This window comes from Lampetra planeri, chromosome 12, assembly GCF_965212315.1.
Source record: "Lampetra planeri chromosome 12, kcLamPlan1.2.h2, whole genome shotgun sequence".
Lineage (NCBI taxonomy): Eukaryota > Metazoa > Chordata > Hyperoartia > Petromyzontiformes > Petromyzontidae > Lampetra > Lampetra planeri.
Genome location: NC_136118.1, coordinates 9,638,837 through 9,783,015, shown reverse-complemented (window position 1 = coordinate 9,783,015; position 144,179 = coordinate 9,638,837). Strand labels below are relative to the sequence as shown.

The 144,179-nt window shown below is 45.1% G+C and overlaps 2 protein-coding genes across 5 annotated transcripts; one reads left to right on the top strand and one right to left on the bottom strand.

Moving 5' to 3' along the window:
• Window positions 1-35,751: 35,751 nt before the first annotated feature.
• On the top strand, window positions 35,752-106,995 carry LZTS2 (leucine zipper tumor suppressor 2). 4 transcript variants are annotated; one of them, XM_078599456.1, is made up of 6 exons: window positions 35,752-36,319; window positions 90,138-90,908; window positions 95,020-95,634; window positions 97,261-97,541; window positions 100,597-100,837; window positions 102,745-106,995. In XM_078599456.1, the coding sequence occupies exons 2-6, from the start codon at window positions 90,177-90,179 to the stop codon at window positions 103,636-103,638; spliced, it is 2,763 nt and encodes a 920-aa protein (XP_078455582.1). In that variant the 5' UTR covers window positions 35,752-36,319; window positions 90,138-90,176; the 3' UTR covers window positions 103,639-106,995. The 4 variants fall into 4 exon arrangements, with proteins under 4 accessions (XP_078455582.1, XP_078455579.1, XP_078455581.1 ...); XM_078599453.1 differs by having other exon boundaries at window positions 100,594-100,837; XM_078599455.1 differs by lacking the exon at window positions 35,752-36,319 and adding an exon at window positions 61,791-61,988 and having other exon boundaries at window positions 100,594-100,837.
• A 5,620-nt stretch (window positions 106,996-112,615) lies between these two features.
• Window positions 112,616-140,662, bottom strand: PDZD7 (PDZ domain containing 7). The gene is made up of 15 exons (XM_078599452.1): window positions 140,203-140,662; window positions 138,419-138,574; window positions 136,724-136,901; window positions 134,728-134,871; window positions 133,576-133,723; window positions 131,352-131,412; window positions 129,929-130,177; window positions 128,093-128,278; window positions 125,181-125,462; window positions 124,654-124,695; window positions 124,339-124,473; window positions 123,266-123,334; window positions 122,054-122,290; window positions 119,413-119,513; window positions 112,616-113,955 (listed from the first exon to the last, which is right to left on the bottom strand). Exons 1-15 carry the CDS (start codon window positions 140,426-140,428, stop codon window positions 113,806-113,808), a joined length of 2,364 nt encoding a protein of 787 aa, XP_078455578.1. The 5' UTR covers window positions 140,429-140,662; the 3' UTR covers window positions 112,616-113,805.
• Between the last annotated feature and the right edge of the window lie 3,517 nt (window positions 140,663-144,179).

Genomic DNA, 144,179 nt, shown 5'->3' with positions numbered 1-144,179 from the left:
CAGCCGATTTTTTGGCGGGTTGTGTCTCGTCACGGCTTCCACAGTAAAACAAAAAAGCGTGTAATGACGTCGCTGCTTTTCCCATGTTTTTCTATTCGCGTTGAGTATTAATGCAGCCGCCTCTGAGAATTCTTTTTTTTTCCGGTGACCGTCTTGCATTGCCCCAGGCACTGGCCTCGTGTAATGTTGCCAAGCAGTTGGAATAACAAAATCTTGATGTTTTAGCCCAGGCTGATTTTGACGATGTTTATGTTTAAGGGGAATTGAATATATTTATATATAAATAATCAATGACAAATGTGTCAATATAAAAATGCGATTTTTTTCCAAATGATTTGCGTATTTTGTTTTATCATAAACTAAAGCTATTTGTTCAGAATACATAAGTTATGGTTATATATTACGTTTATTTACAATGCATGACAATGAGGGAATTGGATATTCACCGCAACCACATTTCACTTTAGCCTTAATATATTCCGTTGTGGTTTTCATCAACATGTGTGCACGTTGTGAGTAAATGTATATCTGCACATAGTCATACATCCGTACAGTCCTGGCTCAAGACGAATGTTATTAAAATAAATGTTAGCATTGTCGATAATCACGTGCAAAATAAAAAAAAGCTATTTTTTTAAAATCAATTATCCTTATTTGCCACAATTTGCCAAACAACTGGCGAGATCTGTTGGAGGGACACAACTGAATACGCTGCGGCGCAGGTGGAGTTTGACTTCGAAATATATCATTTATTTTTTATCTTAATTGTAAACTACTGAAAATAAATTAATAAAGGTGTCTAGTTTGGAGGCGGGCTTAGCCCCCATGTGCCCCCCACCCCCGCCAAACTCTGCCCATGCACTGCGGAGGACGTGTACCTGAGACAGTTATGGAAGGTGGAACGGGACCAGAGTGATGGAATAGCGGCAGGTGACAGCGATATTTTGGGAAACTGAACTTGACAATGAAAAGCAACAAAAACCCATGTGCTTCCAAAAGCATGATCGTAATCAGTGCCAATTGCTGGCAATAACGCATGGATTAAATGGAAAATGGAACAAAAACCGAAACCGACACAAACGTGCTTTGAATGACACTGAGACAAAAAGCGGAACTCGTGGATTAGAGAAGATATGCAGGTTACTGACACGATTCAAGCTATTGAACAAAGGCGAGTGGGCTTGGTCCGGACACATTGCTCGAAGGGACGATGGCATGTGGTGGAGGAAAAAAAAACCCCGACAGAATGGCAGCCCAAAGGAGGGAAGGTAACCAAGAGGATGCCCACAGCAGAGATGGAGCGATGACATCAGTTCACGTGCAAGAGTCAGATGGATTGTACAATCACGGGACCACCACGAGAGATGGCGATGGCCTGGGGAGGCCTTCGTCCAGCAGTGGATTGATCACAATCGATGATATTGATAATGACGACGATTATTTTACTGGATATAACATTACACAGTTCAGCCGTCACTTTGCGCGCAGCATGTGCCATTCTACCGCGTACACAGAGCCGTGTCACTGGGGCTAAGCGGCGCCACGTCAGTGTCTCAGTGGAGACCAGGGGCCTCAGAGCCGCACCAGAGCACTTGCAGACAGGGCAGTGGGTAGGGAAAGCGACACACTGTTGCAGCCATCACACGGACGTGGCCATCATTTGAAGCCACGAGTCACACTCGCTTGCTCGACATCTCCCAGCGTGTTCACGCTTCCCTCGGAGCAGGGCAAAGTGTCAGAAGATCATGGAGCGGGGGTTTCGTGGTTGGAAACGTGACGGGGTTGAGTAGAGTGGCTGTGGAGGAAGTGGGCAGGTTGTCGGGTGAGTGAGAGGTGTAGGGGGCTGGGGGAAGGCACAGGATAGCCAGTCGAGTGAATTGAAATGAAACAGCTTTCAGGCTTTGCACAGATACCGAGGACCTTATCCCCAATGGCAATCGCTCTCTCTCCACAGTTGATTGATGATTTGCTTTATGTACTTTCAAGGTACACGCTGCATTAATTATGCATGCGCCTCTTTGGTGTTAACGGGTTTTTTTAAATCATATTTTTACAGCTCTGTGTCAGTCCACAGGCTCTCTACGCCATGTTGATTATGGGGATTGTTTGACCATACTTCACCACGCTTTGGCGGGGGCAGGATGAGTTGAGGCATCGCTCGACGCTGATTGTCATCCTTAGGTAGTGCCAAACCGTCCCCATGGTAAGCAGGGAGGGATTGTCCAAATAAAGACCCGAGGCATAGGGCGGCAAAGATGGCTATAACTCACCGATGATTCCTAACAAGAATGAAACTGGTATCTTAGGCGTCTTATTATCCTGCTACTGTCTAAACTAATACGGCCACAATATAAAACTAAGGCTCTGTGCATTAAACTCCAAGTCCGGTGATGTTACATGATATGCAAGGCATGATGGGAGTACGTGCCCTGTTCCTCTTTGCTGTCTGAAAATTATCTTTTGCGTGTATTATTATTACGACTCTTCTCTGTTTCCAACATGCACTCACTTGTGTCTGATGAGTTTCTCATCATTTACACGAAGTGGTAGAGTTGGTTTTCACCAGTGATGTTGATCGTCGCCAGGAATGGAGCTCTGGTCGCTGGGTTTATAAGGCAGTACGCTAAATTCTATGCAATGCCTGACCACCCTTTATCATATTATTGTCAATATATTAACTCATAATTTTTCGCAATTATGTTGTTTGTCACAAGCATCCTAAATGACTTGAAGTCAATTACAATAATGCTAAATATGCATAGATAACAAGTAAAACACTCAAAACATTAATCAATAATACTGCCTGTAAAATAAAAATGTATACAATAGGTGACGTTTTGAACAATGGCCCCTTTTCAAAGTACACAGCGAGAGGCCAAAAAGGAAGAGGCACCATTTTAAACACAGTATCACCAAATAATTAGTTTGAAATGCCTAGCATTGAGTTTACGATCTCACTCTAATAAAGTGTAGTATTCCATACAGTATAGTAGTTTATGTTGTTATGATACTTTTCTTTTATTAATTGCTGTTGTTTACCATTTATAAATCAAAAGATAGAGAGGAGGTTATAAGAAATTGACATCATCATGAATTCATCTTCTTGGTTCTTTCGGTAAAGTCACGTAGAAGGAAAATAATAAAATAATACAAATTAAACATAATAAAATAATTCTCACGACGTTTCGGCCACAACGCAAGCAGCCGTTTTGCGTTGTGGCCGAAACGTCGTGAGAATTATTTTATTATGTTTTATTATTATTTTATTATTTCCCTTCTACGTGACTTTACCGAAAAAACCAAGAAAATGAATCCCTGCAGTCACGAAAGCTTTAAATCGAAATTTAAAAATCATCATGAATTGTTTTATACCCTACCTCCGATGCAGTACATGTAGAGGCGCCACGTCTTCAGTCAACTTTTTCTGGTTCAATGTCATTCACCTCTCAGCCCAATGCAGGCAGAGCCAATTGATGCACTTAACAACTGAGCTTCAAAAGCCGATATACCTTGAAACCCGGCTCTACTGATGCCCTCGTGTGTCCGATGGCTGAAGGACATCTGTCTGTATCGATGAGCGGCATGGATCAGCGTGAGTCGCAGACAATGATGACGTTCTGTGCGTTTGGAATAACACTGGGTCCACAAAGAGCAAGGTCAGTCCCGAGTCCCGAAATCTCTCACTGATTTCATCTCACTGTCATGTTGCGCTTCATTTAGAGTGGCGGAAATGCACTTCTTAGTACTTAGTCCAGGGATTAATTACTTGTGGATATTTTATGGGGTGCCCAAAAACCCACAATTCCCTGCACCCCCCCCCCCCAAACTCCCACCTCGATAACCAGCTGGACGAAATATTTTCAGGAGCACAGCCCTAGACAGCTCGAGCCGAATTCAAGTCCTGCCTTAGTCTGCCTATGCAGTATGATCGCCATCGTTATCGTAACTGAGGGTTGATGCCCATGATGGAAGCCTTACACCTTTTGCGCTCTTCAGCGACTCTCATGCGGAGTCCCGTCCAACTGCATTGTCCTTGGCGTGAGATGTGAGGGAAGGAAATGAGAGGTGGCGGTGGGAGAGGGGGGGGGCATGGGTTGCTGGCAAGCGAATAGCTACTTTAGATGGCACTGGTCTCTGGGAGATAATAAAGTCAGGCTTTTCTGGCACGTTTACACTGATATGTGGCTCCAGGGACTCTGATAATGTCCAATAGTTCCATATCCTTGGGGCCTTGTATTATATTCATTATAATCCAACATTGCTATGTACACACGTGATAAATTGCGCTCAACAACACGCTTGTTTGTTACGTATGTCCACTATTCATATGCATACGCACTATAATGTGTAAACATTCCATATATCTATCACCTCTTGAAGATCGTATTCGTGCTAAGCAGGCTGACAAACTACTACGTGAGGTGCCGTGTGGATCAATTACTTGGTCACGCCACTGCTGACGGAAAGGCCTTCACTTTAGGGGGTTCTAGGGGGCCTCTTTGGACGGTATTTGTGCTGTGCTTCGGCGCGGGTCAGGCGTCTCTCAAGAGGTGAGAGTCGCCACGCTCTACCCAGCCACCATGTGACCTGCTAATAGACTAAACTAAACTTTTCATTTTACCAGGTAAGAGGCCCACTGAGCTGTTTCGCTCTTTTTTCAGAAGCGACCTGGCCACAAATGACAGCTCAACAAAGTGGCTTATCACGTGGAAATGTATAGCAACCAAAATACTTCAAATTCATGTTTCTAAATGTGGAGGGAAAAACCTTAGGACCCGGAGAAAAAGTCCACACAACCACGGTGAGAACATGCAAACTCCAAATATACAGGCGTTAGTGTCGGGATCGAACCGTCGACCTGCTGTATACCAGGCAAGTAGGCCTCGGCAAGGTAAGGTACAAGTGTAAAAACAACGAGCCTACCTTTACCCTACTTTTTACCTTACCACAATACAATCACTCTACCCTACCTTTTACCCTTTAGCAGGTAAGGTAAAAGGTAAAAAGCAACGAGCCTACCTTTTACCCTACCCTTTACCCTTACCCCTTGGCATGTCGACACCTTTACCCTTTACCTTTACCCTTTTACCCGGTAAAAAGGGTACAATTACCTTAACTTGCCGAGGCCTACAGGCAAGGTAGTTAACATCTCGCCATCATGGCGCTCCTGGTGAACTCATTTAGACTGTTGGATGGATAGTGGCAGGGGGATTAGAGAAACGTGTACACTTGTTTTAGATGCCACACCAGGAGACCGAGAGCTTGAATCAGTGACCCCCCGTATTGCAAGTCCAGTGTGCGAAGCATTGCAACATTGCAACATCAAACAGGATTATTTAAAAACCTGGTCGGTGATCCAGATCGGTAGTTTAACATTGCAGGAGCTGCTCATTACAATGAACTTGTTCATTTAAATGTCACTCTAATCCTCTAAGTCAATTGGTATATGTGGTAATGTTCTTTGATGATTAAACATTATTTATTGTGTAAATGAAATATGCTTCAATGTCTCGTAGGCGCGGCAATGAAAATAATATTTTGAACTTAGTTGATTTCTGCAAGTAACTCATGAGCCATTTTTTAAATGGTGTCGAGTTTTTAATGATAATATAATAAACAGGAAGGTGTGTCGGTAGTTAAGTTGGTGGGTGTGTATGTGGTTTATTATACAGATATAGAGAAATGGAGAAACGTACATTGGAAAGTGTAAAACATGTGTTAAAACGTTATTAATGTCTTACAACAGCAAGTAAAGGTTTTCAAACATTACAAGCCTCCTAACGCCAGCCGTCAAAAGGAATATATCATAATTTAAATCCAAACGTTATTTATGGGACCCTTTGAGGAAACATGTACCCACTGCTATTCGAGGTGCCATCAAGGCCCATAGCACACCACCACCACGATTGGTTAACCACTGACCTGGAAAGTGAACTGACATTTTTGTATTAATAGCCTTCTCGGAGAGGGAAACAAGTGGTCTTATGTAACCTTCTATTTTTCACTGCTGGATAAGTTTTATTCATGAAGGCAGAGCAGCATTTATGAGCAACGTATGCAATAATAACATCATCTTATCAATATATTTGAGTCATGCGGTTGTGGATGTGTGCCTTGGGGTTTTTTTTTGCCTCCTCAGGTAAATGAAGATGATGAATGCTCTGCTACCGATGTTGGAATCTCTCATAAAGAACCCCTTTCATCTGATCTGGAATGATACAAATATCAACTACCTTAAAGATAATCAAGTTAAGTTTTTGGTGAATGTACTTAAATCCCTCATGGATAAAAAGATCAAAGATTCTTGATATTTAAGAAATATTTTTTCCCTGACAGATGAAAGTAAAAACTTTTAATCGGAAGGGAAAACATATGATAAACTATCCATCAAAGCAATCATTTTGATGGATAAAATTGACTATCAAATTGCAACTTGCCAAAAAATGCTTTTCTTTAAAATGTAATTCCCAACGTGAAAATGTACGTTTTGCCTCGTGGCACTCGGCTATAAATCGGGGCCTCTGTTATGAACGTGGCTGCTGACCACCGTCCGGTTGCGTCTTGCGGCGCGTTGACAGACGGACTCATCGTAGTCGCCATTGCTTGACGCAGAATCTTCATCTCCTCAACGCCAGATGGGTTGTGACAGCTTCGAGCCGGCTGATTGCCAACGAATGAAATGCCCCGGCAAGCTGCTCTTTGACCTCTTGCATACCAACCACCGGGAGCCTAAATATATGCGGAATTAGGGGAGGGGGGTATGGAGAAGAAACACGTAGGAGGTCACCTTCACGTCACCGGACGAGGCTTTGTGAACACGGCCTACGCGCGACAGGGAGAAGCAGTGAGACGACACAAAGAGATTGAGCGTTAAATCTTGATTTAAAGCTTTCGTGACTGCAGGGATTCATATTCTTGGTTCTTTCGGTAAAGTCACGTAGAAGGGAAATAATAAAATAATAAAAATGAAACATAATAAAATTTCGATTTAAAGCTTTCGTGACTGCAGGGATTCATATTCTTGGTTCTTTCGGTAAAGTCACGTAGAAGGGAAATAATAAAATAATAAAAATGAAACATAATAAAATTTCGATTTAAAGCTTTCGTGACTGCAGGGATTCATATTCTTGGTTCTTTCGGTAAAGTCACGTAGAAGGGAAATAATAAAATAATAAAAATGAAACATAATAAAATTTCGATTTAAAGCTTTCGTGACTGCAGGGATTCATATTCTTGGTTCTTTCGGTAAAGTCACGTAGAAGGGAAATAATAAAATAATAAAAATGAAACATAATAAAATTTCGATTTAAAGCTTTCGTGACTGCAGGGATTCATATTCTTGGTTCTTTCGGTAAAGTCACGTAGAAGGGAAATAATAAAATAATATTAATATAAAACAATAAAAATATCTCACGACGTTTCGACCGCAACACAAGCAATCATCATCAGGTGTGAAATCCACAGAAAGAAATTTTTCTACGTGACTTTACCGAAAGAATCAAGATTTCACACCTGATGTGGATTTCACACCTGATCATGATTGCTTGTGTTGCGGTTGAAACGTCATGATAATTTTTTTTGTTTTATATTAATATTATTTTATTATGTCCCTTCTACGTGACTTTACCGAAAGAACCAAGAAGATTGAGCGTTGCTTAATAAAGCACACGCGTGTGCACGTGTGACGTCCAGAGGCTCTCTTGTGTGTCTAAAACGAATGCCACGAAATGAAATGCTGCTTTAGAAAGCCAGCTTGTGGAGCACAGGAAAACAATTTTTATCACTGTACAGCGTTTATCTGTTTTTGTTGTTTTGTTTTCTTTGGGAAACGCGGTTGCTTTGATCGCTCCTCCGAGGTGGGTTTGCTCACGTTAATAATAGATCGTGTCGTGTCGTGCGGAAAAAAAACACAGTTCAAAGGTGCTGCTGGAAAAATTTGCAATATCCAGCAAAACGCCATTTTATAAACCTTTTATTGTCACTAAATAATGATGCTAAGATTACTGCAGTATTTTAATAGATTTTTTTTGCGTTCAATATATTGAAATGGAGTGGAGCGCATGTGATTAATGAACTACACTATGAACCCAGCGATCTGCCTTCGGTTCATGGTCACGGCTAATCTTAGTGGCGAGTTATCTGCACCAGTCATCAACCCACACTAACCAGAGTGGCGAAATATGGTCAAACCACCCCTGAGATTGACATGGTGTGGGGAGGATTTCGTCCATCAGTGAACAGACAAATGGCTGAGAATTAAAAAAACGAATATATTGACACATGCAAAAGGGCCAATAAGTGATAACATCGTCATGGGCCATGGTCTGACCACTGCCGGATGAAGCCCTCTCCAACACCTCGTGCCCCTGGGATGCCACAATCCGTCTCAGTGATGATCAACATCTCGGGTAACTTCTCTCAGAATCAGAATCTTTGTTTATCCTGGACAAATTGGATGAGCCGTGAAGCATTTTGCACAGATGTCCACTCGGGGCACGTCAAAAAGTTGGCAATCATCTCTTCTGTGTCCTTCCCAAACCCCACAGTTTTTGTTGAAAAATGACCCCCCAATTGTATTCATATTGTTACACTCGGTGTTATTTTATTAGGCAACTAGAGCGACGTCTGCGATATTGGTGTGTGCCACGCATTAAAACAAAACTCATTCTCAAATGCACTACAGAGCTGTGGTTGTGTTCACTGATACATTTTTGTTTTTCATTTGGTACATTCTCTCAACGTTATTGATGCATTGTTAACCAGCTCTGTCGTGGATATTTCTCAATGGATTGAGTAGTTTGCATGCACAAAACTGGCCAACACGTCACGCAAACAATCAAATGCATGGTCCCGGGGAACCATACTGTCCCACTATCGCTCCGCACTGTCTTTACACAAGTACAGGTAGTCCCCGACTTACGATATTTTCGACTTACGATATTTTTGACTTACGATGAAGTCGTCATAACGCATCTCCATCGTAAGTCGAGGACTACCTGCATTCATCGTTTGGGTGCCATTCAACTAAGCCAGCACGTTGTGATCTAACACTGTGCCATGATAAGCTGTTGAGAACACAGTTGTTCTCAGATGCAAAATGTCTGATGGGCAACTTTAGAATTCTTATTTGGCCATGGCATAATCTTGAAGTTAATTAAGCAGCTAAGTTCGCAAGCCATATATGACCGATTGTTATATTTGTGCCGTTATCAAGCCTTGTTGATAAAGGGGGTAGAAATGTATTTATTTTGTCGTCTATGTATACTGTAGTACAAATAATTGATGATAATAATAAAATATAAATTAATTGATATCCCTTACTCAGTCCACTGCTGGATGAAGACCTCCCCATGCTGTCTCGGTCTTGGGGGTTGTTTGACCATACTTCACCACGCTGGTCGGTGCGGGTTAGTGAAGGGAGTGGAGGCCCAGGACTGGTTCAGATATCACTCGCTACTCATGTTTGGTTGCGGCCAGGAATTGAACCCAGGTCACCGAGGAACATAGTGGCCGTTCCACTAACCACTGTGCCACCGCTCCACCCCTCCCTGAAAGATTACTTTACAATCCCGTCAAACAAAAAGAGTGAGTGGCCCAAGACCGGCTCAGATGTCACTCACCACTGATGTTGGGCATGGGGAATTGCACAAAGGTTGTTTGCCGGGTTCACTATGTAGCGTGCCCATCACTGCGCCGCCACTCCATCCCAGTACAGCAACAAAAAGGATTATAAAACATATATCAAACGGATTGTTACACACGTTGTAATATCCTGTCTTCTTACGCTTCATTGAACGAAATATATAAATAAGGGGGGGGGGGATAGAAGGGCTGATGTTACGACTGCGTTTGATGGGAGCAGTTTTAAAAAGCATTGCACGTACGTGTTAATGTCGCCCGTCTTAAAGACTGATTAAGATTCGTGTTGGCGGATCTGTGCTCTGCTCATTTTCTCCATCAGCTCCTCTCAAGGATGGTAATTCGGAAACTCGAAAGTGGAAATATTTGAGCTCATTCTAAAAAGAGTCTGCGTGTGTAGTCTCTATCGCCGGCAGAGGGGAATTCGTTTCCCCGCATAAACCTTAAATTCAGTCGTAAAACGGAAAACATCTGCACAGTTGCAGATGGACATGAAATAAAAAAGTTAATAGATGTACAACCCTTTATTAATTCACTAACGAAGACCTCCCCATGCATTTGAAGCCCCCCCCCCCCCAAACACCTTTCATTGAGAGTTGTTTGATCATACTTCACCACGCTGGTCAGTGCAGATTCGTGAAGTGTGTAGGGGGGAGGGGGGGGGCGGCAGGCTGGAAATTGAACTCAAATGTTCGGTTTTTGAAGGGCAATGTGCCGACAGTGACACCACCATTCCACCCTCCAGGTGGTCACATGCTGCTGCACCAGAAGCATGCAGTGTTTAAAGTTGGTGTGCTTTAACTTAAAGTTGGGATCGTACAAGCGTTTTCTGGTCACAGGATTATTTTGAGTTGTGAACTTAATCTTTGCTTGACTTCAGAGGAATGTTAGTGGAGATTCAATCAATCAACCTTCATTTTACGTGCCAATATTGCCTGCAATAAAGTAGGCATCGGTGTACATGGCAGTGGGAAGGGAACAGTACTTGGGGCATGCAGCAACAGAAAAAAGATGTATTTTACATTCACAGTAAAACGTCTAGGACATGCAATACTGAATATATATTATTGCTCAATGGATCATTTAGGCTGAATTATCATGATGAGTGAGGCATTCAAGCGGTAATGAAAAACAATGAGTATGATAATCCACATTACCTCAGTATTGTGGGTAGAAATGTATTCCTGCGACTGTGATGAAGAAAAAACTCCATAAAAAAACAAAATACATAATGTGTGGCCCTTTGGGGAAAATTCAATCAGTGAGCTGCTGTTATTGATCATGTAAATGGTCCTACAAACTCTTAAGCATTGCTATATTGCAATTTCAATTTAGCAATTAAAGCAGTAACCACATTTTAAAATTAATTAGAAATCTAATTAATGTCACATTAACAACGTATCGCTTGATATAAAACATAAAATGATTGGTCATGCAAAATTGGATTTGCATTGTAGTTACATGGTTTTCAATCTGAGCACCAGTGCGGCACCCCGCTCAGATGTGCACATTTAGAATTCATCATGATGGTAGTGCAGAAATTTCTGCCTTTTGCTTGACCACCACAATCAATGTTGCCCCATGAGTTGTATTTGAAGTTGATTTTCGTCACGTGGAAAAGACGGCAATGAGATATATTTTAACCGTAACTCTAAATTCAGACGATATGATTTCAAACCAATATCTGTTTAATGTGTGTAGAGGTGACAGTGACGTGCAATTACTTCTGCACTTAAAAATGTGATATTTTCACAGCTGTAGGTATGAAATGAATAAATAAAACACTTACAATATTATACGAATTATTTTAAAGCTCTGGAAAAAAAAATCCCTGAGCATCTGTAGAGCAAAAGGTTAATGTATACGGGACAGCAATATTCAAAATCCATACAAGCTTTAATTGGATCTGCGACTGTCGCCTTTGGCTCTGCGATTAAAGGATGTGCGTGAGGTGGACGGGATAACATGTTCACGACCGTCTCGCGGAAGGTCGACGGCCTTTGAACACTCTGCTCTCTTCGTAATGAGTGCAAGTGACAGCCGAGATTCTGGCTCAGCAAGACCGCGGCCTCATCAGATCACACGGCTGGGAAGCTCATCCTCCTTGAAGGACGCATAGTACCACCCAGCTTACTCAGCGAGGAGAATCCTGTCCATCACTTTCTTCTGATTGCCTCCCACGTTTATCCCACCGGCCTCGAAAACACGAAAGCACGACAGCGGTGTCCACGTCCCAGGGAAATGTAATGTGCCAATAGAATGGCGATGACTGCCGCTAAATCCGCGCCGCTGTGGCGGGGGCAGGGGCGGCTCTTAACGTAATTGATGGCACTGTAATCGAAACACTCGTGAAAAGCCTGGCCGAGGAATAAGAATGGGAAATGGAGGGGTGCGAAAAGGATTCCATTGGATAGCCACGTGGTGTCTCGTTAAAGATTGCGTTTACAACGGCACAGGTGTTAATTCAGTGGCATACACGTGGAATATTTTACTTGTCCAAACATCGCAGCCTCTATCGTGATTTATGTTTATTCATTGCCTTAAATGCTGCAATAAACCTCAAACACAACACGCGGTTCGTTTCATCATTTCACGGTGGCGTCTTTACTTATTTGCAAAAGAAGCAGAATGGCTCTCTTTGTTACGCAGATAATTGATTATGGCACATTGGCCCTTACCCAGTGAGATAAGTGCCTCCTCCAGGGTAGGTTATTACGTTTTATTTATGAGATTCTGGCGAGTGCATTGTCTAATGCGTGTTGTTGTTGTTGCCGCAGACTCTGCGCTTTTTCTACATTGTAATGCTTAGATGCATTTTTAATGCCTCTAAAGGTTAGATAGCAGAGGCTTATGCATGGGAGATTCAAGTCTATGCAAATACAGATGTAAAACATCCTGTATATGCCCTGCCTTGTTATAAACGAAATACAAAGTGAATATTATATCTTTATAACTATATATTGCTATCAATTGTGTTCGTTCTTGTGTTTTCTCCATATATATAAAAGGCAAAGTTGTGAATGTGTGTCTGTTCAAAATGTTTAGCGTACTTCCCGACATGCAACAAACTGCAAATTTGCCATGTGGGTACTTTCCAGACTGTACACCATGCAAACATTATAAAAAATAAACTTTTTTGGGGGGGGGGGGGAGCTCAATAATGCATTTATTTTTTTCACGGCAAGTGAGCTGTGACGTCAAATCTGTCACGTGACCCGCGTATGTGGAAGCGTAACGCATTCCCGCTCACGGCCACCACCAGTGACGATTATTTTAACCGGTCCTGGGCCTCCCCTAGGTCGACTCAGCCTCAAACGAGTAACTGTTGTGGTGTGAACATCGCCACTGGGGAAACAAAGGCGGCCGGGTGTGGTGAATCCAAGTCCCGGGCGAAGTCGGGTAGTACAGCTAGTATATAATAATTTTAACTTGTAACATGCCACACAGTATTCGCTCTTTGCAGAAGAGAGAGAAAACGACTCAGAGGCGGCAAGGAACCAAAGACAAACTGGAAGGCAGCCAGGCAGTGAGCTGGTAACAACATCGCCCAAGGTCTCTAGCCCTCTATATGTTAATTTGTCTTCAGCCAATTAGGGCAGGAGCTTCCGTCTTCAGGTGGAACCGTCACAGCCACGACAGCTGTATCAAGTGGCTGTGACGGTTCCACCTGAAGACGGAAGCTTGTGTTGCCTCCGAAACGTCGTGATTTTTATTTTATTTTACTTTTATTAATTTTAATGTTTTACCTACGTGACTTTACCGAAAAAACCTAAGAATATGAATCCTTGCAGTCACGAAAGCTTCAAATCTAGAATTAGGGCAGGAGAGATGAAAACCATGTGTTTTCAGCAGTGGTGCAAGTGGTTGGCGCTCTGCGCTGTGGATTAAGAGTTTCAAGTTTCATTTATTAGGCATAGCCCTGTGAGCCATGCGGCCCTTGACTCGGGTGCAACCGCAACAAACAAAAACATGAACAAACTACAACTTAAAGTGACGACGCGCCACAGAAACATCCAGGAAAAAACAGCAAAAATTGAATCCATCAACCTGAGTATTATTCCACGTTACGGCAGGCAGCAGTAGCTTATGATATCTGAACTGTTTCTGGGCCTTTCCTTTCACAAGCCCACACTGACCAGTATGGTGCAATGACAGATTCCTGCGGAGGGAGCTGGTAGGAACGTTGGGTTGCTCGGTCACTGGCCAGGGTCAACGGCGGCGTGGTGTATTCCGCAAATATGCCCGACTGTGAGGGCGGGCACAAGCCGGCGTGAGTAGGTTAAACGTTGAGTTTTATAAGGGCACCACGGGGTGACCAGCCCCTCCCCACCCAGCCCCACCCCTCCCACCCCCCACCCAGCCCCACCCTCCCCACCCTCCCCTCCCCACCCAGCCCCTCCCCACCCTCCCCACCCAGCCCCTCCCCACCCTCCCCTCTCCACCCAGCCCCACCCCTCCCATTTTTGGATACACAACGACGGACGGACGGACACAATATCCCCTGTAGGCTGGTGGAACCAGGTGGTTCCTACCAGTATAATAAATCACCTTCATGATCAACACAGCATGGAGAAGCCTTCGTCCTTCAGTGAATTGAGAACGGGCTGTACATTATTATTAATACTACTACATATATATGTGCAGTGAAAAAATCTAATACAAAATCTGCCCGAAAAACACGTGTGTAAGGATTCCATTAAAGTGTTGCATCCTGGTGTAACACAGGCTGCCCTTACAAACTTTGCTGATACTGGTTTTTATTAGTTTACCGGCCACTTTAAAAAATTGTACGCCGTATTTGGGTGCTAGACAAATTTAAAATGAGATTACTTATCGTCCTAGTAAGTTAGATTCTCAATGTTGAGTCTTTTTAAGTGAAAAATGTTGAATATATGAAGGAGATTGAATGTTGAGGTATGCGAAGTGCCTTGCGATAGAATAAATGTCGAAGCCCCTTGACGTTAGAGTGATTGAGATTTCCAAGACTCAGAAGGTAATTGGTAGTCCAACTCTCCCGGGATCCCTACCATGCTTCAGACAAAGGTTGGGTGGTCTTTTGTGAGCCCATCGGTATTTGCGCCGCTGTCTTTGTGCATTGGAATGTGTTCTGTGTGTGTCGAAAAGTTTTTTGTATTTAGAGAACTATGTTTAATCAAACAGACTCTGTTGTTTATTTATCCTGCGAAGTATCAACGAGTCTTAAGAATGATTTTATTTTCGTATGGCAAGTACTACATTGGGATGTATGGCCAATTCATTAGTGTAGAGATAACATGTGGGAGAACACCGAAGTACAGTACCCAGAAGAAGAATAAAAAATATATTCATACAAGTATGTAACACTCAAAGATCCACACAAATGTTGTCAGGAATGTATTGATGTACTGCCATGTCAAGCCGACAATATCTAGTATGCCTGTGGAGTGGGGATATGCATATCAGAAATAATTTATTTTCCATGCATGCTCTGGGAACATTCCATGGTAGCGCTACACCCGCAGCTATGAGGATAGCAGAAGGGAATGAACGATCTCTGACCTCCTACTGAGTGAAGGTTGACTGGGGCCTTCAATAGAAAGCATTGGTTGCCGGTGTAGAGAGTGTGGGGGAGGGGGAGTAGAGTGAGAGGTAGCTTAGTAGAATCTTGAAAATAGCCAGTGAGATCCTGAAATTGACCCATAATTAAGAGCCTGTGAACAGATTGGAGTCGAGGTGCGATGTGGTCTCATTTACAGGTGTGTGTGAAGTCTGGTGTCGGTGAGATATCGAAGACTCGCATTTTGCAGGACACGTTCACATCAATAATGGAGAGGTAAACATGGCTAGGTGTGTAATCAGGCAAACGACACGATCCTTATCTCTCTAGGTGTATATCTGTGAGCTTATTTCTTCCTGACCTAGATGAATGGATAGCAATGCCGCTCTTCATTAAGCCTCCAGTAGCCACAATACTAAAGCAATCATTTTCCCTATGAACACGGAGGCGTGGTGTATGCAGTAAGTGTGGATGCGATGTTCATGCTGGGGCAGTCCATCTCATGTATGTAACTGCCCCGCAACGGCAATTGCTGCGTGATAAATATATACATGTGCGTGCGTTCGTATGCATGGATGTATGTGTACGTGTGTTGGGAATTGTGGTTACGGGAGAGAGCTTGAGTGAATTATCTGTGTCATCCCTGCACACAATTCCACTTCCACAGTGATATAGGCTATCTCATATGTGTGCAGTTACCCACAGGCTAAGGTTGCCCTGAAGGCGTGAGCAGTGCTGTTTATACACTGGAGAGCGTTCCATCGCATTCAACTGTTCCCTTTAGCCGCACAGTCTGTGCCACTTTGTTGTTCTGGTGCGCATAGATAGTATTCAGGATTTCTGCTTGGGAATGGACACAAAAGTGGAATTGAGAAAGGAGTGGGGGAAGACGGAAACCCTGGTGGGTATGTGCAGTGGTAACGGAGCTAGGATGAAAGGGGATTGTATTTGAATGAAGTAGCAATGTGTGTGTGCATGTTGAACTTCTTGCGCACCGTATGCAGCCAACCGTGTTCATCAGAGGTGCGCGCTAATAGCACTTGCCCCTACAACCTGTTTAGGTTATACGGGGGCTTTGTTTTGTCTTTGATGCAGTTTTTAGTGGACTGCTGCAAACCCAGCAACATAATTTAGTTTCCTGGCCACGACTAATGTCGGTGGCGAGTCATACCTCAACCAGTCCTCGGCCTCCCCTAGGTTGACTCAGCCATGATGAGTGCCTGGCGTGGTGTGTCGGCATCATCACTGTGGAGACAAAGGTGACTGCACATAGCGCTGGCTACACCACCTCCGAGTGTGCTGTACGTGCATTAATAGGCGCTCGCTAACAGGACTTGCCCCAACAATCGATTTCGGCTGCACGGGGGATTCTTCTTCTTTATGTGCTTGTGTGCACTATGAACATGGCAATCAGAATTGTATTCCTAGCCATGGATAATGGCAGTGGCAAGTGGTGTCTGAACATGTCCTGCTCCTCGCCTAGGTCGACTTAGCCGTAACATGGGCACGTGGACCGTTTGTGGACACCACTCCGGCTTGTGCCTTGCCCCCTCAGTTAATAGGTGCTCGCCAACTTGCTGAAAGCGGTTTCCGTGGGGGGTCTTTGTCTTTGTGTGGGCATGCAAATTCAATGGAGTGGCCGTGTGTGGGGCTGTTTCAAGGGTCGCAACCAGCAAGGCATTTACATTTTACCACCCTGCTAATATAGGAGGCAGCATAACGAGCATTGTTCACAACTAGAATGAATAACCAGAGACCCAACGAGTTTGTAAAAGTAGAAATGGTATTGTTTCGATAATCTTGTAGAAAAAAAGAGATTGTTTCGCATCATGAAGAGATACAATAAATGTAAAAACAGCAAATTAATACACACACAAACTGCATTGAATAATCTCGTTATGTTAAATTGAGGCTGGTTTTTTAAGATTCTAAAACCAATCTTCATCTGCAATACTTTAATCCCTGTCTAACAATAATTAAAGTAAAAATCTTGTTTGGAGTTAGTGGTGGCGCTAGCCGTAAGCAGTCTAAGAAATTGTTTAGTGCCCAAAGCAACCGAAGGGGTTGCCGATTCTGAATATTTGTAATCAAAACGATCTGTATGTATTATTATTGACTCCCCTTATTTACTGCGGATGTTTTTCTTTGTAACAAGGCGTAGTCGTATGTCGAGTTCACATATATTTTTTATGTTGTGTGAAAATAATACAACGTTAATGTTTTCGGGGATGTGGTGGAGTAAGCGCCGAGGGAGAAGCAGGAAGGGGGGGGGCACGCTCAGGGCTCGGGCAAACCATCGGAGCAGTGTGCGTCAATCTTTAAGCGACTGCTCCGTGACCGTCTTTTATTAAAGACAACGTAGTCCATCGCGGTTTTTTTCAAAATATTGAAGGGTTTTTTTTTTCTGTACCGAATCCGAACCAAAAAAATGTCTCTCGTTGTTATTTTGGTCGCCGACCCGTGGCCATGCTCAATAGGCTTGCAACCACCGCTGCTTGGTCAAAGTGTAATGGAGCATTGGACAAGTGGCTGAATGGCACAGGGTGTCTGTTTCTCACGCTGTTGCCATGTTAGAGCCACGCTGCTAAGAACCTGGGTTTAAATCTGGCCCCCACCTGAGTGCAGGCGAATTGTTCTCATTCAGAGCCCAGTAGACCATGAATATGCGAATACAACTTTAAGCGAATTTGTTTACTTTGCGTAGGCGCTGGAATGTGAGGGCCACTCACTGCAGTTTATCGCGTGAATAATGTGAAAAAAGAACACCTCAAAATACACACTACGTGCCTGTAATGAGCAGCACGGGGGGTACATGTGCATTTCCATCTCGATAGGTTGAGTGCGAACAATGGAAACCAGCGATCACGTTTACATTTTCGAGGCGAACTGCAGCGGGCACATGATGCGTGCGTACAGAAAAGAAAGAAAAAAAGTCCGTGATTAATGGAAACAATCGCAGGGTGCAGTAGTCGCAGTCGCGGGAGAGGGGGGGGTGTGCTTGAATTATTAATAAGCGCTTGGCTGTAATGACCAGCGTGCCACTGAGTTAATGCGCCAGTTGCACCTGCTTCTCCTGCCGATACGTGCTATCTGAAATATTAAGTGGTCCCCACCTTACAAATAGAGGCTGCTGTGCACGGCTACTGTGAAGAGCTTTCACGTGGTTATCTCTCATCGCCAAGCTCTCTGATGCCTTTGGCGTGAATCGTAATTGAACCTCATGGCGGGACCCCGGGGTCCTGAATAAAGGGAAGTCAAAATCGTCATTAATTAATCTATTTTTGGCGACTCCGTTCCACTGCACAACATGAACGCCGTGACCCACGTGGCGCGGATCGTTCTGTTGTCATGTCGTGTCCAAGCGCAAAAGAGCTGAACAAGCGAATGCACTCCACGCTCGGGTATGGGCAGGATCATGAGTCTTATCAAAAGCTGCTCAAACTGCCTACACGACTTAAGTGCTTTATTTGTCATAACGATATGCATAATAATACAGTGAAACTGCTCTCTTATCTTCATTATTATTTGTGACCGACCAATGTCTGCAGCCAGGATCAATCGATGACAATCCTATTACCTGCAGATATTTAACAGATGAGATGCGTTGCACCGTCAATTCCTCCTGTTTGATAATACTTCTCTTGTCCGTAATGCATCTGTGCAGATAGGTTTTTTTGCGGTTAAGCCATAGTCCCCACATACCGCTCGTATCAATGCGGATAAGAGGAGTGGCGACCCACTACTCTGTAGAGTAACATTGGTATAAACGCTTGTTATAATATGAACAGTGCATTGAAAACACGTACTATTTTATGTACTGTTTACAAAGTGTCTTCACAAATCCACACTGAGAAACACGATGATTGACAGAGGGGTCTAAATTATTTTTTCGATAGTGTATTTAAATAGGGCGACTGCAGGCAAGTCGTTTTCAGTTTTAAAGGCATAGTTTTACAAGACAACACTTGCCACCATCCTTCAAACCTATTGGTGAAAAAGAGCAACGTTTTTGTTTACATTATAATATAATGTTTCAACGAGAGCCAGGGGCTTATGGGACCCCGGGGTCGCGCCATAAGGTTCAATTGGCGAAGTGATTCTATTCTGTTTAACCGCATTCACTAGGAGCCACTGACCACAAGCATTGAATGAGTTACTTCGATTTTGATCTTGAGTCAAAGAATATATTCGTCTCTTGATATATGCTTGCTCGAAAAGTTACGAGACTTTTCTCGATTGACGTGAACGATTCAGACCACAGAGTTCGAGGGCAACCGCGTCGTTTTTTCTGACAGCGAACTAGACGGTAATTACAGCGTTACAGCTTGGCCAGAAGCAAAGCCTGCAGTTTGTGTGGCAGAATTATGCTGTTGCTTCAAGCTGTGTCTTGAACAACTCTAGCTGGGGCACGTTGGGGCACGTTCCCCTGTTGTGTCGTTGACTCTCCACCAGGAGAAAGGAAAAGTTAAATTCGTTGGGCATGCATTATATGTCGGAGGGTTGCCAAATAAATGGGAGCGAGTGATGTGGAAGGGATGCCGAAGATGAATGCCACGTGAAGCAATAAACCCAGGAAATGGACTCTTTCCAAGTTGTAACTCTCCCGAGATAATCCATATCTACTAGGGGTGTAACAATTCACTCCCTGCTCTACTAATTCACGATCATTCGACTCAAAAATCTATTTAAAAAAAAATTGCTATGCATGGTAGTGCCTCTAATGGTTGCTGATGTGACGTGACGACATTATACACAATATATCTGCATCGAAATCCATCAACCGCAATAACTGCATCGTGAGTTTAATAATAGATTTTAATGAATACGTGCATTGTTCCATCCCTAATCCGTACAATTGATTTGATCAAATTATGCGTTCCGAATTTAGTTTGCAAGGAGAATGTTTGACCATACTTCACCATTTTGAACAGTGTGGGTTGGTGAGGAGGAGTGGGAGGCGACCATTATCCATGGCCGGGAATCACGCTCAGGTAGTCAAGTTCATAGTGGAGTGTGTGTACCATGCTCCACATACTTTAATTACGCAAATAAGTATGCACTCTGCATTTAAATACAGAATACAATTCCCTCTAAGGTTACACAGTACATACTGTAATAAGGGTCTTTGACACCGGTAATAAAATCTAATAAAAAAAATGGATGTGGAGATATGACAAAGAAATCAGCTCGTTGTGCAGGTGTTAGGTGCATTTTTACATTCCACAATCATGAAAGATGGTGATGGCTTGGGGAGGCTTTCATTCAGCAGTGGAGTGATCATGGTTGATGATTATGATGGAAAGGATAGGTGATCAAATTAATGTATTCCTCAGAATGCTTCGCTGAGAGTGCTTAGTGAGGTTGTATACGAGATCATTTGCTGTGTCCCACGCTGTCGAGAGATAGCTCTGGAAAGGCGAAACTGTTCCAAAGTCTGGGCTAACACAAATGCTCCATGTGTTATGTGAAAATGTGGGACGTAAGATGATCCCTGTAATTTATTGTCGTCTTTCCCACCTGGTGACGGACGCTTGTGTTGCGCCCGAAACGTCGTGATTTATTTTACTTTATACCCACGTGACTTTACCGAAAGAACCAAAGAGTTTGGATTCCTGCAGTCACGAAAGCTTCAAATCAAGATTATTGTCGTCTATTAGATTATAAATTGAATTATATTTCGTTGACGAGTCTTATTCAGTGATAACATGGAGCGGTGTGACACAGTGGTTTGTCCACTGGGCTATGGACCTTGAGATCCGGGTTCAATTTCCGGCCATGCCCAACGTGAGTGGTGAGTGGTATCTAAACCGGGCCTGGGTTCCCACACACTCGCGTTGCCATAGCCAGTGTGGTGAAGTATGGTCAGACAACCATCGTGACTAACAAGGCCTTCATCCAACAGAAGCGACAATGGACCTGCCCCCTATTTACCCATTGATCAATGTCAGTGTCTCATTGAGGGCAAATGCTGCAATTGTGACGCGGGTCACACCTTCCAAAATAATCTCCAGTAAAGGTGAGATCCATCGTGTGAAATCATGCTACCCTGGCCTGGAGATAAATAAGAATTGAGCAGTTAAATTAGTCATAGCTTAATTCCAGCGCACACGTTTGGCACAGAACACCGAGTTTAATCCCTGTACTTTAAAGTTGCTGTAGGATGAGTTAAGACAAAACACACAACCCCCGAGCTCCGCGGGATTACGACTCCACGGGCAGCTGCTAAATCTAGAATTGTGGTGGCGGGGATTTTTTAAAAATTTAATAATGATTCACACACGGTGATTACTCACGGTCGATCCGGACGTAATGGCCACGGTGGTGTCTCACACGTGGGAGGAACACACGCAGGGGGTTGTTCGTGCGGGCAAAGGGGTGGGGGGGGAGAAAGGAGTTGGTCGGGGGGAGGCCCAAGAAGCAGGAGGCTTGGCTCGATGGCCTGCTGCTACCCATTGGGTTTCGTTTGGATATCCCATCCACGCCAAACCCCCACCACTCTCTCTAACCTCCCGGAGTGCCACCCTCCCGCACGTCATCCTGTCTTTGCTGGATCAAGTCGGCACAAATCGCCAGGGGTTGCTCCACCCCGGCGACATGGGTCTCAGCAGGAGCCTTTCCTCTGCAAGAAAGGAGTCGGGTTATGCAAATAACACGTGGCTTATTCTTCTACGTCTCGACAGTTATCGTGGCCAGCTGCGTAGATAGCCAAGTGGTTAATTCCACTCGCCGCTGAGCCAGTTGGCATTGAGCTGAGGGTTCGATTCTTGCTGTTTTGCCCGATTAACCTCTGCGAATTACCGAAACGCATTGGGTTACTCGAATGTGAACATTAAAGACTCCGGTAAGAAGTTGTAAATAATGCATCTCAGTGGGATTAGTACCTTGATTTTTCGTTCAGTGATAGTGTACTTAGCACATTACGAACCAGGCAACTTGAGTTAAATTCCAGGCCAAGCCCGAACACGAGTGGCGAATGACCAGTGCGGTGAAGTATGGTCAAACAATCGCCATGGTCCGAACGATGTGAGGCCTTCATCGATCAGTGGTTTGATAACAAGCTCTAGATTAGTTTTTTTTATCTCAGAAATTGCCAGTTTTAGTTTTTCATTTTAAAATAAAATCCTTGACGGTCATCTGTGGACGCAGGGGCGGTTTCTTCTCTGTTTTTGAGTGTACTGTAAGTGCTTTTTGTCAAAGTGACGGCAACTCTAAGTCACGTGTTACCGATTTGTGCATGGCACCTTTTAAACAAATTGAAAACAATTACTAACACATCGGGATGCTTAAGCCATATGACCCAACCGTAAATGTAGGCGTATTTACAGAAGTAAAACGAAGCGAACTTTCCCAACAGTACATATTGCACTTTGACAATTGCAGCGCCAATTTCGATTTAAAGCTTTCGTGACTGCAGGGATTCATCTTCTTGGTTCTTTCGGTAAAGTCACGTATAATGGAAATAATAAAATAATAAAAATTAAACATATTAAAATAATTCTCACGACGTTTCGGCCACAACGCAAGCAGCCGTCCTCAGACTCTGTCTTCTCGACAGACCTGTTCTTCACCTGAGGACGGCTGCTTGCGTTGTGGCCGAAACGTCGTGAGAATTATTGTATTATGTTGTATTTTTATTATTTTATTATTTCCATTCTACGTGACTTTACCGAAAGAACCAAGAAGAAGAAAAATTGCAGCGCAGTTGCGTGTTCTCTGGGCCATACTTCTTTGTCGTTCAGAGTGAACGCGCTATTCGATAGGAAAACAATACGTGGCGTACAGTTTACTCTGTGGCACTACATTCTCTGCACTGGCCGTTGTTTCCCCCCTCCTCCCCCCCCCCAAAAAAAATTGTAATGTGAAGAGAAACCCCGGGTGGTGGGTGAGGAGCTCCGAATTGAATACCGTTTGAAGGGGGGCCAGTTGAGGTAGGGGCGGGGTGAGTTGGTTGGGGATCGTGAGCGAACAAAAGAGCGCTTGGCACGCTGCCAACAGCCGCCGTTTTGTTGTTGGTATGAGCAGGAACTCGAAAGGGAAAATGGGAATCCACGCAACCCTCCCTTCCCCACAGTCCCTGCCAAATCCCTCGCCCCCTTCCCTCGTTACCCCCCTCCTCCTTACCCCCCCCCCCATTCTCCCAATTAATAGCCCACTGTATACCAATATGGTAATTGAATAATTGGTACGGCGGGCAATTAAACGGCGATGTTTTAAAGTGGAAGTTGGTTCTGTTGCGGAGTCGACAGACGCCTGCGATGCCGCGGATGGCACGGGCCTCTTGCGCCGGCTCTGCCAAAGTTTATTCTTTCATGGTGCATTAGTGACGGCAGATTAGATGCGTCGCGGAGTCTTCTGTCCTGGCTCGCCAGACAGACTAATTGTAGCGTTTGGTTGGGCAGGGAGGGAGCCTTGTTTGTAATGGAGCAGTGGCACATTAAGGTCTTTGGCACGATTAGACGCCAGAAGCAGCACTCGTTCATTATCTACAAAAATGTGCTGTCAAAAATTGTGATAAAATTGGACTGATTAAGGGGAGCTATGCATGCAATTTAGGCATCCAAAATATCTGATAATAAAGCATGCATTGCATTAGCTACGGTGTACTTCCTGTAGTATTTTTTTCCACCCTTTGCTTCTGGAAAAATCTGAGCCTTCTTCAATTTAAGGCCAACATTGCAACCAAATCTGAAATTAAATATTCTCAAGCTGCAACATCCCTTGAATTTGTTTTTATATTTCTGATTCACGAATCGGAAAGGTTAGATTTTAAATTGCATGTGGTAATGGTAGGGATGACATTTAGCCATCCGATAACATTAGTGTTGCAAGATGTGCAGCTCAACTTGGCCACTTTTTAGGTGTATACAATAATTTCCCATGGGCACAATATTGCATTTTCAGACTTAAGCATCAAGTTTAGGATTGCAGCTGCCATTCACTGCACCTTGTCACTAATACGACGCTTGGCTCCTCGGGGGAGAAGGGCATTTACGTTTGGTTTTGACAAATATGGGACCTCAATGAATGACAAACCGTGTGAGCCAATTAAGAAGGTGAGTATATGTATAAACACACACCTTTTTCAACCTAGGTTATCACGAGTGTGCAAACAAATGATCCATGGCCTACTTTAACAACTCTCTTATATCTCCGACGCCTCATTTTCCATGAACAATGTGAACCAGGCTCTATTATCCCAGAATGGCCTTGTAATAGACTAGGAATAGCACCGAGTGTCATGGGGAAAGCAATTGCTGTGTTTCAATGACCATTGACAAGTGGGCCCAGTGGCCCAGGAAATACGTTTCAGCATCAACACTGTGGCTCCGATTTGTGCCTCCATGCTCCATGAGCCATGAGACTCTCTAAGCTCCGCTCCTCTGTAAGCTCAGCCGCTTCCACTCCAAAAATTCAAACAATGTTTGGGTTTGGTTGGGCTATCCAAAGTTGAGATCTATTATATTTCAATTTTTTTCCATTATTTGAAACAAAAAACGCAGCCCTGAAGTCGAACTAGGCAAGGAAGACCACTGATGGTGTTCCTTGTTGAGCCCGTGATATCATGACTGGTTCCAAGGGTGGTCTTGGAAATCGCCCGCAGCTCCTTTGTGTAAGTCAGAAAGTGGGTTTGATTGCCGAGCCCACTTGGTGCCAAGTTGTCTCAGTCGGGCTGCTGTGAGTAGCCCAGCCGAGCCCCTGATAGCTCAATTCGCGTACAGAGCCACTCCGAGGGTAACCACCTGTCCCGGTTTTCCCGAAATCATCCTCTTTTTGAGGTAGCTGTCCTGGGAAATATATGTCCTCCTTCAAGCATTAAAGTCTGTTTTTTGTCAGTTGCATAACAATGCAACACTCAAGAAAAGCATTTACATGCGCAGTTGTTCCCTCTTCCTTTTTTATCATACGTTTTCTTCCCATGAGATAATTGCCACATTTTGTAACTTGGAAATGGCAAAGTCAAATCAAGTCAATTTTATTTTGCTTAAACACGTGGTGCCTTTCTGGCACAGAAAGACACGGGGGAAAGACAACAATCTAAACACAAAAAGCAGTTCTCATTGATTTTGAACTGCGTTTTGTGTCATTGCCCCGCACCTCCGATTAGCATGGTTGGTTATGCATGGTGCAAAAAAAATTCAGCATACTGTATATACAAATCTGCCATTCAAAGCAACCCTCACCAGTACCTTTTCCCGGTGGTCATGGCATCAGACAGCCTTCCAATTAAATTCGCTATTCCACGCACCAATGTGGCTTGAGGGTGAGGTCTAAGTTTATACAAAGAGAGGGCAGTGGTGCAGTGGTGGTGCTGAGCGCCAGAGAAGCCCCCACCTCTGTGCTGAGTCCAGGGTGCAGCATCGGCTGCCTGTGAGCCTGCCTTGCAATAATGGTAAACACGAACATGAGTGCCAATGGACACAATACATTCGATGCTTCTCATCGCAGCTGCCGGAAGAGCCCAACACAAGAGAAGGTAATTAAGATTTGTCACCCATATAATCTGATGTAAATAAGGTTATTGGCTCCCTGCACATCTGCATCCTGTACGTCTACACTGAATTTTAAATCGTGGATCCGGATGTTGACAAATGTAGAATGATTAAGACAGCTTCAGCATACAAAAAACAACGCGACCCAGTCTAGAAATATTAAGAAAATCCTTAAACATAACATTCAATACATTTACACTGACAATGCTCAGTCCGAATAAGGAAATACAAGTTCATATTAAGAAAACACCAAAGTATTTCAATTATTGCGACTATAATGAGCCAAGAATGTGTGTTTGTGTGTAACGCGCGTGACGCCACCCCACATGTCCCCCCCCCCATCATTTATCTTCATGAGCGTGAAGGTCGAGCGGAAAGAAAAACATTTTGTTGGCAAATTCGCTTTAAGTTTCACGTATCTTTATTGAAAGTGAATCTAATAAATAATTCTACATAGCAACAAAGTGGATTTGGTGTCTTTATTTATTTTTTCAGCACTTGAGACAAAAGGTAAGTCTAATTTATGCTTCTACATTATGGTGAAATATACATTTCTTGGTGATTTTCCAGATATTCTATCGATTTCCAATTAATTTCAACCTCAGCGACCGAAAGCAGAACAGAATAAAGTATCATAGCAGTGAATTTGAACAAACTGAAGGTCAGTTATATACAGCGCTACAGTGAACTGCAGTGAAGTGTTTGATGACATACTTTTGTGCAAGATTCACTGCCATTAAATTTACACAAGATACAATTATACTCTGCAAACAATTTTCGTAAATATTACAGCTTCCGTCCTAGGACGGGCAAAAGGCTAGTGTATTATAATGAGTAATTTCAAGCCGGCTCTTTGTTTGTTCAATGCCTCCACTGTATTATTGTATTTTTGTTGTTTTCATATCAGCGGGGAGTGAGCGTCATAACACAGCATAGTCCAGTGGCTCACACTGCGGACTTCTACAAAAGTAATGGTCGTTGTGGCTGCCTGTGGTCTCTCCCCGCAGGGCTGTAATCACATAAACCACATCGTCATAGGAGGGATAGATGGAAACAGATAATACGGTGAAAATGTATTTACATTGGACAGTTCCATAAATTAAAGTTTGTAAAAGGGAGTTTAAATTATTATAGTTATTCTTCACATGCTTTTCGTGATAATAATACACAAACCTTTTATAAAATGTTGTTACCTTGACTCGAATGTGAGACAGGTTAATTTTTAAATAATAGTTCTAATCAAATATTAATGTTATACTGAATATGCATTCATTTTCTATGTAACCTTTTGCAGGATGTTACGATCAATCATATGCTATTTCAGCCAAGATAATGATAAGAAAATAGTAGGTTATATGACATCAAACACATTGGAATGTATGTTGCTCTATCAAAAGCAGCGGTGAGATTTTTGTTCAGATAAATTATTTTACGATGAAAAGGTGGCCACAATATTGAAGTCGCCAAATTAGGAACAATTCCACACACCCGTTCAATACTGTAGAAAAAATCATCAGTAGCTCGTAGAGGTTACTAATATATATATAGCACCATCTTCGATAATGATCTTTTCAGGTATCATATACCAAGTATCATGTAGCTTGGTTTCTCATTAGCCACATAACAAAGCTTGCTATATATATATTTAAGCTGAAAGTGGTGTTGATGTATTAGCCAGAGACATACTCTGATCGAAAGCTGAGCCACAGTCCCGGTACAGACACGGTTACGTTTGAGGTGTCATTGTGTGGGACAAAAAACCCCAATAACCCAAATTGCTGCCTGTTACGTGGCCATTCTGGAATGCCTGGCATTGGTCCACAAAATTCCATTACTGTATCTACAAAATTCTGGATAAAATTCCAGTAGCTATTGAACACAATGTCTGGAAATTCCTGATTTGTCTTGTTTGGCTGATGTGAAAAGAAATATACAGTATATAATGCTTTACCATATACAATCGAATAAAACATTAGCTACAATTAAACAAAAACTACGATGCTGTATGTGCTTTATGTGTATTCATGTTGAAAACGTAAATCAAATGGTTATGTTTTTTGGCATCACGAAGCGCATGGCATTCAAACCCCGAGACGAGCTGTGTGTGTGTCGTGCTCCTGGCCCGTCCGCCGCACAAGTCTCCCGTCCATCTGTGCCGGACAGCAGGTCCATTACGGGCATTTAGTGAGCCCCTTCTCGCCCGCACGGCATTAGGCCGCGCGTCATTCCCCTGTTCGCGGAGCTTGGCAAGCAGGGCAGCGGCGGCTCCGCCTGGCGTTACATTCACCGCACGGAGGGCCCAGCAGCAAGGTCCTCAGAGAATGCTGTTGGCTGGGCGTAGGGAACGACGCAGAGGTGGGGTCACTCAGACCCCTCGCCACCTGACCCCAGGTAGGCTGAAGCCTAATAGGCACCGTGACAGAGCTTGACGACTGTCGTGAACTCACAATATCGACCCAATTCTTTGTGAACGTTAGGTCACGTCATGTGCAGCCTGCATAAGTTATTTGGTCAAGTGCTGTTAGCTGGCACCGTTTCAGGCTGGCATGGAGAAACAAAGTGATGGTTTTGCCAGCACCACACCCGACCAGCTTTATCTCCCCTGTGCTGATGTTTACACACTGCATCAGGTACTTTATTCGAGGCTGAGTTAACTTACACGAGGCCTAGATCCGGTTCTGATATAAATGATTGTGAATGTTAGCCGTGGCCGAGATTCAAACTCGTACTTGTTGTGCTTGCCACTGCACCACTGTTAGCCACACACAGAAGTACACATCCATGCATACATACGTACATACACATGTACAAAATGTAGTCGAGTAACTCTTATAGGAATGAAGATAAAAAAAATATAGTGATAGCTTTAAAAACAGGTGCTATACAATCAGTCAGCAGGTCTCCAATGAAAACCTATTAATATATTTTGTTGGACAAGTGATTTGACGTGGCTAAAGTGATGTCCTACTTTAAACAACAAGCCAACGCCACTATAACCCTTAATTCAGTAGTACAGTGGTCAGTGCACCGCGCTATGAACGCAGCTGCCTGAGTTCGACTCCTGTGGCGAGTGATTTCTGAGCGGGTCATTGATATTTCTGGCCCTTTATTAACCCACGCTGACGAGCAATGCTGAGGTCTGTTCAAACCACCTTCACGGCGTCTCAAGATGCACCGTATTGAAGCTGTGGTATGAATAATAAATGATGATTATGATGGTGACTGTCATCGCGTAGAAAGGCCTTAACATAGCACCTTCGATTAGCATGGTTGGCAACGTACGATGCGAAAGAAGTTCAACGTACATATAGGGCGGTGGATTGACTAAGAGCTGAAATAAAACATGTTACAGATACATCATGTCAAAAGTTCCCTGCTAATGATTTCCTCTTTGTAGTTTCTTATAGTCGTGGGCAATGGCGTTGTGCAATTTACTTTAGGGCAGTTCTCAGAGGGGTCTGCAGTGGTCATGGCGTGGTCGCCACAAACTGTGCCATGTGCTTGCAATCTGACACCCGCATGCCGAGATCAAGGCATTGCAGGTGCTGGCGGTACCTCTGATGGAGGCCCAATAAGTGTCTCGCTGTTGTTTTTAATTGGCGGTTATTTGCATCCGCTCAATTACAGCTTTCACGTTCTCTTCCTAGTTAGCTCACACATAGGCACAGATAGTATCACCAATGTAGCCTTCTGTGGCTTGCCGATGACCATTCAAGTGTGAAACTGAAGCAAATGCGCATTGTGTAATTTCAGCAGTACTTTATTGATCGTAAAACGTTTGTCGCCAAAGATTACATGCAAAAAAATGTCATACGTATGCAGTATTTTTTTTCCTGCTGCTTTGAGGTCTCGAAAAAAAAGTAAAACATCTGGCATGAAAATCAATATAATACCATTAATTAGAAGTGATAATGTAATTTATAATACGCACAATACTCACAGACATACATGACCGTGACTCAGAGGTGTGGAGTCAAGCTGAGCGCCGCTCGAAAACCACCTGAAAGAAGTTGGGTCTTTGAATGTCTCTTAAAAGTCGGTGTAGATGGTGTTCCAGATGACAGACGCTTCCACGGAGAAACGAGGCATGGCATTGACGGCCCTGAACGTTGGCGTGGAGAGAAGGAGGCTGTGAGTCACGCTGCAGTGAGTTCTTCCGTGAGCTGCTGTGCAGGGTGACGGCAGCGATGAGAGATGCAGTGGACGACCGAAAGTACAAGTGTGGTGGAACGGGCAGACAGGCGATCTTGTAGCTAACCCTGGTGGTGATGAGAAGGCAGTGGAGGGAATCTTGCCGAGGGTGGCAGGCTTCACATTAGGATTGCAATTAAATAAAGCCTGAATTGTAATGAAAACGAACTTTAAAGCACCAATTATCTGGTGCTCTACACATGTGCATTGAATAAAAGGTGAACTTTTCAGAACAAAAAAAACAAAAGACAATCAGCCTCAGTGTAGATAGCTTTTGACAAACTGTTGGGGCAAGTGCTGTTAGTGAGCACCTATGAAGGCTGGCACAGCGTGGTGTTGGGTAGCCAACACCACGCCCGGCTTCCTTTGTCTTCCCAGAGCTGATGTTTACATGGCACACCAGGTAATAATTTAAGGCTGAGTCTACCACACGCTAACAGTGTCACATGCACATGTACATTTAGCTGGCAGCAATGCACTGATACATATACACACAAAGAAGCAAAGCAATTCCTCTGAGCCTGCAGCTATAGGCTGAGCTCACACCACCTCAAAGACAAATACATTTCTTGGAAAAAAGAACCCCCCTCCTCCAGAAAGTCACCAGATATTTGGAATAGTTTGTACCAGGATCATGTTTTGCTGAAATATTTATAATTCGGCCCGACAGTTGGCTCGGTGATTAAAATCTCAGCCCAGAGAGAGAGAGAGAGAAGAATCGGCCTGCTGTTTGTGCGAGAGGAGACAAGTGGCTTCTCTTGAACAAATTGCCGGCGCCTGCTAATGGCGTTCGCGGGTCAGGAAGGGCAGGAGAAGAACCACACCGCCCCATGTGCCCCACTGGTCGTTCGGTGACAGCCACGGGACTTTTGAATCATGCGAAATGTCTGGCACTGCCTGTGTGACGTGACTTGAATGAAAGAGACGGCATCTGTGGCACAGCCAAAACAGCCATTCCTTTTGCTATGTCCAGAGGCCGGTCTGCGAAGAGATAACTTATCACGCCCGATTGAATGAGGAGACATGACTTAATTGCCATGACATCGTAATTTATAAGACCCAGGGCAGGTCTTAGGCTTTCTTTGGACTTCATCTGCTAGCGATTAACACTCTTTAATGAGATCTTTGCAGAACAGTATTCAAATCTCATCGCACTTATTTCACTTCCCAAATTGAATCGATGGTTGGAAAATACTACTGGAAATATTCAGAAGCTAGCAAATATAGCCCAGCAGTGACTCAACAGTTCACTTATTTAAAATAGTATATAGTTGTGTGTTTTGTAGCCTTTACGTACATTATGTTGGTGATTATCACAATTATTTGTTTACAGTTCAGTTATCTTGTCAACAAACTGCTGGATAAAGGCCTCCCCACACCCTTCAGTCACGGCACTTGTTTGACCATACTTCACCACGCTGGTTAGTGCTGGTTAGTGAAGGGAGTGGAGGCCCAGGACTGGTTGAGATATCACTCGCTACTCGTGTTTGTCATGGTCATAAATCGAGTTCAGGTCTCCCCGGCTCCAGAGCGCAGTGAGCTACTAACTACTCCAGTCGAGTGTTGTTATTAGTACTCTATGTATGCATATCTTTGAACTCAATACAATTACAATTTTAATATTTAATTGTGTAATATGATAATTGTGTGCTAATTTGGCACACTTACTGTTTTGTGTATACCAATTGTGAACACTATTTCCTTGGTCACGTATTATTCCTGTGTCTCAATTGGATCTGTTTACAATATAAATGCATTGGTTTAAATATGTAGCTTTTACTGTGCAGTGTGTATGCCCAAAACATACTGCACACAAATACTGAATTCACAGAGATCAGATGTTGCGCATATATAAACAAATAATAATTACATTAGAAAATAAGTCAGTGGGTGTTTTTACTTTTAAAGGGATAATAGTATAATTAAAGATTCAAATCAAACGTTAAATTACCTTTTCAAATGCACCCCGCATGATCCTTGACTATTGCACATTACTCTGCCTTGAACTAGTTTGTGTAACCCCCATTTAATGAGGTCCTAAATCATTTTTATCATTGACAGAACATCTTATAAACAAAGACTGTTTTTCCCTGCCTCTTTATTTGTTTTATCTCGGAGAGTGGCATTTTTATGACTTTAGTGACTTTTGACGTTGGGTCGATGGGTTTGTTCCTTGCCCACCATTAGCACGGCTTCTCTGCAGGCATATGGTCTCGGTTGTTTAGTTTTAATTACGCTAGCGGATAGGTGCCAGACGTGAGTGGTGCTGAAGCCACTAAAGCTAAAGAGAAGTGGAGACAACCAACCACCTTCACGCAGAGTTAGCTTGTGAAGCACCGTGGTTTTTTTTATTTGTTGTCACAAAAGGCCTGCATTGGGACCTGACGTTGTCGCACAGCGCACAACCTCGGCCACCGCCTGAGTCGGCGTTACTGCATTTGCCAACTTCTGGTTTGTTTCCAGCTTTGCTTTGCTCTGCTCTCCAGCCAAAAACGGTGGGATATGAATGGATCAAAGTGAGGGGTCATGGTCTTGGCTTGTAAATAGCTTGGCTCCAGAAAGTGGGCACGGGGTGGCCTGCAGACCCGGCTAACCGTTAAATTTGTTAAATTCGCCGTAAAAAAAAAACTCGAGATGACGGAGACAATACTTTCTCCGGTTCCTGTCCATTACCATCTAATTGCTAAAGTAAAAACAAATCTTATTAACTTGTTCTGAAACAGTAGTTGCTCGGTTAATATTGCATCATTTGTCCTGCATTATTATAATAGAAGGTACTCAAATGTTGATATACAACTCTAAATTATCCAATCTAAAAAATATATGAATAGTTACGTGGAAATTATGTATGCTGCCAGCCAGTTCATTTTGCAAAACACACTCAAACTAACAATGCAATGATTATATTTAATTTAAAGGTTAATTCTGTTGTAACGGGGAGGTGGGCTATTCTGTCTTACTCCATTAATGTTGCTTTAATAAGTACTTTATACCATACCAAGTACATTATTTTAGGATATAATGATCTTATGATTGAGCAAAATGTTTGTTACATCATGATAACATTAATATTTGTCCATGTATGTAAAAACTGTACATTCCTTGCATACTTTATTTTCACTTTTAAAGGGTATGTATATTAAAGTGCTAATTTGTGTTCGATCAGATACCACTTTAGAAAGAGTACGGATGTGCTCAGGGGCTGTTTGCTATTGATGCCGTCAGCTCAGTCACTCATTCAGCCTCTCTGCTGCCCCGAACTTCAAGCACTTGAGTTTATGCATCGAGTTGAACACAGTAAACAAAAATCATGCACATGAAGAAAAGATCATGCCTTTAGGAGACGTTTACTGCAGTAGGCTTAAGCACGTTTCAGCATCCTATTACGGAGATATTGTGGGATCTGAGCCAGTAATACGTTAAGCCTTTGTGTGGGCCGCATTCTTTATAAATATTTCACAAGCTGCAATCCCCTGTGGCTCTCTGATTCCCTGTGATCCATGCGCTCAACTGAGATGGCAAATATACCCTCTAACTCTGATGTGATTCATAAACACCAGCGAGTGTATATTTATCCCAAAATGAACAAGGGTGTCACGTTTAGTAGCTTTTTATTGTGTTCAGAGATATAAAAATATGCAGTCTCCTTTAGGACCAGGCGAGACTCCCGGTAAGCTGTAGTGATTAATTATTTGTCTTTTCATGAGTAACAATGCAAGAGAGCAATATTGTGAGCGTACACCGAAATTGATTTCTCTAAGACGAAGGTACTTTGCAAACCCACTGGCTATCAACAAAGACTCGTTCATGAAGCCATTCCTATATACAGACACAGAAAACGATTTCAACTGAGAGGATGGGTACAAACGTATCAATCATTGGAAGGACGTTATCAATCAGTTTAAGTCATAACTGGCTGTTATGTTCCCATCCTGCCACCTTCCGATGTTAGTTGTTATTTTCGGCTCTCCGATTTTACATTAACAGGTTAAATTTCTCACACCAACACAGCCACCTCCGCGTGCAGACCTAGACGTGGCGTGGCTCTGTGATCTTCTATTAACCTGCTAATCTCTCACATTAACATGCTAATCTCTCACATTAACATAGCCACCTCAGCTCGCTCGCCGTGGAGGCCGCTCACCGATCTTACATTAACATGCTAATTTTTACCTGGCAGCCCTTTAATTGGTGGAAACCCACCACCAGCGTCGTCGTTGACCATCACTTACATTAGCTGCCCTGCCCATGTTGCTGATGTTTGGGCTTCGTCCATTTTAAACCTTTATAAACAGTTTGCCTTTGGAGGCTTTAACCCCCCTTTTCCTGATGACGACCGCTTGTGTTGCGATCGAAACGTCATGGTTTTTTTCTTCTTCTATCTACGTGACTTTACCGAAAGAACCAAAGAATAGCATTGTACTTCTTCGCCAAAGGCCCATGTCTCAAGGCTATTTCAGCAGGGTCGTGTTTGAGAAGTTTGGCTAATTCCATTTTGAGGTGCAGTATTTGTGTGTGTGCCCAAGCCCACCTACTCTTCTTAAGTGAATGTGATGTCTCGAATTAGTGTTTGATTCCCTGATCCATGTGTTCCTCCTCCTGCAATTTCCATAAGTGCACAAGAGACACTTATCAGCTTTTATTTGATGTGTTTTTGTCAGTGGGAATGTGCCCAATCGATTTGGCATAGCAGGTATGCCAGATCCATACAAGCTATACAATATGTCCCTATTTACAAACATAACCCATGATATTCACGCAGACATTCATGAATAAACATGGTTAATCTAATTCATTTTGTGCAATTTCTAGATTATACAAAAATACGTGGATAATATGATGAATGTAGCGCTTCCAGGAGACCACTTTCGGGTGATATCTACAGATAAACTAATTTCGGATGGATTTCCTGCCACTTGAAGATCAAACCATTTATCTGTGAAAACACAATAGAGTGGAAAATAGCATACTATACTGTATTAGAAATAAGTTTTGTTGGCTGGATTCCTGACTGGTTGATTTCCTGGCGGGCGAAACGTGTCCACATTTGCGAGATGACATCACCTGCATTCCACAGCATAAAGCCGGCCGTGTATCCTACACATGTGATAGACGTAGATGGAGGTGAGGGAGGGAGATAGAGGAAGGAGGAAAATACGGAGAGGCGTGGGGAAAGAGTGAAAGGGCATGAAACGGAGAGGAGAGGGAGAGTAAAACGGAAAGAGGAGAGTGAGGCAAATCAACAAGCAGTGGGAGAATTATGGGAGAGGCAATAGATGGGACAGGGAGAGTGAGGGTGAGAGAGACAGGGCTGTATGTAAGATTGAAAGTTTTGCTGGCTGACTGGGACGGAAGGGCGGTCACTTATAAAGTACGTGCGGGTTGCTAGTTTATATTGTCAAGGCTCGGATTCAGGCCGTGTATCTCAATGTGAATGCTTCCACTCTATTATTTTATTTTCAACTCAACAATCGAGTACTGTACAGGGAAGCACAAGAAGGCAGGGTACAACAACGACTCAACGGCCAAGATAAACATATAACAATAGAGGACTTTAAATAAATACGAAGGAAAAACTACCACTGTATATTATTTTAATAAGAAAATTACTAAACCGGTATGGGAGAGACGCACATCTGTGGCGTTGTGACTACAGTTTATATATATTGTCTATACACAGCAACTGCACATCCTCCAACCTGCTCATGGCAAGTCCAGTCCGGATATTGCCCCTCCTTTACATTTGTCCACCAAAATCAATCCCTCTCACCCGGCCAGCTTCCCTCCCTCCTCCCCTATCCCTCCCTATCCGTCTGCCTCCCTCCCTCCCTGGCCCCCCTGCTCCGTGCTGCCCTACCTCCATCGCTCCGTCCCTCCCCCGCACTCTTCATTAGTATCACAATGAGCAGCAGCAGCCGCCACCGCCGCCTCCCGTCTCATTGCGCAGCGCCAGTGCGGCCACAGTCCCAGCTCACCGGATCCTCCTCCATTCACTTCCACGCCGCGACTCAACTCGCCATCCCATAGCCGTCGTCACATCATCACTCGCTCAGCCAACCCACCCACCCATTCACCAAAACCTCACCGGCTCTATCAAAACAGAACGCAAAATCATCTCCGGCTAAAAGGAGGAGGACCTCGGGGAGGGTGGGTAAGCAAGAGAATGTATATGTGAGCAAGAGGAACGACACAAGCGAGCGGGCAGGGAGAGCTTTGGAAGTGGGACAAAGAGGAACAACGCGAGAGTGGGAAGGGGCTTGAACGAGAGAGGCTTCGGCGTGGCTCACAATTTGGGGGGGTGGTGCTGTGAATATATATCGTGGCTGGCTATGCGCTGCTGCTGCTATTGCAGTCGGGAGCAGCAGCAGAAGCGGCAAGAGGAGGAGGAGCAGTCATCGGAGGAGGCGCGTGGCAGCCGCTCTGGATGAATCTGCGTCAGCGCTCGCAATGGAATCGTGTGCAGGTGAGTGACTAGCGAAACACCATCATCACCGACCGCGCTGGACGTGGCTCGCGTTACACATTCAGAATTCGTACTCCTCGTTCACTCTCCGTCGTTACTGCCACCGCTGCTGCTGTAACACTGATCACTTCGAGCCTGGCTGGGACTGTGCCATCACTCGAAACACTTTTAGCACCACTTCGCAGCATTCCTGATTTCATAGCTTTTCATTATGAATTGAATTCATTTTATTAATGGAGCGATTTTATTTTCGATATCATAGCTCGAAAGATTATTTTACGCTTGTACCGTGGACTGTAAAAGCAATTGTCCGCATTTTGACATTTATTTTTCGAAAATAGGCGAAAATCAAGTGTGCGTTTTAATTAAATCGCACAACTACCGCGTGCATATGCATGCTGTGATGTGCGCAGCCAACAGGTCACACGCGTCGTGTTTATCTTGCCGACTGCGTGACGCAATGGGCAATTGATCAGAGAGCGGACGCCTTGTCTAGCGATATTGCGAGACGTTCGCGATTGTTTGCTTCATTCATCCCCCGGTGTCGTCGTCGTTATTCGTTGAGCGTTTTAAAAACACAGAGGAACGCATCCCTGCAAGAAGAGCAAGCACGACATCCCCAGTGTGACCACGCTGTTATATAACGCGGCGGTGCTGGTGGTGGTGGTGTTGTGACGAGCGAGCAGCTGCACGACGCGTTGCTTGCCAGTTGGTGGATCTTCTTTCATTCATAAGACACGGGAATGTGTTGTTTTCTTTTTTAAACGAGATTGTATGTGTAGAAGACGGCAAACGTTGATTTGGGTCGGTTCGTACGTGCCACGCAGATGATGTTGTGGTGTACGTGACATACACATTCTAGATATGATGTCACCGTGAGATGTGTTTTACAATTTCCCATCCTTGTTATTTTTTGCATGGACAGTCAAGTCATTCAGACGGGTTGATAAAAACCGTGTGCGGGCATTCGTTGACGTTTGCTGCTAAAAGCCATTGTCTGACGAGGTCTTTGATGGCCCTCTTACGTTTACGAATGTGAAATATTATTGTCTCGGGCTTCCTGTAAGGTGCAAGCTGTGTTGGTGTGTTGTGTATGCAGTACAGTATCGTGTATATGCAACCGTCATTCACTCCTCCAACTAGAGAAACAAAAATGAGATGTGGACTTGAACTGGCGTTAGTGTTGGGGCATTATGGGTGGTGAAAGGGCTTCGGTGGGATTGTGGCTGGCTTGGCTAGCTTTTAATTTTACGCTTTTGATAGATTTAAGGAGATGGGTATTACTGTAGTCGGGTTAGGTTATGGATATTATGAGATGTTTGGGTAGATGATTGGTTAGAAGTTTGTTTTTAGGCCATTGTTTAATGTTAGGTTTAGGGTTATGTTTAGTGTTAGATTAGGGGCTCTGGTTAGTGTTAGGTTTAGGATTATGGATGGATATGAGTGTTAGGATTATCATTATGGTTACAGCTAGTGATAGGGATAGGAATGGGATTACGCAAACACAAAATGTAGAGTTGATGTTTTGAAGAATATTGTAGAAAATGTATCAGAATAGGAAATTGATTAATATTATTTTCTAATAGATACGTAACGTACATGCACATACATAGACATGCAGAGTATATATCGTTGTACTGTTTACAAAACATTGCGATATTGATAAATATGCAGTACTGTGCTCGATGCAATATGTTTGGGTTTCTTTAATACTACCGAGTCTACAACTGTGCCACATGAAACTGTGGTCCAGATTTTGCACCCGTGGAGTCTGCTTCATTTCAAATGTAAGTGAAAGGACTGACATGAATATATGTTCAATAGTAAAATACTGCAAAATTAATGTAACTCCCTATGCCATTATGCCATCCCAAAGTGTGAAAACACAACTTGAGATGTTATAATTTTGCTTCCTAAAAATGTCACGTGCAAAGATGAATTACCCAGCGTTTCATAGCTGTGCGGTCGACATACGGAGAGAAAAAAGCGCTCTGCTGAGGAATCGGAGCCGGCATCAGCGGTGAATCGCAGCCTAAGCTGTCTGCTGACGAATACTTGCATCACCACTCTTCCCACGTGCGGTGCAGCCCACTGCTCTATGAGTTTGATTCCCACCCATTAAAAAAATAACATCGGTGGCAGGGCCCAGCGGTGGCGAGATGTTACCTTGCTAGCTTGGTATGCAGGAGGTCGTGGGTTCGATTTTGACCCTGACGCCCGCTGTATATTTGGAATTTGCATGTGCCCTCTCTTGGTGGTCGCGTGGCTTTTACTCTGGGTCCTCCGGGTTTTCCCTCCACATTTAAAAACATGCGTTTAGAGTATTTTGCCGCTATAGATTTCTGCATGATAAGCCACTTCGTTGAGTTATCATTTTCGGTCAGGTCGCTTCTGAAAAAGAGCTGATAATATATTAATAGTTGAAAGTGACATGTGAACTACTGGTCGTGAGGCCTCTCCTCTTTTGACCAAAGAGGGCTTCATTCAGCAGCGGGACTGAAAAAGGGCTGTACATGAGTTTGTTATTTACAATAAAGCCAGAGTGAGCTGGTTTTGGATTCTCTAATAATAGGGTGTGTTGTTCCTACAAAAAACACGTCTACCCAGCACACATTAAAAAGTATTTAGTGATTCACAGAGGTGGGACCTAATGGTATGCGCATCATGCTATGATCCTGTGAACTTGGTTAAATTACTGGCCATGCACATAAACTGATGTAATTGGCAATTGGTATCTTAACATAGTGTGGTGAGTGCAGTGGTTAGCACACTACGCTATGATTCGCAGCAACCCGAGGTTGATTTCAGTCCACAACTTACATCGGTGACGAGCGGTTATCTGAATAAATCCTGGGTACCCTCCCCAACCCCCTTTACCAGCCAAAACTGACTATCATGGTGAAGTATGGTCAAACAACCTTCACCGACATGGTAAGGACAGGGCTTCATCTATCAGTGACACGAAGGGTTGTAAACAATGCTCTGAATATGGTCTGGGCCTCCTGTGAAGTAAGTTCAGCTTAAAATGGGTCACTCGTACGGTGTGTGTGTATATCTCAGCAATTGGGATACATGTCTTGGTCCCCTATATCCTGATGTCTCCGGCCTTACTAGTTTACAGCGTTCTACCCGCACGTGTCCCAGTAGCCTACATGGCAAAATAGGATATCTTTCGTGTTTGTCTATAAATTACTGTGCAATACAGGCACATCCTGCAGTGCTGTAGATGTTTACATGTTTTATTAATTAACTTGTAAGTTATAGTACTTAGACATAACAATCAGTAAGTATCACTGGTTTTAAACTTGGTTTTATATATATAAAAAAAATCAGCATGTGATTACAAAGGGTGTAATTATTCGTTTGTCAGGATTCAGGATCGTGATTCTATGAAATAATGAATTTTTCATTTTGGTGAATGAAACAGCCTCCATTGCCTGGCGGGTTTATGTGACCCAGGACAGAATAAAACAATGAATCAAGATTTTTACTGCACACGTAATCCGATGCATCTGTCATGTATTTTAAGCATCAATATTAATTGATTAATTAATTCTAAATATATCACAACAGTATAACATAGTTTGGGTTTTTTTGGTCATATTTATGCAGATAACTCGGTTTTGTAGAAGACGACAACTTTAATAACTATGAACAACTGAAATTGAACGTGATTTATTTGATCTATTGACCTGAGGTATCTGGGAACATAACTACCCTCCCCCCCACATACACATGCCCTTGCTAGCAAACCACCACAGAGCTTCTGGAAACAAACAGTGCCCCTAACTCTGGACAATGTGTTTTAACCAGAGAAGTGAGATGGTTAATCTCACAGGCAAGTGCCAACTGTTTGCCGAATTGCACAAACCAGTCTACACGTTGCCCTTTTTACACAGTACTGTACTACCAAATCACCCCGAATGTGCCTGATCTCGTAATACTTAGATTTTTGAAGGGTTTGTCTTACCGAAAACAAGCTTTAAAATGCATTGGGTTCCATGGTGTTGTCTCCAACTCTGTCTGTCTGCCCTCTCTGTTTATGTGCTGTAAAGTACGACCATTGCCCGAAACATCACCAACTTAATTTTATATATTTTCTCATTGAGTAATGTGTTTTTGACTAATGTGTTTTGTTGTTGTTTGTGCTTGTGCAACACTCCAACTCAACATCGCCAAATAATTCGTCAGATTTTGGAAGCCAAGCAGGTTTGAGCCTGGTTCGTCCTGCACTGGAAGGGTGTGCAGTATATAGCAGCACAATATGTTTTTCTTGAATACATCTGGAATGCTTCGACTGTTACCCTCTCATTAATAATAATGGCATTTATAAAGCGCCAGAATTTGCAGAAAAGTCAACAACTCAGAGGTGCGGAGCCAAACTCGGGGGCTGCTTGAAAGCCTGACTCAGACAGATAGGCCTTCAGATGTTTCTTTAAAAAGGTCAGAGTGCATTTGATCTTGCGGATGTGCAACGGGACAGAGTTCCACGCCTAGACAGCAACGGCAAAGAACCGACGTGTGAGGCTCTTAACAGCTTGAGACCTTGGTGTCTTGGTGTCTGAAGCAGATTTGGGGTTTTCTAGAGGCAATTCGGTTTCCTCCCACATGCGCGAATGGCACTGGCCAAACAAGAGGGGGACCCTCGTCTTGGTTCTTTCGGTAAAGTCACGTAGAAGGGAAATAATAAAATTCTAAAAATAAAACGTAATAAAATAATTCTCACGACGTTTCGGCCACAACGCAAGCAGCCGTCCTCAGGTCTTTCCGACAGACCTGTTCTTCACCTGAGGACGGCTGCTTGCGTTGTGGCCGAAACGTCGTGAGAAATATTTTATTATGTTTTATTTTTATTATTTTATTATTTCCCTTCTACGTGACTTTACCGAAAGAACCAAGAAGATGAATCCCTGCAGTCACGAAAGCTTTAAATCCAAATTTAAGAGGGACCCCTCCTTTGAAAGTCTTGATATTCAGTAGTGCTCTCCTGGTTAAAGGGCATTGCTGTGTTATGGGAGATACAGGTACTGTATTTAAATTTTCAATTTCTTATGTAGAGAATACAATTATCGCAAGATTCCAAGTCAAGTACTACAGAGAACTGTATTTTAACGTGATGTGTCTTTCAGTGTGGGCTTGGCCTGAGTAATGCAGCTGTTGGCAATCGTTGGTTTTACTTATGGTTATTGTGTTATTACAGTTCTAGACTTTTAGAAGGATGACACATAGAGGGCGCAAGATGGTAAAGTTGATTGTTTTGGCATTTTTTGCAGGAATTGAGTGAACAATGGGATAACGGCATAACAATGCGGTCAAAATGTATGTATATTGAACTTTTACATCGTATGTAGCCAACCATGCTAATCGGAGGTGCGGTGGAAGGACGACAAACACAAAGCAGTAATAAAGAAATTCGTTTCAGCTAAGATTTACAAGTGCATAGCTGTTTAAAAAAAAAGAACAGATACATGTTAAACAAAAAAATCACAATTTCAGACGTTTTAAATGGCAGCTTACCCCCGTCATGCCCTCGTAGTTTGTCTTAAGTCTTCGCGACCACCCATCCCTCCCGCGCTCCCCCACGAGCCCGCATTTTCTCGATGAACCCAGTATTTTATATTCACATGCAAATCAAGCCTGCACGGCTCCCCGCGTGCATCCGATGGTTGGTGATCGGGGAAAGCTGCAACGTGGGAAGTCAAGAGAGTCCCGCAGTTGAGAAACACTGCTTTAGTATACGAACTGTGCTGTCGTAGATTAGTAAAAAAAAAAGCTGGCACAGTAGAATGTATGTTGAACTTCTTTCACACCGTACGTATCCAACCGTGCTAATCACAAAGAATAAAAATACCCACAGACGGATTGGCCTTTGAGTTATGTTAATGCGGTACCTGGAAATGTTTGACTGATGCCAAATATGCTTCAAATAACAACTGGGGAAGCAATGTCTACCAAGTAACAATGTGCATGATGTGCATAGCACATGTCGTCAAGACGCCTCCAAACAGTCCCTGGACAACAATGCAAGTTGGAGTGCTCTCTCTATCAGATCCGCATTGTGGGCAACATTGACTGATTGCAGCCAGGTCCTGATGCACATTGCTGCATAGCCTCACCAAAGAAGAAGTCAAATGAGTTTGATGTTTATCAGTCATATGTTTATTTGTTTATAGTCAAACGCTGATTGGCTGATTGGCGTTGCCCGACACTCGTTGGTGGCATGTACTTATGATTCCGTAAAGATTGCAGTCACCGCAGGGGCCATATCAGTGAAACGTATAAAAAACATGAACTGAAGTGCTTTTTGGAAGAGATGAAGTCATGGCAAACATTCTTTATAGATTATCACATAGCTCAAAGTTTAATGAGGCCTACAAAGAGTTGCTTTTTTTCTTCCAATGGAGTCCAAGGAATGTTTCCAGCAGTGGGTGATGTCTTCTGTGTAACTATTGAAACAAATGCAAGGAGGTGGCCCGCATGTTCGAGAATGAGATTCCATTCTTAAAAAAAACAAAAAATCCCACCGACTAAAGTTAGGATTACATTGACGTCCCAGATTTATTTCGCGGTCACACATTACCGTACTTGATGCAAGCAGTGCTGTACCGTACATGATGATAATATGAATAGGCTGTTGCATATCAGAATGAAGTGCTGCACCATCAAAGTGAGAGGGCACCATTTTGAGCACTCTTATTGCCAAATGACTTGTCAAAGATGACAATATTAATAAAAAATGAACACTAATGACCAATTATGCCTGGCATTTGTAGACACGGAAAAGTCATCCAACTCGGTGGAAATGTATGCAGTCACCTAAACTTTCACAAACCATGAAAAAAAATCCGCAAAATACTCTTTCTACCAGTATTGCAAAGGGAATTGGAACAAGGGGACATGCAAATTTTACTTATTTAAAGTGAGATTCGAAGATAACTTCTCAAAATTGTACTGAAAAATATAGACGGAGGAAATATGAACCATCTGAGATGTGCCGATGACTTGCTCGTCATAACAAGCAATCGAAATAAACGACCGTACAGGAAATGAGACAATAATTTAATAAAGAAAGCTGCAAAGTGGGTCTCTAGATGAATGAGCACAATTTAAATCACGTGCAAGTTGTCAACATCTGAATACATCTGTTCGAGGGACACAGCTGGAAAACACACGAGGGTGCATATACCTCGGGCAGTGACTGTACAACACCCAGCTATGACATGGTCATCATCGATCACTGACAAACAAAATGGAACAAAAAGCTCAAGTGCACAAAGCAGCATGGAGAGGTGCATGCTAAGAATTACTGTATGTTGAGAGCATGGAAGAGGAACAGATTGGAGCGCATACGACAGTAAATATATCATACGGACTGTTCAGAAAAGTACATGGGCTTGGCATGACCCTTTACAAGAAGGTATTGTGGCCAGTGTTCAAACTAATGATGAAATGGCAGCCAAAGGAGGATGGGTCCTCCACCTTGGAGTTACACAATCAGCTCATTTGCAAATACGAGATGGATTGGTGCATTAGAATGCCGTGAGAGATAGAGACCACTTGGGGAAGTTTTCATCCAGTCCTGGATAGATCAGGGATGATAATAAAGTAGCACATGTTATTGACTGGCACAAATGCATACAACCTCTAAACCTGAAAGCATTTGAACCTTATGGCGGTACCCCGGGATAACATAGTACCCCGGCTCTCGCATAATGTCCGTGATGCAGTCATTCTTAGTCTGTTGATGGTCGGCGATGCGGCAATCGACTCATCTCGACGAGCTGTACACGATGCACCACTACGGTGCGTACGAGCGTTCAGGGTTTCAGCGCAATCGTCCTCGCTGCGTTTCGACATCGAGGAGTAGCACCGATTTCGGATTGATTGGTACCCCAGTCGCGGAGTTTAGTACACCCCTGGAAAAAATAGTGTCCCAGAAATAAAATATCTAATTGCCTCGGCCCATTTTGTATTATTTGGTACCCCGGGGTACCTCCATAAGGATCATATGCCTACAATTGGGGGGGGGGGAATAATTTCTGTTGTCTGAATCAAGAAAATGTATACTTTTTTACCGTGGAAACTAAAACGCCAAGCCTCTATTGCATTACAGTAATTTGAGTACTGTGTGAAACAGTTATGCGTCTGTTTTTCAATTTCATTTTCTAATTTTTTTCTGCCCGCTGCCCTTTAATATTATGAATATTTTCTGTGCCAATTATGGGTTCTCACGTAACATCGTGGGGTCAGGGTCATTCTGTCCATAATGTGTGTTGCAACGCTATCCGGCCGCAGGCCACTCGATATGAAATGCTCCTGCAGCTTTGTTCTGTTTATGGCATGTTTATACGTGATACACAGTGGGCAAGTGCTAAAAGCGTAGGCCACATTTTAGAGGAGTGGAATTTCATATTTGTGGCATCGGGGTGAATGTGGCGGCCTATGTAACAGACCTCGCAGTTATGCTAGGCCTGTACGAGCGAGCTGGCTGTACGCCCGGGACAAATCCAAGGTACAGCGCTAGCGAAGGACATCAATGTGTGGCTATCGCTATACAGCCTAATCTAAAATAACCTCAGATGTTCAATTCCAATAGATCACTTTGACAGGCCGCGTGCACACGGTCGCAAAATATGGCGCTTTTGCCCACCAAAGGGGTATAAATCCTTGCCTTTTATTTTCACCAGTTAATATTAATGAAGCAGGTTTTTTTAGTTGGATAGTTTTTTTTATACGTATGAAGCACGCTACCTTCGCCAGTTGATATTTATTGATTGCATAGCTTGATTTTACATCGCTGTTGTACGTGGATTTAGTATTTTACAACTCAGCATTTATTTGAAGGCAGTCATTACCTCAGATGTTATAATGTAAGCTTTTCAAGTATATGTATAGATTTTCATGTGGATATGAATCTTTAAAGATCAAGAATTTGGTATTTTGTTTTTCTGGAAAACTAATCTGAACAACTTATCCAAATTACTCCTAGTAAAGTTATTGTATTATCATAACAATACACTTTTTTAGACAGTATAATTTGTCTCATTTGCACATAATTGGGGTGCTATTATTATCTGCCTACTATTTTTTTTTTATCTTATGCACATACTGTAGTCGGATGAATTTTCCACTACTTTTTGGTTTCTAGTCTTATTTACACTTGTGGGGATCTACTTCTTCTGGGAGACTGCTTCTGGAGTCAATTGCAGGCAGGTCAATACCACGGATAAGCGCAGATAGTAGGATAAATGTTACGGCGCTTCTGGGTTACTTCTCTTAACTGTGGGTAAGTGTGAATAATAGGAACATCTGCAGATCGAATCAAGGGCAGGTATAGGAATCGCGAACAATAGGATGTGGATCAGAGGAATTATGCGGCACTGTATAAGCTTTTATTCCACCTACCTACCTACCTACAGTGTAGTTTACATTCTCACGTCTGATCAACCTGTTTGATGTGCTGCTTTCATGCGTTGTATTTTGGAAGATCAGCTTCACCGCAATCTACAAACGTTCAACAATACGCCGGCAAGCCCTGCACGTTGACCAGATGCAGTTCTTGGCATTAATGAGACGTGTTGACCTCTTCCATGCAACAGTTGTGTTGAGTGGTACCATGATTCAATGCACAGGAATGCGCGTTTTCCTCGCTTCTTTTGAGCAACCAAAGATGTGTATGTGCGTGCCTGCGTGCCCGCGCGCAGGAGTGTTTTTTGCGAGCGAAAAGAAAAGATCAAATAAACCCCAACGAGCGAGCAAACCATTCCAAAAAGAAAAAAATACCGCTCGCTGTCAACCAGACCTCCGGAGCTATAATCCGACCTTCGATAAAAAAACAAACATTTGTGCGTCCGTGCCGAGAGGTACACAGCCGAGCCCAGCAGCACATGTGTGTGCCCTCGCACAGAAAGGCCAAAACCACCTGTCAAAACTAAACGACCTGCAGTTACAGACGGGAGGAGAACAGTTGCCTGCCTCTTAAACCCATTACCTACCCGCAGCGGCAAAAAAAAAGATACTTTCCTAATGTTGAGCTCCAAAACGTTCTCTTCCGAAGCAACTGTGAAAAGTAGACGTTAAATCTTAAGCAATATTTTTTTTGTCGTATTTAAAAATAAACTGGCTCATCGTACGTTTAAAACAAAAAACGATAACCATTATGCAGGTAAAATCTACTGACACTAAACATTAGCAATGTATTTGATCATGTTAAAAAGAATATTTGGCAAGAACGGTACAGTGTTTTAAAGTTAGTTACTAACATAGATTTGAATGTTTCTGAGACTAACGTTCGCCAAAAAATACTGCTGATCCTTCCTGTTTTAGACTTTCCTGAGTTGACGTCCCATCGGACCTAGGATGCCGGTTTGAGCATTGTTATTTCATCAAAGAAAAACAAGAAAAAACCCCCAACAGGTTTTCCTGAAGAATGTTCCTCTTCCTCCGAGTGGCACGCCAGGCCTGTCTCCCCACATCCCCAAAGTCTTCCGTCTCCGTCACAAGAGCGCACGGTGTCCTAGGGGAGCAGCTGCTGCAGGTGTCGTGGCCACTGTGGGTGGGTTGTCTGGTCCACCACCAACAGTTTTAGAGATGGATGCCACTTTCGATAAAAATCATATTTTGATTTAAAGCTTTCGTGACTGCAGGGATTCATATTCTTGGTTCTTTCGGTAAAGTCACGTAGAAGGGAAACAATAAAAAAAATAGAAAACAATAAAATTCTCACGACGTTTCGACTGCAACACAAGCAATCGTCATCAGGTGTGAAAAAAACACAGCAAGCACATTTTCTTGCTGTGTTTTTCTTGCAAGAAAAAATTCTTGCCGTGTTTTTTTCACACCTGATGATGATTGCTTGTGTTGCAGTCGAAACGTCGTGAGAATTTTATTGTTTAATATTTTTACTATTTTATTGTTTCCCTTATACGTGACTTTACCGAAAGAACCAAGAATATAAAAATCACATTATTTAGTTCCCTTGTACACAACTCCATCCTCTCACACAACAGCACTGTACCAAAATGCTCTGCTGTGCACAGTTTTTCCCATCCTCTCCCTCAGTCCTCACCCTTCTTCTTACTCCCCCACCCCCTTCCCCACAAAGTTTTTGTGAGGTCTCGCCTGACCAGACCTCGTGGCATGTGGAGTCGAGACAGAGAATGCGAAACGACTTTTGCAGGTTTCCATAAAGCTCGCCGCATCTTTTAAAGCCATTTCACGGTGCCAGCCGAGCAGATAATTAGAATGGCTGCGAGGGTGTGCGACCTCTCATTCTCTTATTCGCGTGGCCAGGCTGCTGCTGCTGCAGCACTGAGACTGACCTCTCGAACTTTAAACAAAGAGATGTAACATGACACCGTATGCGGCATTGGGAGTTCAAAATACAAATGCTCTTTAAGCATATTCTTTGAGTCTTTCGTTAAAGCCACGTAGATAGAATCATAATAAATATCACGACGTTTCGATCGCCTCAGCAGCTCCCCCGCTATATCTTTTCACCTGATGACGATTGCTTGTGTTGCGATGGAAACGTGATATTTATATTTTGTAGTTATTTTTCTATCTACGTGGCTTTACCGAAAGACCCAAATAATATGAATTCCTGCAGTCACGAAAGCTTTAAGTCAAGCTTTTTAAGCATGTAGGTCGGTTCTTATATTCGTGAAGCTTAACCGAGAAGATATCAGATGTATGTAACGCTATAGATTGTGTGCTTTTTAAAATAATATAAGACAACCCCTTTTAACGTTGAGAAAGACTGCTTATTTGAAGCTGTGGCAATTACTCTTGGCTGACCTTTGTTCTTGTGGCTAGCATACAGCGACACACAGCTCTTTCTTTCTCTCTGCCTATGTCCAAATCACCATGAATGCGACTGATCCCAGCGGAGCTCAGAAGCTAAGCAGGTTTTGAGTCTTCTTCTTGATTCTTTCGGCAAAGTCACGTAGAAGGGAAGTAATAAAATAATACAAATAAAACATAATAAAATAATTCTCACGACGTTTCGGCCACAACTCAAGCAGCCGTTGTGGTCGAAACGTCGTGAGAATTATTTTATTATGTTTTATTTTTATTATTTTATTACTTCCCTTCTTCGTGACTTTACCGAAAGAACCAAGAAGATGAATCCCTGCCGTCACGAAAGCTTTAAATCGAAATTTAGGTTTTGAGTCTGGTTCGCATTTGCTTGCGATGACCACCAGGGTCTTCCTGGTGTCTTCGATGTTAGGCTGTTGATGGCCACCCTCGTATGGGTGATGGGTTTTCTCTTTGTATAGTTTCCTCCGACAAGAAACCAAACACTCATCAATCGGCACTGTATTGGGCAAACATTGCAATGTAGGGCCCTCCTGAACAAAGGGTCTTCAAGGCTCTGGTGAGGATTTTCTGGGTAAAATTTGACACAGCTGTGTGGCGTTCACTTCTCTTGCTGGACGCTGCGCCGTGGGGAGGGGTCGTTTGTTGTCTTAAAGGATTGGCGCGACAGACCACCGTTTTTATTTGCCCACAAAGGTCGATTTTTTTTTATCAAACGCGTTGTTTTCTTGCGTTATCGGGTTGCACGTCTCAGGTTTCATGGGATGGACAATGCCGCCGGTGCGTGCATTGTGTACGATTTTCGGGCAAACACTCAATAAAGGGGGATGGTTACCACAGTGGTGTAATGGTTAGCACGCAGTTGAAACAATGGGCAGGTTTTTGTCATTCCCCCTCGCCTCGTTCCACCAAGTCGTAGTCGATTGCCAGGTATCGCGTGGTGGGGTACAATTGTGTGTGTGCACAGCTCTTGAAAGAAGTTTGGCCAGCATGGAAAAGTAGGCCAAACACTCCCTAAGCCCCTGACCCTCTTGTGGAGGCCATTTTGCTAGCAGGAGAGTGAGCATGTAATTGCTGGCCTGCACCTTTATCTTTTACTTAATTCATCCCATTTGTTTGACACACAGCACTCCTTTTCAAAGAAGTGGAGCATTATGGGTAATATCAATGAAATACTAATAAATGGTCTTCCATTTGTCTCACCACATCAAAATAAATATGTATTTTGCTCCGTGCTATTTATTTCCATAACATTCCCAGTATTGTGACAATTCTTCGTATGCAACATTCATTTTATTTGTCATCATCCATGATGAGTCCGCTGCTGGATGAAGGCCTCCCCAAGCTGCCGCCACCTCTCACATCAATGCAAAGCAATAATCCATCGTAGCACCTTGCACATGACAGGATTTAATCTCTTGAAATCTTATGTTTCCTGCATAAATACATTCCCTAGAAAATGGGATTCCTCGTAAATATAAATAACAGTACCATATGTGTTACCGTATTATGTGTAGTAGACGGTCCCGTGACATTAGCTATTCAATTGTGGTAAATAGGTCGCGGGGCACACATCAGTAGACGCGTAACAATTCATCAATTCATGAATAAAACTTGATTATTGCATTCAAGATGCATGCATCGAGTCATCCGCGTAACAATATTTTCTATTCATACACAAATTGGTTTGCATACATCTCTGCAGCCACTAGGGACAGTCCATTCACTACGGCTGTCAAACAAAAATAATTGATTCTTGGCATAGAACCATGAACCGTTGTGACAATTCATCACACTGAGAGATGGGAGGGAAAATAATTGCGTGCTTACTAATACGACTCTGATCTCAGGTGCCCCTCTACACCGGAAATTGAATTAAAATAAAATATCAAGACCTGTACCGTAATTAGCCATACACTTAACAGCAATACTGTACGATGCGCATATATATACGGAGTGGTAGCTCTTGTAATCTCTCATTTACTTGATACAGCTGTCGTGGCTGTGACGGTTCCACCTGAAGACGGAAGCTTGTGTTGCCTCGGAAAGTTCGTGATTTTTATTTTATTTTACTTTTATAAATTTTAATTTTTTACCTACGTGACTTTACCGAAAAAACCTAAGAATACGATGCGCAGCGTTACGTTCTACTTGTTGGAAAATAGAAATCGGTTTGACGGGGAGTAAGGAAGAACAATTTCCTTTTGGGAAGGGGAGGAGGGGTTCCATTCTTATTCATAAAAATAAAAAACCACACTGCCGTGCTGAGTCTGCGTTTCCCCCATAGCAACTGTTGTCTTGGCGTTTAGCTGCCCAGGTGTTGCTGCTCTAAGTAGACCGAGACGGGGAGATCGTTAGTGCCCAGAGAGAGAAAGAGAGCACAGAGAAGGGGAGGGGGAGTGGAAAAGAAGCCTCTCTTCTCGCTCTCACTCTCGACAGAGAGAGATGATGTTCTCGAGAGAGAGATGAAAATGGTTTCCAGCTTTCAGGATCCGTTGCTACATCTTTTGCCCGTGTTTGCTGTCATTTGTGTGGAATGTCACATAAAAAAACTGAATGATTCAATGGCTTTGCTTTTTGTTGTTGCAGTGTCAGTGATTAGTTGAACCAGAGCAGTACAGCGCTGCATCGCACATGAGCCATAATACAGTGGACAGAGTGATCTTACTGACCAATTTCTTGCGGCCCTCTTACCTTCTTCACAACAGGTGATTGAATATTGTAAGAGGGAAGCCTCCATATCTTACACAGCGGGGAGTACCGTCTATTCACATTATACAGTGGCACAATGTGTGAAATTATGGTTTGTGTTTGAGAGATTTTGAATCGGCAAATTCATGCGTGGGTCAATGTGGAAGGGCGTTTTGAGTTGTTATCCTTCGGACATTTCCTGGCAATGACCAAATGTTTCTTGCATTGCGGCTCGACATCACGTCAAAGGGACCCAGTGTCTTTATATTGGGCCGAGGTGGCAACCCAACTGCACATAACGTGTGTTTGTTGTACACCACAAAAACTACAGCACTCTACGTTGTTTGTTACCACCGCCCTCCCCCCCCCCCGTTTTCCGTAGGGTTGTTTACAACGAGTTAATACTGCGACTGTACAAGTGGAAATTTAATTTGCTGTACACGATTTGATGTAAAAAAAACGTTTTAAATGAACACACTACACGAGATGTTCTGCTTGGACAGCCTTGTTCATTCATAACTTCTTGAGGTCATGTACAGTACAGAGTTTGATTACTGCACATTCGCCTACCAGTCACTGAAGCACCACAAAATTAATTGGCTTCTACTATACTTACTATAATCACCCAGTATTGTCTGTCCTTAACGCTCGTGACGTCACTCCACACAGACCAGCCCCCCTAATTAATATTCATGAGCAGGTGACGTCCTCCAAATGGACACCCCCCCCCAATCCTTCCTCATTAATAATCATGAGCGGGTGACGTCACTCAATGTGGAGTACCCCCCCTCACTAATAATCATGTACAAGTGACGTCACTCCACATCGAACAGCCCCCCTCATTAATAATCATGAGCAGGTGACGTCCTCCACATGGACACCCCACCAAGAATGTCTGTGTGCAACGCTCGTGACGTCACTCCACGTCTACCAGCCCCCCTCATTAATAATCATTATAAGGTGACGTCCTCCAAATGGACACCCCTCTTCATTAATAATAATTAACGGGTGACGTCGCTCCCCATGGGGGGGGCGAGGCGCCTCCTCCCCCCTCCTCGGCGTCAACTCACAACCCTGACGTCACGCGATCTCCGTAACGCTGTTGAGACATAGAAGTAAAAAAGACGTCATGATGAACAAGGGATTATAACCTTAAAATGAAATAGGTCTGTGTCACCGCGCCCTTACAAATTGCACACGAATTGATGCAATGAATATCACGTCGGAGGTCTGCTTTTCGCTTGCAAGTTTCAGATTTACTGCAATACACCCGTCCTTGGACGGGCAAAAGGCTAGTAATTTATAAACGTCTGTGTAACCGTCAAAGTTAAGTGCAGTCCTCATCATCAACTTTGATTTATCCGCTGCTGGATGAAGACCATCTCTGACCAGTCTCGCGATCCAACTTCTTCACACGATTGCAATGCACTACTGGAATCAATTGCATTACGTGGCATTAATATATGTTGTTTAATATCATCAATCTACTGGCAAGGTTGTGAGTTTAAAACCAGGTGTTGTGGCATGTAATCTAGCAGTTTGAGGCCAATGGGTGGTGGATCATGTATGTTTATGACATCCCTATATCTGCTGGGCTGAAAGGTGGCCATGAAATGGCAGTAAAGCAAGCCGGTTCACAAATACGTCTGCTTGGATGTTTAGTGTTTGCCTCTTGAATGCACGGGGTTTCTACGGATACGCTGCTCCGTTTTCCTCCCAAAAATGAAAAAAACACTCCTCAAAATGGACTTGCATGGTCAAACCACCCAAATGCAGGATTCTAATGAAAAAGACACTGGGGCTTTCGTGGAGAAATGAATGGCTTGATACGGTTGTTATGATAGGATACAGTGTTAAGTAGATTAAGGTAAGATGTTTAAGTAGTAAGTAAAGCTTCGAACAGGAGATGAGAACCTTGTTCTTCTTGGTTCTTTCGGTAAAGTCACGTAGAAGGGAAAAAAAATAAAAAAAACATTCATTGGGACGCTGTCTTTCCGACAGCTCTGTTTCGTCACCTGAGGACGGCTGCTTGTGTTGTGGCCGAAACGTCGTGAGAATTTTTATTTTATAATGTTTTATTATTTATTATTTTATTATTTCCCTTCTACGTGACTTTACCGAAATAACCAAGAAGATGAATCCCTGCAATCACGAAAGCTTTAAATCGAAAGAGAACCTTTTTTTGTAAATTCTCAGTTGGCTGTAAATATAAAAAAAACAATGAATTATGATCACATCTTCATGAAGGGCTGGTGGAGGTTTTAATGTAGGTCCATGGTTATTTCCCACCGATTTTGAATGGCTCAATTTTGCCTCAATAGGCGATTTGAATATTATGAATGCGATAGCTCCGCATCTTGCAGAGGAGAGTTGCAATATTTAACAAGCGCATGGAGATTGCTGTGTGACATGTGGAGCCTTATTTCCTCGAATTTCTCAGCAGTTATACCGTTTAGTGTGGTGTTTATAAATGGATCGATGCGTACAGTACAATCCTCATGATTGTCGTCGTAACAATTGATTAGCTATGATGATGAGTAAAATACTACCCAGCGTGTACGTACATTTTGTTATAATCTTAAAATAGACTACTCGTTTATTAAGGGGAAAATGATGGCAGTCGGTAGTTAAGGAGGCTATATATATGGTGTGCAATAAAAACGTACAGTTAATTTTCTATCAATATATGTTAGCAACTACTGTTATATTGACAATATAATTATTAGTGCACCCAGTGCCATAAAATGTATTACATCGCTGCAAGTGTTTAAAATGTGTGCTGTTAAGTGTGTAAAGTGTTTTATGTTGCTATGATTGGTTGCTCATGTTGAGTTTGTATTGAGACAGCATTTATTTTAGGAATTCATTTAAATAAAATACTGCAGTGAAAGTAAAACAACATATTTTTAAATTGATGGTTGCATGGTTAAATACAACCATTCTTTTTTTTAATAAGCCTGCTTTTATTTAATAAGCATGTGCCTATTTTGTCTACGCTTATGCTTTATGCCGAGGGAATGCAAGGTAAGATTCATTGGCCTCCAATCTGTTTTCGGGTTGTACCACGTGTTCTTCGGCATGATGTGTGAACAACTGAATTCATTTCCCAAAGTAGCTCCCAGCACATGGAGTTAAATGTTGGACATCATGTCGAGGTACATGTAGCACAACCCAAAAACTACATCGGGAGAGCTCTACAGAAATGACAGCGCAAACCTACGCAGATGTATTTATTGATCGTTAATCACAAGGCCACACTTGCCTTTAAAAGTGACAGAAATGACTGGTGCAGAAGAGTTGCTATAATGCCGCCTTTCTGTCCATTTGAGGTCCGACCACATGCCATGGTGTTGCTGGCCATGATCCAGAGCATTTAAAGAGAGGGCCTTCCTATAACATGTCCCGGCTCGGTCGTCTCGTGTTTGACGTACAGAATTGGCATGGAAAGAACCCCAGCTTTTGGCCAAAAATATATTTAAGCCGTGTCTTACAAACCAGCGCAGCAGCGAAATGGGTTTGTACATGCCCTCCCACAATCCCCCGTGGAGAAGCCGCTGCATCTGCTACCAAGCAGCATTGATGGTGCAACTAGGCAGCCTTTATATCCACTATATATATGAGCAGCTGCATTCATGGCCATTACAGGTAATAAAGAACCCTGTAATGAATGGCATCATTAGGTGGGTTGTATTACTGAAGCACTATAAAGGTAGGGATAAATATAACCTTTGCTGACAGCTAACATAACTGGCTGGGCTACCAATAAATAATGCACTTGAGTTTACTTGTCCTTGGATAATGAGGGTTATGAAAAAAAACATTGCACCAGCTCTGTAATGAGAACAACTCCCCGGCTGGCTGTTGTAGCTCGTTCAGGGATTAGCAGTGTCGATGCATCCACTTTTTTGGTGGTTCTGTTCCTTATTTTTCATGTTGTTGTTGTTGTGCCACTTATTTTTAACCTTTCACATGATCCGGCAGAACATTAAGTGCAGCGCAGTATTTCTTCCAGCCATTGATGCGGCGCTCCGTTGTGTGCGAGCTGTTGCATAACCCATGGATACGACACGAAACAAAAGACGCACGCAAGGGGGCACCAGAACTTAGAGTGGCAGGGCAAACGAAACAAATTTACGGACCTCGGTGCGTTACATGAGAACAAGTTAACCTTGTTTTCACGGTTGTGCTCGATAGCTCTCTGATGTGTTTTTTGGTTTGTACCGCGTGTTGCTCGGCACGATGTCTGACGTTTCACTCGATGCGCTGGAGCTGAAGAAGCTCCCAGCACGTGGGGGTGGGGGGCGACAACATGCCAAACAACACTTGGTAAAATACGAAAACGCAGAGAAGTTAACTCCTTAGCAGAAGCTTTGTCACAACCGCCCTTATTTTCCCATTATTTTTGTACAAGGCCATTCACCATGTTTTCCACTTATCGTCGGTGGCATGAGAGCAGCAGATGTTGCTTTTTATTATTATTATTATTTCATAGCAACAAGGCGTGTTGCAGCCCAGATTTGTTTGGCAAAATACAACATAGCTCATGGTGACTTTTAAAGGGTGCATGGAATGTGTCTTCTTGTTGGCCTGGGGCCACCAGTGTGGCAAATAGATATTTTATTTACATCAAATTCTTATGCAATTTTTCTCAGAGGCCCCAGGCTGTTGACTCTAGCTGATTGATTTGTTGTGGCACCTGAATGTGGTATTTTGCTAAACCCCGAAGAAGGGCCAGCCACTGCAAGTATAATGTGCTTTTTTTATAATTAAAAAGTTAAAGTACATCCCTGCATTTCGATTTAAAGTTTTCCTGACTGCAGGGATTAATCTTCTTGGTGCTTTCGGTAAAGTCACGTAGAATGGAAATAATAAAATAATAAAAATAAAACATAATAAAATAATTCTCACGACGTTTCGGCCACAACGCAAGCAGCCGTCCTCAGGTGAAGAACAGCGCTGTCGAGAAGACAGACTCTGTTATGTTTCATTTTTTTATTATTTTATTATTTACATTCTACGTGACTTTACCGAAAGAACCAAGAAGATACATCCCTGCAATTGCTCGCTCAGACCACCGCTGGCAGAAGGTAAGAGGTAACTCTGCAGAGCTCCCTCTAGAGGTGATTTGGCCTATTCTTCCATGCTGGCCAGACGTCTTGGCAGAGGTGGAATAAATCTTCCATTGGTTCCACTGCCATGCCGGGAGATTGAACTGCCAACCTCTGCAATGCAAGTTCAGTGTGTTGGCGATTACCCGCAGCCCCCAGTTGGTGGAGGGGTCAAGGATTAGGGAGTGCATGGAAAGAGCAGGAGGGACCAAGCTCCACACGGAGCCTCGTGGTACGTGGAGCCACAGATCTGAGCTCTGGTGCCGTTTTTGCACCTCTCTTGGGCCATTCCTGGACCAGCAAAGTCCAGCGTCCAATGTTTCTGCAAACGGGAATATGAGCATGTCAATGAGCTTCTCTCTCCATCATGACCAATCAAGCTGTTTAAGAGCACTATAGTGCCATTCACAAAGCACGGTAACACATTAAGACATTGCACAATCGTAATGTATGCAAGCATAGTACAATAAAGTATTTTATTTTATTTCAGACGTGCTTTAGTTTTCATGCACAATGACACCGGGTGGAATTCTTACCAAATTTCAAACCGAAAAGCCTCGCTCCTTCTCGAGGGTTAGTAATGACATGCCATGTTGGTCGCAGGGGTCCCGTATGACTTGGTGAGGGCAGCCAGGACAAATTCAGGGTATCCCAGACCCACTAACGTTAGCCGAAACCGTGAATCGAAGGAAGGTTCTAGCCGCCTCGCAGCGCATTGCACTCCACGCCCGCTCTTTAGGGTTAAAATACCCAATATCACGGGTCTCATTACATGGGTGCCTAATGTGGTACTGCTAAATCCAGAGGGAGTGGTGCTACCTTTCCTCTCTAACGGCCCTCTCTCTCGCCTCTCCCAACTCCCACCCTCCATCTCTCTTTTTCCCCCTTTACCAAATAGGCACTTGATTAAATTCAGTAATAAATGGTGTTTTTCATATGCTGTGCAGCTTCGCATAATTTATTGTGCTGCAGAGAAACCTTCCTTTGGGAAATAACGGTGTGTAAAACATTGGACAATTAAAGGCGTGGAAGTGATTTGTGGGCAAAATACTCCCTACCAAATGCTAATGCAAGTCACCACAGTATGGGAAGGTGTATACAGAGTGTTTATCTACATACACTATATACATATACGGAGGTGCAATATATACACACACACAGTATGCAGCATAATTAGGCCTCCTCTTTGACTGAAGAAGTAGAACCTGTTTCGATTCCTGACGGAATGCTGATCGGCACAAGGTATCGTTTGTTTAACGGGCAATTTTTTTTTTGCCACGTTAATAAATTGTATTAGATGTACTAATTACTTGGTGACGCTGCGTTTGGCAGTGGTGCACAAGCAACAGCATCAGTAACGCCGCCTTAAATTTAAACAATATAGATAGTTGACGATTTCGGCAATGGGACCCCCCCATGTGCTTTGGAGGAGGTCCGTTGCCAGAAATGCCACCGACTATATACGTTGTGCTTTAAGGCGGTGTTATTGACGAAACTATGTTTTGCATTAATCCAGTGACTCTTCTTCTTAACCTGGTGCACACACACCCCCTGGGGGTGCGAGATGCCCTCTCGGGGGGTGTGAGACATGGCCAAATCTTTTTAGAAGGTAAATCATCGAAAGACAAATTAAGAAGGGCACGTAAGTACAATTACTGTATTTAATCAAATCTATGCATTTATTTATACTGTTTGGTTTTTTCGGTAAAGTCACGTAGGTTCAAAAATAAAATAAAATAAATGAAAACAACTAAATTAAATCACGACGTTTTGGGCGCAACACAAGCGTCCTTCTTCAGTGTGAGACACACTTAAGCGTTTGCGCTTTCGCTACATTGTCCCCACCTGAAGAAGGACGCTTGTGTTGCCCCTGAAACGTCGTGATTTAATTTAGTTGTTTTCATTTATAAATGTTTTTACCTTTACCAAAAAAACCAAAGAGTATGAATCATTGTAGTCACGAAAGCTTCAAATCTAGAACTATGCATTTATTAACATTATACAAAAAAAATTACGATTGAGAACCAAAGGGGTGCAAGGCTGCAGTCAAGGTTAAGAAGCAGTGTGTTAAATGTATACATATTTTAATTAGGAAATGAGCGTGAGTCGAGCAATGCAACTTTTTTGTTAGGAAGGCTCATTCATCCTCTATGTTTAGAGAGCTGCAATGCAAAAGGAATGCGTGTCACCACGTTAGTTCCACTTTCTGCATTTGCACTTTTTGAATTTGTCATCTGTGGCAGGCCAGGTGGAAGCAGAATTGGGGGGGGGGGTCCACCATTCCTTAACTAGATATTAACCACACCCGTATTGTGTCACAACATGAAGATATAGGGAATTCATTACAGTACAGTGATTGGTGTGAGTTGGTTACAATTGATTTAAAATGTTGCCTTTTTATTTTTTCCCAATTGTATTCCAATTTTGAAAAGGTGTCACATCATGGGATTAATAAAACGTCCGTTTGAAACTCTCACAGTCAGCAGTTATGTCAGAACACCAGTGATGTCGGTACCTGATGTCCAAATAGCTCTGGAAGATGGCACTTCAATGTGGCTTTAATCAACATCGGTCCTATATATATCTGCTGCCTCTGTCGCTGTATGCATTGATGATATTAAGCACATATGCCCTTTCAATCTCATACTCTATCAATGCTGAGTCTATGATCATGCCAAGGGCAGTTATGATTTTGGCTGCATTCTCTGACCTTTGCTTTCCACAAAAGCCCACGGTGTGACATTTCCACAGAGCACTTTTATGCATGCTGAACTTATTTCGCGCCGTACGTAGCCAGCCGTGCTAATCGGAGGTATATTGTTTTACATTTGAAGTAAACTGAATAATACGAGACTTTTTGGATTCATATGATGTCTATAAATGTGATCGCATCTCAAGATGCTGTACAGAAACGGTGGGAATATTTATTTTATATAGACTGCCAGTAAGTCATAGACGGAAGGAAAAAAATTAACCCGTAAAAACAAAGTTTTTCACTATAAATCCTTTATATGCGTGGCGGCTAGAGTCTTCTCGTCCTCTGGCTTGAGATGGCTGCCACCTATGGGTCAGATGATTGCCTGCCACCATTAAGCAATTGGTAATTAAATATGAAAAACATTTCTAAAAAGTGTACAATTTTGGAAAAAAATTTTCACGCACAACGAGTCTGTGCAAAATGTCAGCTCGATTGGATCACGGAAAGTGGGTTAAAAAACGACCGAAATATTTGCACGGTCGTAAGCGCGCAAGCAAGTGAACTTAATATAAAGGATTTAAAAATGGAAGGAATTGAGCCTGAAATTGAACAGGTTCTTGGAGTCGACAGCACGGATTTCCTAGGGGAAGGGTGTTCAGCATAATGAGGGCAGCAGAGGAGAAAGAGCGACATCCCACTGACCGAAGGTTGTGTGTCTACATCAGCCATACGATGTCGCAGTCGTTTTGTGACCACTTGGGGAACTACTACGTGTTACTCTCCTGCAAGTGCAGTACCGTCTGGCTAGCAATGGCTACGAAGTAGAGGACACAACAACAGTGGAGCAGCTGTTGCTTATATGAAGCCACGCTCCAATTCAAATACAATAAACAATGCCCACGTATGTCGAGACAAATGTTCAGCAAAATATGTAACTGAATCATCTGCTGGGTGGTCGAGCGTAAGTTTGTGTGGCGCAATTTTGAAGGTAACGGGAGGAGTGTATATATAAATATATATTGCCTTTCAAGGTTAAGTTGGTAGCTTTTAAGTGTTTAGAGCGAGGGTGGAAACGGCGTATGGCAAGAGCGGCACATACAATCGTATTCCCTGGTACGAGCGGCTCTTTTGCTTGTTTCTGTCTCCCCAAACCCCCGTCGCTGTGCGTGGTATGAGGCAAGGTATCTTTTGGAAGCTCCAGCAACTGCAGGCTGCACAGTCTGGCAACAGAGGGGTGGGAGATGCATGCGGTAGACGCCTCTCTTTCACCACAATGAGGAATTTTTTTTTTTGGGGGGGGGGGGGGTTCTTTTTGACAAATGAACCGTGGGAGATTCAATATTTTGCATGGGCGAGCCAACTCGCCGTTTAAATCCGGTTGAGAAAGGGAAGAAAGCATGAAAGGCAATAGATGTGGAATATGTAGGTGACGGGTGTGTGGACATAATGGTTAAAATGCTTTGCGTGAAAGGGCGAGTTTATTAGGTTTAATAAATAGTCTCCTTACTTCGCTGCATTTTGCAGTGCTTTGTTTACTCGCATGGGAAGCAATGCAATTTGGTGCTGTATGGTAACAGGAGCAACAAACGATTCATTAAGTGCCATTGTCCCCATAGGTTAGAAAACGACTTTCTGCATTTTGTGTTGTTTTGTAACTCCTAAAAACATACAGTTTATACTTGTTTACGGCAAAGTGGATTGGTGGTATAGTGGTTGTGAGTGCATCGTATTATGAGCCCAGCAACCCAAGTTTTATTCCCGGCCACGTGGCCAACATCAGTGGCAATCCCCGCCTCTTTCACCAACCCTCACGAACCGGCCAAGTGTTCACACAACCCCATCGACTGTAGCATGGAGAGAGAGAGCGAGAGACCTTCATCCAGCAGAGGGTTAGCAAAGGGTTGTAATTTTATGTCATAAATAGACTACAGTAATTACAAATGGAAAAGGCATGAGAGTGAATATGAAATATGCATTACAGGATCTCACTAAAATGGCTTTTACAATATTGTGAACTTGCATCTTGGAGAAGTGTAAAGTACACAGTTCCATGATCCATGTGGAGCTCACAACAAAATTAGGATATAGAACCATTGTCACATAATTACACTGTTATTGGAGAAAAAGCCTTTGTTGAATTTCGTTTGTAGGGAATATATAATGCATGTGAATGCCTCTATTAAACTTTCATGCCACTGTTGGCATGACACATTGTGGAAAGACCTGTTCCCACTGAAAGCATTAATGCTCATAAATTGCAGACAGTATGTGGCGATAAATATTCACTTGACGTCCACATTCACGTGCCTCTGAAAAACCTGATGGCTGTTGGTTAATGGTATTCGAATCTCCTAGGTTTTTTTAATGTCTATGACCAAATCATCCAAAATTAATCCGACCTCAGAAGCTAAGCGCATTTGAGCCTGTTTTGTGCTTGTATTGGTGACCACCATTCGTGCCAGGTTGTCATAGATAGATATCAGCAGGGCTATGTTGTCATGTGCTTCTATGCTCCCACTTTTATGCCTCCCACCATCACCAACCCCAACTCCAACTAAACCGGCTTTGTGATGTTACGAACAAATAGCCCTCGCGCTCCATACGGTGTCGCAAGAGCCCTTCCATCCATCAGTGGATGGACAAAGGGCGCTGTAACGCGTACCCCGTGTTATAATGAAGCAGGTGCGAATGTGCCCGCCCGCCCGCCTTATTGCAGACGCGTCGCCCCGACCCACGCACCCGACCCACGCACCCACTCTTCAAGGTGCAAAGCAAAAGCCGCTCCACTCACTCGCCCGCTCGCCCTCCGCCGTGCCGTTGGGACTTGCGAACCGTTTTGTTTTGTTTGGGTTGCGTGCGTTGTGGCCTGACCGAGGTGGAGAGGGGGGGGGGTGACTGAGACGACGACAATGAGCCAGTGAACGCGTGCGTGCGTGCGCGTTGGGGGGGGCGGAGTGCCCAGGGGAGTTTCACCCCCCCCCCACACACCTCTCCCCCCCGCGGGTGTCTCCCAGGTGTGGCGCCCCAGCTCCCTCCTTTAATGCGACGTTCCCTATCGTTGGGCCCATTCTTGCTGAGCATCGGTGAGCAAAGGTTAATTTGAAAGTGCCGTATAATAGGGTGGTGGTGGTGGTGGTTGGGGGGGGTGCGCGTTCTTGCCGTAATTTGTTCGTCGAAGTTTTTTTGTTTTAAACGTATCGTTGTTGCGTTTTAAACGAGTGCGTTGGCTGTTCATGCTCAATAATGCGGCGCGGTACTGACCTGGTAAGCTCGAGGCCGAGCTTGAGCATCTGCCACGGGCAAGTGCAGATCCTTCCAAAACATCTGCCGGTGGTGCTGTGACCTGTTCCGAAAGGTACGTTTTGTGTCGCCCTTCAACGTGAAACGGGACTGGCAGTGGGTCTTTGCCGAATGCGGCACTTGGCAACACACTTATTTAACTTTGGACGATGTACATTGTGTTGATCGTGCGACATGTAATGGTGTGAAAGTGTTATTAAAACCAGCAGTGCAAATCCCCTGGGAATTTATGCTGTTTAGCCGGCGTGCAATTTTAGGGGCAGATAACCTGCAGGCTGCAGTTCGAGTGACTGTACACCTAGCCATGAAGCATCAACCAACCATCTGTGGCAGAAACACTTGTTAGCTATTCTATTACAGCCCTTTGTCAATGCACTGCTGGATGAAGGCCTCTCCCATTGCATGTTGACCATGGGTGCTGTTTGACCATACTTCACCACGCTGGTTAGCGCGGGTTGAGGAAGAGATTGGGGGCGTGAAGTCTATGACCGTGTCAGATATCACTGGCTAGTGATGTTAGACTTGGCCGGGATTCAAACCCAGATCATAGCACAGTGCTAGAAACCACTCCTGTGTATACCACTCCACCCAGCGTCTTATACATACTGTTGTGCGCACGATACTTTGTCATTTTTGCAGTTCCTGAGGATACATAGCATTTTTGGACAAATGGGATGTTACGTTTTTTCATCAGATGTGAGGCTTTGTGTGCAGTATTATGAAGCTTTTGAAAACATTAATTTTTTTTCAGGATATTCTGGCTAGAGCATAACTACACAAAGTCGTTTCTGTATTCTTTCACATTACAGCATATTGATACACGCAGGCAATGCACATGCACGCATACTTGATGTCTGTGCGTACCCTATAAAATACCGTCGTAAGTCTGTCAAAAGTAAAGCTGCAGCTCTGGAATTGCTTGCTTATGCCACTGCTGGCAAAAGGGCCTCAACTAGCAAGACCCCCTTTAGAGTCTATTTGGTCTACTCTTCCATTCTGATCAGACATCTTGGAAGAGGTGGTAGGATCCACATTTCACCCACCAAACGCGAACTCCCAATCGAAAGTGTGACGTATGTACGTACCTATGTATGTTGAACTTCGTTCGCACCGTACGTAGCCAACCGTGCCAATCGGAGGTGCGGACATACCCAATTATGCTGTTCGCGGTGGTGGAAAGAGGCGCGGGCGATTTACGAAACTGGCCCCTTATTTCATCTGCCGCACCGGGAAAACGAACTTGGCGACATTTTAGATAGTATGTCAAGTCTGCAAACGGTTACACCACGTCAGGCGGCATCCTAATCCTATGCGTGGTCCACAAATCTGTGCAATTATGGACACATTCAGCTCGGACTTGTGTCATCGATCAGCATTTCACCATTGGCCATTATTAATCAGAGCGGTCGCCTTGTGTTAATGGTAGCAATGTTGTTTTAATTATCTGCGTCGCTTTGTTTTGTCCTTGGTGCATTGTGAGCGAGGGTGGGTGGGGAGGGTAGCCCATACATCACTGTCAGTCTTGCATGGTTTACACGCCTCGTTGTGATGCCATTTGGGCCTTTATTAGCCCTGATAAGAAAATGACGTGGTTGGTCTTGACGTGTTCAGTCAGGTAGCAATTACACCGTGGGAAGCAACTGCATGGTTTGTTGTCTGCCATGGAGGCAGAACCATGTCCAGGTGCTAATACAAAAAATACTTGGAATTCTAATTAACCACTTCAAGTGCAGGAGAACCATTCGAATTGGGGGCTTGCACTTCAGATTCAGCTGTGACCTTCATCTGAAGATGCCCTTAAGGGGGAGAGAATGCAATGACATCAGCCTTCTAGAGAATAATTGTGTTACCATCTTTTTGCTCACCTCCATAGATCAATTGCAGCTGATTGCACCTTGGTAGATGCCCTTAAATTCTATGCACGCACGGCCTTGACGATGCCAAACTCGTCCCCACCCACAGCGACCACACTCTTGTGAATTCAAAAATGAACACATTGATGCATACACATAAGCTTGCACACTCACACACAGACACTGAATGCAATCGGGTGCAATCTAAAGCATGATTTAAACGTGGGTCCTTCAGCTTTCCATTCCCAGAGGTGCACAGCGTAAGCTGCGGGAAGGGGGCTGCGAGGAGAGTAACTTGGTATTGCGAGGGTGCGAGAGCGGTAGGTTTCTCACCTCGTCGGTGGGAATCCTGTGCACTGGGGGGATCTAAACGAAACTATTTTAATTTTGCCAGGTAAGGCCCACTCGGCTATATAGCTCTTTTTCAGAAGCGACCTGGCCACAAATAATAGCTTCACGAAGTGGCTTATCACGTGGGTATGTATAGCAGCCAGATACTCTGAAGGCATGTTTCCTAAATGTGGAGGGAAAAACCGGAGGACCCAGAGAAAAATCCACGCGACGATCATACAAACCCCAAATATACAGCAGGCGTTAGGGTCAGGATCGAACCCACGACCTCCTGTATACCAGGCGAGGTAGTGAACATCGTGCCACGGGTGGTGCCCGTGGCCGCGCCCTGCAGATCGGTGGGATCCCTACGTCGGTACTTCACCAAGAAGCTACTGTTGTTGTTTACTCAATTAAACAATTTAATCAAGAGCCTGATTGGTGGGGGTGTATTGATGCACATATTTAATACATTAATACCGATTCTTGAAGCTCAGGATAAAAAAAAATGCGTCAATCACACGTGTATAAGAATCGATGTGTTTTCTAATTGCACATATTGTATGTAATTGTTTTTTATGACCCCACTAAGGACTGCTGCTTTCATCACAATGTTGAAAAAAATAGATGAGTTTTGAGAAAAAACACATTTCATTCTTGAATGAATTGTGATTGTCAATCACGAAAATGGAATTGAATTATGAGAAGGGAGAATCATAGACGTGGCTTTTGCGATTGTTGCTCACTAAAATTCCCCATGTTTAAAAATGTGTCGTTCTCAAAGCCATCAGTAATATACTTGCATATCCTTTCTGTTAATGTTTTGCACATGCTGTGTGGACTTTGTACAACTATAATAATGAAGGGGCCAAAATGTATGTTTACACTTGCAACGCACCTTCAATTAAAAGTGTGTGAAAATACGCAAAGCTTTTCAAGCTGTGGCCTTCTAAAGAGGCGATATACTTTATTCATGTGCAGGGTAATGTTTACATTAGGAAAATTGTGTTAGGGTGACTTAAAGTGCAGGTTTCCAGAATTCTCACATCTCGAGCAGGGCTATATTAAAAGTGTCGTATCCATCATGAGATTTACAACTATTTCACAGTCATTTTAATCCAGTGATGGTAGGCATACACAATCAAACATACACACAGCATAGCACAACATGCAGTATACACAACCAATACGTTTTTTCTTTGGAGATGAGACTCAGGAAATCAAACCTGTCCATGAATTTGGCCGAATTAAATAAATGCTTCTGGAAAACATGGGCCCAGAAGGGCTCATAGGCCAATTGACAGAAATTTTATTATGGTGGCGAGATGTTAACTATCCACCTGGTATGCAGGAGGTCGTGGGTTCGATCCCAATCCCAACAACTCTATATTTGGAGTTTTCATGTTCTCGTAGTCGCATGGATTTTTCACCGAGTCCACATGATAAGCCACTTCGCTGAGCTATTAATTGTGGGCAGGTCGCTTCTGAAAAAGAGCTGTATAGCTCAGTGGACCTTACCTGGTAAAATAACATTTTAGTTTAGATAAGACTCGCATCTTTTTCCATACGAATAAATGACTCACAATTTGTCCACATGGATTAGAGAATATACACAGATTAGATACATCACATTGACTGTTCAGACAAGTTATTGCTTGAATTGAAAATGGCCAGTGGTCGAGACTAAGACTGAAACAGCATCCAAGGTAAGGGGCACAGAGCGGAGTATCTACTGCGACGATGGAGAGATGAGATGCATTGGCGAGATTGATTTGTTATACTTCGTGAGACTGTGAGGAGATGGTGATGGATTGGGGGAAGTCATCGTCCAGTGGTCGATAAGCTCATGGCTAAGGATGAGTGGGCATATGAATGCTGGGACGTGCAGCTGACGATTTGCATGGCATCGTCCCTTCCCCTTGTTGGAAGCCAGCCTCAATGTGCACTCACAGGTGGGTTTGGGAGATGTCGTGTCTTCATTGCTGTGTGTTGTGGAAAACACTGGCGCTCGAGGGGCTTATTTTAAAAAACAGAAAGCCTTCGTTAACCATTAGCAAAATAAGCGTCTTCCATGCGAGTTGCCGAGGTATACTTGCGCAAACGTAAATAGGGCACGCACTACGTTATGCTCAAGTACAATTCGTTCCAAACGTGAGTGGCAACCGTAGATATGTGTATGTTCATCCCATTAAAACAGTCTGTGGCTTTGTCATTATTAACTTTTAATACGGGTACTTCATAAATCATGTTGCTTTGTGAAAGAGAGGGTGTTGCGTGTCCTCGCATTTGACAGTTTGGGTGGGGTAATGGAATCATTATTTTCTTTCATTAAACATTCTATACAATGAAAAAATGCAGCAATTTCATGAACGCTCATCTCAGTTCTTTGCACCGCCATGATGAGTTGACTGCAGACCAATTTCATAGTGCAGGGGTAATGCAGTAGCAGTAATCACTCGCTTGACGTGCAACTTTTCAAGAACGCATCCACCGTATTTAACAAGGAATTGCCATACTGTAATAACAAACGGTGAGCACATTAGTTCGTTCGTTTCTCAGTCCGCTTGTCCTGGTGAGGGTCGCGGCTGCAGCATGTCGAGTAGCTCTTCTTGGGGAATTCCCAGACGTTCCCAGGCCAGCTGAGCGACAAATGTTTTCGATGACACAATTTTTCAGCAACTACTTTGACGGAAAAGTGATGTTTGTGAAAATAAAGTACATGGCTTAGATGTTGTTGAGATGCCATCGCTGAGCTCCTGGGTCTGAATCCAGGCAGCTGCCCATGATTAACCTGGCTTCTCAAGTTTCGTAAGTTTATCGTCTTATTTTGGTCACCGATAACTCGATTTACTCTCAGTTTGGTGAATACTCTACCTTCGAAATATTGGTTTCGATTTCATGGGACAAACATTCTGGGTGATGTGGAATGTGAGATTACCTTGACGAGATTTCAGAACTACTTTTGTGACATCGCCTTTCGAATGATTGTTCTGGCACACGCATCCACGCACTGCTCCTTGAGAGTTCTGAATCGATTCTTCGATGAACCAAGAGATCGGGCACAACAACGAAATTCAGCACAAGGAGGGAGCTGCCAAACCCTCATCGTGAGACGCTCTTCGTCATCGTGGGAACATGAGTACAAAGTTCCCGGGGAGGCTGGGAGAGGCGCCGCATACTCTCGTGTGCTTTGCTGGCTTCCTGAAAGCCATTTGATCAGACACTGTCTGCCCACGGCTCTCCTGCCAGCCACACTCTCTAGACAGCGGTGTGGCTGCAGAGCATTCACATTTACCATCAGTTGACTGTGGTTAGTCTTGAGTTTTTAGTGCCCTCTTTGTTGGACATGCTTTCTGATTCATGGGTGAGTCAGAAGTAACGAGATGCCAGTTTGCTATTCTTGCTGATCATTAACAAAACGTGCTTGTGATGTTTGGTTCAAGTCCACTGGTCTGCAGTGCAGCATGAAACAGATGCTCATTTTGAGAGCTTATAAGATTGTGTAAGAATTGTAAATGCACAGCTCGTGACCAAGACGTGCAGTGTAGGAATTGTTGCTGAATTGTTCAACGTGTTTTAGTGCAGATGTATAATGACTTCATGACGTTAGATTGTAACGAAGATCTATTTTACATGTACGTCCTGTGACAATGCCACAGGACGTGTATGTAGAAGAGGCTACCAGCGTATTGGGCCTTTTTCTTGCTGAAATACAATCTATGTCGTTGAATAATTTTGGCAAGTGCGAAGGAAGATGGATTGGCAGTACAGTAGTTTAATGAAAATGCCTCGTGACATTGCGTTACTGCAATGTGCATGTACAGACGTGGGTGTTAGCCTGTCTAATTAAAATAAATCCTAATATATATCAATGGACACTGTAGCAGTGTAAACTTTGTTTTGAAACACGTTGTGCAGATACTTTAAATCCACACGTGGGAGAGAGAAAAAGTGACATTCTGGGAATGTTTTTTTCCGGTTATGAAGCAATCTTTCAGGGACGGAGCGGTGGTACAGTGGTTAGCGGAATGCAATGTGGGCTCGGTGAGCTGGGTTAAATTCCTGGCCGTGACTAACATGGGAGTAGCGAGGTGATATCTGAACCAGTCCTGCCCCCCCCCTCCTCGACTCCCTTCACCAAATTGCACTGACCAGCCATCGTGCTACAGTGTGGTCAAACACCCCCCCCCCCCCCACATGACTGACAATGGCATAAGGGGGCCTTCGTGCAAGTGGATTGGCAAAAGGTTGTATATGAAGAAATATAAATATATATATACAACTTGAAGAATGCAAAGCACTGTGTGCCTTATGAATGTGTGTTTCATTAACAACATCATGTTTGGTGGAACAAAAAAAAAACCTTGCACAGATTTATCACCCCTTGCATACCTTGTACCCTGGCCAGAAAGAGAACACTATCTGTGTAGAATAAACAGAGTGTTTGAGATACTGGCTTGCGTGGGGTTTGCCAAAAGGCAGCGTAACAAAAAAAAACGCACGGTGGGTGGGTGCTAACGTGCAGAGCTGGGTGGACCGTCCACCACCATGGTCAGATACGATTACAGGCCAGGCATGTATCTGTCTGTGCTCGTGATTAATCACGCGTGTTTTTCTTTTAATGCCTCCTCTTGCTGGAAAGTTAATGAGGGCATCTTGATGCACAGCCGGTATGTAAGTGACAGCTGTGAAACGAGTGCCGTGTTGTCCGGGTTTGTTAGACAGGGGTGTGAAATGATTTTCCCTTGGTTTTTGCTCATTTTACTTTCTCCTTGTGGGACGTGTTAATGGTTATCTGTGTGTCATGAACCCTCAAATTACTTTTAAGTGTTTCTCAATAAATACCGTTTGCCTGGACTGTATTGACATGTGCGTGTACAGCCCTTTGTCCGCTGCTGGATGAGTGCCTGCCGATGCTGTGTGGCTTATGGGAATTATGTGACCGTACCTAACCACACTGGTCCGTGCGGGATGGTGAAGACGGAGAGCATAGAAGTACAGTCCAAGAATGGATGTTGTTGTGCGGTACTGCACTATGCTGTCCACCATGGATAGACTGTCTATAGCCTGTAAGACATGTCATGCATGGTGGTTGCCCATCCTAGCAGGATCCATACTCAAGCCTGCTTAGCTTTTGAGATATGATGAGATCGGCCACATTCTGGCTGATTTGGTCGCAGTAATTGTCCCCTACAGCACTAATTCAGGACAGTTGAGCCATTAGCCAAACAAAGTCTGCAGCATACAAATGCAACAGCTTTCTTTCAGCAGCCAGCAGCAGCAGCGGCAGCAGCTGAGCCATGTACAATGCCAGCTGTTGTCTCGCGCATTGTGAAAAGCATTTATTACGTAGCTCTCCTGGTGCTGGAGACGCACGTGGACTTTGAGGCATTCCGTGGGTTGAAAGGCAGAGACGAACTGCTCGAAGCCAAAGTGATCTAGTCGGACTATCACGGCGCACGTGCCGCAGATGCGTATCTGCTTTCGCAGACAAACCGGCGTTAGCGTGTGACTGAAAAAAGGTTCGGGGAGTTTAACTGGACAGCATTTTGAGTTGAGGCGTTGTTTTTATCGTCACCGCGGTGTGTCTTAATGCATAAACGGAGGAGACGTTTGACATTGAACGATCGCCGCGCGGCGTCTCTACGTTTTAAGTTGACGTGAGTGTCTTTGTCAAATTCTTCTTCGTCGCTTTCCAAAAAAGTGCACTTAGTGAGAGCTTATCGATCGGAACAGATGGCCAATTGATGGCCACGTACCTAACCTCTGCCTGAAATCCGTGGCCTCTGACGCTTTGCGTGGCGGTAAGTGTGTTGTGTCCGTCACGTGCTTAATTTCCTTCATCGAATTAACGTAAAATGCGTGCCGTGCCTATTCATGTCCTGTGCTACAGCGCTTAGAAAGGAACAGTAATTTAATCTGAACCCAAAATTGGTTGGCACACTTCTGTCGTTTTTAAAAAGAGTTGGTTTCTTGGCGATAATCGAAGTGCTTGGTCGTAATCGTGTTTTCATTTGTACACCTGTATAGCAGGTATATTCTCCGTTATTGTTTGATATTTTTAAATTATTAAAGGAGAATGTTTTCTTCATTTGGCACATTATGCTTGCACCAGCTGAAATGTATTCTCTCAGTTCTTGGACTGCTCAATCCGTTGCTTCCTTCTTGACTCCGATTCATTTGCATGAATTCTAGATTTGAAGCTTTCGTGACTGCAAGGATTCATATTCCGACTGCTCAATCCGTTGCTTCCTTCTTGACTCCGATTCATTTGCATGAATTCTAGATTTGAAGCTTCCGTGACTGCAATGATTCATATTCTTATGTTTTTTTCGGAAACGTCGTGATTTTTTATTTTTATTTTACTTTACTTTTATTATTTTAATGTTTTACCTACGTGACTTTACCGAAAAAACCTAAGAATATGAATCACATGCATGAGATTCCCTTGCATGAGGATGAGGTTAAGAACTTGCATCTTGGAATCCCTGCCTCACTTGATACAGCAAATCTGGCTGTGACGGTCCCACCTGATGACGGAGACTTGTGTTGCCTCCGAAACGTCGTGATTTTTATTATTTTATTTTTATTAATTTTAATTTCATTTTTTTACCTACGTGACTTTACCGAAAAAATTAAGAGTATGAATCCTTGCAGTCACGAAAGCTTCAAATCTAGAATGAATGGAAAGAGGCAACGTGAGCGCATTACTTTGCCAAGAGGGGATATAAACTCCCACTAGGTAACATTTAAAAGCAGACTTTTGTTTTAATCATTGTAAATGACAGGCTAATTATGCTGTGGTATTACATTTCACCGCTATAATTATGCCTGCAAATAGATTTTTTTGTCTTTTTCAATCCACGATCTCCAGTTGATAGCATTATAATTGACAATTACGCCGTACCTTTAGTCAATATAACTTTACGTCTGCTGTTTGAAAACCAAAAATGTAATATAAGCGTTGAGATTGGTCATTTACGTTCATTTAATATTAACGATGGGCATGCTGCCTCCATCCATTGCTGGGGTTCTTTCAGCCTTGTACATTAATGCCCGTGCTATGTCCACTGGTATGTGAAAGGGTTATTATGCGATGTTAGTTTGAACACATAACCGTAGCTTATTACAGTGTCCATTTCCAGCGGTGTAATTGAGCACGTAATAGGCCTGTTGACTAAAATTGCCCCTGGGGCTGACTGGATCCTGTCTGTAACATTATGCAGCAATTGCAAAGGTAAATCATACCACGGATGTGTTTGATACTTTAATTGTACTGTATTTGGCCACAATGTACACGCGGTAGGTCGTATTTATTTCAAAACATACATTGCCATTTTTTTAGAATACAGTAACATTAATAATGTTGTACTGTGGATCAATGGTGCATCGATAGCCACCGCATATCCATTACAACAGAATAACCCCCAGCCAGCCAGCGTATGTTCAGACACAATCAGCCTAATGGAACGTTGAAGCCCTGAAGGTAAAGGTCAGCCCATCACATAGTGATCATTCCACTACAAGTGAAGCACCTCAATATTTCAAGGGGTATTTGTGCCACTTTTCTTCGGCACTGCCCAGAAAGTGGACGAGGGAGGAGGGGGGGCGAGGCACCCAACACACAGAATCCCTCAATGGAGTAACTAAAGTCACGTAACTAACTTAATAATTTACACCCCTTTGTCAGTCCACCCCTGAATGAAGGCCTTCCCATGCCATTCATTTGGGGGGGTTATTTGTCGATTTGCCACCACGCTGATCAGCATGGATTGGCCAAGAGGAGGCTCAAGATGGTTTCAGATATCACGTGCTGTTGATGTTGCTGATGTTAGCAGTAGCCTGGGAATCAAATGCTGGTCACTGGTTGCATAGCACAGCGCGTGAAACCGTAGCACCAACACTCCATCCATACCCAAATTGAGCATTTTATAATTATTGGTAGATAGTAGGCATGTAATTTCCAACTCAGTGAATTTCCTGGCAACTCGATGAATCGCCACAATTTTATTATAGTGGTTGCAGGTGGGTACGTCAGTCTAATTTATTCAACGAATGCAAATTGTAAATAATATTATCATACACGCACAATTTGATGCATGTGTCAGGAGCATACGAATTAATATTAATCAATGAACCGGTGCATTGCAGTCTACGGAGTGGATAGAGGCACTGCAAGAATATATTATAACCCACCATTTGTTTGAACAGTTTAATGAGACTCAAACTTGCTGCTACATGAACTGCGCGAGGCCATTGATAAGCTTCTACACCACGGTAGCACCATTTGAATGCCATACAGAAGAAACAATTCCTTTTGCATAGATGCTAATACTATTGAGGATGAAAAGCATTATTTTTTGTAATAAGTGGCCAGACATTGTGCTGACCCTACAAAATTGGACGTTTTGTTTGGGGACAGGGGCGGTAGCTGCGGATGCAGAGCAGAGGCCACGACCCCTGGGCAACGGTGAGCGGCCACCAGTCGAGAGTGGGATTTTATTTTGCCGATTGGGCCAGCCTGCTGTCGCTGTTGGGGTATAATGGCCGGATTAGTGGCTCAGTTCGGGCAATTCTGGTCTTGTTTTCTCTCTTCCTGAGCAGCCATGCGTGGGGATGGCAAATTCCGGATTTGGGGTGAAATAAATGGGGCACATTATTTGTGAGCTCGTGGGAGTGCTTTACATACCTAACTGTTGGCCGCACATCTCACGCTGACACAAGTGAGACGCTCTGTTTGCCAGAACCGCTCACTTTGATAACATGAAAGTGTAGTATAATGGATTAATTGCAAGTTAACTTTGTTACCGCTTGTGAACAATTCACCCGGAATGTGCCTGATCCCGTCCGACCTTAGAAGTTAAGCCGGCATGAGCTTGGACAGCGCTTGCGTGGGTGACAACTGTTCATCAAACAGGTGTAGTAGGCGTTCTGGTGAGGGCAGCAATATCCATTGTTTTGTCCTACCCCCACATTTACCAATCTGCACTGACCAGCATGGTGAAGTATGGTCAAATAACCTCCACTACCTTCATGGCATGGAGAGGCACTCGTCCAAAAACATTTGAATGATGTACGCTCTAAATCGGCAACAAACAGAAGCTATGAAAAGTTACCGCGTGTTTATGTCTATTTTTTTATTTTAAAAAATTTAGAATTCGAACAGATGAAAAAATATATCGATTTCTTTAATATATCTAGCTGGTGGTATACATGAATTATGGGACTGTGGCAGAATTCACAACTTGGGGTTATGGTTACCAAAAAGTGATCATCAGTTTAATAGAATAATGTTTGATGTATATGACTGAAATGCATGGCTCTCACCATGAGAGAAAAAAATCTACTTAACGTGACCTTCAACAGCTCTTGTAATTACAACCGTTATCACCGTGTTATTTTTAGAATCTTATTTTTTTCAGTGCAACCTTTCGAGCGATGACATTTCCACACTCTGTGTGTGGGGGTTTCCTCAATATAGTCCAGAAATTGTGGGTTTAAGCTGTCTTCCGTGCCGCTGATACGATCGGGCGCATAGGGCACGCGGAGACGCACTACAATACACTCTCTTGTTGATACCAGACAGAGAACATATCTGACGTAAGCCCGGTGCTTATTGTGAAAACAACGGATCATTGTTCACTGGAAAATGTGGCGTGCCAGACTCTGCCGCGTGTTTTAGCCGCTTGTAAACGTTACAAGTCGAATTTTGTTCCTGCATCAGTTTGGCTGAGTACGGTGAATTATAACAATCGCCGGGTATTCTGCCAAATGCGAATACTCCCTGCAGCTATTACTTGTAACAATTCTAAAGTAAATTAGATTGTCAAAAACATTTTAACTCGTATGTCATTTTTATAATAGCACTCGGTTTACACGGATTTATTGCTCTTACATCATTATCGTCATCGTCATCATCATAAGTGTATTATCAATGATGAAGCTGAACTAATTTCCATTGTGGTTCTCTCTCTCTCCTTAGCCAGTTTTACTGCTTGGCTCAATCTCAATGTTCCAATTCTGTAACCACTGCATTTACCTACCGGGTATTCTGGCTTCCCCTACACATTTTATCGTTCTACTTGTGTGTCCGTCGCCAAGCCTGGGATTCTCATTCTCACCGCGTTCAAACCACTGGAGTCTTCTTTACTTAACTTTGTATGAAATAGATTTGCACTCTGAACCGTTTTATACTACTATGCTATGAAAAGTCTGCAAAAAAATAATCATGAATATATATGTGTTAAGTACGGGTGTTTATGGAGTGTGTTTGTTCCGGAGATTATCCCTAAAAGGAAGCAGGAATTGTGGCGGTATACAGAGGCATACAAAGGTGCAACAGGGCTGCATCAAATCCATTGTGTGTGGCCACTGAAGCGTGGCCTCCGTGCCACCCTACAGGGCAGTAGTGTTTATGTGCAGCTCATAAATAGATGGGACTTGTTAAACAGATCATTCAGCGCCGTCATTTCGAGAGAGTTATTGGATGGCTCTGAGCACTGGGAAGTACATGGGTGGCGTGCGACGCCTGTGACATTTTGGCACAAGAGATCCAGCCGCAGCAGCTGGAATAACCATCGCGGCTTGTGCCCAATAAGCAGAGCTGACACGACATCAATAGCACGCATGGAATACATCTCGCGGGCAACATTTTCAAACAAATGATATCGATTCTAAATCGCGGACATCTCGGCGGGAAGGCCTGTCATTAATTGATTCACTTTAGCACAATGGTACGGAGAGAGGGTGAACCCAGTTGTAATTATTGCAGGCAACTAAACATGATAAACAAAAGACTGGACTGTGATTTATTTATATTGCCTTAGGCAAGTCCTACATCATGGCAATATAGCCATGCCTTTATATGTGTTTAGTGCCTGCCCATTAGAGAAGAGGGCAGTATAGCTGGCACTTAGACCCACCAGCTTGTAATAATTAAATAACTATTCACATTCACTTTTTTTTCACACTCTCATTATTTGCCACCCCAGGGATCGACCCACTAAAGCCAGCACTGTTGCCTCCATCATTTCGCCATCTCTTCAAAAAATTCCCACCACAGCTAGCTGCCGACAGTACTTGCTAAAGCCAGGCCTATAATAGGCTGCAGTTGTGTCTGCAGCCTTGTTGTTGTTAACTGTGCATGACGACCGCAGGCGTGAACACTGCTCGCCCCCCTCCTCTATCTATCCCACCGTCCTGTCCGCTATCCTGCTGTCTCCCAGCCATATGGGTCGTGATCTCTGCTACTCGCTCAACGAATGTCAATGGAGAGTGATGGGAGCCTGCCTGCCTGCCCTATCTGCGCTGACCTGTTTGTTTCTCAGCCCACGCACACGAAATTGTTTTGGTTCTTTAGAACTGCTTTTTGTGTTCAGTTTGTTGTCCTTCCCCCGCAACTCTGATTAGCACGGTTGGCTACGTTCAACATACATACATTTAGCTTCACGGCACTTGGGAAAACAGTTGTGGTGATGTTTCAGGTAATTTGCTGTGCCAAGTCAACAGGTACAGCCATTAGGAAAATTACACCGCTGTGGGGGGATCGAAAATCCTGGATTTCATTTAATGGACTTGAGCAAGTTAGGCAGCTGTTCAATTACTCCCAGTGTGTGAGTTGCACAGTGGGACGTCGCAGGTGGTCTCTGCCACAGTGGAGAATGGCCCCTGGCATTAGAAACGTATAATTTCCACTATCTCAAAGCCACCACTGGAGAGTGAGAGAGAACATAATGGCCCCGCACGCATAGTACACCTGAGATTGTACCGTGAGTGAAAGGTGAGAGAGAGTTGATGATGCCTTCTTAAAAACGTGTGCTATGCACATAAATCAGACAAAATATTTAATCTCTGCATAAAAAATAAAAGTGCATTATTGTTTTCGCCTCTCACCTATGGGCCTTGCAAACCATTGCTCATGCATTTCTTTAAGCAGACTAACTCTTTGATTGGTTTCGACTTTCTCCGTGTTATCAGCAGAGTGCTTCTACACAAAGGAGCAATGCAACAACACAAGATAATCTATCCCACTTAAATCCACACTAGCCTCAACAACGTGCATGCATGCATGCACACACACCAGTTGCAAGCACAAGACAAATACCTTTTGTAAGTGCTGTTCGCGAGCACTCATCCGAAAACCACGCTGGCCACCTTTGTTTTCCCAGTGCTGATTTACACACTACACTAATTATTAATTTAAGGCTGAGTCGACCTAGGTGAGAACCAATTCAGATATTCGTCACCGATAGTGGCTGTGAGCGGGCATCGAATTCGTGTTGCAATCACACAAACAAAGACAAAGATCCCCCGCATAGTCTGAACAGACTGTTGAGGCAAGTGGTGTTAGCGAGCACCACTACACTACGGCTCCCCACACACACACACGCACACACCAGTTATATTGTTGCGTTATCTTTCCAATGAGTATCATGACATGGTCACTCACTCAAGTCTGTCGTCATTTATTTTGCGGCTGAAACATTTTTTTAGAAATGTAGCAACTACGAAAGTGCTAATTAGTAAGTGCTGATTGACAACTTCCATAATGAACGCCGAGGTTTCGTAGGCCATTGCAGATGCTTTTGAAACACTCCCGCGTGTCGTTTTCTGCAGATCACTTTTTCCTTTGCTCTGGTGTGTCAATCGACTGTCTTGATGTGCAACAATTGTAGCCGTGCTGAGTGCACGTGCAGCAAGTGAGCCTGATTTTATAATGCAGATTGTCAACTGATTAGACGAGCTGTCTGGTGATCTGGTGAAAGTCAATATGCCACTTACGTTTGCTGTGCGTGTGTGTGTTAAATCCCTCGTGGCATTGCACATTTTGCTTCCGTGGGTTGTGCACTGCTCACCAGCTCGCTGCTTTAACATTACAGCATGAACGTAACGTAACTTGTATGACAGGTGTACAGCGGTGAATCGTTTTAACCTGATTTTGAAAGCTAACTTGTGAATAAGGTAAGGCTACAGGGCACGGGGCTGTCTCGAATTGAATGTCGTTCATCTACAAAAGCTGCACTTTCCCCACAGCCTCCACACCCTCGTGTTTTAAGTAGCTTCTAACTGCTTGCCTTTGTGGTCACACTGATAGAACCCAGCAATCCATCTCGCCTTTGGCAGAAAATTGGCGTACCTTTGAAGGCGGTTGTCTGGCGTGAGTTTAGATTTCACCTGCTAGGTTTAGAAGAGGGCAGTTTCTGTAATAATGGTTCGTTTACCATTTAAAAAATGCATTTATCAATTTATAGAGTGGCTAAATGCAACCGCATCCCGAGACGCATTGCAAAGGTGAAACATTACATTTGTTGCTGGTAAGGGGTTGGAGTTGGGGTCGTGAGAGAGAGAAAGACGCGAGAGAGGACAGGGTTCAGCACTGCGACAAAGCAGCCAAGGCCCAAACTTAATTTGGAGCTTTCGTGACTGCAGGAATTACTCTTTGGTTTTTTCGGTAAAGTCACGTATAAAGAGAAAATAATAAATTAAATACTAGCCCCCTCTCTCTATTTAATGCCTCGACACAGAGGCGTGGTTTCTCTGTGTGCCTATGTTTGTCTCTCTCTATGTATCTTTGTGATATCTGTCTGCTTATATGTCTGCCTATATGTCTCTGGTTCTGTGTTTTATCTCTCTCTCAAATTTAGAATTCTCAGGAAGAACGTAATCAACCAGGTAGGGTGTTTACTGTTATGTTATCCGACTCTCTGTTGTATTACATTACATTTCTAAGTAGACTAGATTTGTCTTTTTATTTCATTTATACCTGATGATGATTGCTTGTGTTGCAATCGAAATGTCGTATGCTAGTATTTTATTTATTATTTTCTCTTTATACGTGACTTTACCGAAACTGCCAAGGGCCCAGCTGACGGCAACGGGAGACCAGGGACAAACGGGGGCAGCACCAGGGTCCTTGGAGATCCCTTGGGTTGCCAGGGATCTTCACCAACCAAGCTCAGGGCAGACCAATTGGTGGTGGGGTGGTGAGGAGGCGTTTTTGGGAGTTAATTTTTACGTCGTGAAAGTACAATCCGAATGGGCCCATAGGCCGATCAACAGTTATGTTTACGCGTGGACCTGCAGTGTTCAACAATGGCGCATAATTATAATTAAGTTTTAGTGAGAGTACATACCCCGGGGTTATTTTTTTAGAGCTAGCTCTTTTGTTTTGCAGAGCGCAGCTGTTTCACTTATAAATCCCATTTGACAGACAAGATTCTGAATTAATATCAAGCAAGTAGACCTTTGTGTCTGCCCTCGCTCGTCACGCAAAGTGAAGTGCACCACCTGTAGATAATGGAACTGGGGAGGTTTCATTTTCATTTACCGATAAGAGCGATGTCAAAACACAAGTAGTCCATTTGAATAGGTCACTGAGGCATGCAGCCACGGTGTAGTGGGTTGGCACAGCGGATTTGCAATGCAGAGTTCACCAGTTCAACCTCCCGGTGTGGCACTTGAAATAATCGGCAAGTTTCTTAAATCTTTCCACCTCTGTCCACTCAACAGCATAAATGGGTCCACCACATTTCGATTTAAAGCTTTCGTGACTGCAGGGATTCATCTTCTTGGTTCTTTCGGTAAAGTCACGTAGAAGGGAAGTAATAAAATAATAAAAATAAAACATAATAAAATGAAATAATTCTCACGACGTTTCGGCTACAACGCAAGCAGCCGTCTTCAGGTGAAGAAGACGGCTGCTTGCGTTGTAGCCGAAACGTCGTGAGAATTATTTCATTTTATTATGTTTTATTTTTATTATTTTATTACTTCCCTTCTACGTGACTTTACCGAAAGAACCAAGAAGATGGGTCCACCACAGTTGGTCGATTGGCTTTGTCGTGTATGGTGGAGGTATGTGTAGGTGCAGTACTCCCACCTCTTCCAAGACATCTGCCCGGCGTGGAAGAGCAGGCCAACATACCTTTTTTAGAGTGCGTCTTCAAGAACTTTCTCCTGTTCGGAGACCCTTCTGCCAGCAGGAGCTTGAGCGAGCAGTTCAAGGCTGCGCCTTTAGCCTCTTTTTTTTATGCAGCGCGCAGGCAATGAGTAGAGGAATAGTCTTCTTGGTTCTTTCGGTAAAGTCACGTAGAATGGAAATAATAAAAGAATAAAAATTTAACATAATAAAATAATTCTCACGACGTTTCGGCCACAACGCAAGCAGCCGTCCTCAGACTCTGTCTTCCCGACAGACCTGTTCTCCACCTGAGGACGGCTGCTTGCGTTGTGGCCGAAACGTCGTGAGAATAATTTTATTATGTTTTATTTTTATTATTTTATTATTTCCATTCTACGTGACTTTACCGAAAGAACCAAGAAGATGAATCCCTGCAGTCACGAAAGCTTTAAATCGAAATAGAGGAACAGTGTTTGAGCATGGCGACTGATCGTCAAGCACAACAACTGATAATCATCACCATGAGCTTTGCAAACGTCAGGTGGCAGAGGCTTTTTTGCGAGAATGCGAATAAATCGTGCCAAGTATGCATGCAGGCACGAGTGGAGATAAAGAATGCTTGAAAGTTGTTCACACGCTCGTTGATTGGTTATGGGTTTATGCTTGATTTTTTTTGCTTCTAAACGTGCCCATTCATTTACTGAAATATGTTTAAACTTACAGCTCCAAAACGCATGGTAGCATCATGCTAAAGTGTGCTTCTGGTTACGTTTGTTGCGCTTTGATGGTAACTTGTCCTTCTGTCAGATGTACCAAGTTTAGAACATGTATGCGTGCTGGATATACTAATTAATTGGTCTTTTACAGTCAATCGTAATCAGTTGTTTTTCCTAAAATGCACACACCAATTAATAAGTGGGATAATCCATAATTTACAATGTATGTATACTTACATGTCTGTCTATAGTTTTCTGGTTAGATTTTTGTTTCTATTTCATTTATACCTGATGATGATTGCTTGTGTTGCAATCGAAACGTCGTGAGAATTATTTTATTATGTTTTATTTTTATTATTTTATTATTTTCCTTCTACGTGACTTTACCGAAAGAACCAAAAAGTAAAATGTATGTATACTGTATACAAATGGCTTATTCTAGGAGTTTGACATTTTGGCCATTGGAACAAAAGAAAACTGTGTAAAGGAGGAAAAAAAACTACAAAATACAAACGAGACCGTTTTAAAATCGTGATAATGTAACCAACTCTTGATTGGAATCGTGGCCCCAAATTGTGACGATCGACTGAATCACCGGAAGGTAAAATGTTCCAATGCCTATTAAGTGATTATCAGAAGATTGAGAATGAAATGAGGTTTTTAGTCTGCATTGATGTTTTTAAAACAAGTATACTTTCAAGCTGCGTCGCTAAACAGCATTTCACTCTTGCGACAAGATTTTTTGTTTTTAACAAAAGCATGCATACAATGTAATTGTTTTGCCGCCCAGCAATAACACTCGGCTATCATTGGCACGATGACCGCCGTTGGTGGTGCAAACTTAAGACTAAGAGAGAGAGATTGCCAGTTGGCACAAACCTGCGCATCACTTGCACCGCACAGGCTGCAAGCTGTGCCCCTTTCCTGCACGCATGCATGCATACATGCGTATCTATAGGTGTATTTTGGTCTTGACATGCATACACAACTCGGTCACGTAGAACACATTTGTTCCTGGCTGAAATCTACATCGGTGGCTGGGAGATAGCATCCTATGTATGTAAATAGAACTTCTTTCGCACCCTACGCAGCCAATCGCGCTAATCGAAGGTGTGGGGGAAGGAAAACAAAAGCAGTCACTCTGCTTGCCAATGAGCCGCTTTGGTCGGCTTTGGCGGTTTGGATTCTTTGCTGCCTTGGATTTTCTGCAGAACACTTTTTGTTACTAAAATTATGCCATCTAGAGTGCCGTCATTCGACAAAAGAAGGGCACTGCACGTGGGTGTCCCAAATCGCCAAGATTGACCACATCTTAAAGCTAGAATACTGACGATGATTAATTCAGAAATAAAATCTTACGCTGTGGGGGCTAAATATTAATGAATTTGCATTGTAACATTTCATTTGATTGTAGTCTATTGATCTGGAGCATTTTCTTCGCAAATGATAAAGCGGTCATTTTGAGTCCGTTTAAGTCTTGAGTAGAGGCGTTTCCGCGTATGCTGATTACATTTAGAATCAGGATATGTATTATTTATACTGGAGGAATCCGATGAGCTGATAAAGTTCTTCGTCGCAGATGTCCAGTGGCAGTGGGTCAGAACGTTACAACAACAAGCAATACACGATAGGAGTGCAAAGTATAGGAAAGGCGAGTAAGTCGCTTAAAGAATCTACAAATAAAACGAAACTATTTTATTTTACACTAGCTGTGCACTCGGAGATCATTATAATGCTAAAATTAATTTAAATGACAAGTCTATATCCCTTGAAATTAAAATTCTTCTCGTCACATCCACCAGCCTCCAATATCGTTCTGCCAAATGCTTACATCCTAGTATCCTACCCTTGGTCTCTCTACTCCTGCCCTGCGCTGGTAGCTTCGCACTCCATGGAAACTGTAGCTCCTTCATTTCTTCTCAACACAACGATCAAACCGTCGTCTCTCTCTCTTTTCGGCATGCTAAGCCTCGACCTCCCTTACATTCTTGACAATATTAGAGATCATTGTGAAGGCTCTAACTTCTTCATTCAAACTTCTTTCCCTGCGATATATTCCCAACATCCATCGTCAGCGTCGTATTTCTGTCCTTTCATGTGCTCTTCTTTCGTGCCCATGTCATTGCACCATCGTGCATCATCGGCACTCGCCGTATGACCGTTTTTTAAATATATATAATCAGTTTTACTTGCATCTTCATGTACAAGGAATTGGTCACATGAGTGTATGGGTGCATAATGAGCGAAAGGCACCTGGAGAGAACCACAGCAACAATAATGATTGTGGTAATTGTGCTTGAGCCAATCTAGGACCCTAACAAGCAAAAGGAGTGTGGTTTCAGTGGGCAATTACCAAAATCGATCAGTGCTGATCAGCCTAATTACGTTGGGGCTCTGGTGCCATTCGAAAGAGCTCACGTGTTTAGCTGTCCACTCCAGTCGCCAGCGCCAAGTTTGTCCATCCCTTAGAATTTACACAACAACAAAAACGAACAGCAACTAATGATGAGATTCTGTCGCATGGCAATAGCAACATTTACGTGGGTAGATCAGGTTTTGATGTTTTAGTCAAGAACATCGGATGTGGAATCAATTTGTGTCGTCTGCCAGAGAAGTCAATATGAGGGGCGACTGTTCGATTGCATGAAGTTTGCCACAGTTGTGATGGGAATTCTTTTTTAATTGCCACTTGTGCATCAGACATTTTAGATCGCCCATGGGAAGGTTTGATGCAGTTTATCATCAATAACTGCTGCCGGGATAATGCGAAGCCAGGAGGTGTTCTTGAAAATGTGATTGTTTGAAAACATTCACATTATAATTATCTCAAAATGCACATTTGTTTCTGAAAGCTGACATTATTTGACACGCCAGCGCAGTGGTCACTCTTGCCTCCCAAGCGTTGGAGAGAAAGAAACAAAAAAATGCACCCTGCTCATATTTGCACACCTTTTAGCCTAATAAACTAAAAAGGAGAACTTAACATCCTAGTTCGATCCGTCAGCACGACGCTGCCGTCTCGACGGCCCGCACAACAGAGGTCGCAAACGGGTTTTGATTCCTTACCCGTATCCGTACCCGGCCGCACCAGGGTCGCAAATGAGAACCCGTACCTCTACCCGGCCGGGTACGGGTACCCATACGCTACCCGTACCCTACCCGAAATGAGTGACAAACGGTTACTCACCAGTGACTCACGGCCTACCCGTACCCGTACCCGGCCGCACCAGGGTCGCAAACGGGTATCCGTGGCGGGTACGGGTAGCCGGGTATCGGGTAGGGTACGGGTATCGGGTACCCGGTTGCAACCTCTGCCGCACAAGCGGCCACCAGCGCAAGTGGCCACCCCTCCTCCCTCGTGAACCCTTGCGTGGCCTGGCCAATCAGGAAGTCAACCAAATCCATGCGGAGGCTGGCCTGAGAGGGGCCAGGGAGAAGTAGCGGCGGTGGCGAGAAGGCTGGAGCTGTGTTTTCCCCCTCCTCCTCCTCCTCTCTCATTCGTTGCCCTGTAGGGGCATTGCATGATTGCGTGGCTGCACGGGAAGTGGACAAACACAGCCCAAGCCGCCTCGCTGGGCTTTGTGCCTTGAGATGTTCACGTGTGGAAGGGGGGCAGCCGGAGACGGGACACGCGGGGCAACAGACGTGCTCGTGATCGGCGGATTAAAGAGGTGACGCTTCCAAGGAATTTGTTTTCTGCTTGGAAATGAATGGTTAGTAACATCGGTATGCGCCAATGGAGGTGCAGTGCTGAAATGCGGCATCGTAGTTTTTATTTTTTTTATTTTGCTCGTGTTGCAACAAGTTACTGCTTAAGTTGTCAAAAGGACGAAATCTTTCTTCGGTAATCCAATACTTTGAGGCAGCTCTGCCGAGTTCTTTAGTGGATCATAGTGCATGGGCATTATGGTAATTATTACTGTCGTTACATCAAACTGCAGTTTTGCTCTAAAGCTTTTTGTGATTTGGATCGGATGTTCAGATTGTTTTATATATACCAACACGAGTTCAGTTTTTTTCTCTTCTTTTCTCATGGAATTGCTTGTCAAAGTACAGAGCCACACTCGTACTGTACTGTGGTGGAATGACTGCGATGCCATAACGTTAAAACACACTTTATAGCTGGTCATAAAATGTGAGATGGATAACCGTACCAAACCTAGTCTGCAAATAAAACATTGTCACTTTACATTGGTGATGTTGGATTCGGTGCGTGGCTTATTTTGGCAAGGTGACGGTTGAAATACACAATGAAATGGAAAAGACACTAAAATCTGTGAAACCTAAATAAAGAGTCCCGCTTCAGTAACACCTTCACAAGTTTATCCTAACCTTGAGAGCGGCCGGTGCGCTTTGACTGTGCAACTGCAACTCTCTCCCTGCGGCTTGGCAACTTGCTGTCGATGCCGGCTGTGGAGCCGGCCATCGGGTGCACTCATTTGGCACGTGGCAGGTGCGTGTGTTGCTTGCGTGTGTGTGTGTGTTTTTTTAAAGGAATGTTTTTGGATGATTTTGGGAGCTGGGGAGGAGATGGAGGCATGGGGCATGGGGGGCAGGGGGGGGTGAATGAAAGGCTCCGATTGTCCCTGTCGACGTGGATGGGAGGTGGGAAGTCGGGATGGATGGGGGAGAACATGGGTGTGTGGTGTGTGGGGGCGCTGGAGGAGGATATCGCACCTGAGTTGTTGGCACCATTTTGTGGAAGGTCATTAGTGAAAGAGGGTAGAGGGCCGTGTCCAAGTTTTTGGGTTGAGGGTCTTTTTTGTGTTTTAAGCTCACAAGAGCTGCTTTGTGCGTGTGCTGTTTTGGAACGTTTTGCCTTTGTAGGCTCGCAGGGAAGGCAAAGTGTTTTTTGTTGTTGATGCTTATATTTTTTTCTTAGATTCTCTTATGAGGCCTATTGCTGTGCCCGTTGACGCGCAAGTTTAAATTGCGCGCGTGCCTTTGTTTCTGGTGAATACCTCGAGTTAACTTGCTCCAAAAAATGGCCCTAAGTCTTGAAACAAACTCTCACGTTGTCATTTTTTATCAGGGCACAGTTTCTCATCCACGCCTGGGGGAGTAAATATTGTGCAGTGACCTGTGCGGTTTTGTAGTGACGAGAGGCAATGGGTGGCTTCCATCCCTTTCCTTGTACCCTTTGTGTTGAATTAGCCCCCCCCCCAAACCTTTTTTGAAGTAGAATTTATGGTGCCCCCTTGAGTGCTTGGCAGAAGAGTGTCTTGGCAATTTCCAATGCACTTGTGTGCGTTTTGTCTTGTTTGTTTGAGGTCTGAACATTTGGTTCTTCGTTCCAAAAAATGGGGCCCCTTCATCTGTGTTTTTTTTGTGAGGTTGTAGCCATTCAAAATACAATCCAGTGTTTCATACTTATTACTTGAGCCTGCAGCGCTAGCTTATATTAGTTGGGAGACTTAAAGGCCAGTAAACTGTGACTAATTCTTGGGGTCGGAAGAAGACTCAACACGATCACCTAAATATGATCTGCTTTAAGAAAGAAAATTGGACAAAATGTTTAGCTCAACCGTTAAAAATGTAAGAACGCTGACAAGGTTTTTTTTTTTAAGGTTGACAAGTGTTAAACATTAATGCCCATGTTCGATAGTTATAATAACAGTATACTGTTTACAGTCCGTTACCATATATGTTTCAGATAGGCTACTGTACTCATAATCCAATTCATGACTTCACGTCTCACGTGGTATCATTTAAATGGGTTCTGTACATTTACTAACAATTTAATTTCCCAGATGAAAACACAAAAAAAACATGTACAGTGCACGTAATTATAGCTACGTAAAAATTCCCAACCGACTGTGGAGCGCATGAATAGGCAACACACAAGGCCCCATGGGCCAGGCACAGCTCAGTCTTTCAATGTCGTCCAATTAGGAAGCGCGGTTTACTACTTGCAAGCCACTTCACACGTGAATGGAGAAGCGTGGCCGTCTTGAAAAGGCCGCCTGGGCCCTGCCCCACGAGGCCTGGACTTGCCCCATTCCTCTTCCACCACTGTGGCTTGTGAGATTTTGTTTGTGCGACGGAGCTCCCCGAGTGAGATGTGGTGGCACCGTAGGGAATTCACATCCTGCACCTGTGCAAGTCACGGGGATGTTCATGGGACAGCACCAGCTGCCTTGGCAGTCATCGGGTGGTGCTCGCCTCGTGTGACTGTGATTGCGCACGTTTCGTGGGGGACATATTCTCAGTGTAATTTTTTTTTACTAAACTAAAAAAACAGTTTTTTTATTATCCCAGGTAAGGCCCACTGAGCTATATAGCTCTTTTTCAGAAGCGACCTGGCCACAAATGATAGCTTATCATGTGGAAATTTATAGCAGCCAAATAACTCTAAACGCATGTTTCTTAATGTTGAGACAAAAACCAGGAGAAAAATCCACACAACCACAGGGAGAACATGCAAACTCCCAGGTAGTTAACGTCCCACCACCTCGGCGCCTTTGCACACTGTGACCACTTGTGCACTGATTTCTTCTCTAAAAGGTGTAGTACAGTACCTCGCAAATGCAAATTTGTATGAAAAATCAGGGAGGCCCAGCATTGAGATGTTTGGTCAGCACCATTTAACGAGTGGCTTCATGTTAGAGGCAAGTGGCGTACCTCGAGAAACCACGTGGATATGAGGGGATGACCCTCGGCACTATCATCACCTGGACAACTCGCCGCCTGCAAAAGTACAACACCTGCAAACGTCCGGTGGTTACCCATCGTTTCACGGCTCAACCCCTATGCTCTATAGCTTCAAATTATTAATGTAATACGTGCAGAATAGTACCATGAGGTCGATTATGTCTTGCATATAATGTCAAGGCTTTGCGCACTGCGCTCTGATCCCACGGGCATGAGTTTGACTCTCAGCCAGAGCTGCTAACGTGAGTGATGGGCGACGCACTGTGACCTACGTGGTGAAACATGGTCAAACAACCCCCATGGCCGTGACACAGCATGGGACCCCCATCGATGGGTAGGCAAAGCTCTGGAAAGGTTTTATGATGATGATGTCATGGCAACAACCCGGTATAAGAGCAAGAGTGTGGAGAAGAAACTAAAATCTCGGATGTTTTCTTAGGTTTAGTATTCATCATCGTCATGTGAGGGAGGTGGGAGTGTAATGGTTGGCGCTTTGCGCGACGAATCCGGTCACCCGAGTTCGATTTCTGCTCATGGCCAACAGCAGTGACGATTGTTTGAACCGGTCCTGGGCCTCCCCTAGGTGGACTTAGCCTCAAATGAGTACCTGGTGTAGTGCGTAAACGTCGCCACTAGGGAGACAAAGGCGGCCGGGCGTGGTGCTGGCCACCCACCCCCTCGTCTACTGTGCCAGCCTTCATAGGTGCTCGCTGACAGCGCTTCCCCCAAACAGTCTGTTAAGGCTATACAGGGGATCTTTGTCCTGCAGGGAGAGTGACAGTGACATGCTTACTGAGTGCCATGTGCTTTCTGCCCCCCCCACCCCCATGCACCTCCCCCATCGTAGTAACGAAGTTACAGTTGCCGGTGGCAGTAGCGCGTGAGGCCATATGTTGGTTTTGAGTGTTGTGTTACATCGAGGGGGATGTCACAGTGCACGCACACGCATGTACGAGGATGCTGGCCTGTGGTGTCGCACCTTCTTGCTCGTTCAGACCATATGGCAAGCCAATGAACCCAAGACATGGAAACCCCTACAACATTCGGCAAAAAAAAATGCAAAGTTAATACCTATTATTTGGGTCTGGCGACGGGTAATTTTATGCATTACAGCTTTCATTTATTTCAACAAAAACAGCTCTTTTTGTGGCCGAGTGATTTCGCGTTAATTATTTACATCAATTTTAATGAATCGTGCTTAATGCCTCCGCGACTCCCTCAATCTCTGTGCCAGTTTTTTGTTAATTATGTAATATTAAAGCATTTTAATACCCTCCAATTTATATACTCGAAATGTGGAGCCTGTGTCTTGCCTGAAGCTAAATAAAAAATATAAACTTATGTCAAATAATGGAAAATCATACCCTGCATGTCTTTTGAGTAATTACTGGTCATTGGTGATGATGGCGGCATATCCAAGCTTATCCCACGATGTGAGCACAGTTGGGCATTTTACATGACAGTCTAGCTTTGAAAACATCCACACACTTTCTTGGGGTTGACAAATGTTACGTCTAAATTCCAGTGGTCCAGCACAATAAGTTGAATAAATGTATGAAACTCATTGTGCGTTGTGGTGGAGATCCAAGGGTAACACATAAATCATGGATGGACAGGAAGCCCTTCTTTGCGGTGTTTTTTTTGTTCATCAGCCAGTGGGCGGACCAGTGTTTTCCATCAGAAAAACCGAGCCCGTTTCGATTTACCGAGTTTCATCAGCACATTGGTGCTGGGTTGCCAGATGTTACAGTAAATAGCGCTCCGTGAAAATTGGGCCCCTCAAAAGTGTAAAAAGCTCATTATTCGGTCATCATTAGTTTATTTGTTTTCCCACGATTCTCAACCACAATGCACACGAACCACAACGAAGTTGGGACTGTCAAAGTGGTGACCGGACTCCCAAACATCAAAGTGCAGAGATCTTGAATGTAATATCTGGCAACCCAGCACTGCTTCTTGGTTCTTTCGGTAAAGTCACGTAGAAGGGAAATAATAAAATAATAATAAAAAAACAATTTTTTTTTTATTTCCCTTCTACGTGACTTTACCGAAAGAACCAAGAAGATGAATCCCTGCAGTCACGAAAGCTTTAAATCGAAATTTAACCCAGCACTTGTCATTTAATAATCCTGATTCCGCTGATTTGAGAACAAGAAGTAAAAGCCAGTCCTGAGTTTGCTTGTTTAAACAAATGCTGCTGTGAAGCACTGGTGTGAAAGGCCCTTATGCTGATAGTTATTTGTATTTCATATGCAAATATCGTCTTTCTATCCTTTAATTATTAAGCCATTCGTCTAACTACTGCTGCAAAAAGTCTGCCCCATGCCGTGTCGGTCTTGAGCATACTTCACCACTCTGGCCATTATGGGTTGGTGAAGGAGTGGCCCAGGACCGGTGTCAGATTGTGCTTCCCACTTTTGTTAGCCATAGCCAGGAATTGAACTCAAATTGATGGGTTCAGCACACAGCAAGATGGCTGTTTAGGCGCCTGCAGCACCACCTCGCCAAATGTTTTGAGCCACCTGCCGCCACCGCTTACTTCAGTATCCAACAATTAGGCCTAGGCATTGAGGCGGTGCCCACCTCGGGAGTGAGGGGTGTCCAGGGTAGCCACCCTGCCCCCCCACACTTTGTCTGTTTACGAAAGGGGCACAGTGGTTGGGAGATGTTAACTTCCTCGCCTGCTATGCAGGAGATCGCGGGTTCGATCCCGATCCTGACGCCTGTATATTTGGAGTTTGCTGTAGCTCAGTGGGCCTTACCTGGTAAGATTAAAAAAAATTGTTTAGTTTCACTTGCTTATAGCACTGGCACTAAGATTATTGAATAAAGTTGGATCTCATGGAAGGAGCATGCTATAAATTGTGTGTGTGTGTCCATGAGGGGGAGCGGTGGTGTAGCGGTTAGCGCGCTGCGCTATGAACCTGGCGACCCGGGTTCGATTCCCGCTCACGGCTAACACCAGTGACGATGATCTGAACCGGTCCTGAGCCTCCCCTAGGTCGACTCGGCCTTAAATGAGTACCTGGTGCGGTGTGTAAACATCGCCACTGGGGAGACAAAGGCGGTCGGGCGTGGTGCTGGCCACCCACCCCCTCGTGTACCGTTCCGGCCTTCATAGGTGCTCGCTAACAGCACTTGCCCCTACAGTCTGTTAAGGCTATACGGGGGATCTTTGTCTTTGTCCATGAGGAGGCCAAGGATAAAGGCATGAGACAAGAGCCGACTGTTGGCCATAGTCTGCCAACGTGGAAATGTGCAGGGAGTCGTGACTTCTTAACCGAGAGAGCAATTACCAACCTCACGGAAGAGTTGTCTTTTCATTACCAGAGAAGCATGTACCACATTCCACTCTTATTCCATCTTAAACATTCTACATCAGTTTTTCATAAATAGGTTTATCGTTTGCCAATTATTTCTACAGCATGTGTACAATAAATAGGCTACGAAAGGTCATGGAGAAAACCAACTCAAAAAAATGTTGCTATTCAATTAGGCTGGCCAAACCACAGCGTCATACTTTTAACTCGAACGTATCAATAACTCGTCTTACAGGTATAGTAGAGATTCAGGGGAATTTGTGTAAGTTTAAACGTATAACTCGGAGTGCTCAACAAAGGCGATGCATACCTTTACTTTCCAAAGCACTCACCCTGTAGTTTCCCTCCACATTCTGAAGGCTGAATTCGGTGTAATTTGCTGCTCTTCTTACGTTACCCCTTCAATAACGCCCCACCCTGTCTTTTCGTTGCCAGTGAGTCCGGCGTGGTCCCCGGTGGCGTCCAGCATTCGGCATGGCCATGCTCCAGGCTCTGCTTCTCTTCTCGGCTGAGTCCACGTCCCCAACCTCTCCACCGCCGCTGCTCTCCGACCGCCGGCAAGGCGTGCGACAGCCTCCACCTCCGCGTACACCGCCAGCACAGACACAGACACAGTCCCGGGCTTGGCCACCGCCACCGGCCGCCCCCCTGCGAACCTCGGCCTCCGATCCCAGCCTCGCGCAAAGTGCCGCCGCCGCCGCTAGCGCCGGTGCCGGGGCCGGCTGCGGTGTTGGCAACATGGGCAGCGTGAGCAGCCTGATCTCGGGCGGCGGCGGCGGCGGCGGCGGTGGCAGCGGCGGACCCCAGCACGCCGGAGCCAAGGGCCTGCGCAGCAACGCGGGCCGTGCGCCGCACCTCAAGCAGGGTCTGCTGCAGCGCAACGGGCTGCTCAAGAAGGGCTTCTCCTCCAAGGAGTCAGTGGCGAACCTGCTGAGCGAGGAGCGCGTCGCGGCCGCCAAACCGGCCGTGGCTCGGCTCATCAAGGACGAGCGGTCGGCAGCCGAGAGGCTGGGCGGCGCCAACGGACTGGGGCAGGGCGAGTACGTGCAGCTCAACAGCGGCAGCCTTAGGGGGGGCGACGAGAGGGGCGCGATGGAGCCTGCCGACGGCGGCGCGGGCGGCGTGCAGGTGGCCGGCGTGCCGCTCATCAAGGACATACGGGGGCCTCCGCCCAAGATCGTGCCCATCTCTGGGAGGCTGGAAAAGGTGAGCAGAAAAGTTCAGTTTCATTTATTTGGTATAGCCCTGTGAGCCATTCGGCTCCTTGAATCGGGTGCAACTGCAACAAATAAAAACATGAACAAGAAACATATTAAAGTGACTACTCGCAAACAGAAGAATCCAGGGAAAAAACAGCAACATTTTCCGGAAAAAAGCACCGTATATCAATGCTGTGTGCAAAAATCCCAGTGGGATGCAAGTCTCTTGCTGGGTCACAGTTCGGTTGGCAATGCGTTATCACAAACGGGAGTTTAGAAAGAGACGTGTATTCATCTTTGCCCTGCCTTTAAAGCAGGGTTCTTCAACTGGGCGGCCGGCAGGTCAGATGTGGCCTGTGAAGGCTGTTTATTGGGAGTGGCCAATCGAACTGTGACCCAGCAAGAGATTTGGCTCGCAGGCGGACGGAGATATACGGATATTAAAAATAGAAAACAATAGATAGAGATGAGAGCACTGTATACAAGAGATAAAGATTAACAAAAGATATCTGAGAGACCTGAAGACACGGGTATAGATTAGAAGGCACATGTACGCGATGCCAGCACATTGCAATCTTATTATGTGGCCCACCATAAAATATAGTTTAAGAACCCTGCCTTAAAGAATAAATAGGGTTAGCCACTGCGGTGTGGGAAATCAAAAGTGACATTCGTAACATGTGAATGGAAGTTAAATAATATTTTATCAGTGCGCAATTATCTGCGTGTGAGTGGGATGTTCGCTGTGGTGTGCTGCAATCCATCGTGTCTGCTAATGCATAATTTAGATTTCCTTTATCATCGCAAGTTGCTTTTTATGCTGCTGCTGCCTCTTTGTCTGTACAAATGCCTCATGACGCTCTTGAAAAGGTGGCACAACACAAGGCTGTTTTACTCCTTGTATTGTGTAAAAACTACATAAATTAAATTTAAAAAAAATGTGTGAACAAGTATATATTTGAACAAGGCGGCTGTGCAAGGACGGCTTGCGAGGTTTCTCACGCTGCTCTTAGAATTTTTGACAAGTCGCTTCAGTTTGACTGAGCCTTTTTGGCGTTTATAGTGACTGACATCCTAAACATGATCTGGTATAATATAGGCAACTTTCAATGTTCCATGGTTGTTAAATGCATTAGTTGTGAAGGTATTTATTTTCTCTTATCTTGAACGGTTGATTACGCGGAGTTCTATCATACTCTATTTGAAAAAAGTTTTGCTGGCTGGCTAGCCCACAGGCGGCGGGCAAGTGCATGGCGGTGACATCACCTACGTCACACAGCCTTGACACGATCCGTGTGTGTCACGCTGATGTGACACCTCCCACGCCAGCTGTGGCAGTGCTAGTTATTATTATGTGTATGCTCGTGTCCATGGCTGGTGAGCTTACATTTGACGGCAACCTTAGGCGGGCAGTCGTGGCACACACCTCTTGTCCAGCACTGTGGAGACAAGTATTGGTGAATCGTGCCCCGTTCCCGTCGGCGTTGAGGCGCTAATCCTCTGGCTTGCCAGGAGAGGGCAGTACAGCAGACTGCCTGTTCTGTTTGGAATTGGTGTTTCTCCCCTCGCACGCATGGGGTTTTCCGGATGCTCCAGTTTCCCCCCACATTTAAACACTCATGAATTTCCCAATGACACCTTAATATACAGAGGAATGCAGAGCTTTGGCAATTGCTGGTACCGGCTCATCGCCCCCAGGCTGCCTTCATTGCGTGTCTGTGGTTCCCTCTCGCCTCAGCGGCGTTCCCTCTCCAATGGTGTGGATGAAGATCAGGATACAGATTACATATTTACATTATATAAGATCTCTGATGTATTATTTAATAAATATCTCCTTGCAGGAAAAACAGAAACAAACTGATGGGTGCTAAAGCATGTGCACTTGCTCAGAGGGGGTGACAGTGCCACACACAATGGTGCCAGTAGATTTTGGGGGCCGTCCATAAATGACGTCACACACCTATGGGGGGGGGTCAGACATTTGTGACGATCTCCTACAACATCAGAGTGCAGCGCCACATTAAATACGCACTACAATGACAATAGTTTAAAGCGATTTGAAGCATGTTTTATTTGGGGGGCGGGGGGCAGAGCTTTGTGACGTCATATTTGAGAGGGGTCTGACTTTTTGTGACGCCGTGTGCCGATGGAGGGTGGGTCAAAAATCGTCCAAAATCGGGTGACGTCATTTATGGACGGTCCCCTTGAGCAAAATAACCAAGAGGTGAAGTCAACCAATCTCATTGTGTTTTTGGTGTAATTTCATAGTAAGTAGTACGTTATTTAATTCAATTCTAATAGCATTTCAGAAATGTGTTTACCGAAGGCGTTAGGGTGGAGGACTTTAAGTTCACTGTTTTGTTTGTGACGAGGGCCTGCCCTAACTTGTTAAACATCCTTGTCATCTGCATAAACAAACATTCAGGTTATTTTTAGCGCGGAGTACTGTATTCTGAAAATAATAAAAACATGTTTTTTAGAAATCACCTTGACAGTTTCTGTGAAAAAGGCAGCTCTGGTACATTTTGAGGTTTTACATTTTTTTTTGCAACAGATTCATCATGAAGGGCCTTTCCCAAACTTTTCTCCACAGACACACCCCCCACATTAATAAAACCAGAATGCACCACAACTAAGGAAGATTGCATTGATGGTCGTGATGCATGTTAATGTACATCAAAGTTATTTAAGAATTGTAGTTTACAGCCATTTGTCATGCCACTGCTGGATGGAGTCCCCTCTCCCGCACATCCTTTCAAGCGTGGGGGTTGTTTGACCTTACTGCACTACATTGGTCAGTGTGGGTTGGTGATGACGGATGCCCGATGCCAATTCAATTCAGATATCGCTCGTCACTGATGTTATTAGCCACGGCCGGAAATTAAACTCGGGTCACTGAATGTATATCACGGAGTTCGAACCACTGTACCACCACCCGCCCCATCCCTTTTTACTGATGAAAAAAAAATTGTAACGTTGCAAGCAATACTTACATAACTATAACGTATTTAAGACTGAAGCTTTCGGGCATTTTCCTGAGTAAAGATTAATAACAATACCGTGTGTTCCTATTTTATAAATAAGCACAGCGTGAGCCGAACAGGTTTTTTTTTAAGTTATTTTTGGATTAAATGCAAAGGTAATTTGTCACTTTGTCTCATTATTCATCCTACGTATTTTGGACATGCACCAGGGTGTTCCTGGGTTTTTCTTTTAGTGAACGAAGCCACACGTAAGCTAATTCACCTAGGTGAAGGAAGCCATTGCACTTACTGTGTAAGCCCTTATTGAAATTCTTCAGGGCGTCTTCATAAATTCCATCCATTGCATGCGTTCCTTCCTCGCCTGTCAGCAATAATGGATTGCTTACATGCAGAAACACACGCTCGCCCATTTCATTGGCTGCGAATATACATTTCTTTGTCAAGACCACCCTGCACAGAAACAATGAAAATGTGTAAGTATTTGTTAGTACAAATATCGTAAATACAAATACTCAATTAATCGAATCGGTAATACTTTAGCTCAGAGTTATACGAACACCATGAAGTATTACTCTTGAACACGGGCAGAAGACAACCGTCACGTTTAAAAACATTTCACCCCGGCTGCTTGCCAAACGTTCGTCTTAATTGCAGTGGCCAACGTTGTTGTGGCGGCGATCACACTGCAGTGGGACGAGTTCCTTTTTGGGCAGAATGCGCTGTGGAGACAGCCAGAGTCCTGTGGGCGTTCGCAGGTGTCACCCGTCACCCAGACAATGGCCACACGCCGCCGCCGCCGCCTCACTGACTCGGCTTATCAATGCCGCCCACATTCCAATGAAATGACCGAATTCTCGGCCGCGGCGGTGTGGGGCAAGTTAAAACTCGCTTATCCGATCGGTCAGCATTCAGAAGGATCGCACGAGGCGGTGACATTCATAACGGTGAGGGGCTCTAGGCAAAAAATACTTTTTAGATTAACCCAGGTTTTTGGCAATAACTGCGTAGCGTCTTTCCACGCAACACAAAGGTTGCTTTTGTTTTCTCTGACATTTATTTGTTTTCGTTTCTCCGCCTTCATCCCTCGTACCTCCTCTACCCCCCCCACCACCACCACCACCCATTTTGTTTCAGAGTGTGGAGAAGAAGCTCATCCGTCCCATCGCCCTCAAGCCGGCGGCGACAACGTTGTCAGGCGGCGGTGGTGGCGGCGGCTCCTCCCGCGGCGGTGGCGGCGGCGGCGGCGGTGGTGGTGGCGGCAGCAGCTCCCAGCGGCCCTCGCAAACCTCGGGGCCTCGACCCCTCAAGGGCATCTTCCCGCTGGAGCAGGTCAAGTGCGCCGTGCCCAACTCGATCGCGCCTCCCAGCAAGTGGAGCTCCACCGAGGGCCTCTACCAGAACGTGGGCCAGCACGCGGCTGCCGCAGGACAGTGCCTACTGTCGGACTCGGGCCGCAACTCGCTGTCCAGTCTGCCCACGTCCGTAGGGGCCGGAGTGGCCGGTGCCATCGGGCGGGTGGACGGGCTGTGCGTGGTGGGAGGGCCCGGGGGGGTGCAGCACCAGCAGCAGCACCAGCAGCAGCAGCTACATCATCATCATCAGCACATCGTGGGGAAGATCAGTGCCTCGACGGGCCACATCGACCACATCGCGAGCGGAGCGCCGCTGCAGCCGCCCCCGCCTGCCACGATGATGTCCCATCACCACCACAATGGGCTCTCATCCGGCAGGAAGGCCTCGGCCGTTGAGGTTTGTGACGCACACGACAATTGGATTTGTTTCCCACACTGTTTAATGCCTTTCTTCGTTGCTCTCTGACGTGTTTTTGGGTCTTACTGCCTGTTGTTTGGCATGATGTTTTTTTTCCCTGCACGTGCCGAGAGCTTCAGGAAATTAATTGGTTATTTGCCCCATTGTTGAAGTTGGTTTTACGTTGTTGCATTATTTTTTTTCGTCATTTTGGTGACCCGAGTCACTCTTGCAAATCGGATTATCTTTGGTCTCTTTGATTTCCCACATGGCTAAACAACATTAAAATGTATAAGGTATAGGGTGGTTTATAGCAATACAGTATGTAATTTAATGTTGGGTTTGTCTATGGCAGTATATAGTACGGTATAGACGCGTGTGATGTAAGAGAATAAAGTTTAGATGGAAGCATATTATATAATTTTTTACAACGTAGAATTTTGTATGTATTACTTACTGTTAGTAACTCAGCTTATTGTAGAATATAGTAAGTATACTGATGATGCTATGTAGTTTATACTTTAGTTTGTTATGCAGTTTATACTTTAGTTTTTTACGTGGTTGTTTAGTAACTGCAGCTACATACTATTAACATTCCTTTCCTTTGTTAATGCTACCCCCCTCCCCCCCCCCTTTGATGCTGCTAATCCTGCATAATGCACGGGCATAGTATTGATTTGGAACCCCCCCAGCCCACCTCCTACGCATTTTCCATATGCTGAATTCCTCTTGATATGCAAATTATTTTGTCTAGGCGCTCTTCTTCCCACCTCCCCCCCTCTAACCCAGCTTAAATATACGCTCCAAGCTTGGTGGTGTTTCATTATTCGCCTGAGGACGGCTGCTTGCGTTGTGGCCGAAACGTCGTGAGAATTGTTTTATTATGTTTTATTTTTATTATTTTATTACTTCCCTTCTACGTGACTTTACCGAAAGAACCAAGAAGAACATAAAGTAAACTGTCCGAACAGCAAGCGACAAAACCCAACAACACAATCGGGGGAGCTGTTAAGTACGTAGCAATAAAATCACGAGCACTATTACAATGAAGTGCACGCTTTTCCAAACTGTGAACGAGCGGAGTTGGCTGTGTGATGTATTGTGCCTTATATATTTAGCAGAATGGAAATTCAATGTTCAAAAATGTCTTATCAACTGAATACATTGCACTGAAAATCCACACATAACACCTGACTGTAAATCCCATAGCTTTTCGTAGCTTGTGAGCGGAAGAGACAATTGTTTCACACGTGCCTCTTGTTCCATTTGTTCGTCTATTTTTGGGGAAATTACACACATCCATGCTCGTGCATTCACGAGCGTTTCACACATACACGCACACACGCACACACTCAGAGCTGTTAAAACCACGAGGCACGTGGACCCATTCTCATGACCGCATGATTTGTTCTCTCCGATGTACGTTTGCAAGAGCGCGCACGCATCATCTCTGCGAGTCGTTTGCCGCGCGCGTCCGCCCACGCTAGCGCGCACACTTTATCCTCGCACCCCGCGCTCGCCCGTGCGCTGCCACCTCTTCTGCTCGCTCGCTCGCTCGTCCGTTTGCCCGTCTGTCCGCTCACCCCGCTCGCGTCGTGGTTCTCCCCCCCCCACCCCCCCGCGCAGTCAGGGATGCTCAGCGGCGGCTCCACGCTGGACAGCGGCCGCGGCTCCTCCTCCAGCAGCAGCGGCGGCAAAGGGGGGGGACGGCGGCCGACGGGCACTGGCGGCAGCGAGGCGGGGGGCTCGTGCGACCAGTCGCCGTGCTCCGACGACCCGTACGACGTGGAGGAGGAGTTCCGGCGGCGGTGGACGCGGCAGGCGGGCGGCGAGGGCGGCCCGACCGTCCCCTACGCCCGCGACGACCGAGGGCCCGGGCCCTCGGAGGCTGAGCTTGCCGAGCTGAGGTACGACGCTGAGGGAATGGATTTTTTGGCGTTGTTTGGTTGATACGACTGTCTCCCGCGTTGTTGTCTCCTGCATTTGGCAAGTTCCCCGTAGCTGAATTCTTTAGGTGTACAGAGAAAACACGAAAATGCACAACCTCTACTGGTTGAGGCACCCTGTCACATGACCTCGCCACCATTACTTTTTCTCTCTATAAGCCGTTGACTGTGGGTGGTGATAGCTGCCAAGGAAATTTTTTTTTTCTCTTAATAATACAAAAAAAATTTGTCTGGTCAGTGCACCATTGGGTCCGGGATCCTTCCATTTCACACGTAGTATATCTTTTTTTATTGTGGCTCCTCTGGGTTGCAAATCTGCAAATACCAAGGGCCGAGTGCTGTCGAGGGCCAGGCTTGCTGAGCTGAGGTATGACGCGGCTGAGAATTTCCGCCCGTGTAACGATTTATATCTGGCCATTGAAGCAGTCATAAAAAATATATTATTCAGAGAAGCCCAAAATAGCGGCCACCGAACATGCTCCACACATGCCTCCGCAGCCTCATCCGCGCCGTATAAAATATGGTCGGCAAGTGATAAATTAGGTGGCATGATGCAATTAAAGAAGGGATGTTCATTAAAACTTGTGCCTCGTATGTCAGTGACTTTGGCATGGAATTCTCGTCATTCCTGATTTGTTGGATTTGCTTGGACCCTTGGGGCACTTAAATAACCCACAAAAAATAACTGCGCAGCTTTGTGCTGCCGCTGTCTTCACATGGAATGTGTGTAGGTGGTGGGGTGGATAATTTACGGCAATGGCTGCTCAACCGAAGGTTGGTTTTCTTATCGGGGCTTGTTATGGGGCTTATTATGAGGCTTGTTATCCAAATTAACCACAAAGCAGAGAGGTATGATGAAGGGCCATTGGCTGAAATGTTGGCTAATGCATATCTTTATTCGTTCCTTTCAGGGCAGAGTTATTGATGGATGTTTTGACGTTTTGTTATTGTTCTGAATGCACCAAAGCCAAAGCATTATATCGCAAAAAATAAAAAGTTTAAACCATCTCAAACGATAAGAATTATTATTTATGCTATATAAGCATCAGGAAATATTGTTCATTCAGTTGTAATGCAAATCGGTTGGTTTTATTTGGCTGTGAGTGTAATTAAGCGAAACTTCAATTGCACTCGCATTATAATTACAGCGAAACCCCATTCCGAGATTCTCCAGGAGTTCCAGAGAAATTTTACATCATGAACCAGAGAAAATCATGGACCAGAGAATAATGTTTCTTCCCAGAACACACTTCACTTCATGCTGTCTGTTTATCCTAAACCTGTTCGTCTCTTTCTACCTCTCACACCTCTCATGCTGTATTTGTCTCCCTCCATACATCCTTGCAATGTTTAACACGCAGTAGCCTTTCTCGAACAATATCCATAATGGAGGTTTTTTTGGGTTAGATCGTGTGCATACAAATGTGTCGTTAAACCCTCCACCACCCGGCACAGCCAATTAGTAATTCGTAACTAATTGGTGTGCTGAACGAGTAACTAATTGGCATGTTCTGTTTACGTGACAAACCTTAGTAATTGGCTGTGTCGGGCGGTGGCAGGTTTAACGACACTTTTATATTCACGCGATCTAACCCAAAAAAAACCTTTAATGGATCTCCTTGTAATGTCTCCAGATCTCTCACTGCATACATCTGGAAGTCCAGTCTTTGCTTCTCACGGCTCGTGCCACATCTTGGTGCGATAAAAGTTTTTTATGGGGAAGAAAAAACATGGTTATAAATATATTTACAATATATGGTAGAGGCAGAATTCTAAACGATGTAATACTTGGAAAATGTTGGGAGGATGCTTGTAGCAGGAAAATGTAACATCATGCTGATATGGATCTTTGGGCATCTCCCAAAAATGTGATAATACAAGAAAAAACCATGACAAATAGGAATGTTATGTCAAAGTTTGTATATTCACTGTTTCCAACATCACTCCAGCACAATTGAAAGTACAGTCTATAGTAAAGTGATGCGGATTACCTAAAGCTGGAAAATAGTGTAGCACTCTGCATATCAAGGAAAGGTTTAATTAATATTTATCCATCACCACACGAAATTGTGTGATCATATGCAAAAAAACAATGTGTGCAGCTATAGTTACATCTGCTGCGAAAGAATTAAGACAAACTCAATACTGTAGGCAGTTGGTAGTAAGTGGTGGCCTGGGTTCGATTCCCGCTCGGTCAACACCGGTGACGATTATCTAAACCGGTCCTGGGCTTCCTCTAGGTCGGCTTGGCCTCAAATGAGTACCTGGTGCAGTGTGTAAACATCGCCACTGGGGATACAAAGGCTGCAGGGCATGGTGTTGCCTACCCCCCACCCCCTCACGTGCCGTGCCGGCCTTCATAGGTGTTCGCGAACAGCACTTCACCCAAAAATCTGTTCAGGCTACACGGGGGATCTTTATCTTTGTGTATTCGTATGTGTAGAGGATGCTTTTATTTTAATGCCACTTCCCACCCTGCTTTCATATAATGTATGAGTGTGACATTATGTAACTTGTTATATTTACATACATATTGTTTCCCATGCACACATCTCCTCTTCATTCTTATGAGCTCACTCTGCCACCTTCTGTATTTTCATGCCCTCTTCTTATTGTGTCTGTATGTTGAACTTCTTTTGCACTGTAAGTAGCCAACCGTGCTAATCAGAGGTACGGGGGAAGGACAACAAACACAACAGTTCTAAAGAAATTCGTTTTCATTCTAGATTTAAAATTGCATAGCTGCAAGTGGCTTATTAACATCGGAAGGTAGAGCATTCCAGACGGCCGCAGAAGCGCATCTGAAAGGGATGCTATGCAGTACCCGTCTTTGTTCTATCGCTCGCCAAAAGCCGCTGTCCATCTCAACTCAAACGTGCACCCTCTACCTCTCGTACGTCTCTCTGCCACCCAACACTACCACCAGCCTCACGCCCGACCATTCCTTGTTGACCCTTGCCTCCCCCGTCCCCCGCCCCCCACCCCAATGCCACAATTTCCGCTCGTGGACCAGCAGGCAGGCGTACGGGGCACGCCTGCGCCAGGCCGGGCAGAAGGCTCAGCGGGCGCAGCACATGGCGCAGCTGCAGGTGTTCCAGCTGACGCAGGAGAAGCGCCGGCTGCAGGAGGAGGTGGGGCGCCTGCAGGACGAGGTGGCCCGCATGCAGGGGAACTGCCAGACGCTGGAGAAGCACTGCTCCGCGTTCCAGCGCCAGCAGAACGAGCTGGCCCCACGCCTGGAGGAGACCAAGTGGGAGGTGACGTTAACGCACAGCTGCGCCACCCGTGTTCCCGCACCTCCAATTTAAGCACGGTTGGCCTACGTACGGTGCGCAAAGAAGTTCGGCGAAACGCACCGCTGCTGTCTACTACGACGTAACGCGTCGCTGCCATCGCTTAGCGCACCGCCGCATTAAGAGCGGCCGCGCATGTACGAGTAAAGAGAGACGCCACTTCTCCGGGCGTGTTCGGTGCGAATCCTGTCACGTGTGTGTGTGTGTCCGCACAGATTGCTCCTCATCATCCAAACGGTGAAACGTCAGTTTGACCAAATCGGCTGACACGCGTCCGATCTCACTAGGCTTAAAAAGCTTGAGCAGGGGTGAATCTGGATGTTGCTTGGATCGACAGGTTTCCGTGGCTACGTGGCAAGCAGTCGGAGGGAATGCAGCACATTTCATTGTTATACTGTACTTTCATGCTCCCCGCCTTCACCAATTTGCACTGACCAGTGTGATGAAGTCTCGTCAAATAACCCGAGTGACCCGCACAGTATATGTATACACAGAGTGCAGATGAACACGTAAAAGGAAAAAATGTGCTATCACCTCCAGCTGACTCCTTATTTTTTATTTATAGAACACTTCAGCTCAAGGCACTTCACATAATAAAATAAAGCTGTATAAATACATTATTTAGATGGCGCGGGATGTTCAAGGGATACGGAAAGGGTGACCACGATAGAGCAGGGTGAGTTTGGGGTTAGGGGAGTGGATGGTGGGGGGGGGGGTATTGAGGGGGGGGTGAGGGAAGAGGAATAGAATGGGCAATGTAGAAGAGGTGCGTTTTAAACTCGAGAGGCGAGGATAATGAGATGCATTCAGCACTTCGTTGACATCACTTCTGGGTGACTCGTCCGTCCGTGCGAAGACTGGGAGTATAGAAAAACATTTGCCACAACGAATCGGCCACCCATCTTACCCGGACAATTTATTTGGCGATCCTGCATTGGCGCAGCGGTGCACAAGCAGAAATGACAAACGGCTCGAAACATTCCTCAGTAACACTGCCTTACAAAGAAAACGAATATATTGAGGAAAACTTATCCGGGCAAAAGCTTTGTGTCGTGCGGCAGCTGACGGCCAGGATAACAGGAACGTGAACTGATTGATTTTAGGAGGAATGGATAATAGATATACTGTAGCGATGGAAGGAGTTTCATTCACCCCATTAGCATGGAGACGACTGTTGTTGTGACCACTCGCACTTTGAGTGAGTGTTGCCATCTGCTCTGTGTGGTGCTGGCCACCCCCCACCCCCTCGTGTGCCGTGCCGGCCTTCATCGGTGCTACTCGCTAACAGCACTTGCCCCAAAAGTCTGTTAGCGCTGTACGGAGAGGATCTTTGTCTTTGTTTTCGCTCTCTCCGTCCAGGACACAATGAGTCCATTTGCGACCAGTATCCCTTAATCAGAGCATAGCTCCTTTTATGTTTTGCTCGGGGCCTACGTGGAGGGGAATGAGTGTCGGCAGTGTCAATATTAGCGTGGGTTTATCAGATCCAGATACAGGCAAACCCATGTGCAATGTGTACACGTGTGGGTGGGCACAGTACGATTTCATGTTTTACATTCTCTTCTCAATCACGGATATCAGAGTGTTAAGAGATGTTACATGCCAACGTTGTAACCTACGGTAAGCTACGGTAATTGTATGGCTGTATTTCCAGGTGTGCGACAATACGACTGCGTACGTTCTCGTGGTCCATCTCAGGTGTAAACACGTTGGAAAACCCTGACTCGTCACGTTCGTCTCTTCCCCCACGCGTGTGCCCCTTTTTTTTGTCGGGTTTCGTTCGTCCCTCATATAATTTCCCCCCCTTTCTCGAATTTAAAAATTTTAATTTTCAGAGTCCTCGGTGTGTTTCTGACGACGGCGTGCCACAGGTGTGCCAGAAGTCGGGGGAGATCTCCCTGCTCAAGCAGCAGCTCAAGGAGGCCCAGGCGGAGCTGGCGGGTCGCCTCGGCGAGCTGCTCGCGGTGCGCGCGCAGGCACGCGACGCGCGCTCCGAGCTGGCCTCGCGCGACGAGCAGACGCGCGCCCTGCAGGCCCGACTCCACGCCAAGACGGCCGAGCTCGAGGTGTGCGCCAACGAGCTGCAGCGCCGCGCCAGCGAGGCCGCGCTGCTCCGCGAGAAGCTGGCCCAAAACGAGGCGCAGGCGGCCGAGCTCCGCCGCAAGCTGGCGGACGTCGCGGCCGCCCCCCCCGCCGGCGGTGGCGGCGGCCGTGGCATTGACGACGCGGACAGAAGGGTGCGCGAGGATGAGGAGGAGGACGACGAAGAGGGTGAGGCGGAGGAGGCCGAAAACCGCCGTGGGGAAAACAGGACCGACGGAGCGCAACCGGGGCCAGGGAAGCCACCCGTCGGCACGCGGGGCCTGACGGAGCTCCCGCCCGAGGGCGACGACCGCAGCGGAAGCGCGGGGGACGGGTCGGAGGCGGAGAGCCGGCTGCAGGGCCTGCGGCGCGACGTTAGCAGGATGCAGGTGGAGGTGGAGGCCCTGCGCGAGAAGCTCGGCGAGCAGGCGGGCGCGTTCGAGGAGGAGCGGCGCGTGTGGCTCGAGGAGAAGGACAAGGTGATCCGCTACCAGCGGCAGCTGCAGCAGAGCTACCTGCAGACCTTCCAGAGGAACCGCGCGCTGGAGGACGAGGTGAGGCGCATGGCGGCCGAGCTGGAGAGCAGGGACATGGAGGAGGTGGACGCTCACAGCGAGTTTTCTTACAAGAACGCGGCGACTACCGGCGCCGTGGTCTCTGCGGTGGCTCCGACTGAAATCTGACGGCACCGCTCGACGGCTGTGCTGCACGGCAGGGACTTGGCGCGTTTGTTTACGAAGGGAGCGCCAGACAGACAATCGACCAGTCGCCATCTCTGCCCCTGAGAAATGTGCACCACGAAGAATGGAGCCTTAATTAATGATTGATTTCTATTGACCTTATGGCCAAGAGCAGAATGTTGTCACACCGAAACCAGTTTTCTTTTTAACATTGCAAAATATTTACATTGCAAAGTCCGTGAGATGACTTTAATTCAACTTCCTGGTAAACGGGATGCCCGCTGTGATGGGGGATGGAATATTCTACCCCCAAAATGCTACAGATAGTTCATTGTGAAAATTACTTTCCTGACCCGCGCGTGTGTGTGTGTGTGTATCTGTCTGTCCTTGTACTTCGTTAATTCTCTGCAGTACAGTATTTATCTCTTGCCATAACCCGAGGCAATATTTATTCATCAGTGTTCGCTTGCACTTACTGTAAACAGACAGTGGAATAAGCACATCTAGTTCGGTTTGGACAAGCACATGACCGCCATTATACGTGTACATATTGCAGCTCGCCGGTTTGTATATATTGGTGATGGCTGTCAAACCCTCGCAGATGTCCTTGTGTAGGTTTGTAATGTAGCTTTTTCTACGTTGTAGAGGTTACGTGGACATTCATGTTTCTACCACCGTCATGACGAAAATGTGAATATTTGTGCGTGTTTTTTTTCTACGTGCTTGCATGGTTACCCCATTGTTGCTGAATTAACGTCAAACCGTTGTGTAAATATTTACACTATGAGATCTCTTTTACCAGTGGCAAAATATAATGGTAGGTTTTTACCCTTTTAACTGGTACAAAACTGACACCTTTATTCAAGGCATCATGTTTGCAATGACCACAACACAAGTAGTCAAAAAAGCAAACAAAAAGAAGCAACTCTGATAAGGATGATAATATGCACTGTCCTTGAAGTTGATTGGCCCACACCCGAGACGGCTTTCTTTAGAGCCTAGTCCCCATTGGTGTAGGGCCAGATGACACCAGAAGGCGTACAACTCAAAAACAGTGCAATATCAGAGTATTGAGAGTTCGGGGTAAACATTTACACTATGAGATCTCTTTTAACAGTGGCAAAATATATTATCCTTATCAGAGTTGCTTCTTTTTGTTTGCTTTATTGACTACTTGTGTTGTGGTCATTGCAAACATGATGCCTTGAATAAAGGTGTCAGTTTTGTACCAGTTAAAAGGGTAAAAACCTACCATTACGTTGTGTAAATGTGCATGTGTTCCCGCAAACGGTGTCAACGATGAACGAGACGAAGTTGTCGTCGGTGCCATATGTGCGAGTTTCCAAAGAATTCCGAATCCCCGCTGAAGACGCGCTCCGTGTTCGGCGGTTAACTGACTAGCTTTGCTCGCTCGAATACACGGCGGTCTTGTCCAACATGCTACATCCTTCCCCGCCGTACTTATGCGGCTTCGAGCGTGTTTCGTATAATCGTCGACTGTCGCGGCTTAATGACCACTCGCATTTGTACGTGAAAATAATACGTCTAAAAATGCCAGTCGTGAATATCTTTAAATGCGTTTTGAAGGCCATGATTCTCACACCCTTCAATATCGTGGTGCTGCTCATTTACAGTGCCGTGGATTCAGGCTCGCCTAGTCAAAGCTCTGTAAAGACGTCGTACACATTTTGGTGCACTGCTATATACACTGTACGGTAAATGTTTGCTTATTGTTTTTCACTCGATAGAAATTGCTTCATCACCAAAGTCCACGGGGGACTCTGCATATGGACTCGATTTGGTATATACAGTACCTCATACTCAACATTTTTCAAAAGAGTCCACTCGAGGCTAACTACAGAAATTACATATTTTGTACGTACCAAAATCTCACAGAATGTTTCCAGCTGGTGATTGTGTAAAATGTCTGTGTCATGTGATTGTGGCTACTTGGGTTTTATAGTTTGCTAATTATTGGCGACTGGGTGTAAACACATAACACCTTTTGTATGACAGTGGTTCTCAACCATTTTGTTGTTCCGCCCCCTCAGCCTCAGACTCCCATACTGCATTAGTGTTTTGTTACCACATCATGTGATGTGACGCTGACGTTCCCCGGCCACATTCACGATGCATCCTGCACGGTATCCACGCCGCAGCCTGCGCCCTCTAGGCCTCCTAGGGGGTGCATCCCACAGGTTGAGAGCCACTGCCCTCAGAACTCGTAATGTTTGACCCATGTTTCAAATAGTAAATGGCTAAGACAACAGCTGGTGTGTTAAGCTGAGCTGTAGTTTAAATGTGGGTTCAATTGTTTATCTCTCCTGCCTTGAGGCTTCCAACGTGTTGGAATATGTGTTCCCTTTTTATTTATTTAAGTATTAATATTTTAGCAATAATTAATACAAAGCAATTTGCCAATCTTATGTTTCACTTCTGAGCGTTTTAAAAGTCGCCGTTTGTAGTTGAATTGATCGTCGTACATGATGCTTTTCATAGTCCACAACTGTAATTTTTTTTCATTTTCAATTAAGGACATTATGTTACTGAGAATTTTTGATCTATTTCCCATATTACACATGTCCTCATAGTATACATATACACAATACAGCATATAAAACAACCGTTTATGCAATATAAATAAAATCCCAAAAGTAGGAAACTTAACAGGATAAAAATACAGTACATAAATATGATGTCGTTAACTTAGGGGCCTGTATTCAGTGTTGCCAACTTATCGATCTTGTTGCTAGATCTAGCTACTTGTTGGGTTTCTCTCGTGGAAAGCTTGTCGAAACGACTAAGTTACATATCTAGCGACTTCTTGAGATGAGGACATGATGCAGATTTAGGAGCTATTCCCCATGGTGGGTATGAAGGATTTTTCACCGGTTTACTCTGCTCAACGCTCTGTAAATTGTCTCGCGACATTTTTCGAAGGCTACATCTCGTGACCTCTTCGAGGTTCGTTTCGGCAACTCTCTCCGCGTTAAGGAGTTCCCGACGCTGCCTACGATTGCGAGCGTCGTGTGCACACGCATACCCTGCGGTGTCGTTGCAAGAGAAATAGCGGACGAGGCTGTTGATGCTGCTGGATCGACGATAGTATTGCTATAGCGGTGTGCTTCGAGTGTGACGGGGGGGGGTAGTGCAAACCTGCCAAGCATTATTGTGTCACACCTTTCACCGCTGCCGCCATTGTGCCCAGACTTTGTAGCCATGTTATTTTTGTACTTGGTGCTTCCATAATTGGAGCCAGGATGTCTGTGGCATGTGTACATTGGCTCTGCATGGCTGGACAGAGAGTGCTTGCACACGTGTAACACCTTTTGTAAATAAACTTAAGTGAACTTAAACTCGCGCAAGTTTCGCGTCCTCGTGGTGCATGTTTTGTGCGTTGCGTCTATCTCAACTGCCGTTGTTGGCTCCAACATTATCGTCGATGAGATTCTAAGCTGATTTCCAAACACTGATTCGAAGTCATTGTGTGTACTTTAAAAAAATATATACATGTGCATTTGTCGAAAGAAAAACATACTGTCATAAACCGTGGTAAAATTGCCCTATATTTTACATCAGACATTCTCATTGACTTTTGAAGACTTTTCCAATCAGGTGCTCCTGCATCTGGATGTTTGGCCAAATTTGTTCATGACTCTAGATTTGAAGCTTTCGTGACTGCAAGGATTCATATTCTTAGGTTTTTTCGGTAAAGTCACGTAGGTACAAAATTAAAATTAATAAAAGTGAAATAAAATAAAAATCATGACGTTTCCTCTTACTTGATACAGCAATCGTGCTGTGACGGTTCCACCTGAATACGGAGGCTTGTGTTGCCTCCGAAACGTCGTGATTTTTATTTTATTTTACTTTTATTAATTTTAATTGTTCATGACTACTTGGCATGTGAAAGGAAACTGCAATTTTTGAAGAAAACCCACCACGAATACAAGAGGATAACGGTCAAAGCTCCACACAGATAGATTCAATCCACAGACAGGGCGAATCTGCAGATTGAAAGTATTGCTGTCCTGCCATCATCGGGATAGCTCACAGCCCCACAGCTACAACACCTGGTATTCCCGCTGATATACCAGACGAGGCCAGTTAAATTACAGGCTAGTCCATAGTATTATAAACTACTCATGACATGCTTTCTAAAAAAAACGAGCATGGTCAAGCATCGTCAACCCCCGTGGCGAATGTGATGTGGGGAGGCCTTCATTCAGGAGTGGATTGACAAAAGGGGGAAAAAAGGGAACTGTGGTTAGGAATGGCAGGGCATGTATGCTGCTTTATAATTAAGCCCTCACAAATGAGACCTCGCCTGTTCATCACAAAGCAAAAAAATTGGCCCATTAGTGTGGGAGGAATGAAAGTCGGGTAGAAATTAAAATCGTCATAATGTGTAGGTCTGCTTAGGTAGATTTGTGACTCATCCTAAACACGGTAATCATAGGGCCGCTGCAGGCAAGTGGAGTGTCATTGGTGTTCATTATGCTTGTGACAAAGTGGGTGTGCATGCGTCTAAATCATTAAGTAGTTCGTTTTAAGACAGACTCATTATTTGTGTTAATCTTAGCCACTCGGAAGACAGCACCTCCACATGCAACATGGTCAAACAATGGTGACACGGGGTTGGGAGATGCCTTCTTTATCCTGCACTGCATTTTCTAAGAGCTGTAAATGATTCCTCAAGCGTTTGTGAAATGAGAGCCAACGGCGTTGGGGATGCCTGCATCCAGTAGCGGTGATTATGGCTGATGATGGATGAATGTGTTTTTTTTTATATCAGGTGGTTCGCTACCGCATTTACCCCCTTTAAATTATCCGCCGAAATCGTGTAATTTTTCACCACTCGGCAGTGCGCTCGTGCGATTTAATGTTTCCTGCCCGTCGTTAAATGGCACGCACACCCGAATTTAAAAAAATAATCTAACAGCAGCCTCACAATCGAGACTGCTGTGTGCTCTGCTATCAGGGCCTCCATGGTCACATTAACTTGGCACAAAAAAAGTCCTCATTTCCTGAACACAATTAGGGGCATTCTTGTAAACAAGCCTTCCAGTCTGCCTCATAACGTTCTCATGTATAAAATGTAAGTGTGTAATTCATTGCAACCAACAGGGCCTCCGTTATGAGCAGCTACCCTGCTTATGCCTCGAATTGTGCAGGATTTTGACAGAATAATAATAATGGCATTTAGCTGCTGCAATATGAAAACATCTTTGTGCATCCCAGCGTCCTGAACAACCCTGTCACTTGCCTTCTTTTTAATATGTACATTTTGTCATGAAAAATTATACCTTGTGCAATATTGCTACACCCGTAGAGGTATTTTGTTCATGGCATCATTCAGTCTGCTAAGAAGGAAAACAAGTTGACTTGGGGAGAACACGTCGCTAGATGAGATGATGATGATAATACAATGTTTTAGTTTTATATTGCATCATTCATGCAAAATACATCTCACAAAGTTTTACCATTCGTAACGCAGGGAGGCGTGAGGAACGGCAATGGAAAGCGCATCCAGGCAGTGAGCCAACACCAACAATTGCCAAAGCTCTGTGGTTCTCTATATAATAAGATGTTTTTAACCAGTTAATGTGTTTATACACGTGGGAGGCCATCAGACCACCCGGTGAAAACCCAGACATGCGAGGGGGCAATAGCCTATCTCGTACAGATTGATACAGATGGGGATTAATCTTCTTGGTTCTTTCGGTAAAGTCACGTAGAAGGGAAGTAATAAAATAATAAAAATAAAACATAATAATAAAATTATTTTATTATGTTTTATTTTTATTATTACGTAGAAGGGAAGTAATAAAATAATAAAAATAAAACATAATAATAAAATTCTTTTATTATGTTTTATTTTTATTATTACGTAGAAGGGAAGTAATAAAATAATAAAAATAAAATATAATAATACAATTATTTTATTATGTTTTATTTTTATTATTTTATTACTTCCCTTCTACGTGACTTTACCGAAAGAACCAAGAAGATGAATCCCTGCAGTCACGAAAGCTTTAAATCGAAAGATGGGGATTAGTTTACATTTGCCGTATCCCCTTTTCCTGGAAAGCCAGAGCATGGCACTGCAACACCCATGAAAAGGAAGTTTCACAACATTTGTGTGTGATCCACCGAGCCTGGCATCATTCAGACCTATAAGTAAAGTAAGTGGACTTGGGCCGAACGCGTCGCTAGAACAGATGATGGTCGATCGTCAAAGATTGGTGACCATGGTGGCAAAGTAATGGGACGGAGCCGAGAGGACGATGAAATCAACTCGCGTGCAGCTGCCAGGTGGATTGTTACATCACAGGAGCGTGAGAGATGGTGGTGGCTTTGATGGAGGCCTTCAGAAAATAGACTGCCCAAGGCTGATAATGATGATGAGCACTTATCATCGAGCATTACTGCATAAGCTTTGGAGATTCTGGAGATGCTGGTTGGAATATCACAACAAATCTGAGGTTTGAGATAAGTCGATCATGTAAAAGCAATCTCAATGTACATAATATACAGTGTAAATTATTGTACGCCAATATACCAAATACCTTCGCATTACGATATACGGTATTTACGCTTCCTCTTTAGAATACATTGGTTCTTGTAGTAATAATTCAGAATTTAATACAACAAAAATAATGTTTTGGTCCATGCTTCCCCTTGAAATCACCAGCTATGCATGAGCCTTGTAACGGTATTTCTGTAGGACCCTTATACAACCTCAAACACAGTCAGCAATATATCACAAAGCAGGGAATAGGCACACTCCAGCCTCTTGCCGGGGTTGGGGGGGGCGACACAATAATGTTGAAAATAAAGGAATGCATACACAGGAGCCTTTACTATATCATGAAATGTAATCAGAAATTGTGGAGAGAGAGAAAGAGAGCGAGAGAAAAAAAACCCCACCACACTTTCGTCCATTACTTTAAGTGGTTCTAATCTGTCACGCGGCGATTGCAGCCCGATAAATGTCGGACCCATCATTCTCATCGCGTGCATAATTCTAACGGAGCCGTATATCTCGACTAAGTAACGTACAGTGTGCCGAGTGCCTCGTCTCTCACGTCTCTCTCTCTCTGCTACCTCCACTATTTACGTGACACAATGCTAAGTGCGTCCCAACTCAAACGAGGGGGGGGGGGGGATTTTGAAATCTAACGATTGCCCCCCCCCCGCAACTCGGGCAGTAAAGTCTGGCCGCACCCCGCACCCCCGAAAGTGAAGAAATGCGCAGTGCCGCTAACGAATGGGAATCGAGGGAACGGGTGGGGGCAATCAGCCCCCCCCCCCCCCACAGAGCTTTAGACATGAGAGGAGCGGTATGGTCTAATGCCCCTTCCATTACACTGTGAAAAAAAAAATCCTGGGTAGTAAGTGTTATTTCCTAATTGCTTATGCCTCAAAAGTACAGAAAATGGCAATTATTCCACCACAAACTTTGCTTTTGTGACCAGGACAGTGATATTTTGAAATTCACCTATTTTCAATGAGAAAACGTGGTGTGCATCTGTGTCATTCTTTCACGTAAAGTCCTGGTCACGAAAGCAACGTTTGTGGGGAATAAAAGCCGTTTTCTGTACTTTTTAGGCATAAGCAATAAAAAATAGCACTTAGTACCCAGGAACAAAACTTGTGTTACAGAGTGTTATCAATGGCGTCATGGGCCTTCTCGGTTACTGAACGCGAGTCCACGTGGCTACTTTCGGGGCTGTAACCATGCACTGCTTTATGTATTGATCCCTAAGCTCGCGGTGCATGCAATGTCATGCCATGTGTAGGAATCAAACGTTTGTAATGTTCTTACATGTGATATGTAATGGGTTCATGGCACCCCCTGCAGCCGCTCCAGGCATTACTTATTAACACAGTTTACTTTGTCAATTCGTAGCTGAATGAAGGCCTCTCTGTGCCATCCCGGTCATGGGGGTTATTTTCACCTCACGTCACATTTGCCAGCGTGGGTTTTTGATCAGTATTTGATCAGTTGCCGCTGAGGTTAGTTCATGAACCGCTGCACCAATGCTCCCATTCTGTATTTGAATTTGTTTAACGAGTGGCGGCACAAGGTAATAACCCAATTACATGTAATGTGCAGCATTACCTAACCCATAAAATCCATTGTGAATCATATTGGTTGTCAAAACCTCCGTGCCGAATTGAAGGTATGTTGCCATACCCATTTAATATCGTGTGTATGCAGTATGCCTGTGACCAATTCACCCGGAATGTGTCCCATCTTGTTCGAAGCTGAGCACGGTTGAACCTGCATCGTGTTTGGATGGGTGACCATCGTGCATAACAGCGTGGCTGCGTGGCTAGACGGTGGTCAGCAAAGGGCAGTGCAGAAAAATACATTGGCGAAGTGCTCCCCTGTGTGCCCTTCACCAACATGCACTAACCAGCATGTTGGTGAAGTGGATGATGAGCTGCACAGATGTAGCTGCACAGATGTAGCTGCGCATCTACGTGACCGTAATTCACAACTTCAGCTGATGACGAAGCATGATCTGGGTTTAATCATCAACGTGTATGACAACACAACCTCATTGAATGTGTTTATAGAGTTTTGTTAGAAACAAACATGGCAGATTTTTGGCAGCTTGTTAATTTTAATAAATGTGACCAGATGGTGTGATTTTTCTATTTTAATTACACAATTATTTAGATTTTAAACAGCATTTATAAATGCTTGATATAGACATACATCTGAAGCATTGGCATTGCTCACCTTCCAAAGGGCAAGTCTAAATATGCCTGAATTACACTTCATTATTTATAAGTAGTCGTGGGTTTCAAGGAGAACATTTAACAATGAGTTTTTTTTGTCCAGGTTTTAAAGAGCAACCTAAATGTGAGAAAATCCACCCCGAGGCAAATGGCTGGTCGTCTTATTGCGGCAAAGAAGGGGAGCCATCACAGTTAAATGGAAACACACTTGGCATCTTTATTACAGTCATCAGACGCTTTGCCATTTTCAAAATCACAGCCTTCAACTTCCAAGTGCCTCAATCTGCCTGTTACCATCAAGAGTGTACAGGGCACACGTTTGTCAAACCTCTCATTATCTAAAGCAAAAAAAACCTCTCCTTCCAAATATACAATTGCAATAATGCAACAATAAATATAACATTCGCTGATTCATTCATTCATTTTCCAGTTTTTAAAGTGCTGAGTGCCAAGCATTGTCAGTAAATCACATCCATTATATGAAACCTCAATTAGCGCTCTAGTGGATTGTATTTTACATTGGGGTTATTGTTTGTACCGATGAACCATGACGTAGCAGTATTTGCCAAGCATGCCTGACTTTGCTGATGAGCCCGAGCAGGGCGAAACCAGTCCAGCTTAAAAAAAATCTGCTGGTTAACATAAGCGTGGAAGGTTAATAAGTTGATACATTAAAATGTATTAACAATTGTATCTAGAGATAGGTAATGGAGGGTGATTTGCTTAATTATTACTCAACCACAATTATTGTAGGCCTCATCCTGGCCACAATCTTAGGTGGATCCATAAAAAAGTTAATAGAATAAAATCCCACAAACAACAATCCATTGTCTTCGAGGGCAAAGGTCCGATTGCCATGACAGCAATAAACAACTTATGTGTACATTTCCATAAAGTACTGACTTTTCTTGTAAACGTGCTGCCATAAATTTATAGTTCCATAAATATTCCATTTGACCTCCGATAAGATTACTGCACTGTACACAATGTATCTCACTAATACTTGCCTGGCTTTGCTGTACTTGATGTCATGTTCTAAATATTTACTCGTGACATGAATTGGTACCAATTGTTATTCTATATTTGAAACAGACAGATAATGCTATACCAACTCCGAGTTGCGCATGTGTTGTTTAGAATCCTTTTCCATACACATTGCAAATACAGGGTAGTTTTAAACCGATGTCGGGAATTTTCATTTTTCTCGATCTTCAACACCTTGTGAAGCATTTTAAAGCAAGTACTCGGGTTCAGATAACCTCACATTGCCATGATTTGTTTTTCCTCTACTCCCACATTGTGAGTAGATGATTCTTCTCTCTCGACCCGCGGCGCCTTTGTTTCCGTTTTAAAGTCACGTACAAAGCGTGACTTAAAATTTTTTTTATTTCTCCTGCACTCAAAAGTGTCCCGTCAATCTCAGAGGGCCGCTTGCCCGGGCCACCTGATCACCAGCGCCATGGGCTCTCGCGCTTTGTTGCGGAAGGCGGCGCGGATGGTACCCACGGCCTCGCAGTGGCTGGCGCTGCGCAGGCTCACGCCGTCCGCCGAGATGAGCTCGACTCCGGGCTGAGCGGATGGGGAGCGCAGGGAGAGAGAGAGAGAAACGCACAGCGCCATACGCCACGGGGCCATCGTCGACGTTACAGTCGGAAGACAAAAAGAGATCCAACTACCACCTTTTCCACCCCCCCCCCAACCACCAAACCACCTGGACAGGCTGTCAGGGGAATGTGCTGTAAAGCGAGCGCCTATCAAGGGCCCTGAATGCGACGTGAAAGCCGGCGGTGTTGGCCAGAGCCATGGCTGTAGGCTGCCTTGGTCTCCGCAGTGCTGATGTTCGCACACACCTCGACGGGTATTCATTCGAGGCCGAGTCCACCTAGGGGAGGCCCAAGACTGTTTCAGATAATTGCCACTTACGGTTGGCCACGAGCGGTAATTAAACTTGGAGGAAATTGGGGTTCAAGTGCAGTGCACACTAACCACGATGTTGCCAACACTCATATGGAAACACACGTTCCTCAACACGTCCTCGGAATGTTACGCTGCATAACGGTGGCGTCGTGTGATTGGCAAGGCGCCCTGGGTGCAAGAAATGAAATAGTGGTCCCCTGTCCCAATTTCTCAGCACCGTCTTCATAGCCGAGAACCTGGGCCGTGGACGTGGACTCCAGTGCAGTTGTCCACCTAGAATCTCGGTAGCCACGCCACTGCTGCGTAATAATAACAACAACAACCCGTTTTAAATGTAATCACTGGTAGTGGAGCGGATACTTGAGCTCGGGCAGATACTTATTTGGAGATTACACACTTGCATATGTATAGCCCTTTTCACTCCACCGCTGGATGAAAGCCTCTCCACGCAGCATCAGTCACGAGGGTTTTTACCATACTTCACCATGCTGGTGTGAGTTGGTGACGTTGCCCAATGCTGTCTAGTGAAATGTGGGTTTGAATTTATGTATTTTTTTGCATAAACATGGTAATGTGTTTAGGAAAAGTAATATAAACCGGTAAGGTAATACAGCACTGCATGTATGCAATGTTTTAATTTTAATAACGGCCAAAGTATTTTCCGTGGGTGCACCTTCCAAGTTTTTAATGCAGGAAAATCTGAAAGACCAAATCACAACACGGCACGAATTGATGACAAATTTTCCACCGCTTGGCCACTTCTGGACAAATATCACTCCCGTTAAAGTGTATTCTACTGTTACTCTCCCGAGTTGGGATACTGCCGCCGTGGTGTGACGGTTAGCACGATGGACTTGCAATCCAGAGGTCGATTCGATCTCCCGGTACGGCAGATTAAATAATAGGCCAAGTGTCTCAAATCCCCCTCGACGTCCTCTGGTCTAACACTGTTTGAGCCTCGCCTCTAAAGAAAGCTGTCTCTGGTGTGGACCAATCGGTTTCAAAGACAATGCCATATTAAATCAGAGCACGTTATTTTTTGTTTGCATGTTCACCACAAGTATATGTGGTTAATGCAAACATGTTTTCTTGCTAAAACGGTTTCTCTTCGGTGCTTTAACATCTTAGCACAGCTGTTTTATTGCCAGAAATGATAAAAACCGATTCTGATACAGGTCACGTGTGTTGGGGTAAAGTGATTGTACTCCTAACTTCTACCGAGACGTCTGATCCGTGTGGAAGAGGGTAAAATACTCTCTAGAGGGGGGCTCTCTCTAGCAGTGCTCTTCACGAATTTGCAGAGGGGGCTCCACTTTCGACCACAAGACATGTTCAGTGTGAGGGCCGCCACACCGCCTGCAAGGGCCGTTTTCACTCGTTGTGCATTGTCGGGGGCCGCACTGAAGGTCGCCAGGGCCCGTCAGTGGCCCCGCGGGCCTTGCGACGAGATTCCTCTTGTGAAGGTCCCTTCCGAAGCAGTGGCGAGGGCCAAGCAATTACTGGGCTGCACCTTTACCACCATTTTACAAGGTGTCCATAGAGGTGTCCATTCTTAGACGATTATTATTTTTATTAGCAGTTTGAAGTGTGAAAAAAGTTGGCCGAGTGCTTCTTGGGTAATGAAACTGTTTAAACAGAAAAGGTCCAGCGATTGTGAGCGTCATGTAGCAGCCACCCGTGACAATCGCAGATGTTGGTTTACGCCTGAATAATTTTGTTTTATCTTGAGTTGTGTCTCGCCAACACCGTCGCGGACATGAGGATATTAGGATGAATTAAACTCTTCGGATAAATTCTTCACACAGCCAATGTGCGAGTGTGTGCCGAGTTTTATCAACCGAGCTCAAACTGACATCGTTAGGATGATTTGATAATGGATGATACCTTTATAGACACCATGTGTACATTAGATGCTGCCCTGAGAAAGTGTGCAAATTAAATGTCGGGAACAAATGGAAGAGGGTGTCAATCCCCCATGCACTGATTTGTGTTGCCTGATGTCCTGCTACGTCACATATCTGACAACGAGAATTGCTCCCAATTGCGTGCATACGCAATCCATCGTGCCAAACGTGCGTCTCCCACGTGAATAACTCAACACCGCCCTGCTCATTCACTTGAATGTCCTCTCCACTAGCCTGCCAGTGTCCATTTGGTCTTCTTAGTAGTGCTTCAAGTATGATTTGTGTTTCTTATGTAACCCCGATAATTCTCCTCTGTATAGCACATGGCGGGGTGGAGTGGCCGCGTCGTGCTTTGCGTACTGCGCTCTAAATCCGGCTTCCTGAGTTGAAATCCCGACGGTGGTTGAAACATCGACGGCAAGTCATATCTCAACTGGTCATGCGTCCCCCCTTCACCCAATATTCACTGGCCGGCGTGGTGAAATACGTTCAGAACATTTCCCATATTCTATATTATAGTCAACACATCACAATCACTGTGGTTGTACAGTAGTTCTATAAAACTAAATTCTCATTGTTTTAGTTGTTTGTCTCACCTGTACATCTTTATAGATGAGCTCATTTGTAACATTGTTATAGCATTTGTATTAATTGTAAATAATCGATTTGACGATACAAGTATTGTGAGCTTGAGAATCGATGTCAGTTGATGGATCAATGCAATGTCAGTTGCCTAATCGTCACGCCAGAGAGAACCAAATCACATGGCACAGAAATGTAAACATAGTCCATGTGAACAACAACAATTAAAAAAAATTGCATAATTTCATGCGTGTTCAGTGCCACAACTGATCAAATTAGCCCGTTACTTGCTCCTGAGTGGGCGTAAACTCCATTAGCAGGATTTTGATCCGCATCTCAACTGCAGCATCATCACAGCGCTTTTATATCCCCCAATTATTTTAATTGCTTTGCGAACATGGACTCTGTGTATCTTTGTGGACGCACACAATAAATACAATGCCAGTCAACACATTAAAATGTGCTAATGGCACGCTAAATGACTATCTCAACCGAGTGGTACCTGCACATGCTTTGTGTTAAAAAGAAAAAAATTAGATTTTGTGAGATGAATGTTTGACTTCTTTCGGTAAAGTCACAATACATTTTTCTACCTACGTGGCTTTACCGAAATAACAAAAGAGTATGGATTCCTGCAGTCATGAAAGCTTCCTACCAGGAATTGTTTTTTCGCAAAAGCCTATTTACAGGCCAGGCGGATTTACACGTGAAGCGTGCCTGGGACCATGCTCAGAGCCGGCTCAAGTTAAGCACATGGCTTTAAGCCAGCTCACCCGAGTCAGGCCTTTGCAAGAGCAACACTACACCAACACTATCCGCTGAAGCCCTCTGTGTGTATGTTGAACTTCTTTCGCACCGTACGCAGCCAACCTTGATTATAATCGGAGGTGCGGGGGAAGACAACAACCTAAACACAAAAAGGCAGTTTTAAAGACATTGGTTCTCAATCGTCACTTAAAAGTGCGCAGCTCCAGTTGCTCCCTAATATGTGAAGGAAGAGTGTCACAGACCGCCGCAGAAGTGCATATGAGAGCGTGTGATGCAGCGACCGTCTTTGTTCGATGGCCAGCCAAAATCCGCTGCGAGGATGACCGGAGTTTGCGTGATGGTTTACGCTCCTCTCGTGGCTATCGGACCTCGACATTGGCATTTGGCTCCTGAGCCATAGTTCCATCATACACAAGATGAAGGAGAAGAATGAGAAGGAGGAGGAGAACGTGAAGAACGTGAAGAACGTCCCGGGAAGACCCAAGAGATTCCCCAGGATTCGCTGCATCGAAAAAGAGGAGCTGGCAAACAACCAGGACAGGTGGCAACCCCCCCTGGTGCGCTGATCGGAAGAAGAAGAAAGGGCATGAATGTTTAACGGCACAGGGGCAGCGCCGCTGCTGGAGCACTCGTGTTGGCTGGGGGCATTAATTATGTATCTCGTCACCCCCCGCCGTGCTGGGTGACACAATGCAAACAACAGTGGCACGGGCTCGAGGAAGCAGTTGATATTTTGCAGCTCCAGGTGACCCTTGGCAATGTAAAGGGCAGCAAAATGTTTACGACGGTTTGTGTTATTGCAGTAATAGCCTGGGCTGTAAACACAGCTGGATTCCTTACTCCATTGCCATTGTTTGTTGTTGTTGTTGTTGTTTAAAACAAGAACATCTGTAGTAAAAAATAAATCGCCGGTATAAGAACTCGATAAGCTGTCGCGAAACGTTGTGGGCAGTTAAATAAATAATTTCAAGATGTTATTTTATCTCCCCAAATGAAAATGTTAAATCATTCCACCACCCCGTGGGGTTTCCGTTCCAATTTATATCCAGCAGCATTTGTTTAAGCAAGCAAACTCTTGACCGCTTTTAACCTTCAAGTGTATCAACATGTACTCTTGGAGTCAGGCTTATTAAACAAGTGCGACTGGATCGCCAGATGTTACTGGTAAGAGCACTCCATTTACAACACAGTGCCCAAGGCTTTTTTTGTCGATATTTTCAGATCGCAAAGGGTTAATGGGTTATCATTTCATGGGCTGCCCCCTGTTAATAAATTGTGCATTTTATCCCGAGACCATGTACAGTGATAGACAAATTGAGAGCGTGTTTTGTGTCCTGCACAAAGCAAAGCAAAGCTTTGTGCAGGGTAAGTGTTGCCCCAGTAAACATGGCCAACGTTGGCATGTTTACTGCGGTGTCTTATGCAACGTAAACAATCATTATGTGCCACGTGTGGGATGAACAAGAGCAATGACGAACGCGCTGGAATGAATCGGGTGCCCAGAGAAGGATGTTGGATTTAGAAGATGTGTGGGCAGGAGGGCAAGAGGGCGACAGAGACGGACATGGTGGTGGACACCACATTAAGGAGTGGACCCAGTTCAGCATAGGGAACATAACGAGAGCAGATGGTCGCAAAGGTGCATCTGCGAGGGATGCAGTGACCGTCTTTGCTCGATGGCTCGCCAAAAGCCGCTGCTGCGAGGATGACCGGAGTTGGCGTGATGGTTTATGCTCCTTGACGAGTTCAACTAGGTATTGTGATTAATTTGCGAAGAGCACTTTGTGTGTAATGATCGGGACCTGATAATGTAGAGATGGATGTGTGAGTTGGAGGACACGTGGGAGCTTCTCACTTGTAACAGATGGCACTCGGCCGCGGCTCCACCAGGGAAGATCTTCTCAATCTTCACGGCAGGCTGAGCCACGATATCTCTGCCCCCAGAAATGCTCATTCCTGATGTGGCAACATCACCAGGGAACAACATCACCAGGCAACATCACTCTGGCAACACTCTCGTTCAAAACCACTCCGCGCCGATAACACTCACCGATGGATCCGGAGATTTCCTGCAGGAGTTGTATTTATTGCACTTGGCTATGCATCTATAATAAAAATAATAATATCTGCATTGCAATATCTATTAGACAATAACAGTCGCACTGGAGTAATATCAGTTTGCGTGCCTTACTGAAAATGACACCGTCTGTTTTTGACTCGTGGTACTCGATTTATCCGACATTGTTCTTCAGGGATAATGGATAAACACTGCCTCCCGGTGGTGAGCGTCTATTACTTCGTAAAATCTTATTTCATATATTTTTTTCGCTGCGGAACTTTAAGCAGCCTTCTTCCTAAGGTGACGGGTCCGGTTGTACTGCGCCCAAAACGGCAACAGCAAGGGCTTGAGTCGCACTTCGAGAGGCAACAGTCCTGGCTGTGTGTGGCGGTTGCACATCTTTAATGCAGACGTCTTCCACAGAGGAAAGGGAATGGGGTCAAACAAAGCAATCACGCCAAGGTAACAACGGTGCGTGCAGCCCTGCAATTTATTGCTCGCGCCAATGCTGTCAGAAGGGCCTCCACTAGAGGGAGCTCTTCTCGAGGGTATTTGGCCTACTCTTCCACACTGACTAAACGCGCCTGGTTTACAGGTTGTTGTGGGCTCGATCCCGACCCTGAAGCCTCTATAAAGCCAATCCTCAAATTTCGATTGAAAGCTTTCCTGACTGCAGGGATTCATCTTCGTGCTTCTTTCGGTAAAGTCACGTAGAAGGGAAATAATAAAATAATAAAAATAAAACATAATAAAATAATATTAATATATAATATTATTATATTATTTTATAATGTTTTATTTAAATAATATTAATATATTATATTATTAGTTTATTTTATATTATATTATTATTTTATTTTATTATGTTTTATTTTGTTATTTTATTATTTCCCTTCTACGTGACTTTACCGAAAGAACCAAGAAGAAGCCAATCCTCGGTTCACGCACTTTTGTGGTACGCCATTATGGAATGACGCGCGCTTTGTATGGAGACCTTTCTATTGACACACGCGAGGCAATTTTCGGAATAACTTCGTCCGCAACGCGACGTCCGCCACCCCCTGGCCTGGCACCGCGACCCAGTGGCATTGCCAGCAACCTGGGCAGTACGACGACTCTTCCCCTTGTCCCGACAACGCAATTACGGTGTAGGGTAGTTACAAGTAAGTATTACTGCATTTTATTTTATGGGAAGTATATTAGAGTTTACACGATTTTTTTAAAATGTAAAGTATTATATTGTTTGTACATCTCTTGTATTGATATAGGCTAGGATAAAATAGGCGATTGTCTGCGAGTGTGAGCGAAATCCCCTAACTCCATCCTTTACCATTATTTGTGGGAAAATTGCTTTTGACATACGCGATTTTGAGATGTGTGCGCTTGTCCAGAAACGCATCGATCGTGCATGTCAATAAGCACCTGTCTTTGGAGTTTGCATGTTATTATCTTAGGTTTTTTCGGTAAAGTCACGTAGGTTTACCTAGGTTTACCTACGTGACTTTATGAATTCTTACAGTCACGAAAGCTTCAAATCTAGTTTGCATGCTCGTTCCGTGGTTGCGTGGATTTTTCTCTGGTTCCTCCGGGTTTTCCCTCCAAATTTAGAAACATGTGTTGAGAGTATTTGGCTGAATCTTGATTTGAAGCTTTCGTGGCTGCAGGAATCCATACTCTTGGGTTCTTTCGGTAAAGTCACGTAGGTCGAGAAAAAATAGATTACGACGTTTCGATCACCACACAAGCCATCGCATTTGGCTGCTATACATTTCCACACGATAAGCCACTTCCTCGAACTATCATTTGTGGGAACAGATTGCTTCTGAAAAAGATTTACAGCTTAGTGGGCCTTACCCGGTAAAATAAAAATCGTTCACAGTTTCTTATAGTTTTACCCACACCTTACACCACCCACGTTGACCTGCCGATCAACTCATTTGTGTGTCCGTTTATACTGCAGGGTGGACAGAAGCACCGGTGATTCAATTGCCGCACCGGGAGAACAAACCGCCGATCTCTGGATCGCAAATCCGATGTGCCAACCATCACACCATGGCAGCATCCCAACATTACAAAATGTTCTCGAGGCTCAATGAGGTTTTTCCTCTTGAGATCAGTTGCTCCGATGTACCTCTAATCTCTGCATCTTCTTGAGTCACGGCCACCATCCTCTTACTTGGTTTCCACAACATCCTTCCTTCAATGGCCCCTTTACGTCTTCCTACCCTGCACCAGCGGCGTCTCCACAGCTCTTCGAATCGCATCTTCTCTGTCTCTTGCCATCACATTGCCAAACCACCTATCTGTCGCAAGTGAGGTTTATCTGGGCAAATTATGATACATTGACAACGGAGCATTATGTGCAGTGTGTGTACGTACGTTGAACATCGTTCGCACTGCACGTGGCCAACCGTGCTCATCGGTGTGCGCGACGTACCGAGCGATTGCTTCCTTTTGGAGATCTTTAAGAAAACGAGACCGTGCCCGCGCTCTCTGCCGTCCTGTTGAGCAGCACTCGCCGCTGAGGCTCCAGCGAAGTCACCTAGGGAGACGTCCTCCAGAGAGGCGACCTTTGGTACCGGCTTGAGTTTCATCCGAGCGAGCGATGCTCGTAACAGCCGAGACGTTTCCTCCTCCTCATTCATTGGTCTCAGCAAAAATCCACCATGGTAATCTGCGACCACATCGGCAAGTCATTTTCAAAGCAGCCACGAATATAATGGGTGTAACGATGCTGCTTCGATGCATTAATATTGATTTTTAAGCTGATCGACTGAATCACATCTGTAAGAAAGTATGCGGTTTTTTCATTTTTTAGATGTATGCAATGGGTTGTTAACGTGATCCCTTCAGCTACTAGAGGCCCCTGTATTCACCACAATGTAAAAAAATATACATTTCATAGAATCGTGACAATTCATCAAACTGCTTGGGGTGTGAATTATCACAACCCTAATCAGCATAAGCCTAAGATCCAATCAGCCCGAATGTGACCGGTCTCAACAGATGCCGGAAGCCAAGGAGGCTATAGACTTCATAGTGCTTGGATTGGGTTAGCACCATCTATAGCAGGTCGTTATAGGCTGCTGTGAGCCTCCGTGGTGGGCAGCAGAGGGTTGTTGCAGCAAAAGTCATTGTTGGATTGTACTATGCCACCAGGTCTATGCTCCCCACCTTCGCCCCACCCACACCGACCGGCGTGGAGAATTGTGGTCAAACAACGCTGATGACCTGCACAACGTAAGGAGACCCTCGTCCACCGGTGAACTGGCAAAGGGCTCACACTCTTAGGTTTTTTCGGTAAAGTAACGTAGGGAAAAATAAATAAATAATAAGTTCGATACTATCAATAATAATAGAAATATAATAATAAATCACGACGTTTCGGAGGCAACACAAGCTTCCTTCATCAGGTGTAAAAAAGGCACAGCAAAATAACTGTAGTGACAGTTATTTGTGATGGGACATTATTATATAGGGTAAGAGGAGGGGGGGAAGAGCCACGTGACTTTACCGAAAAAAAACCTAAGAGTATGAATCCTTGCATGGCAAAGGTCTGTCTGTGTCCGTGTAATGAATGAGTATAGTGCAATGGTAGTTAACCGAAAACAGCACCCGGTGATGGATGAATAAGAAAGACTGAACTCACCGGGAACAGGAGTGATCAACTGTTTTCTTGGCATCCCTTTTTCAGTAGCTCTAAGCACTGGACAGTAATCTGCAAACACATCCATACTCTTAGTTTTGTTCTAATTTCCCAAGTACAGTATGAAAGAATACCGGAGTTCAAACACGTATATTATTCATAATTTGTTATGAGCATGTATTGAGTACGTTGAGTTCGGTAACTCCTTGTGTGTGTCCGTGTTCTCTACGACATTTTTTTTATCCCACACGCAGAACATAAATTGGACAAAAATCCCAAATCACGATCCCGCATAACACGAGTCTTGAGACTACTGCGTAGGTTTCTGCGGCTGTGCCGTATCGCGTTCCGATGTCTTTTAGCTGTACGGCATGATGTCCGACGTTTTGCTCCACGTGCTGGGAGTTTCTTCAGTAAAGCAAATTAGTTCTTCAATTCGTCCCTGAATAAGCTCTCATCACCTCGAGCGAAATGTCGGACATCGTGCCAAACAACACGAGGTCCAACCAAAAACACTTTGGTGAGAGCTATGAAAATTGAGGCCGAGTAATCATTTTCTGGGTTAACAAAGAAACCACGAATGTCCTATTTCACAAGCTCCCGACCCCACTCACGCGCTCGAGTGTTTATACGAGACGCGGTTCAATCTTGATTTGAAGCTTTCGTGACTGCAGGAATCCATACTCGTTGGTTATTTCGGTAAAGTCACGTAGAAAAAGAATAATAAATCACGACGTTTCGATCGCCACACAAGCAGTCGTCCTTTCCCACCTGAGGACGACCGCTTGTGGCGATCGAAACGTCGTGATCGATTATTATTTTTCTACGTGACTTTACCGAAAGAACCAATGAGTATAGAGACACGATTAACCCACTCCCTCGGCACTCGTGCCACTTCTACTGGGCAGGGAGGGACTGACTCGAAGCATTAACCCCTGGCGCCTTGCCTAGATGGTCGCATAGCAAGACCACGAGAGGTGACTACGGCCTTGGGAAAGGTCATCATCGAGCGGTGGACAGATCATGGCTCATGATGACGCACCCTGGTGGTCTCTCTGCAGCGTAACCCGACGCACCGTTCGATTCCTCGATGGGGCTTTGAGACACCACCTGCTCCTCCACCTGTCGCGCGTGTTCTATCTGCTGCTGCCCTGCGTCGTGGAAGCCTCGGGAGCCAAACCGAGACGAGGCACGCCGGCTTTTCCGCATCGCTGCTCACACACACGCACCCAGCACAAGCTCGTCACGCCAAGTACGATTTTGAAGAAGCTATTCAGAAATCTCGGAATGTGGATGCCATGGAGCGACTTCTGTAATCTCTTCGAGTGCCGAACGTGTGATTTTTTTTTTCGCGCGGGATTAAGTGATGGCAACCATTTGGAATGAATTACTTTTTGAAGGACGGATAACAAATCTTGGTCTCGGTGATGATGCTGTGAAGATAAAAACAAATATGTCATGTGTTACTTAAATATTATTTTTAAAAAATGTAAATGGTTACGTGACATGGAGACATCGACCTTTGGATTACCTAAGCCCTGACAAAATTATTTCCAATTTCATTAACACAATACTCATTTCAAAATTCTTTTTGTACATTGAACTCGACGAATACGAATAGAAAATTTGGTTATATACACATGCGTTCAATATTACGTTTCCTCAAAAATGCCGTTAAAATCACAAAAAAAACGTGATACTACGTTGGCAGTGGTGCACAGGCACAAACAACACAAACCCAACACGTTCCTCATTAACACGACCCCAAAAGGAGAACGGACATCACAATGTTTCGGGCAATGGACCTCCTTCGCATTAGAAGCGAACATAAAACTGCACGTGCAACCTTTGCAAGCGGTAACCCGCGACAAAATCCCAACGTGAAAAACGTTGAAAAAAAGTAATCGAATCGACTCACCGTCAGCAGACCCCTGCGCGTGGGCCAGATCTCCGCCCTCGTGCGGGTAGCCGGGAGCCGCCGTCCCAGGGTACGGGGGCCGTGGTGCGGAGTGAGAGGGCGGTCGCCCGTCGCCCACGGAAGGCCCTTCGTCGCTTGGGGCCGCCGCCGCCGCGGGGCTCGCGCGGCCTCCACGAAACAGGCTCATGACGGGGCGCGACCTCGTCGTGCCCGGCTGCTTCTTCTTCACCCACGTCAGCTTCTTCTTGACTTTCTTCTTCACCTTCTCATCTGTCTCCTCCTCTAGGAAGAACAAAGAGCTCCATTCTTAATGCACAGCGTGGCCATGGCAGCGGCCTCACTTCCTCCCCGGCGGCCTGCGGGGCCAAAAGCGGACGATGGGCCCTTGGTGGCCAAGACGTTGGTACGCAAGGGCCACTGACCGAAATGTTGCGTCGTGTTTACGCGGAGAGAACACAAGACCCTTGTCCGTCTGTTGATTTTGGTGGCGCACGAAGCTTTTATATGGGCAGTGCAATTGGGGCGATGTGTGGTGAGCCTTTTCAGTCGCTGCAGAGCATTCATTGCAGCATACACATCGCAGCGTTGTCAGGACACCTTTGCTGAATCTAGGGAAATACGTGTTCTAGGTAATGAAACTAGGGAAATACGTGTTCTAGGTCATTAAACTAGGGAAATAAGTGTTCTAGGCAATGGATTAGCATCGCCAAATTTCCGGTGAGATTTGTTATCCAAAAATTGTAAATACTGTACTATAAAAGAGGTATTGCAGGTATGTTTAAAACTCCATACTATTGATGAGTAATTTTACTTGATATGCCTGATGTACATTAGCACTCGGTGAAGGGGTGGAGCAGAGGTGAGTGCACTGAGCTAGGAACGGGGCAACCTGAGTTTGATTCCCAACCACGGCTAACGACAGTGGCGAGTGATAATTATTCAAGCGACCTGGAACCCCACTTTTACCAACCTGCATTGACCAGTATGGGGAAATACTGGATGGCTCAACAACCCCATGGCTGACACCACGTGTGCTGGCCTTAATCCACCACTGGATTGACAAAATGACTAAAACATTATTTAAAACAATTAAATCAATGCAGGTGCTTCCAGTAGCCTGATTTGGCTTCGACATCCAAATGCAAGTAGTTACACATTGCATACCGCTGACGATTGATGGAACATTTTATTTGCACTGTGGTGGGACATAAGGACTGGACTAACACTTTTTATAAATTATGAGAAACTCATCGACAGAAAAGTGCGTGTAGAGGCTCTTGGCATAAGAATAAAAAGACATAGGGAGGTGAATTCTAAATAGCAGACAGCCCTCTTGTGACAATTTTGAATCTTGGTAGTTTACAACAATATTGTGGCCACATTGTTTCAGTGGTATAAACCGAGGCTGTGTGCTTTATATATATACACAGAATGGTGATGTCACGTGACATGCAAAGACCAGGCTTATAGTCACAAGAGTGTATTTTGCTGTCCATAAATCACCTTTTGTCTGTAGTCTTACTCATGGCTGGAGTTTTGACGGGCCCTGGCTTAAGGAGATCCCTGTCCGTGAACATCACGCAAACCGACAGAGGCGTCACCCCTCCAGCCTCCGTATCAGTTTCATTCAACTTGGCGTAAGTTTAACAAATCACTCTTGACCCTTAAAGTCTCTTCGCAATAAATCTGGCCCTGGTGAATCTCCCCACTTCCTCCCATGCACGCCCATCTCTCCAAAGCAGTGTGGCCTCTGCTGCCTGGGGCATGAGAAGGCTGCGTTGCTACCATCGCTGCTGTCACCGTCAGCAAAAACTCATCCGTCTCCTGTGCTGTCATGCGGTAATCCCCGCTCCAGACTGTACTTTCAAAGTTAGATAATTTTCTTTCTTACAGCTAGTAAATAAAATAAAACTGGAATGGAAAGGCTAATATAAACCTGGCCAGGTATCCAAATAAAGAGATCATCATTTCAATCATCGGTCACGATCCAACTACTGCTGGATGAAGACCTCACCAAGCTTTCGTAATCTCTCAGTGGTCTTGTGATGCAACCGAATCTAATTGTTTATTTGTAGAGCGCCTTCACTCAAGGCGCTTGCCATAAGTTTAAAACAAAGGTGACAGAGTAGAACGATTTAGATGGCAGAGGCGTGCAAGGTTTGAGGAATGAGTGACCACGATAGTGGGTACTTGGGATAAAAAAAAAGAATGGGGGAGGGACAGGAAGGAGTGGAGGGGTGAGGGAAGATGATGGGCGATAGAGAATAGGTAAGCTTCAATCCATCTAGCATTTGCACGCAAGCTGATTTCATCGCTCCATCTCTGTACTTCAGGTGGATGACAGCAGGTTGGCTTGGTGTTTGAAAACTAAACTTAAATTATAAAAAGTAACACACCAATGTGTCTCAAGAAGAAATAAAGAAATAGATAAGCGGTTTGTTTGACCATACTTTACCGCCACAATGTAATGAGTTATATTCTCATATTTGTATTGGTATCACCTCATTGGAAAATCCATCATTCCTATTTTATGCAATTTCTACACAAATATTACCGTAAAGAAATAACGGATTTATTAGCTTTGTATTTGTTCATGCTGTGGGGCAGTAATGATTTACTCCCTCTAAAATTCGATCAACGCTTACAATTTAGCGTCACAATTTTGGTTGTACAAATAATTTTATATTTGCCACATAATCTACAGTATCGCTCACGATGCACGAATCGTGGGCACAAGAAATAATCATTGTAGGCTCGTGCAAACGATACGCGTATAATTCATCAAACGCATGGCTGCAGTTTCATAGCGCGCTGAGTTAACCACCGCGCCCACCGATGTCACGTGGCGGCGTCATCTCATCGGTGCTGTCGTGCAAAGGGGGCCCTCGTTGGGCCACGGAACCCCACGTCACCTGTGAGCGTCCTGGAGCTTTGTGACCTCCGGGCTGGCCGGCGCGGCCAGCTGAGGGCCGTCAGCAGGGCCGTCTTGGCAGAGAAGGTCGACTTGGGCTTGGGGGCCTCCTCCGTCCCGCCAGAAAACGTGCGCGGCCTCACCAGCAAGATGTCTCGGGACGTCTCGGAGAGCCTCACCACGGCGTCTGGCGCGCCGCATTCAGGGGCCCAACGTTTGTGGCCGTCACAGTCTTATATGGGTGCTGTACGACCGTATATCAACGTAGATGTGGTTCGATCTTAAATTTGGAGCTTTCGTGACTGCAGGAATTACTCTTTGGTTCTTTCGGTAAAGTCACGTATAAAGATAAAATAATAAATTAAATAATAGCATACGACGTTTCGATTGCAACACAATATCTGTCTGCTTATATGTCTGTCGATAGTTTTCTGGTTAGATTTTTGTTGCTATTTCATTTATACCTGATGATGATTGCTTGTGTTGCAATCGAAACGTAGTATGCTATTATTTAATTTATTATTTTATCTTTATACGTGACTTTACCGAAAGAACCAAAGAGTAACCGTAGATGTGCCCAATCTCGGCAGATCTTTGAAGCCAAGTAAACTTTTTTGCCTGGTTAGTACTTTGATGGAGTGGAAGATGGCAGCCATCACCGCCGCCCACTCTGTCAAGTGAGAAATCACGACGGATGCTGTCAACGCGGTGACTGACCGAACATCGATCGTCGATCTCCCGGTCTCCAGACCAACGACACAAGTACTTTGATGGTAGATTGCCTGGGAATTCTGGGTGCTGTTCTCTTGGATTACGAGGTGACCGGGAGATGGAAGTAGAGCAATGGATCCATAAATCTATCTGTGTGGAGCACTCGGTTTTCCCACCTCGTTTAACTGGGTTATCGATTCTCCTCCCGCAAGAAGCCAAACGCTCGCTAACGTAAGTGGCTAAAGTTCCCAAAAAAAGCAGGAGCTTCTTGACAAAGTGTCTTGAGATTCTGTTAGGCTATCCTGGCCAAGGGCGATATTGGTATTGTAATATTACATCACTTTACACAAGTTAGAAATGTTTAGTGTCTAGAGTGGGTGTTCAGCACGGTACTGTTGGTCATTTGGAAAACAGGATGCATCACGTGACTTACCCCAAAACAGAATCAACATGTATATCCTGTCTCAAATCTAATTGTATGGTATATTTATTTTTATTATAACACTGCAGTAATGGTGTGCTATTTTGCTAAGCAGAGGTATTTTCTGTGATCTTAGCAGAGAGGCATGTTTATGTCACGTCTGGTCAGCACGACATTAGTTCAACAACATCCCTCGATGTAACATGTTCATTTATCCAGCTGGTTTGGCCAAGGAAATATTTAATACCATACTATGAGCTGAAATATTTCCATTATCTTTAATAGTTTGGTTGCAATTGCTTTCCCTCAATACAGCAGAATTACGCGAGAGACCTGAATCCTCATAAGGAATTTGTCTTACACCACCCGCTCACAATTGCCCTAATAAAATGTAAGTGCCATTGCAAATAGTCATCTTAAAACCCCATGAAATGAGGTTACAAGTCACATGTCGTGCAAGATTATCATCACTACCATCGGCGTTTGGTTCCTTCCGGGCAGAATGTGCACTTACTTGAATCTGTACAACAACAAAAACATTCTCAAGGAACTGCTCTGACAGACAGACAGACTCGTGGGCAGACGAGACGCTTCATATAATGCAGATTGAAGTGATGCGTAAAAAGATGTGAAACTGCTTTGTTAGGCGAGGTTTTTCAAAAGAAGGAGGGTGTTAACTAATGTTGCCATAGAGATGATCTGTACCTTCTCCGTCGGACGACTGGGGCTCTCCGTCGGGGCGATGATGGTCCAGGTCTGTCTGGACGAAGGCTTCTCTCCGCGTGCTCAGAGCGTCGCTGTCACTCGAGGCGAAGGGGTCATCGTGGAAAGACCCCGAGTGCTGCTCGGCGAGAGGAGGGGAGAGCTGGTAGCTCGGCAGGAGCCCATTGGCCAAGGATGAGCCCATTGCAGCAGCAGCAGCAGCAGTGCTTGGTGGAGACACGTGGACATTGACTGCAACGATCAATGAAGGGACACACACCAAACGACATTCATTCAGTTAATACTGGTAGGAACCTCCTGGTTACACCAGCCCACAGGGGATTATTGTGTCCGTCCGTCGTGCAGGGAGGGGCTGGGTGGGGAGGAAGGGGCTGGGTGGGGAGGGGCTGGGTGGGGAGGGGCTGGGTTGGGGCTGGGTGGGGGGTGGGAGGGGTGGGGCTGGGTGTGGAGGGGCTGGTCACCCCGTGGTGCCCTTATAAAACTCAACGTGTAACCTACTCACGCCGGCTTGTGCCCGCCCTCACAGTCGGGCATATTTGCGGAATACACCACGCCGCCGTTGACCCTGGCCATTGACCGAGCAACCCAACGTTCCTACCAGCTCCCTCCGCAGGAATGTGTTACGAGTGTGGGTGGAGTAGTAGTGCAGTGGTGCATCGGTTAGCACCCTGCGCTATGAACCGTAGAGTGGAGTTTACTTTCCGGCCACGGCTAACATGAGTAGCGAGCGATGTCTGAACCGGTCCCGGTCGCACCGCTTCAGCAAACCACACTGACAAGCGTGGTCAGGTATGGACAAGCAACCCCCATGATGGACACGGTGTGAGAAAGCCTTCGTCCACCGGTGTATTGCCAAGGAGCTGTAAGTAATCATTGTGTGTTTTGTGGAATTACTTTCCAGTGTGAATTTATGATGAACTTCTTTCTCACCGTACGTAGCCAACCGTGCTAATCGGAGGTGTGGGGGAAGGGCAACAAACTAGAGACAAAAAGCAGTTCTCAAGAAATGAGTTTACAATCTGAATGTTAAAGTGCATACCTCCCAGTGGCTTGCTAATATCAGAAGTGCATCTGCGAGCGATGCAGTGACCGTCTTTGCTCGATGGCTCGCCAAAAGCCGCTGCTGCAAGGATGACCGGAGTTTGCGTGATGGTTTTGGCTCCTTGACGATTTCAACTAGGTATTGTGATTCATTTGTGAAAAGCACTTTGTGTATAATGATCGGGACCTTATAATGTATGGATGGATGTGTGAGTTGGAGGACACGTGGGAGCTTCTCGCTTGTAACAGATGGCACTCGGCCGCGGCTCCACCAGTGAAGATCTTCTCACTCCTCACGGCTGGCTGAGCCACGGTATCTCTGCCCGGTGTGGTGTGTTTAGCGTCATCGCCAAAAGGAACTCACCCTTGTTGAGCCAGCTGTATTCTTCAACGAGCTCCTGGAATGCGGGGTAACGGCCAACCTCCTAGAGAATCCAACAGAGGAGTTGTAGAAAAATGTGTCCACTATGAACTGAACACAACACTCACGAAAGAGTTCCATTTGCCAATAAAGTTACACTTGTATGCAAAGGCAATGCCATGATTTTACTTCACCTGAGGCATGTATTACAAAGGATATTACTGGATTTCCTGTTCAACTTTTAATTCTAATAAGAGCTATTCATTTCAAAAATTTCGGGACAAATTATACGATGAACAACAATTATATGCAGCCATTCTGCTAGTGAATAAGATACAAATGTATACATCATTTTTTTTAAATCATTTGGAATCCAAACTAAACTGCACAGGATACATTGCATTCATTTAAATACACTTTTAATCAGGAATAAACTACCTTAACGAAATTGTAAATAACAGTAGTGGCCATTAAAGGGAATCAATTCTTACTCGAGAAAATTGTAAGATACACCACTTATACTTTTCATACTTGATGGACACCCAGGGAATGATTCCATTAATGCAGCATCTGACCTTGTTGATAGAATTACCGAAGATTTGGCACAGCCTGGCAATGTAGTGCAGTGTGATTGTAGTGCAGTGTGATTGTAGTGCAGTGTGATTGTAGTGCAGTGTGATTGTAGTGCAGTGTGTTTGTAGTGCAGTGTGATTGTAGTGCAGTGTGATTGTAGTGCAGTGTGATTGTAGTGCAGTGTGATTGTAGTGCAGTGTGATTGTAGTGCAGTGTGATTGCAGTGCAGTGTGATTGCAGTGCAGTGTGATTGTAGTGCAGTGTGATTGTAGTGCAGTGTGATTGTAGTGCAGTGTGATTGTAGTGCAGTGTGATTGATTGTAGTGCAGTGTGATTGTAGTGCAGTGTGATTGCAGTGCAGTGTGATTGTAGTGCAGTGTGATTGTAGTGCAGTGTGATTGTAGTGCAGTGTGATTGTAGTGCAGTGTGATTGCAGTGCAGTGTGATTGTAGTGCAGTGTGATTGTAGTGCAGTGTGATTGTAGTGCAGTGTGATTGTAGTGCAGTGTGATTGCAGTGCAGTGTGATTGTAATGCAGTGTGATTGTAGTGCAGTGTGATTGTAGTGCAGTGTGATTGTAGTGCAGTGTGATTGCAGTGCAGTGTGATTGTAGTGCAGTGTGATTGTAGTGCAGTGTGATTGCAGTGCAGTGTGATTAAACCAAAGGTTTGGCACATATACTGAGAATGCAGTGTGATTGAACTGCAGTTACAGTACTGAACATTTGAGACGTAACCCGATGTGGTATGATTCTAGAACAACGTTGAACTTTCTTTGCACCGTACATAGCCAACCGTGATAATCGGAAGTGTGCAAATAATTCATGAAATGTATACAATAAAGTATAATCTATAACAAAGTGTTGCATAGAGTGTCATATAACGTATGATAATATAACGTCATGTAACGTGTACTGTAAAATGAAGTTTCTCGCTAATTCGTAATTTGTATCTCCTCGACTGAGGCGATAAATGTCGCAAATGCACTTTGTAACGATACATTTTGTCTTCATTTAAAGCTTTCGTGACTGCAGGAATCCATTCTCTGGTTCTTTCGGTAAAGTCGCGTAGATAGAAAATTAATAGATCACGACGTTTCGATCGCAACACAAGCAACCGTCATCAGGTGAGACAAACACCGCAGGTGTCCTGCTGCCTCAGCGGTTCTCCTGCCGTGTTTGTCTCACCTGATGACGATCGCTTGTGTTGCGATCGAAACGCCGTGATCTATCAATACATTTTGTCTTTATTTTTAAATCCTTTATATTAAGTTCACTTGCTTGCTTGCTTGCGCGCTTACGACCGTGCAAATCTTTCGGTCGTTTTTTAACCCACTTTCCGGGATCCAATCGAGCTGACATTTTGCACACAGACTCGTTGTGCGTGACAATTTATTTTCGTTAAAAACATTTTCCATAACTTTACACTTTTTAGGAAAAAATAAATTATATTTAATTACCAATTGCTTAATGGTGGCAGGCAATCATCTGACCCATAGGTGGCAGCCATCTCAAGCCAGAGGACGAGAGGACTCTAGCCGCCACGCATATAAAGGATTTATAGTGAAAAACTTTGTTTTTACGGGTTAATTTTTTAACACCTCTGCCGATGCAGTGCAGGGTGCGATGTCACGGCGGTGAGCGTGGAGCCCCTCACCCGGATGGTGAGGATCACGTGCTCGTGCTGTCTCAGCGTCTCGACCGCGACCGCGTGCGACACTCCCTCGAAGTTGACGCCATTGGCAGCGACGATCTGATGACCGATCCTGATTCCGCTTCTCTCGGCCACTCCGCCGGTGTCCACCCTGGGCCGCGAGGAGAGGAGGGGCGGGGAGGGGCGGTGTTCGTTTAAACTAAAACTAAACTTTTATTTCACCAGGTAAGGCCTCGCTGCGCTGTAAAGCTCTTTTTCAGAAGCGACCTGGCCACAAATGATGGCTCAACGAAGTGGCTTATCATGTGGGAATGTACAGCAGCCAAATATTCTAAACGCAAGTTCCTAAATGTGGAGGGAAAAACCGTAGCACCGAGAGAAGATGCAAACTCCAAATATACAGCAGGCGTCAGGGTTGGAACTGAACCCACGACCTCCTGTATACCAGGCGAGGTAGTTAACATCTCGCCACCATGTGAGATGTGAGCAGCGTGATGATGCATCGATACACATCGATTCTTACGGGCCTCTGTGTGAACATGATACATCATCATTAACGAGTGTGTGCAAACTGAGAGGTAAAGAATTACTAAGATTCCGAACAAAACTGCAAATGAGACAGAGACAACGACAAATTAAACAAAGGAAATGTAAAAGGTCAAACTATGCCAGCCAAAACGGGGTCACTGCGTTACGCTTTTAGTTGCACTTCTGCAGCCGTCTGGAACGCTCTTCCGTCCGATATTAGGAAGCCACTGGAGCTATGCACTTTTAAATCATCGAGATTAAACTGCGTTTTGCGTTCAGCTTGTTCTCCTTCCCCTGACACCTCCGATTAGCACGGTTGGCGACGCACGGCGCGAAAGAAGTTCAACACGTATAAAGATAAAATAATAAATTAAATAATAGCATACTACGACGTTTCGATTGCAACACAAGCAATCGTCATCAGGTTGCAATCGAAACGTCGTAGTATGCAATTATTTAATTTATTATTTTATCTTTATACGTGACTTTACCGAAAGAACCAAGTAATAATTCCTGCAGTCACGAAAGCTCCAAAATTAAGATAGAAGTTCAACATGCAAGCATCACAATTACACGGATCGCCATAGCCGTGGCGACCCGTGTGTGTGTGTGTTTGTGTGCGCGCACCTTGACACGTAGATGCCGAGGCCGAACTCGCTGCCGCCGCGGATGTTGAGACCCAGACACGGGTCCTCTGGCGAGAGGCGGAGGTGCACAACTCGGTCCCGAGGAGCCGCGCCGTTCACGAGGTGTCTGGCTGCGACATCGACCCTGCGCGGGCACGGCGACGCACAGTCTTCGTGTGTGTGCTCTGCAGTGGAGTGGCCATCGAGTGTGTGCAGGCGGTGCAACTGCGACGTGGCCCACTGGGTGTGTAGGAGCTCAGGTGCCGGGCTATGAAGAGGGAGCGCGCTTGCCTATGTACGGTGCGATAGAAGTTCTACATGCATACGTACGGGAGAAGAAGGCAGGCAGAGGGGGGTGGGGGCTGTAGTTCATCCCTTGAAACAGGGCCCATACTGAAATTCGCTATGCCACTGTTTACTGTGTTTTTGGAAAAATGGCTATTAAAAAGAAAAAAATACCTGAATCTGGCCATGTGCATTGCTGAAACCCTCTGCCTCATCAAGTCCAAGCACAAGACTATCAATGTCCTCATCCGCGTGGCTGCCGCCTGATGAAGCTAGTTGTAATTACTGGCGAAACGTCGTACTCAGATTGTAACTGTTGTGGCTTGGCTCTCCAACACACCGGTTAGTGCTGTACCAGTGACGAATTGGCATGTCTCGCTCTATTAGCACGGATGGCTACCTACGGTACGAAATAATTTCAACAAAACGTACATATTGAGTGTCTTCAGTCACACTTATACCATCATATTTTCTCAATACCCTTTCTATGCAGTTGAACTTCACCCCTCATTCCAGGGTCTAATGAATAAAATCACTCTGTAAACTCTTTGGATGGGCATGTCTGCCCAATTTAGATGACGTCTTTTGAGATGTCGCATTCAGAAACTTTATTGACACCAGGCACAAATGTGGGTGCGTCTTACTTTCTCATAACCGATAGGTTCCTGTATTGTTGTTAATCATTGGGCCAGCTTTCTCGATTACTCGAAACTGGAGGTAACCGACTGCGTCAATTAAACTCATCCCGCTCTGGCGGAGCGCATGAGGATAGAGATGACTCGGCGGGCTTTTCAAGTAAAAAAGAAAACCTCGAAGTGAAGTAGTGGATCAATATTTGTCTTTGTGAACCCGATTCACAACAAGAGGGATTACAAACGCGTTTAAATGTGTTCTCAAAGTCCAGTTTGAAATGTAAGACTATGTTGATCATTTAACTCTGAAATCTTCTCGTACCAGTGGATGACTAAATCCACGTCCCCCCCCCCCAATATTCAAATATGCTCAAAATGTCCCCCCCAATATATTGCTATAAAAAATTGCTATGCTATGTAAATAAAAACAACACTTTGCTAAACCTTGGCCACAATATCTGGACTTGTCTTCATATAAATCAATGCATAGATTTCTGGTTATATGATTGTGGTTATGGTTGTACTTTATTAACCCCTAATCTCTGCCATTACATACAATGAAACAAGAAAAGGTTCAAAAGTAAAAACATAGCAATGTAATACAATACACTATTGGACATTATTGTAAAAAATAAAAGTCCATCCCATGTTCTTGGTTCTTTCGGTAAAGTCACGTAGAAGGGAAATAATAATATAATAAAAATAAAATGTATTGTGTTTTATTTGTATTATTTTATTATTTCCCTTCTACGTGCCTTTACCGAAAGAACCAAGAAGATGAATCCCTGCAGTCACGAAAGCTTTAAATCGAAATTTTATTATGTTTCATTTTTATTATTTTATTATTTCCCTTCTACGTGACTTTACCGAAAGAACCAAGAAGATGACTCCCTGCAGTCACGAAAGCTTTAAATCGAAATCCATCCGATGTGTTAGTAAACTTTTAAATGTTTTAGGCAAGAAATGAGTTTTCAAATTTAAATATTTTTCTGGGTTGGGACCCCCAGACACCCTGGAAGATTTGGTCCCCCCCAATGTTGACTCCATGGCGACGGCCTTGGTGCAATGGGTCTCGCTCACCACGAAATCTTCTCGCTCGAGCGCTTGAATCCCGGCACGCGGCCCACGCGGCGCACGGTGACGCGCAGGAGACCCGCGCCACTCGTGATGACCGACACGGCCGCGGCCAGGGTCACGCTCTCCACGCTCACGCCGTTCACGGCCACGATCCGGTCTCCCACGCACATGCCCTGCTGGGCTGCGGGGGTAGGGGGGGGGGTGCATAAGGGGTGCCCGCGGTGGTGGCGCAAAGAGCCGTCGTGGGTTGCAGGGGACGGGAGAGGGCACGGGGGGTGGACGCATTGTGCGTGAATTATCAGAGGGGACGCTGTGGTGGAGGAATATTGTGCGTTGGCGATTGTGGATCGCGTGCGCAGTGTGTGTGTGGGGTGGGATGGGGCGAAGAATTCCAAGGTTAATTGTGCTGCAAGGACAGGACAGTTGATGGACTGAATGTGTGTGTCAAAGTTAAGTAAAATTGTTGACTTTAAACTTTCGTGACTGCGGGAATTCATATTATTTGGTTATTTAGGTAAAGTCACGCAGCTGCCGCTGCTGTTTCCACTCCGTTAAAGGAGGAATGGACGAGATCCACTCCGCTTCTGAACAGACAATTGAGTGGATAACAGCTAAAGTTTAACAATAGGTTTTACCCTACCTGGGAAAAAAACTATTGTTATATTTTAATACTGGCAAGAAAGGTCTTATAAACAACATCTAAAGTTGCATCTTTAATCTGCTGTAAATTAGTCCATAGGGAATAAGAAGTTCTAAGAAGATTAATCGTGGTCAGTGGACAGGAATGTTAATGTGCACAGATGGGATCGTCACCTCACCCCCCCCACCCATCACCCCCCCACCCATCACCCCCCCCCACCCATCACCCCCCCCACCCATCACCCCCCCCCACCCATCACCCCCCCACCCATCACCCCCCCCCACCCATCACCCCCCCACCCATCACCCCCCACCCATCACCCCCCCCCACCCATCACCCCCCCCACCCATCACCCCCCCCCCACCCATCACCCCCCCACCCATCACCCCCCACCCATCACCCCCCCCACCCATCACCCCCCCACCCATCACCCCCCACCCATCACCCCCCCCCACCCATCACCCCCCCCACCCATCACCCCCCCACCCATCACCCCCCCACCCATCACCCCAACCCATCACCCCCCTCCACCCATCACCCCCCCCACCCATCACCCCCCCACCCATCACCCCCCACCCATCACCCCCCCCACCCATCACCCCCCCACCCATCACCCCCCACCCATCACCCCCCCCACCCATCACCCCCCCCACCCATCACCCCCCCACCCATCACCCCCCCCACCCATCACCCCAACCCATCACCCCCCTCCACCCATCACCCCCCCCACCCATCACCCCCCCCCACCCATCACCCCCCCACCCATCACCCCCCACCCATCACCCCCCCACCCATCACCCCCCACCCATCACCCCCCCCACCCATCACCCCCCCCCCACCCATCACCCCCCCACCCATCACCCCCCACCCATCACCCCCCCCACCCATCACCCCCCCACCCATCACCCCCCCCACCCATCATCCCCCCCCACCCATCACCCCCACCCATCACCCCCCCCCCCACCCATCACCCCCCCACCCATCACCCCCCCACCCATCACCCCCCCCCCACCCATCACCCCCACCCATCACCCCCCCCCCCCACCCAATGCACGCACCCGCCTGGCTGCGGTCCTCCACGCGGCTCACGTAGATGCCCAGGCCGTGCTCGGCCCCACCGCGGACGCTGAATCCCATGGGGCCATGGCCGAGTCTGTTCAGAGTGAGGCTCAGCTCGGCCGCCTGAGCTTCGCCACCTTCCTCCCCGCTCTCCGCTGCAGACACGGGGAGAAGGGGTGGTGGTGGTGCCGTGATGGACGAGGAACTGGAGCACAGCTGGTCCATTCAGTCATTCATTCGTTCATTCTGTCTGTTGTATTTGGTCGTCGTGTGTGTTGGTGTTGTACACAGAGGTGCAGCCTATGTGGGTGTAGTGAGTGGCTGGATCCCCCGACAGGTTTAGCCATGGCTAAGAGAAAATGCCCACGACATTTGGGACAAATATCGTGGAATCATTATTCTACCTTCAACAACGCTGATTATGTTGTGATGACGGAATCTTCAAATAGACAGCGGCATGCGAAATGCCGGGGCACAGAGACAGTGGCATAGTACAGATATAAATGATTCATCGAACGGTCGACGGAGAATGTGTGTAACGATGGTGGAGTTCCCATCACGTTGCATCATTGCTGACTCTCGTTTGTCCTCCTCTGAGGTGCACAATGCATCGTGTGTTCACCCTATGAATATTCAAAGCTCACCACTCGACCTTTCATGCTTGCGGAGCAGTACAATGTCGACGCTTTTGGGAGGCATCTGAATGAGCCAGCGGCTTCAAAAAGACAGAGGGAACTTCTTTAAAATGTTGTTCGTGGCAAGCGAACGTCAATGATGAATGATTTGTGTAGTGAAGGGGGTTCTTTGTCGGTGCTTTGTGAAGGATTCTTGGGTTACTATTGTCAATCAACCACACACATAATATAAAATAAACGTGGAATTTAAGTATTAAATCTTGACTTAAAGCTTTCCTGACTGCAGGAATTCATATTCTTTGGGTCTTTCGGTAAAGCTACGTGGCTTTACCGAAAGACCCAAAGAATATGAATTTAAGTATTGATTGAAAGTATGGGACTGCGGTAATCGCGACTGTCCGACCAGATCCTGAATTCATCTCGGATGATAAGCGGAGTTGAGGCTGGCTAAGGCTTTGGGCTGGCTAAGGCTTTGGGTTGGCCAGAAATTGCAGTACAGCAAATTCATTATATTTGTAGTTTTGTATTTCCCCCAAAATTATATCCCGATTCCATCGGCGTCAAGTCATGAGACAAATAATCTATTCGGATCTTTTTGGTCGTCTAAATGACCAAGACCTGGATTTGATACAAGACATCGATGATGACGCCGTGTTCTCTCTCTCTCTCTCTCGTCTTTTTCCACAACACGAGAAGTCATCCTCCCAACCAACGATCACCGCGGTTTCAAAGTTCTCTCTTCATCGGCCGCTGCCAACGCGAGACATCTCTCGTGAGTTTGAAAAGTTTCATCTGGAACAAACTTCTGCAAACGCTTATAATGATGTTGGATTTACTAGGATGCATCATACATTTGACGATGCCGACGATGCATCACATTGGTCGTACATTTAATGATGATGGTCTGTAGTCTTCATCACATACGCCTTATATTTTATGAAGGATTGAATGATGACGAAGCATCTTATATGCCCTACATTTTTACGATCATAATTACTACGATGACAAAACGGACAACAATGATAACAATACACCGCACGAACCCATTGAACACTTCTGACCTAAGCATTATCCAATGACCCCCTCACTTGGGTCGCTGATTCCTATAACCCCCTGCGGTAAACTCAGACCCCTGTACCGTGACGCACCGTCACTGCGAGGCTCCGCGCTCTCGTTCCATCCCATCGAGTCCCAGGGGGGCCCAGACGCCGCTGCCGTGGGGGGCTTTTGTCGCTGCCTGGGCTGCGTGAGCCCTCGGCTCCTGATCCTTGACCAGAGGGCCGTGGATTCTTCGGCAGGGAGCAGAGAGTCCCTCGGCGCTTGGCGAGGTCGTCCCGCGGGTGTCGTCGTCGTGCGCGGCACCGTCGCCTCCATGCGGCGGAGAGCGGCCCCCCTGCAAGGGCGGAGTCGTCTAGGGCAGCCCCATCGACGCCTCGTGTCATTGACTCGCGACGGGACGACTGTGGAAGGTGCGCTTCATCCTGCGCGGCTCTGTGTCTGTGTGTGTCTGTGTCACCACTGGGGGTCTGTGTGTGGGGCTCTGTGTCCCTGTGTGTGGCTGCGAGTACGCGTGTTGGTCGGCGTGTCACAGCTCTGGGTCCGTGAGTGGCCGTGGCCGTGGCAACGAATGCACTGAACTTGGCCGTGTGTGTGTGTATGTGGCTGTAGGTACGCGTGTGTGTGTGTGTGTGGCTGTAGGTACGCGTGTGTGTGTGTGGCTGTAGGTACGCGTGTGTGCGGCTCTATGCGTCACGGCTGCGGCTCCAGTGAGTGGCCGTGGCCGTGTAAATGAACGCACTGAACGTGGCTCAGGCCGTAATGTTGGACGCGTCTCCTGCACGTCGCACACGTGGCAACGGGAGATGTCTCGTGCACCAGATCCAATTACAGCCACCGCGCATTTGCATAGCTCGGGGTAGCGCCGCGTGTCTGCCCCGAGCCGCGGGGGCGATGGGGGCGGCTCTCACCTGCCCGCGCGCTTCACGTGGCTTGGGCAGGTCGGTGCAATTCGCAGTCGCTTTAGTTGTGCTTTTAAATCCCGTTACGTCGAATTGGCAGCATTGTTAGGAATGTTGTTTTTTTTTCTTCGTGAATAAGTTGCGTTCGGGTCTACGACGGACACGAGAAAACCCCGTAGTCGCTTTAACGTAGTCACGTCTCGTAACACTTCTAATAACACTTTAACGGCGTCACGGCTAAAAACAATTATACTGCTGTGTCCTTTACCCCGGAAAGCCGCCTCTCGACAAATGTGTTTTCAGGACGGTCCTGCAACTGGGGACGTTTGTTCAGCTCCGTTGATGGAGTGTTTGGTTGCAGGTGGGAGGAAACGGACTCCCGAAACTCCGCACACATGAATGTGGCCGCCACTTGGGAAAGGTCGTAAACCATCTGCGGCACTGCAAGCAGATTTGGCCGCGCGTCTAACATCGGAGCTACGACCCGACATCAACAAGAACACAACAACAACAACAACAACGCACGCGTTAGTGAGAGTAAAGCAGACAAAGGCGTCGTATTCTCGAGGCAAATGTGAGCCGTAGTAATCAATAGTAATCGGATACTGGGTTACGCAAAGGTGTTACTGCAGGATATTTTTGAAAAGTTTCTTCGGCCTTTGGTCTCCAAAAGGGTGGCGTGATGTTAACTACCTCGCCAAGTATGCAGGAGGTCGTGGGTTCGATCCCGACCCTGACGCCTGCTGCTGTATATTTGGAGTTTGCGTGTTCTCCCCGTGGTTGTGTGCATAAACATGTTGTACGTTTCCACATGATAAGCCGCTTCGTTGAGTTAGCATTTTTAGCCAGGTCGCTTCTGAAAAAAATACCTACATAGGCTCAGTGGGCCTTACCTGGAAAAATATATATAGTTTAGTAGGTTAAGGATAGTATGGTAAATGCATGCCGGCAATTTGATTGTTCACGCACCTGCTGAAATACCACCGCTAAGGAGTGCGAACTTGGATGGGCCACGGGACATTTGGTGATGCAGGGGTCCATCCCAGCATCCCGAGCCGCGGTCCCTGCTTTGAGCTGGAGGAAGAGGGGGGGCGTCTTTAAATGCGGGTTCCTTACAATGGAGGCCGCGTTGGGCACCTTCAGAGAAAGGTCGGGGGGGTGGAGGGAGAAGCGGTGGTGGAGGGATGATGGGAAGGTATCACTCGGGTAAGTGGGAGGCGAAGGAGGTGGAACCCGAGCTTGTCTATGTATAGTTAAATGAAACAAAATATAGGTCAAGGTCTCCGCGCCGAGTCTTAATTCTCCACTGTAAATAAGCCGGCTGCTGGCTACGGAGAAGAGGCTGGAGAGGTCTTTCCCGCGACCGACAGGTGATTTATGCGGTGGGTGGGGGGTGTAGAGTTACCGAGGCTCTTTGTATGTTGCGAAGCGGACAATTAGAACCCTGTGTGACATCGTTCGAAAGAGTTACAAACTCAACGCATTCGTCACTAACACTACCTTCAAATGAAATATATCATTTTGGCGACGTTTCGAGACAACGGTTTTTGAAATATGGATTATTTTTCCTTTCAAGGAACTTTTATTGACAAACGCGTTGAGAGTCAGTGTGTAATGTCGTTCGCGCTTGTGCGCGCACCACTGCCCAACGCAGAGCATGGAAACGAATGTGCTTAAAACCCAAGACCGGCTTCAGTCCAATCGTCTTTTGCGTCCATGGCCTCGCCTCGCCCCGGCGATTCCCATCGTCCGTAACGACGGTGACGAACCCATGATCCTCGTGTCTCTGGAGGCAGAGAGAGAGAGAGGGGGACTCTCGGGGTGGGTTGTATTTCAGCCGCTGTCAGGGCCGTCAGCGAGCCGCTTGGGTTACTTGCCGAGCTGTGTCCACGGCCAGCTGATGCACGCGCTAGACCAGGAGGGGGAATCCGCGTGTTCCCTTGCGCGTGGATTGACAAATTCTCCCGGATTGTAAGACGCACCGAGGAGTGAAGCGCACCCCGAACCTGCGAGCGGTGTCAATGAAGTCTCAACGCTGGCGTGTCTCTCTCTCACACACACACACGTGTATGTACCTACCGGATTATAAGACGCACGCCCAGCGTTTGCTGTGAAATACAGGGGCAAAAAAAAAGTTCTTTAGAAGTATTTTCTGTGTTTAGTTTGTCCTTACGCACACCTCCAATTCGCACGGTTGGATACGTACGGTGCTAAAGAAGTTCAACATATATACATGTGCGTATTATAATCCGGAAAAACTACGGTATATGCGTGTATTATATTAAGTTTTGTTGCGAGTGATGTTGGCGACGAAGCACGTCATTGTAACGCCCTCCAAAGCGGTGGCCACCTGTACGAATCTGCGAGCTCACGGGCGAGGAGGAGGAGAGACGAGGCGGCAAGCGAGGCAAAGCCCCCCCCCCCCCCCGCGTGCTGGGAGACGCGATGCCCCCCACAGCGGGGACATGGGCGAGCCGCCAGGTGCGGGCGGGACACGTGGACTCGCTCCTGGGTGCGTCTCAGCACTGCGCTCATGGGGAGCCACTTGGGGCCTCATCATCATCATCCAGGGCATCTGTGGGTGGGGGCTGCCCAACACTCGCTTCGTCGCACATGGACACATATACACGTGTGTTGTATGCATGTTGAACGCCTTTCGCAGCGTACGTAGCCAGCCGTGTTCATCGGCGGTGTTATTGCATTCCCACCTTCTGATACTGTAAATGTGCCATTAATGATTGCTGGTTGAAAGGGCCACAACATTCACGGGTGTAAACTCGCTTCAGCTGCTGTGCAGTGATTAGAGACGGTGTTTAATTCTGCAGCCAAGTTAACCTGCCCCAATAAACACGTTCCTTCGGAGTGGGCAGGTAGGAACTTGATTGGACAGCGCATTCGTGCACGACAGACAAATATGCACGACACAGACAATCCCTGGTGGGCAGTGTGGAATCTGTTGTTCCTACCTGTAACATTGAATCTACGTCCCCACGCGTCCAGTAGTTACACGTGGACTCCGATCATTGTTTGTCTGTTGGCGTTGTTTCTCTATCATGTTTCGGTCCGTCACTCCGTCTATACCCCATCAATTAGGTTTTAAATGCTTCAATTTGCTCCGAACCACCTTCACCTCATACGTTTTTAAATGCAGTGGACCTATAAAAGAG

What these genes read in the sequence shown, in the direction of transcription:
- LZTS2 (XM_078599453.1), top strand. Translation starts at nt 90,177, where the DNA reads ATGGCCATGCTCCAGGCTCTGCTTCTCTTCTCGGCTGAGTCCACGTCC. An exon ending in GGAAGGCCTCGGCCGTTGAG is followed by an intron (nt 95,635 to 97,260) that starts GTTTGTGACGCA and finishes CCCCCCGCGCAG; the next exon opens with TCAGGGATGCTCAGCGGCGG. An exon ending in TGGAGGAGACCAAGTGGGAG is followed by an intron (nt 100,838 to 102,744) that starts GTGACGTTAACG and finishes GGCGTGCCACAG; the next exon opens with GTGTGCCAGAAGTCGGGGGA.
- PDZD7 (XM_078599452.1), bottom strand. Translation starts at nt 140,428, where the DNA reads ATGGAGGCGACGGTGCCGCGCACGACGACGACACCCGCGGGACGACCT. An exon ending in ACGTGATCCTCACCATCCGG is followed by an intron (nt 131,413 to 133,575) that starts GTGAGGGGCTCC and finishes TGGATTCTCTAG; the next exon opens with GAGGTTGGCCGTTACCCCGC. An exon ending in ATACAGCTGGCTCAACAAGG is followed by an intron (nt 130,178 to 131,351) that starts GTGAGTTCCTTT and finishes TGATCGTTGCAG; the next exon opens with TCAATGTCCACGTGTCTCCA.